The sequence below is a fragment of the Astatotilapia calliptera genome, chromosome 15 (genome assembly GCF_900246225.1).
Source record: "Astatotilapia calliptera chromosome 15, fAstCal1.2, whole genome shotgun sequence".
Taxonomy (NCBI): domain Eukaryota; kingdom Metazoa; phylum Chordata; class Actinopteri; order Cichliformes; family Cichlidae; genus Astatotilapia; species Astatotilapia calliptera.
In genome coordinates this window covers 28,818,079-28,919,845 of record NC_039316.1, presented here as the reverse complement: position 1 = coordinate 28,919,845, position 101,767 = coordinate 28,818,079, and the positions used below count along the sequence as shown (strand labels likewise).

The 101,767-nt window shown below is 41.4% G+C and overlaps 2 protein-coding genes across 4 annotated transcripts; both read left to right on the top strand.

Moving 5' to 3' along the window:
• Nucleotides 1–7,799: 7,799 nt before the first annotated feature.
• fynb (FYN proto-oncogene, Src family tyrosine kinase b) lies at nt 7,800–95,236 on the top strand. 3 transcript variants are annotated; one of them, XM_026193790.1, is made up of 13 exons: nt 7,800–7,968; nt 26,499–26,567; nt 60,672–60,928; nt 68,535–68,631; nt 73,740–73,838; nt 77,677–77,780; nt 78,089–78,238; nt 83,178–83,333; nt 84,498–84,677; nt 88,938–89,014; nt 89,924–90,077; nt 91,463–91,594; nt 93,659–95,236. In XM_026193790.1, the coding sequence occupies exons 3-13, from the start codon at nt 60,682–60,684 to the stop codon at nt 93,865–93,867; spliced, it is 1,605 nt and encodes a 534-aa protein (XP_026049575.1). In that variant the 5' UTR covers nt 7,800–7,968; nt 26,499–26,567; nt 60,672–60,681; the 3' UTR covers nt 93,868–95,236. The 3 variants fall into 3 exon arrangements, with proteins under 3 accessions (XP_026049575.1, XP_026049573.1, XP_026049574.1); XM_026193788.1 differs by lacking the exon at nt 83,178–83,333 and adding an exon at nt 82,679–82,843; XM_026193789.1 differs by lacking the exons at nt 7,800–7,968; nt 26,499–26,567; nt 83,178–83,333 and adding exons at nt 26,575–26,597; nt 82,679–82,843.
• A 4,230-nt stretch (nt 95,237–99,466) lies between these two features.
• Nucleotides 99,467–101,167, top strand: LOC113006348 (probable G-protein coupled receptor 139). The gene is made up of 2 exons (XM_026142266.1): nt 99,467–99,545; nt 100,158–101,167. The coding sequence occupies exons 1-2, from the start codon at nt 99,467–99,469 to the stop codon at nt 101,165–101,167; spliced, it is 1,089 nt and encodes a 362-aa protein (XP_025998051.1).
• The last annotated feature ends 600 nt before the right edge of the window (nt 101,168–101,767 follow it).

Sequence of the window (101,767 nt, the reverse complement as noted above, 5' to 3'; positions counted from 1 at the left end):
GCAGTTTTAATTATTGCTGCGTACATACACAGGCACGTACGTAAGCTTACTTTAACATTGTTTTGTCTTAGTGAAGTGAATGCTACAGTATGTGGTGAATTTTTTGAACAGTGTTCTAACAGTCTTTTATAAGCAGTTTGCACAAAGCCAGTTTCATTTAAAAACAAAAATCCTCATTTGCTAAGGAAGAAGTAGTGCTAGTCTATGGTCAGTGTCTTCATAGAATAATGGTGTGGGAAATGTGGGAATGGGTGATGTTAAACTGCACTCATGTTTACAGTAAGAAGCAGCAGCAGCTGTGTTTGAGGAAACGCTGACACTTACTGGTGAACAGTGAGTGTCACATTGGTTCTGACAGCTTAGTGACAAATACTTGAAACACAATATTCAAACATTGAAATCTTTTGTAAGGCTCTTACATGCATTTATATACAGCTGCATTGTTTTTGTGTATTTTTGTATTGTTTCGACTTTGCAGAAGAGAAGTCTGAATGAAGCTGTTATGTTTTTTACTGTCTTTCTTTGTACAATAAACGTTTGTTTGGGGAATTTATTCTGTGAAAACTCATCAGTCATTAGTAAGAAGTGGAACAAATCATGTAGGAGAACTAGCAGAAAAGGTTAGAAATGAACCCTTGGCTAATGGTTTGACACATAAGACTTTCAGAGTGTTGCTGGAAGCTGCCATCAAAGAATGATTAAGATTGAAAACAACAGCAACAACAACAATTTTTGCCAAAAAATATGCTCACGTAGAAACCTGTCAAACAGATTCAGTGACTACTCTTGAATGAGAAACAATAAACCAGTAATCAATATTTACATAATATACATTTTCATTCATTGCCAAAGACTACTTATCCTTCTTAGGGTTAAGTTTTGAGTGAGCATGGTGGTTTATAAAGGCAGGAACATAAGAAGAGCCGCAGACACTTAATATCCTAGTTAATTACTAGCACTAATGTACTAATGACTCTAGTTAATTGCATTGCACTGCATTTATTTTGAAGGTAAGGGATAATAAGGGCAGCATGGCACGGTGGTTAGCACTGTTGCCGCACAGCAAGAAGGTCCTGAGTTCAATTCCACCATCAGGCCGGGGTCTTTCTGTGTGGAGTTTGCATGTTCTCCCCATGTTTGCGTGGGTTCCCTCTGGGTACTCCGGCTTCCTCCCACCGTCCAAAGACATGCAACTTGTGGGGATAGGTTAATTGGATAATCCAAATTGCCACTATGAGTGAGAGTGAATGGTTGTCTGTCTCTGTGTGTTGGCCCTGCGACAGACTGGCGACCTGTCCAGGGTGTACCCCGCCTCTCGCCCCATGACAGCTGTGATAGGCTCCAGCGCCCCCTGCGACCCTGAAAAGGATAAGCGGAAGCGAATGGATGGATGGATGGATGGATAATAAGGGAGACTAAGACTTTAAAATCTATCAATATTTTCTTCTGCTTCTTTCTTGCTATTACTTGGAGGAACATGGGGTTCATTCATGCAACATGTGTATTTTATACAATTTCAAATATCTGCTGTGAAAACCATCTATGAAGTAGATATAAATAGAGATCTATAAAGAACATCCAGAAAATAAGAGTGTTTTTAGGCCTTTTTTTTATCACTGGGAGAAAGATTTGACTTCTTGTTTAAAGAGGCCTGCTTTTCCATTGGAAATTAGGAAAAATGACTAAAATAAAAATAAAAACTAGATCGAAAATAAAGGTGCAGCTGTGTGGCTGGTAGGATAGGCTAGAGTCATTAAGAGGCCAGATAACATAAGTATATATCATTGTATTAATATTATATTAATTTTTAAAAAGAAATAAGTGAAAATCTAGAAATAAGAAAAATAATCAACTAAACCCAAATCAAAACCTAATAGCTGGGGTTTAGACCATGGCCATAACTAGCTGAGAAGTCAAATAAGTAATTAAGAAGTAAAATAAAACCAGTTGACAGTAGAAGCCTTGTAGCTTACCTACCACCAGAGGGCGCAGTGATGCAGTCAATTAAGCTGGTGTTTCTTTTACATTACATACATCAATATTAAAGGAGAATATTGATTGAAACCAATAAATATTTTTTTAAATAATTACTTAAGGCTTTTTGTGTGTGTGAGAAGCCCAGACCTCCCTCTCCCCAGCCACCTCCTCCAGCTTGTCTGGGGGAACTCCAAGGCGTTCCCATTCTAGCCAAGAGATATAATCTCTCCAGCGTGTCCTGGACCAACCCTCTGATTAGCAGCTTACCTGCTCTACCTTCTAAGATACAGCTACAGGTTCAATTAACCTGTTAACATGAAAGAAAACACATATTGTTATATGTTGCAGTGTACAGCATCATTGTATGAGGTGTGAAGGATTAACTGTATCTATCCTTGTAGGAGCAGAATTAAATGAGTATGTTACATAAAGTGTTCCACAAACGGCCCAGTAAGTGACGTTATAGTTACATTATCCCTGGCCTAAACACATGTGTACAATAATTAGAATACCATAGTCACTACTGCAGATTCTTACATAGTTTACAGAAAAATAAATCTACATTTGTTTTTAGTACAGAAAACACTTTCACAATTAAAAAATATTCTGACCACTCTGATGAAGCAGCCTCATGTGTAACAAATTATTTAAGAGTAAAGCTCAAACTGTGTTATACATCAGCTGTCTTTAGTCTGTGCAGAACTAACTGATAGTTATGAACAAGTTTTGCGTGTGCACAACCCTTAGTATGTTAGCTGTTTATTGTCCGCTCACCTTTTTTTTTACTATGTGTTCATACATCACTCTGCATTTAAACATTAGTTATTATTAATCTCCCTCTCTCACTCGTCCACAACATGTCTTTGTCCTGTCTTTCGCCCCTCACCCTCACCCAGTTAGGCAGATGGCTGCATCTCACTGAGCCCAGTTCAGCAGGTTTCTTTCTGTTAAAAGGGTGATTTTCCTTCAAATTGAAAAAAAAAACAAACTTGCTCATAGGGGGTCATCTGCTTGCTAGAGTTTTCTCTGTATTATTGTGGGGTCTTTACCTTTCAATATAAAGCATCTATTGATTTGGCACTATATGAATAAAATTGAATTGAAATTGAATTGATCTGAAATTATTAAATGTTCTTTCCGTGGGAGAGTTGCAGTCACTACATGTGTTTGGTGAGCTTCATATCCACAGTGAGTGATGTTGCAGAAGTTGTGAAAAAAGTTGTTTCCTACTGTATTTAAAGGCTAGACGACATCTATTCAGTGAGAGAGAAAGCACAAAAGCATCCTCCATGCTATAGCTCGTGAAGCACTCCATTGTCTATACCAGGATCCCGTGCCAGTGCTGAGATAGTGAGGCCTGCAGCTGTGCCAGTGTAGCAGAACTCCTCTTTTCCCCAGTAGTATTCCATAACTACTGCGTTTCTATTAGACACATAAATGCTCTTTTCCATAAGTAAAGCATTCATGTTTCTGGGCCTTTGTGAAAGATGAGGACAGAGCAGATGAGGGTTCCAGGAGTGTTTGGGTCAGGACAACACCCAATTAATAATATCAACAAACAAGCAGGCCAAGCCTAACCAGCTAGCTGTAACTTATTTATGATGCTTGAATCTAGCCACGGTTAATCTGCAATGATGCTGGGAAGGGGTGAACTAGGGGTGATTAGTATGTACTAATGTCTACAATACTACACTTGTGTATATTAGCATGAACTGATGCAGCTGGAGCATTATAATGCTAGGGTATTGACAGATAAAGTTGTTGTAATATGACCCGACCATACTGGATTTTGGTGATTGTACATCATGTATAGTCAATGTAGTGTCACAAACATGTTAGGTGTGGTTTATTATCTGAACTAGTGACATTGTAATGCAGTCATAAACAATTGTGACATGACATACTTTTATGATGTTATCAAGACCCCAAAAGTGAGACCGCTGAACTCAACATGCCATTTACTCTAGTCCCCTTGCTAAGATAGGTGACGAGCAGACAGACAAAGGTTCCTTGATGTATGGGATGTCAGGGCTGCTTACATAGAAGCATGTAAGTAAAGCTCAGTGTGTTACTCCATCCTGCCAAACATGAACAGCTGTAGGATATAAGTTGAAAGGAGCTGGCAGAGGGTAGAGTGGCTGTCATCACTGACACATCAGCCTTAAGACATCAGACATCAACTGGAAAGCAGAGACCTAAATAAGCAAAGGGTATAGAGCAAGACTAGACCACTGTCCTGATTCCACAGTTAGCCTGTGTCACTGCATTCCCATTTTTATCCACCCTGTTTGTAGAAAGGTCTACAGAATGTATTTTTTAGTGCAGTTTTCATCCTGGTGTGGAACACTTAACTATTTCTTCATCGTCTTGAGGACATCTAAAGGTGTGTGACTAGTCTAGATATGCTATGTATCCCTTGGTGCAGTTTGGGAGAAGGGTGCTCTGAGATTGTGCATCATCAGGGTTGTTGTTATAGGCAATTTGGTCTCTATATATTCATATCAAGAGCACCACACACGTTCCTAACCGGCACTAGACTATGCCAGAGCTTGCTCTTTGTCACAGTTCTATTAATAACAGATTACCTATACAAAGCAAGTGGAAGGTTTCTGGTTTGGTGGCCTATTGGTCTCATCTTTGCTTTTTGCAGATGATGGGTCCCTGCTGGCTTTGTTTAGCGCTGACCTCCATCTGAAACTGCGACTGGGGCTGTTTGTACCTAGGTGCAAAGCAGCAAGGACAAGCATTAGCACCTCCATGTGTGAGGCCACGGTGCTCAGCAGGGGAAAAAAATGAAATGGCCTCTTTGAGGAGACTCCTTTCTCTGCTGATAAGCACTAGAGGAGGTTTGGCATAGAATAAGTAGTAAAAATTGGAAGGATTCTACCACCTGACAAAAAATTAGGCGTTTTTAAGAACTGGCTATGTATAACATCACTGACTCATGGCGATCTATGAGTATCTGACCTACCCTTTCAACATTTTCAAAGAAGCATGGATGGCAGTGGGTCCGTTTCATTTGTTGTTCCAGTAAGTCAGCCCAGTGAGCTACAATATCAGCAGACATTATAGCATATAGGTTAAATAAAGATAGGGATATTACCAGAGGTGGGACCAAGTCATTGTTTTGCAAGTCTCAAGTAAGTCTCAAGTCTTTATCCTCAAGTCTCAAGTCAAGTCTCAAGTAATGTCAGGCAAGTCAGAGTCGAGTCTCAAGTCACTGGTGTAAAAGTCCGAGTCAAGTCACAAGTCTGAAACTTTGAATTTCAAGTCCTTTCGAGTCTTTAAAAAAAAAAACGAAAAAATAATGTTGCAGTTATGCTAAATGTAAATATTAGACCATGTAATTTTAAAATCTGTGTTTTTCTCAACACATGACAAAATAGTGAACTTAGAAAATATACACAAATTGTGAAATTGCACCTCTTTAAAATGCAGCTCAATTAAACTTAGCTCCAAGAATAATTTTCACCGACAGTTCTGAGATAAGCTGCATGTTATTCTTGGATGCGGTTGTAGGACCGGCTTTAAAATCGCATGACAAAAATATCATACACATTAAAAAAAACTGCATCACCAACGTAGCCTGGAAAACATTTGCTAGTTAGATGAAGTCAGCTATCTCATCTTAGCATATTTATATGCATATTTATAATCATACGGTTCTTGGAGTGAGTGCACACACTCATGAAGTTTAGTAACTTCAGGTCACTGCAACAAGCCCAGGTACAGTTTACCGACGGATGGGTACAGGACCTTGAAATGCACCGTGTAGAACGAAAGACCATCGTACGTATCATAAGTTTACCAGTCTCACAAATCGTCGTCATAAATACACATTCCTTAACCGTTTATTAATAGGACCTTTGAGCTCAACGGTAATTAATTAGCAGTGGAAATAATTTCTGGTAGCATCACAGAAATGTAGCAGTGACAATAATATTGTATGCTGTAATCATACTGGGCAATTAGTGATACAAAAAACCTGTTTTATCCTGTGAATAAAAGTATATGTTTTTGTCAATGTACCATAATAACAGAAGCGAAACGCAATATTGTGTCAGGACAATTCACTATTTATGCACAATAAACAAAGGAGCATAGCGCCACAATTTCTGTTCAGCGCCAGACTTGCTTGTAACCTATATCACCAATTATGTTAAGAAAAATGACGCATTAACTACAACAGCAGACTGACCTTCGCTTGGAGCAGACTAACCTGTGAGCTGGAGTGTTCTGGGACGTTATAATTGATCTTTGAATGGCTGCAATCCAGGCCATCCGTCGCGTCTTTGTTACTTTGGAAACATGGCTCGAACAATTTCTCTTCAACGACGTAATCCGATAAAAACGATCTCTTTACCCGTCGGCTTCCCGTGGCTGTCATGCGACCGGCTATTGCAGTTAATAATACAACAGCTTCTTGACATTTTTGTGTTTCTTTTTATTGCTGTGTGACTGATTTCAATTGAAAGCCTGCGTGCGCTAGTACCGCTTGCCACGAGTTCCCAGAATCCTTTGCGGTTCTACCCGTGAATGACGTCACATTTTCAATCTCTATATAATATGCATGTTAAATTTTATATTTGGGGTAAAATATCAAGTCTTTTCAAGTAAACCGGTTCAAGTCCAATTCAAGTCCCAAGTCATTGGTGTAAAAGTCCAAGTCAAGTCACAAGTCTTAGAACATTTTTTCAAGTCAAGTCTAAAGTCATAAAATTAATGACTCGAGTCTGACTCGAGTCCAAGTCATGTGACTCGAGTCCACACCTCTGGATATTACACAGAATAAAGAACTAATCTCATTAGCTTTTCATGCTAATTTAGTCAAAATATAAGTAAATACAACTGAATAACTGTTTTTAATGTCGCTATACCCATGGAAGATATTTCTACTGTTACATTTTAGCAAATATTTATATTATTTTGTTTTCAAAAGAAGAAGCAACTAAAGGAATAATAATATTACAAAAAAAAACTGTGATAAAAAGTGCTGCTCCATGTGCAGACAAAAGATGGCGCCTCAACAATATAACAAAACAAACAAACCTCCACAGCATCCCAAACAGCTATGTGTCTCTTCTTTTGTAAAGTCAAACACTTCATGGCAGGTCATTCACCTAGCACTTTATTATATAAAAATCGATTTTTATTTTAAATTTTTAACAACAAAGGCCCCACATTATTTCACTGTCTCTAACTATTCCCAAATGTATTTTAATTTTGCCTTATTGAGCTTTAACATTCTAATAAAAGACTGTAATTCAATAACTTTGGTGTAAACAAAATTTTTCTCGAAGTGTGTCACGATGAAATGTTCGTCGAAGAAATCTATATACGGACAGTTCCCTGTTCCGCCTCCAAAACCTTTCCTCTCCTCTGATTGGAAGGACGTCCTATCAGTCAAACCGCCGGGTTCGGAATGTGCCCTTCGAAGCCTCTTAAAAAATACGGAATTTTAACGATCGATTATTCAAACGCCACAATAAGAACACCAAGGTATTAAACAAGTACGAAACAAACGTGACAAGCTTCACAAATTAGACCAGCGTTTAGTCAGTGTTTTTTTTTCTTTGAAAAATAACCAACGGTCATCTACTACTCCAGAAACAACATTAAATGAATTTGCAAACACATTCATCACCGTAACTTTTTATGTCTTACGTCCTGTGAGTGTAGCACTAAACAGAAGATATTTAGAATGTCACGGAGTTTCTTTCTTTCTTTCCCCCCCCGTTCTACCATACAAATGATCCATGTAGTCTTCTTTCCCCTAGTTGGTCTGTGCCGACAATATCCGACGGCTCGTGAAGGCATCAGCCGTTTCATTGTGGCCCTGCAGAGCCAACGCCATCACACTGAAGCGGCTACGGCGAGCAGGACGGCGACAGCAGGGCCACCATAGCAGTGCAGTCTTTTATTACTGTCATATTATTTTATTATAACGACCATGGAATATAGTGCCGCGGACTATTAGACGTCTCTGAACTGGTAAGTTACACCGTTTTTTCGTTTCGCTCATCATTCTCGCTCTTGCTTCCCAAACCGATTGAATTACTTTGATTTTTTTGCTTTTCCCCAGGTGATATTATTATTGACGTTTTGGAACGTAAACGTGCTTAGCCCGTTCGCTAGCTCCACCGCTCAGTTTGTATAGAAAGGCTAAGGTGAGGCTGTTTGAATGTGATAACCGATTTATATATGGTAGAATAAATATACACACATCCAGTATGTACAAGTGGGATGAAGAAACAGCACCCGAAGCTAATTAAACAAGTAGGTTATCCACAGTCACCGATGGAAACCGAGCCTCTGACATGCAGGGGGCTTCAAAGCATCTTGACGCATTCGTTTTTGATTCACTCCAGCTCGCTTGTTTACCATTCCCCCCTCCCCTTTTCTCCCATCCTCAGCAGCAGCAGCCTCTCCTCTCCATTGATGCTCAGTGAAGTCAGATGAAGGACATAACCTCACATGATTCAGTGGCTCTGTTTTCTGCCATGCTTTTTCTGTGTGTGCTTCAGGGAGAAGCCTGGCTGCTCTGTTTACTTTGAGGAGCGGGCTGCATTCGTGCACGCAGTGCCATGCAGCTGTTCGAGTGTATTCGCTTCTTGTTAATGCCGATCCAAGCAATCTCTGTCTCTTTCAGCGGTTGGTTGGAAAGTCTTTTTTTCCTACTTTCCATCGGTGACTACTTTCACTGTACCTGTGGATTTTTATGCTCTGTGCCGATGATGTTGTTTGCATTTCAGGCTGATTTCTCCCTCCTTCACTTCAGTAATTGGGGTTAAACACTCATCACCTCTATTTCCGTTTAAAACAATGATGAGCATCCCTCCATCTATTGACTTCAGACCATAAAACTGCATACCTCTGACCGGCAGCCATACGTTCCCTGTGTTTTGATAGCAAAATGGGTGCAGTATATATATGTGTCATTAGCAATCCTTAATGAATGACCCTCTATTTGCGAGAGTTGTAATCAATGTGTTTTTGGTGGCACTTAAAGGGAAAGTGCAGAAACTAGAGGGCCTTGTAATGTGTGATTTTATTTCGTTTTTTTAGAAGTACTATTATGGCCTGTTTGCAGAAAGGCAGCTTCCTCTGGTTTTGAGCATGCCAGCAGCTGGTGTGCAGCTCCTCCGCCTGCACTGAGTGCAAGATTTCTGCAGTAGGAGGAAGAAGCTGGGATGTGGTCTGCTGAGTTTAGGTTCTGCAGGTGCACTGTGTAAAGGCACAGTATATGCATCTGAGGACGGATGTATCTCTAGGATGATATCAGATATCTGCTCACAGCTAATAGTCTTGGAAACAGAGCGTTGGAACCAGAGTGCTTTCAGGTTTTTTTCTGCTGATCTAAATCATTACTGTAAATCAGCAGAAATATTTGTTTTACCAATTTTAAATTAAAAATTTGTTTAACATGCCAGTCGTTGTAATAAAGTTCTAGATTGCACATGTCGCCGTCTGACTCGTTGCTGAGTTCAGGGGCGCTTTTTTTAATACTCTGTCTTAACCGAATCAGATGAGACATGAGTCCCTGATGGAAGTCACTCATGTTTAGTGAGGCAGCTTTAAACAGCTTGTTTTGCCAGGAGATCTGATCAGGCAGGTTATCACACAGAGGTGATCAGGTCAGGAAAACAGGAGAAGAGGAGTGTTTGCAGTGAATTTTGCCAATAATAAACTGTGGATAACTGCAGTCATAGACTAGTGCTTTCGCCTCAAGCTTCCAAAGATTGAAGATTAAATCCAAACTAGTGCAGAATTTCACACAGAAGTCGATTCTGTCTGCGGCGGACAGGGATGTGCGCAAAAGGAGACACACCCACATTTTGTTAAATGAAAAAAAGGGTAAAGCCCTGTTGTTGTCTTTGCACTGTATTTGGCTGCTTCTTTGGCAATTCAAGCAATTCATATTGTTTGTCCCATCAGCCTACATTAAATAATCTATAATATCAGTATGTTTTAATACCAGCTGTGTGCAGTGGTACAGTACACAGTGAAACAAGACAGCATTTCTCCAAGACCATGGTGCTACATGTAACATACAGTCAGCACGGGACTATATAAAGCGCAAAGCGTGCAAAAATTGCCAAAAAACATGCAACAATGACAGTGGGTTGTGCAAAAAGACTGAGCAACTCTCCAAACTATGTCTGAAAATGCAGTTTATTAAACAGTTGCTTATGCGTGCACCAAATTCCTGTCCAGCAAACTTCTCAGAGGCTGTTTGGGTAAAAACCTGGCTCAGTGAAGCCACACACACTTAGGGGTGCAACATGGCCCAATAGTAGTTTCTGTATTTATGCTGTGGTGATAATGCTGCATGATTGTGATCAGATGACAGTGTCTTGAAAAGCTGGTGGAGTTTTTATCAGAAGTTTAATGTTTGATGAACGTACTGCAAGTGACTATTTGTCTCTTTAATGGTTGTCACTAACCTACAGTAATGCACAGAATGGTCACAGTCTGACATCTTCCAGTCAACAATTCATAGAAAATTTCATGATAATCTAGAAGTTTTTCAATTTTAGGAAATATTTTGGACACTGATTTTGTGTGCTTACAGAAACTGAGTGAAAATACAGGCTTTGATTTTTGCAGCTCTTCGTTGTAAAGTTTGCACTGAACTACGGCTGAACTGAACAGCCTGAGAGACGCAAGAAGCATTCACTGCTGTAGCAGTCTCTAGCCGAACCCTAATGTGCACATTATACTCTCTCCATCTGCAAGTGTGCTGGGATCCGCGTGACGTAAATTTCATCAACAGACAGTAAATGTGACCGCTCCGAAGTGGAATTCCGTGGGGAACTTAGATTACAATGCAGCCCAGGGTGGGGCTGAGTAAAGAAGTATAACAAGAATGACTACCCGGCCATGGGGTCTCCAGCTGTCCGTATCCACAGCAGAGTATAATGTAGGATTGGCCTTTTTGGCATAAATATGATTGAAATTCATAATGAACTACATTATAGCATTTAAGAATATCTGTTCTGAAGGAAACAACGTACTGTAGGACCCACGTACTGTAGGTACTCCTATATACACAGCTGATCCCAGTTGGTAATTTTAAGCTCTTGATTTAACTTAATTGCTGGAGGGTTAATTAACTGTGAGACAGCTCGAGAGCCTAATTGGACTGCTTCTGTGGTGATCTGAATCAAATACACCTATGAATTTAAGATCTCATTTCACACTTGAAGCATATCCACAGACACACCAGGAGACAAAACACAAATATTTATTGATCAGTTTTGTTCATTTTCTTCAGGGTCTAAAAAGTGAAGCCAAAGTAAAAGTTCTTAAACCCATATTTTTTACAACATGTGGGGGGAGACTCCTTTCTGTTCCATTTGTGTGGAGTTCAATAGACTTAAGTAAACACTTTCTCAAAGATTTAATGGGCTCAGTCACTGTTTTCATATCATACTGTGATGATGATGTTTATTTTATGCGTTATGATAGTTATCAGAGTTATAAAGGGGATTATGCTAGGATTGGTCTTGGAATAAGGACTAGATTAGTATGAGGCTGGTCAGTCAGAACTGGCCTCTGCTCATTATATCTAAGGATAGCAGAATCACTGAATCATGATACCATAGTAATTCTGGTGAATGTATCATGAGAGTATTATATGGTAAGTTGCTCTATTATTGCAGATGAAGCTGATAGTATGAAATTAGCCTGGGATTTGACCCACATAGGACCAGATGCGCTCTCATTGTGCTCAGTGTTCCTGCTTGAGGAGGGTGTTCGGGTGTTGTCATTCCCTCTTATCCTTTTGGTTCCTGTCTGTGCACAGTGAATTTGGCTAGATCCATTTTGAGTAGATTTGGGGAGCTGACAGCATCAAGGCTAATGCTAATCCTCATCTTTGTGCAATCTTATGTAATCTTTAATCTCTTACTGCACAATTATACACTTTTCTGACAGAAAATAGACATTCTGGAAGACTTTTACCCTTAGTAGCTAAATTCTGCAGGATGGACCTACAGATAATATTTATTTAGTAAAAAAGAAAACAAGTTGCTTCTTCAGTGAGTGTCTTTCATCCCACAGATTGACTTAAAGTTCAGCTGGCAGTGCTAATACTTGTTCTGGTGAGTTCAGTCAAGTGACACATGAACCAGTTTTCCACCTGCTGGAGATTCTGGTTATAGGGATCCTCCAGGCCCACTTCCACTGCTGCTGTTCAAGACGGTACAGTTTTGAATTTGGGATGCAACAATCCAATTTATTTATGGATGAAACAAGATTAGGATAAATATTTTTTTAACATGTTGACAGAGGAGAAACTCTCGTGGTAGGACAGCTAAATGCTTCCATAATTAAGGGAATATTTTGCCCTCCATTAACAGATGTAGCAGCACAGCTGAGTGGTGTCTGTGTGTAGAAAAACCAATGCAGGACTTCGTGTCATCACATGGAGGTCAGATTGTTCAGGCTCATACAATCTTAGACAGCCGTTCATCTGTTCTCAACCTCACACCAATTAAATGTGCCTTTTTCCTCTTAGTTTCTTATTTGTTTCTTTGCTCTGGTGGTTGGGTTGTGACGTGCTTGCAGGCTGAAATTATTGTCACGCTTGAGTAAATGTTGATCCGTGTATGAATGCAGGCTCTGACTGAGCCAGTGGGGACATACGGTGACACGTGGGAGCCGAGCTGTAGATCACACGATGGCCTTCGCTCCCTCTAGGATGTCCCCCATGAATTAAAAACAGAGGCTATTCTGCTTTTGTTGTCTCCCCAATCCATCAGCTTCATTAATGAATTAGGCATGTTTATAAGCCAAACGTATTGCCACTGGGTCATCGTCGTAGCCATGTCAAGGGAGGAAACGATGTGTGAAAGTGATACACTGGCATGAAAAAGCTTGTCAAAACTGGGCCCGTGGAGATGTCCATCTTTGGGGTGTTTCTTCAAAGGAATTCAATTAGTGGGAGTTATTTGTCTTGCTTCAAGGACCCGGGGAATACAGGGATCCTATCATGCCGATCGCATCATGACAGTCCACTTCAACCTGCCACACTCTTTGTGTTTGCTCACAGAGTACTTAAAATGCACAAAGTCGGTCGGCGGTGCTTAAATGTGGCTTCATTTCCTCTGAAAAAAAATCTCACACTCGCTCGTTTACATCTGGAGTGCAGGCAAAGCAAGAGAATTTGAGCAAGCATGGCTGCTTCTCATATCCTGCTCAACATTTTCCATTTTTAATCCCCCCCCCCCTTTTTTTTCTTTTAATCTCTCCAATTCCATTTAGCTCTCAAGTCCATTTAGCCTTTATTCATGAGTTCAGCAGTGCACTGGAGCTCCTCGGTCTATATTTAAAAACCTCACCACTGAATAAATCGAGCAGAAATCTTTTAATTCTGCCAGCCATCTCCCCACTCCAGAGTTTTTACAGTGGAGCTGGAGCAGAGGAAAGACAGAGATAGGTTCCTTTACCAGGCTTCAGCCATACGCTAGCCTCTCGGCAGTTACACAGAGATACAATTGACTGAATGAGTTATCCTCAGACTTTGTAACTCTGTAACTATTTTCAAATATTTTGTTGGAAAAAGCCAGTCGATGCTGACTATGTATAAAATTATTATAGATGTCAGCAGTCAAGATTTGTATGTTTGTCATGCCAATTCTATGGTGGCTAATCTCATATCTGACATATAAGTTATGTTTATAAAGAGTTCTTGGTTTCAAGAAATAACAAAAAACAAGGAAGGATATTAGTATCAGCATCAGCGTGTGCAGATCAGTCGTTACATAAAAGTCAGTTTTAGGCCAGTAAAGAAGTGCCGAAGCAGGTTTGTGCACAAAAAGAACTTAGAGAGAACTCAAGTAACCAAGTGAAGCAATAATATTGGGTTTAACGTATTATTAGATATGTTTATATTTTGGGATCTTAACATTTGTATTGGAATTTGTTTGCTTGCTTGCTCATTTTCTCGGAAATTATTTGTCAGAGAGCCAAAGTTGTATTCAAGACATGTCATCATTTCCTCTGACATCAGTGGAGAAACTTAATTATAAGCAGTGCGGGCTGTTTTCTAATATTAGCTAATTAGCCAGCACCAACCCACATATCAACCTGCTTTCCAAGTCACAAAAATACAAAAACATACAATCTATTAATTGTATGTTTTATAAAATATCACACCTAGTAGTTTTTCTGTGTGTCTAGTTTTGCAGTAACCAAGGGACAGTTACATACACGGGAAAACTGCATATATTCAGCATATTTCTTATGTAATAAAATTCCAGATTTGTTCAAACTCTTAACAGGTTGTGCGGTCTGCAGAGTTTTACAGGCCCCACACATATTTTAACAGGCGTGTCAAGAAACAAGCAAAGAATCAGATAAAATAAAGCTCATTACTGCAGACCATATACTACAGAGAAACTCAATCTGTAATAATGTATCATCAGTAGTTATTAGATTTAGTGGAGTAAATGCTTTGCTACCCGTCAGTTGGGATGGTTGCTGTCATCCTGCATAAAAGTTTGAACATTTTTTATTGAATTTATTTGTACAGCACCAAATTACAACAAAAGCCATCTCGAGGTGCTTGATATTGTAAGGTAAAGACCCTACAATAATACAGAGAAAACCCCAACAATCCAACGACCCCCTATGAGAAAGCACTTGGTGAAAGTGGGAAGGAAAAACTCCCTTTTTAACAGGAAGAAACCTCCAGCAGCAGCAGGCTCAGGGAGGGACAGCTATCTGCTGCACCACTTGGTGGTGATGGAAGAGAGCCTGATTAATAACAACTCATGATTAAATTCAGAGTTTTTTGTAAACACACATCACACAAAGCTAGGAGTTGTCTGCATGCAGACAGCTTGTTCTTAAGTCAGCTGTGCTGATTGTGAGAGGATCGCTTTACTTCATGCTTATGCTTGTTGAATACGATGTTTCATATGACTCTTGTTGGCTTTTCACCTACTAAGGAATAGATTTGATTACAGCAACTGCTGCTGTCAGCTCTACAATAAGACAGACAGAGAAGAAAGGGCTGCAGAGCTAGCATAAACTACACACTGTTGTTTGGTGTGTGAGGTTACTTGATTTGAATCTTCTGTTTTTTATTTGTATATGTGCTTCTCAATATGTTTTATAGTCTGCACGTATCTATTTTAGTCATACGTGCTACACAACCGAGCGCTGTCACTTTTGTACAGTATTTTCCACGTCACAGAATCGTTTTTTCTCTCTTTCCTCTTATACTGTTTTTTATTGCTATAATACTGACTGAAAGAAAAAAGCTAGATGTTAGAGCTCTGTTCAGCGCCTGACAGGTGAGCTGTGATTGGTGGAAAAACCATCAGCTGCCCATCAACTTTCCCAGCATATGTTTTTACTGGTTCAGGGGCACAGGGGCATCTTTCTTGCATGAAATGTGTTAGACATTAAGCAAAGCAAAGAGTCTTGATGTAGTCAGCATAATGTATGCAGCCATTTCGTCACAGGGGCTCCCAAAATGATCCAATGTGTCAGGCCGATTATGTGTAGTGAATGCATTCATTGGATTGGGTCAAGGAATGGCTTGCTGTAAATTCACAAGGACGGTGCTTCTCCAGAGAGCGTTAGCATGAGCATCTCCGAGCTCTTTCTCCGCCAGTCACAAGTAGCAATCATGTGGGCGTTGATCTTCGTTGATCAAAGCGACGATTGAGGCGCGTGATACATCTCGCTGTGCTTTATTATTTATTAATGATATGTTTATGGTGGTGGCGTGAGACTGATAACGAATGTTTGTGTTTTGACTAAAACAAAAGTGCTTTCTGTACACACGCTAACGGCACTGAGAGTTTTCATGCATTATTAAGTTGCTGTGAATTTTCCCTGCTACGTCCAATGTCACGTGTGGGACAAAGGCTGGATTCTGTCTCAACAAAGCCTTACTGTGCCACATGTTGAAATCTGCATAGCAGAGAAGCAATTATGTTTTATGGTCTCTATGAATTTCAAATGCAGACTTTATGGTTTTGCTTTGTGCCCACAGACTTTCTGTCAGATTGTGGTGGACAAATGAGTGTTTCTGTGTGGAAGCTTTTGTTTCTGAGCCTTTACCTTTGTCTTAGCAACTGTGACAAACTCCTCCATGGATGGAGGTTTCTATTATAGCCAGTTTCCACCACTATATAGAGCCCCCTGATCCGTGTGCTGTCCGTATTACGCTGTGGTCTACGTTTCACTGTGCAGCGTCATTTCCCTGCATTGCTGATGCAGCTGCAAGATGCTGACAAAGGAGATGATTGCTCACCCTGGCAGCAGCAGTGCACTGGCACACCAGGCCAAGGCCTACACCAGGCCCCCATTAAATGGCTGTGATGTTGCCAAGGGATAGAGCTGCTGGCAGAGCAACAGAGCTTTATCTTCAGGACACCCTGGCACATGTTAAATGAGTTCCACAGCTTTGAATCAGCATATGCTGATAGGATTTTTATCATTTCTCAGATTCCCGTAGGAATAATGCACTATATTGCAATCGAAAGGATCTGAATCGTTTGCAATGAGATTTGCATGGTAATGAGTCACATAGCTTAAGAAATGAGTGATTTGTCTATAGAGGCTGCGGCCAGGGTTGAAAAGTTCAATCTAAAGCTGAATCTTCCCTAAGCTGCCATACACTGATGCTCCTCTAAGACCCCGACTGAAAGAGATGTGAAACTGAGCAGCACTCGAGCTGAAACATGAAATGTTCAATTCACATTCAGTTTTGTCACCCAAACATAGGGTCCCATTTGTGTCCTCCAATCACACATCAGACATCCATGGATGTTTTGTATATCCACTCTCTCTCCTCTGCACATGTCCAAACCATCGCAGCTTTACCTTTCTAATCAACCTGACTTGTTCCTCTCAGTCCATTCTGCTCACTTGCACTGAAAAACTTCACATCTTTGACTCTCTCACCTCCAGCTTATCCTCCTGTCTTTTTATCTGTGCCTCTTTCTCCAAACCATACATCATAGCAGGTCTCACTACCTTCTTTTAAACCTTCTCTTTCACTCCTGCTGTGTGTATGCGCAGCTTCATTCGCATATTTAATAAAACCATTAAAAATCTCCTCTCTAACTATTTAAAATAAATAAATAATAATATGTTGATGCCTTTTTGCACTGCAGTTAGCAAGCAGCAGTCTGTTGGTCCTTGTTGAGCTCAGCATGGCAAGAGAATAAGTTCCGGTCAGAGCGATCCTCCAGGTCACAGGAGATCATTTTGGCTTGTTTTAGATACCATATCAGCTTTATCTATACTGTACTAGAGTAGCTTTTCAGTTGAATATAATCTTACACTGGCTCTTATTTTGCCTTTTCAGGCCATTCTCTTACTTAGTGGAATTAGAACTGCAGCATTCCAAACCTCCCCTGGCATTAACATCAACATGAAGCGTCATGGCACACAGCTGGCCGAGCAGCGCCTCTAGGTATACTGTTTAGGCACCTTAGGACTTTTAGCCATATAGCGTATGTCCTGATAACACAAAATACAACATCCTCCATATCACCCACTCTCTGTCTACCAGTCATTCTGGAGTTTCCCTCACTCTGCTGTCAGTGCGGTCTGTGGGAGTAAGATCAGTTGTTAATTCTCTCTTCTTATGAACACCCTCAGTTTTTTTCTCACTTTAATCACCTGGCAAATCCTTCTCTGATGTAAGGATGCGGAAACCCAGAGGAGGAGGCCTAATGTGCTGTTAGGATAATGGTTCATTTTAATCCACTCTTCAACAGCGTATGCCAGTCAGACTCTCACTGGTGGTGCTGGTCAGTCAATCAAATTAAATCTCTGAGGGAAATATTCGGGATGTTGTAACGTGGTACGTCTTTACCATGAGTTGTATCAGAATGTTGGAGGACAAAACACACACAGCTGAATATAAAATCACTGTTGAACTACCACACTGTCTGCAAGATTGCTCCACATCCATGTAAAGGCTACAGCCTGCAGCTGTAAGCTTTGCCAATGCAGCTATTATTGAAATGGCAAAGTGCCCTACTTACCCTTTAGAGACTAGCCCTAGAATGAACCACAAGTGGGTGGCTGACAGCGAGCTATATGTTCAACTATACAAGTCAGAAAGACAAAGTCGCCCACCACAACAGAAACTTCTTGGGTTCACTTACCAGCAGGGGTCCCTCCAGCTTGGCGAGGGTCCCCAAAGAATTGTGGCTTCCTCTATGTTTCCTCTCCTTCTACACTTGCACTTGTCTCCTGCTATAATTTGCTGGAGGAATCAAGGAAATATGGAAGGAAATGAGTCTCCAAAAGGTTACAAACATGTATGGTATGATCCTCAAGCCTATCACTTGGATACAAATACAGATGTAAAGAGCATCTGCTCTATTTTACAAATGCATATGTCTGAATCTGAAAACCTCACTTCAGCACAAATGTCTTTTCACTCACTGATTGCATGAGTTGTGTGCATAGATCATATCACATGTAAATGAGGTTGTGAGACAAATCCACAAATGTGTGCTATATTCAAGTGCGAGATAGAAAACTTGGACATCTGGGCTGTAACTCTTCACTTCTCGACTGTGACGTATACATTTACCAATTGCAGACTCTGTATAGTAGCATATAAAGGTTACTATATAATTGAAAGAAATTCCTGCTATATGGTGGATGCTCTTCTGCTGAGAAGACAGTCGGACAGTGTGAAACAATACAGAACAATAACCCTGTGGCTCATATCTTAGTTATAAATTCAGAGGAAATGTTGGTAGTTAAGGAGTAGTTGGCATGCTCTTAATAAGACTGAAACATTTATTGCTTGGTAATATTTGACAAATAGTTGAACCAACTATATTAGTTATGAAGCTATTATTAATGTTATTGTGCTGTTATCAGAGAATAAGAAGATGAAGATCAAAGGGTCAGGTTTAGCTACACCTCTTTACAATTCTTACTATCTGTTTAAAAATCTGTCTAAAAAAGAAGTATACTAAATTAAGTCTAGTACAGTTACTACACTGCTTATTCCCTAGGTGCACTGCACAGTGCATAAACATGAGTTCATGGTTGTAATTAGGTTATTATCTTATTTGTATCATTGCTAAACCTAGATGCTAAGGGCTAACAACAGAAAGCAACGACCATGGAAGTGAAAACCAGCGTGTGTCAGAGGTGATGGGGTTGCACTGAGGTCCAGCTGAACTGTGAATCACAGAATATACCATGGAGCAGGAAATGAGCAGAATAAGAACACTTTCAGTATTCGGATGCTTTCTAAACAGGCAGCTGTTGTGTTTGGGTGTGTAGCTGTGTGTGGTTGCTGAGTTCGGGTGACGAGGACTGGAAGAATGTGAAAAGTTTTTAAAGGACAATAGAAGACTTGTGACCATTAATAGATGTGCATATGGAGCCGCTGTTGACTGTGCTCACTTGGATGAAGTACAAAAACAAAAGCAGCACAAACCCTGATTTTTGTTCTCGTGCTCAGTACATGCAGCGCATGTATTTCAGCCCCCTGTCCCTGAGTGGCAGCTCAGCACACTGAATCCGGATCCCGCTGCGTGTCCGGCCACTTTAGCGGCCCACTCATGTGTCCCGCTAGCCAAGTGGCAGCGAAGGAGCAGAATGACTGCTGTTGTGCCCCGGCCAGTCATGTGACAGCTTTCGTGTGGCTGAATGACTAACACCCCCCCCCTCAGCCGGGTGGGCTGCAGCTGAAGGAAGAGAATCAGCTCGCTTTCTCTGGGGCCTGACATGGTGAAGCATGTCGCTCGTGGGAACACTGCAATTTTGTGCTGGTAAAGAAGACTTAAATCACAGGTTTCAATTACACGCTAAGGTCATCGTGAGTATTTTGAGACTCCCTCGCAGTTTTATGTACAGATCACCCAAACTGGAAAAACATTAGTGCAGACAGTTGTGTTTCTAGGACAAGTGCTGTGTTGCCGTGCTGCTGCTGACTGTGAAAACCTGAGACTTCACAGGAAAGAAAGTGTCAAACCATCATCCTGTTGTCCTCATATCTTTGTTTTCTCTCATTTCCTGTCTCTTCAGCTACTTCTTTTTCTGTTTTTGTATCGGCCAAGAAACAGAGTAGCCAAAGCACCCACCTCCACCCACGCCTACACCATTTAGATGTTACACCAGGCTGTCCTCGATAAATATCTACCCTTATACATTTTTGCACTTTATCTAGACAAAGTCAAAAGCTGCGCATTAAGGAATGCATCTTTTTCAGGTCATTTCCCATCATACCTTGCTTCGTGCTTATTGATCTTAAGCAGCTGACTATCACCAGAGAAACCACTCAGACATTCCGTGAAGGCCTAATTCAACCGACGACAGGAAGTGTTCATGTAAGAGACCCCCCAAAAAACCAACAACAGCAGCAGCACCGTTCAGCGTGGGCGTCTGCTGTTGCAGAACAAACAGTTGCATCACATCAGCAAAGCCCGCCTGCACTTGTAGTGTCACCGTTGATCCACTCCAGCAATCAGCAAAGCCACAGAGGCAGATTAAATTAGATTAGCAGGACTGAGCTTTAAAGTCAGATCAGCAGCTAATGGCTTCTAACATATTTTGGCAGCAGCAACAGTGCGTCTTTTGTAAATAAAGGGCAGTTAGGAGGAGCGCCACGCAGTTAACCCCAGCCCTGCTGCCACACAATCACTCCACTGTGTAATTCCGCTGTCAGTCAGAGATCTGGCAACCACTGCGAAGTTTATTCACGCCCGCGTGGAGATTAACTTGTGGGGGAAAAAAAGAAAAGTAGCGTGTCAGAAATGGTCTGTGTGTGCTTTATTTCTCGCACTTTTGCTCCCTGCACTTTTGAGTTAACAAATGAATGCAAGAAGAGCTTGGTGCTAGCATTGTAGATACAAAAGAGAGCCTCTGTTTTCTTTTATAACCAGTGTGTGTGAGCAAAATACATGGGTTTTTCTTTAACTACAGGTGGTAGGAAAGTACGCTGTGTGGAACTATAATAAACTTCAGCAACCTCAAAAGTATCTAATGTATTAAGACAAGTCAAAGGTAGATCTGAGTATTGGATGTGGACCAGTCTGTGTGAGTGGGCATACATGGTCACGCTCCTCTCCTTATCATACCTGGGGACAATATGTAGCTAAGACCAAAGAAAAAAGAAAATGAGCTGCAAACAGACAGAGGAACAGAATAAAGTGAATTTGAATGATTGAAGGTGACAAGAAAGTCTAAAGCTGTTGTATTACATTTTTCCACTTATGGCTTCCATGGATTTCATTCATTGGTTTCATTTAAATTTGACTTAAAAGATAAAAACTCATTTTAAATACTTTTAGGCTGGGTTTTCACAAAACTTACCAAAACCCATATTATAATACTTATTACTGAGTGGCACTGCCGAGAAGGTCTGGGTTTTGAATCCACCATCTGGCCAGGCCCTTTCTGTGTGGAGTTTGTGTGTTCTCCCTGTCTGCATGTGCTCTCTCTGGCTGCTCTGGCTTCTTCCCACAGTCCAAAGACATGCCTGAGCTTAGGTTAACTGAAGATGCAAAGTTGGCTGTAGCTATGAATGTGAATGGTTTTCTGTCTCTGTTTTGGCCTGTCCAAGGTGTACTCTGGCTCTTGCTTTGTGCCGGCTGGGATTGAGGGGAGCAGCAGCCTAAGCAGAGAAGCCCAGACCTCCCTCTCCCCAGCCACCTCCTCCAGCTTGTCCAGAGGAACACCGAGGCATACCTAGGCCAGCCGAGAGATTTAAGCTCTCCAGCGTGTCCCAGGTCTGCCCCGGGGCCTCCTGCCGATGGGACATGCCTGGAACACCTCACCCAGGAGGCTCCCAGGAGGCATCCTTGTCAAATGCCTGAACCACCTCAACTGGCTCCTTTTGATGTGGAGGAGCAGCTGTTCTACTCTGAACCCCTCGCTCATGGCTGAAATCCTCACCCTATCTCTAAGGGAGAGGCTAGCCACCTATTTCCACCGCTTGTATCCGCGATCTCATTCTTTTTGTCACTACCCACAGCTCGTGACCATAGCTAAGGTGTCTCTGTATTTATATATATGTGTGTGTGTGTGTGTGTGTGTATATATATATATATATATATATATATATATATATATATATATATATATATATATATATATATAATATTCTGTAACTCTGTAACTTCTGTCGGTGCTGTGCTTTTTTGGAAATCGAATTTCCCAGAGGAACCCACCCGAGGGATTAATAAAGTTCTATCTAATCTAATCTAATCTAATCTAATCTAATCTAATCTAAGGGTAGGGAAGTAGATCGACCGGTAAATCAAGAGCCAAGAGCTTCCATTTTACACTCAGCTCTCTCTTCAGTACAATACACACACACACACATATATATACAGTGGGGCAAAAAAGTATTTAGTCAGCCACCGATTGTGCAAGTTCCCCCACTTAAAATGATGACAGAGGTCAGTAATTTGCACCAGAGGTACACTTCAACTGTGAGAGACAGAATGTGAAAAAAAAATCCATGAATTCACATGGTAGGATTTGTAAAGAATTTATTTGTAAATTAGGGTGGAAAATAAGTATTTGGTCACCTCAAACAAGGAAAATCTCTGGCTCTCACAGACCTGTAACGTCTTCTGTAAGAAGCTTTTCTGTCCCCCACTCGTTACCTGTATGAATGGCACCTGTTTGAACCCATCATCTAAATAAAAGACACCTGTCCACAGCCTCAAACAGTCAGACTCCAAACTCCGCCATGGGCAAGACCAAAGAGCTTTCGAAGGACACCAGGAAAAGTATTGTAGACCTGCACCAGACTGGGAAGAGTGAATCTACAATAGGCAAGCAGCTTGGTGTGAAAAAATCAACTGTGGGAGCAATCATCAGAAAATGGAAGACATACAAGACCACTGATAATCTCCCTCGATCTGGGGCTCCACGCAAGATCTCATCCCGTGGGGTCAAAATGATCATGAGAACGGTGAGCAAAGATCCCAGAACCACACGGGGGGACCTGGTGAATGACCTGCAGAGAGCTGGGACCAAAGTAACAAAGGTCACCATCAGTAACACACTACAACGGCAGGGAATCAAATCCCGCAGTGCCAGACGTGTTCCGCTGCTGAAGCCAGTGCATGTCCAGGCCCGTCTGAAGTTTGCCAGAGAGCACATGGATGATACAGCAGAGGATTGGGAGAATGTCATGTGGTCAGATGAAACCAAAGTAGAACTTTTTGGTATAAACTCAACTCGTTGTGTTTGGAGGAAGACGAATACTGAGTTGCATCCCAAGAACACCATACCTACTGTGAAGCATGGGGGTGGAAACATCATGCTATGGGGCTGTTTTTCTGCCAAGGGGACAGGACGACTGATCCGTGTTAAGGACAGAATGAATGGGGCCATGTATCGTGAGATTTTGAGCCAAAACCTCCTTCCATCAGTGAGAACTTTGAAGATGAAACGAGGCTGGGTCTTCCAACTAGAGCTGGGCGATAGAACGATAACGATATGTATCGCGATATAACTTTGACTCGATAGAGAAATTAAGCTATCGCGATAGACCTCGCCGTTCTTGTCCTCAAGAAAAAAAAAAAAAAAAAAGGTCAGCCAATCCAAATTCAGTAGCGCAGAGCCGAACCAATCACAGCCGCAGCATCACGTCGCGTGACTTGTTACGTACAGCACAAGTGCCAAGCCGCACGTGTGTTTGTTTGGGAAGCAGCCAGCGGGTAATGGAGCCAGCGCGTAATGGAGGAAATGAGTGTGCCGACTAGAAAAATCAACCGAGCGTGACCGAAGAGAAAACAGATGATGGTTCCAATGCCGGAGAGATTGTCGAACGGAAGAGCCATAGAAGTTCCGTAGTGTGAAGGTATTTCGGCTATTTCAAGTCTGACAAAAAACAGAGTAGCGTGCACTGTAAATTGTGCCGAAAGCAAGTCTGGAAATACAATAAACTGGTGCATGCGTCACACTGTGCGCCACGTTATTGTTTCGGTGAAATGAATTTCTACAATACTGTTACTGTTAATTCTACTCTCTGCAGTGTTTAAATGCTTACATATACACAAAGTTACTGTCCGTCCACACATACGACTCGGTTCTGCTTCTATGCCGCAGCTTTGTTTACTTTTTCCCACCGAGGCTTCTAGACTTCTGATTGGCCAACATTTCGGCACGGTTAGGAATCTAGCGCCACCTGCTGCTTTGGCATGTTCATAGCAGCGTTTTCCTTCATTTCTGCCTTTATGTGTGGACGGGATTATTTTTTAAAACGAAAACGGAAAATCTCCGTTTTCAAAGATACCCGTGTACGTGTGGACGTAGCCTCAGTCTCTGACTGGAAGCGCTACTTCGTCATTCGGCTTTTGTCAGACTAAAGTAACTGTTAAAACTGTTTGAAAAGCTAAGCTATACAACAAGGAGAGATTGAGAATTTCCTTTTAGTTCTCAGTTTATTTGATATTGACAAAAGTTAGTCAGTTTTGTCTGTTCTTCTGTAAAACAAACTAAGATTTATTTTTAGAATTAATATTTTGTTTCTAAGTGGAATTGACAATTTAGTCTGTTTTGTTTGTTCTATTTTGAAACTTAAACGCTTTAGTGGCTGCCTTTTGTGTAGTTTGCAATATTTGCCTTTATTTATCTGAAAAAGTCTCATGTTCCTTAAGTACATCTACCCTGTTGAACTTATTATGGGAAATAAATATTTAAATAAAAACAAGCTGCTGATTATTTCACATTTTACTTGTGAGCAACGGCACATTGAAATCTTACAAATATAGTTATTTGGCTTATATCGTGATAGATATCGTTATCGCCTGAAATGAAAAAAACATATCGTGATATGAAAAAATCTCATATCGCCCAGCTCTACTTCCAACATGACAATGATCCAAAACACACCGCCCGGGCAACAAAGGAGTGGCTCCGTAAGAAGCATTTGAAAGTCCTGGAGTGGCCTAGCCAGTCTCCAGACCTCAACCCCATAGAAAATCTGTGGCGGGAGTTGAAAGTCCGTGTTGCTCGGCGACAGCCCCAAAACATCACTGCTCTCGAGAAGATCTGCATGGAGGAATGGGCCAAAATACCAGCTACTGTGTGTGCAAACCTGGTAAAGACCTATAGTAAACGTTTGACCTCTGTTATTGCCAACAAAGGTTATGTTACAAAGTATTGAGTTGTATTTTTGTTATTGACAACTCAATGAACCAGCATCTGGTCAACACATAACAGAAAATCTAGCAAGTTGAATCTATGAAAAATGCAACCAGTAATGCAATTTGACACTGAAATTGTATTTTTTGCACCAACAAAGTGATTCCCTGATAGCTATTAAGAGGGGAAAATTGTACATATGTTCAGTCTAAAGCCATCTGTAAATGACAAGGAGCAGAATTTCCTACTAGGGAAGCCAGGAGAAGTATTCCGTTATAATACAGACTTTAAATATATCAAATATGGACTTTCAAGCTCTTCTGTACAACCTTTTTTTTCTTTTCTGTACAACCTTTATTTTGCCCTATATTATGCATCCTAAATTTAATAAACATGCAAACACGTGGAATGCACCTATATAAAATAACTGCATAAAATTTACCAAATTGAGAGGTGGCTGCACAGTACTGTATGTGTGTTTTACTTTAGGCACTTTAAGTTGCTTTTGTTGCAAAAGCTGTTCAATAGAAAATAATTTCAGTAGCTTAAGCAGTGGCACTCTTTACATAATAACAGGGCACAGGAGCCTGAAAAATCGTAGCCAATCCCAGGACGGCGATGCCCAAAAAGTCAGATCCTCCTCCTGTCTTGCTGGATTCACATGAAGAGTGAAGGTTTATTAGTCTGTGGACGTAAATAGGCATGTAGAAAACTATAAATGTTATGTTTTCTACATAGCATTTATTTCCTCATTTCCTGTGCTCCCCACCCTGTGCTACCCCATTAAAAAAATCCCTCCTCCTCTGAGGCAGTTTGAAGCACAGAACAAAAGTGGAAATCAAGTTGTAACTTTAAAAAATGCAGTGAGAGCTACAAACACTAGTAAAGTTGCATTAGACTGTATTATTATAAGCAACATTTTCTTATTCCAGCATCATTCATGCTTAGAATGCAGTCAAGCCTCATTCAGTGGCAGATGGCAGTGAGGGATGATGTCCTACATTTAGCAGCATCGTCTCATTTGCACCTGGACGAGTGAATGAATAGATTTCCAGAATGCACCTGCTGGAGAGGCTGTCAGAAATGGGGCCACCACACAGGCCTGTGATTAAAGCCAGCAGTTCCTGCACCCTTCACACTAACCTGTTGTTGACTAGTTGAATGTCACAAATACAGTGCCGCCATGCTGCTGTGTAAGGGGGGATTGCAGTTTCTGTTCTGCTAATTGGATCGAGGTCATTCATTCCAGCTGGACACATCTGCTGCTTTGTTTTGTTTTGTGTCTTTTGTGTGTGTGTATGTGTATAAGACCCATTTTCCGCAGACTATCGTGAATGACGAGGTCTGGCACATACGCAGTTGATATTCATGTTTTATTGAATCGCAACAATGAATAATTGAGCCTCTGTGTGTCTCCGCAGGGCCTCTGTTTTGGCGAAGCACAACGCAATGTGGAGGAAATAAAGATCCTGATACGCTGAAAACCCGAGGTATGAGTCTTCACACTCCACTGGACATTTGTAAGCTGACACAAACACACTTGTGGATGAACTCGGCCGTGTTTACTCTCTTGCTCACACACACACACACACACACTGCCATGTGTAAATAACCTCATAGCAGATGGCCCACAAAACCTGCTCATTCTGGAGGATTTTCCTTCAATGGATGTGGGTCATAAGGATACTAGAGCAAGCGCACACACATGCATTAAAGCACATGCGTACACATGAAGCGGAGATAGTTGCCACAAGCTAACCTGCTGTTCCAAATAGGCGCTCATACCTGTGGTGCGTTAGCTTGGGGCGTGCAGCGTAATAGTGGTGCGCCACTGATGTTGTTACAAGTCTGATCTGCAGGTCAACAGCTGCCACCAGCTAAAAGCTAAAGTGTTGGATTCCTTCTTGACCTCCATTTCTGCTGCTGCCATCTTTAATACGCAGTACAGCACTAAGGTCAACCTGAAAAATTCCTGTGGGAGTAAAGGTAAGGTCAGCCGGTGCCCACTGCAACCTCTCCTCAGCTCTGACACATCAGTCCTGTGTGTGTGTGTGTCTGTTCTCTTAGTCCCATGCTGCATATATCCGGGGGTAAAACTGCAGCGGAAAAAAACATGTTCCCATTATTTCCTAATCCGAGTGTGGCTGCTAGGTTAGACTGGAACATGACGGCACTTATATTAGATTGGTTTTCGACAGCCAGCAGCAGCACTGTGTTCTTTGTTTCCTTCTTGGAGTCCACAGTGCACAAGCACGTGATACGTTTTGTTTTTTTGTTTTTTAAGTGAGCACAATGTTGCATAAAAAATGCACTTTGTTCCTTTGTGTGGGTTTTGTGAAGGAGGGATCTGATAAATGACAATGTGGGAATGGTAGAAAGTGCTGATAAGAGAGCCCCCATCATGTATGACAGAGAGTTAGAAAAGAGCATAACTGACATTAGACTCTGCCTTTGATCATTGTTTAACGTTGTACTGTGGTTGCCTGAGGCTACCAACTACTATAACTGAGCTGAGATGCATGGCGCAATAAAAGTTGTACTCTAGTATCGTTACCGTTGTCGTTATTCGTTCATACACTTGGACCGAACTGGCCGCACTGGACTGATACAGAATTCAAATTGTTTAATTTATTCAATGCTTTTCACTTAACATAAACAGTAAAACTTTGTAAACAGTAAACCTGATATTGCTTCTTGAAATCTAGAAGAAACATTGCAAAGTCCATTGTACTGCGTAGAAACATACGTCTATGTCTACCTTGATGTTCAGGAGTCCAGGATCTGCAGAGACAAAGGACAGGAGTTGACTTTTAAAGCATGTACTTCATTGGGATTCCTACTGTGATCACAAATGTTTAAGTCAAGGGTTGAATGTCACATGTTTATGTCTTGAAGTTGTAGTTCTGGAGGTCCAGAGGTTAAAAAACCCTTTGTATTAGTATTTATAAGAACTTTGTAGTGGATAGCACCACCAGAGAGGAGCATGAAAATAGGATAAAAACATAAAGATGGAAGGACTGGCGTATATCAAAGGATTTCTGTAGCATTCAGATGGATGTGCCTTACATGATTATTCAGGTTGCTGCATTTCCCATTAATGGTTCTTATGAATGCTTTATCCTTTAACTTTTCACTGTCCACTTAAGATAGACTTGGAAATTTTTCATATATGAATATATGAAGCCCCTTGAGGCGACTTTTGTTGTGAATTGGCGCTATATAAATAAAATTGAATTGAATTCAATTGAAATATATGTTTATATATTTAGCTGTTTCAACTTAATTGAGGATCTCCATACAGGAATTTTTTCACTGTTGACCTTAACATGTCCTATTCATATACTCATGCAAATTTGTTTGTAACTGGCTTTGTAGAAATTCAATATGTAAAAACAGTGGATGACCCTGTAGATCATTAAGAAGACAACGGAAAGTCATTTTATCTTAATGGAAACTTACCTGCAGCCTAAATGAAGCTAAATGAACCACAATGGAAGTCGAAAATTAAGGCTAAATTAATGGTATTTCAGTCTGTGAAATTCTAGTATTTCACAGACTGAAATACTAGAATTACTCTTGAACTTCAGCATTTCCCCAGTTAGCCAGTTGCACTGCTTGATCTTCACTTTGCCAGTCACCGTGTCTTAGTTTAATTTAAATGACATCGGTGGTGGATGTTTGACCTTGCAGAAGTTTTATTCATATATGCACAGAGAACTTTTTTTACATATTCTTCTTTTTCTTGTAGCTTTACTTGCTAATATAAAATGTCTCAATATTTCACTGTGTCCCCTACTTACAAGCCAAGTGTTTCACACCCAGTTTTTCACGGGTGGAAAAAGAAGTCGAGGAGGGGAGATGTCATTGTCTTTTTGCAAACTCACAGTTACATTAAGATCTGGTGTCAAATCAGAACTACAGAAATACTTTATTATGTAACTTTATTATATTAAAAGCTGTTTTTAATGTGTAAAGATGAGTAATGAGAACAGTAGGCCGATATGAGTTGATGTTTCTAGCTTTTGTGTAAAAGCTTGTACCAAATAGGTGATGCTAGTTATGGGATGAGTGGAAAATCAGATTGCACTAGTATTTTTTCATCCTCTGTGGAGGTTGAGACAATGTGTCAAAGGCCTATCTGTGCTAAATGCTAAAAATTATATTCCAGGGCAGTTTCTGTGAAGTCACAGGATGTTCTTGACCTACTATTAGTACCGAAAAGATGTCAATGCCTGGACTCGTCCAGAACATTTGACTTTGTGATTTCTTCCTCGTTGGAGTTTCCAATCCAGAGCCAGCCTTTCACAAAGGAGACACATTGTAATAAAAAGGCAAAAACAAAAAACAAAACAAAACAGAAGAGCAGGAGAAGAGTAGCTATAAATGGAGAGCAAGGTTTTAGGGGTAAATTTCATCAATGGTTGAGTGGAAAAACACTTAACAAGGGCATTCTTCCAGGAAACTGGAGTCAGCTGAGCAAGTGTATTCATTATGCAAGGTTCAGTCATATTTACTCTGATAGCTCCTTTATTTTGTGTACCCCAGTTTCCTGTGACGCTTCGGCATGTTTCGATGGAGCGTACAGCCTGGGCTTGTCGGAGAGCGGAGTCACAGTTTGGCATGTCTTTTTTTTTCATTTTCTGTTTAGAACCTCTGCTGTAGATGTGAGGCGGTGGTTGAAATGTGAGAAAGAGCGATGCAGCGAGCGTCAGAAGAAGCTGTGCAGAGCTTCAACTGTAGCACATCAAGAGCATCCTCGTGGTGGGAGCATGGAGCTCGCGAGTGTGTCTGAGCTTCAGTGTTCTTGCTGAGTGGGTGTGATTGTAGGCTGGTGAGAAACAGCAAATGAGTCACCAATTCCAATCGTGTTTTCAAGCTTCTGCTCTGTCTCTCAGAGAGTTTCTGCACTGTACAGAGAAGCGAGCTACAACAGCATGTTATCGTGACGTCGTCCCCGTCCCAGACATTGATATGCATTTCAGCAATCACTTGCAGCCATGGAACAAATGTACACTTGTGCCTTGAGCCTTTAAATCTCAAGAGCTAACTGTTAAACCGCTCCTCCTCCCAGCTTGTTACTGGCCATGCCAGTGTGGGCTGGGCAGCTATTCACTGAAATGTCGGTGTTGCCCTCAGTCTGCGGTTCCATTGTGGTTTCCAGTTTTTCTGATGGTAAGGAGATGCAGTTGGGGGTGGAAGTGGTGGCGCTAATGAACAGCATTAAGCTCCACTCTATTATATTGACACATCTGGTGGCATTTTTCATCCGCTTGCTTTCCGTCCTCAGCCTAATTAAGTGATCTGGGCTGCAAACTAAAGCATACCCACTGTAGAACACACAGGAAGCACTCTACACTAGCTCTCTGAGCTTGTTAACCAGCCTTGAAGTGACTTTGTGAAACCTCAGTATAATACGTCAGTAGCAGATTCAGCCTCAGACTTCTTTTGCCCACTCGATGGCTGTCAATTATCCAACTTTACAGAAAGAACTTTCCTCAGGTGCTGTGTCTGAGGAGATGTCAGTGAATTAGCAGCAGCAGCAGTAGTGTTCGACCACACTAAGGCGTCAGCTAGGTGCGCCGGACCCTTGGATCATCAGTCAGTACCAGTCAGGTAATGAGATCTGTCTTAGCTTCTGCTTTGTAGAAACCGTGCTAGCAGAATTCTGCTCATGTGTTTATCAGTTAATGTAATTATCATCAGGGGAATGTGGCTGCCTTTTCAAACTTGTTATGGACTCTCCAGATATGTAGAACACTTTTTTGGTTTTAGAATAGGACTGTTTGCTGGTTTTCGAATTTTGATCAAACTAAAGTTCAAGTTCAAAGTTTATTCGCCACATGCAGTGGCAGGTTGCCCTGCAGTGGAATGAATGAGCAATCTGAGCAAGACCTTAGGGCTTTAACGGAAATGTACCTCTTATTTCTCACATTACATCAGCAGCTTGTATCAGTATCATTCTTGACTGACCAGATTTAACCACATACTTAGATTCTGTTGGTGGAATATGTATGTAGGACCGTGTGACACAAGTTTAAACAGCTGCAAGCCAATTGAGCAAAGTTCACCAAAAAAACACAATTTACTGCTTGTTACAGCCAAATCACGGATTCCGTCACTAGACCACATTTGAAAACCTGGCTACTATGTTATCCAAATTTCTAGCATTGGGAAATGTACTTTTATGATTAAGGTTAAATACTCTTTCTTTAAAAAGATGTGGGGAATTTTTTTTGTTGTTTTTAAAATGTAAACATACGACTGACGATGAACAAATATAATTGTACTCATTTGATTTAAATGGGAGATGTAATTTTGTTACTTTTTAAAGAAAGCCCAAGGAACCTACATATACAAGACTGTTCAATAAAAGGGTAAGAAGTGAAGATGTGGATGTCAAACTCAGCTAAAAACAGCTCATTACTGCAGCCACATTATCTGATGCCTTTGGACTAAACTCCAGCCTGCAGCCCTGATGTCACAAACTTTAAACCTGTTGTCTCACTGCGTTGTACCTGTTTTTAATACGTGTGTGTGTGTGTGTGTGTGTGTGTATATATCTATATATATATATATAGATATATACATACAGTTTTTAAATTTAATGTTGCTGAAACAACAAAGGGATAAAATAATAAATCTATCTGATGGAGAAATCACTCATCTTTGGAAAAGAGAGTTTATTACAGAGAAATGGCTCTTTCCAAAATAAAAGCTATACTATACTCTTCTTCTGGGCTATATCCTCAGCAGCATATTAAACATATAAGGAGAGTCATGTGCTAACGGCTGTCTAAATGACTCGGGTAAAGTTTGTAGCATGCGTGCTTTTTGTTTTTGTCTGCTTGTCTTTGCACTATGGTGATGTCGGTGTAAATGTGCAGTCATATTCATTTTGTTCCCACTAGTGCTGTCAGCGTTAATCTGAAATGACGTTAACGCCACAACACGGCAAATCTCCGTTAACGAGCTACCGCCGATCGCCCCGTGCGTGGGGCTGGACGGCGTCAACACGTTAACGAGCTAATTGCGCTAACGCACTAGTTCCCACCAATGTAATTGAGCATTGCGCGGCACATCCAACATACTGTTTTACTTTTGTCCATGACGCGCTTACCTTCAGGGTCATACGTCACATGAAAACCAAAATAGTTCCAAACACCAGATCTGAATGAGGGTGGGGGAGGTTCAATTTGCCATGTTGCAAGGAGAGCTTAACTTCTGTCTGCTAGCTTGCCCTGCGCTCAGTGAATCTGCGTTTGACTACTCTGCCTAGGCTGCACTGTCGAGCGCAGATACACTGAGCTCTCAACACAGACAGCATCGTCAGAAGGAAAGTTGATAAAATAAATTAAAAATTTTGTATTGTTCGATACATATGCGTACCGAACCGAAAGCACTGTATCGAACGGTTCAATATCGATACGAGTATTCTTGGACCCCTCCTATATATATATATATATATATATATATATATATATATATATATATATATATATATATATATATATATATATATATATATATATATATATACATGCCTATCATGTAGACCTGTAGACCAACCCTGACCCTGGCTACAAAAGGACCTGAAAGGTTCCCAACTTTACATCATTAAAGCATGTTTACAGCCTGGTACAAAAAGGATTTGGGCCTCTATGGATAGTTTCCACTTCAGAACTGCTGTACATGGATGTATTTTTTTCTTATTTTACAACTCATCCACCTGGAGTTAGGTGTGTGTTCCCTGCGGATTGGCAGTCATCTCGAAACTGTCAACCTTAGGCTTTCAGGTGTCGGCTAATTTCAGGCACTGAGTTGAACTTCTCCAGCCCAGTAAATCAATTCCAGATGTATTAAAAAGATAATGTGACTCTCCCTATATGTGTTGTTGTTTATTAATATACCTGGTTGGACTGGCCAAGTAAAGTCTGTGTGTTTCTTACTTACTGCATTTCTTACTTATGAAAATAATTTGTTCTATTGTTCAAGACTCTTTCCTACGTTTCCCAGAGATCACAGGGTGCTTTTACTACGTGTCGGGGAAGGATGATGTGTTTTATTCTGGTCTGTGGAAAAACTGGTGCATTTTATTGCTACTGCAGCATTGCCCCGTACGGTTACAGAACTATGTAACAGGAATATCAAGAGTTATATATATAGAGAGAGATGTACACCCAAACAGTGAAACAGACCAAAAATACAGGTTTGCTTTCCAGTAACTGCCTGCACAGAATTTTATGCATTCTGGTCCATTCTTCATCTGCCTACCCTGAAATGTTTCTTCTTTTTTGTTCTTTTTTCAAACAAAGCAGGAGGAGGTGGAAAATCAAACAACCATAGAAGAGGTGGAATGATTGACCACCTGTTCTGAGTGGTTTTTATCTCGACCTCCTCAGAAAGTTCTTTTGATGCTTCACCCCCTCATTCACTTGAGTGGAACTCAGTGTCGGTTGGAAACACATTTCAGTGATATTACTTAACCCCTCATCTATCCATAGCCAAGCTTGTGATCGAGGTTAGGCATGTGGGCGGGGGCCTCAAGCAGAAGGCTGAAATTCGTCTCGGATTAAGATGTTTATGAAGTGCGTCTCCTTAAACTGATCAGTCGTGTTTGTTTGACTGGGAAAGTTTAAAGCTTGTGTATGCATGTTGGCAGCAGTGTGTTGCTGCGCCTACTGTGCAGATGGTATAGCAACATAACCTCATCCTGCTTTACTGACTGGCCAATTTGCTAAAGAGCCCACCAAAAGCACATCTGCTGCAGCATGCTAATGACTTGCCCTGGATCTGTTAAATAATTTATGTCTTGCACCTATTTCCCGCATCTCCTTGTGAAATTAGACGGGTATTTTTCGTGATGACGTAGTCAGCACACCCTCTTTTCTTTCTTGTTAATCTCAACTGCATGTAGTGGCGGATAAGCACAGAAATAAGAGAACTGGGAGAGCTCCTTGTCTGTAGGCATGCAGATTAAGTGACTAGGCCACCATATGGCCAGAAGATGAACACTGATTTTTTTTTTTTATGGGCTAGTTTAAAAATAAGCAGGGTGGGGCAATCACACATCCTAAACAACAGCAGCTGTAGCTCTTTGCTGACAAGCTTTAGACTTATTGCCCAGCCCACTGAGAGCTGTGACAGGTATATTGTGGCTGAAACTGTGGGACGCTCTGGATTTAACAGGGCTTCCTTCCCTCACATTTCGAAGGGCTTATTATGGACCCGTCTTCACGGAGGCCAACAATAGAGTCTTTCAGTCGGCCATGGCAGGGCTGGAAACCTTACACTGGCGGGGCTGGAAACATTTCTGGTTTGCAAATTAGCCTAATCTTAACCCACCCAGGCAAGACGAGCATTGATCCAACAAAGGAAACTTCTGTGGCAGAAACCTCTCAGTCTCCATGGGTGTAGAGATCACTTTGCAGAGGTTCAGTTATCGACATGTAGCACATGAAATGGGACATCATTCCTTACAGCTTCCCGAGGTCCTCCTTAGCTTTCTCATTATGGGTTATTTAACAGTTTACTGACTTTGGGTCATTGAGTGGTTAGTGGTTGTCAAACACTAAGAAAGGACCAATTTGATATGATGCTATCCAGTGTGGCCTGTCAGTAATCAGCCACAGTTTCCATCAGTGCGGTGATGTAGATTTAATTATAATGGGGGCGGGGATAAAGATGGCTGTTGGTCTCCAGCCATATGCTGGCCTCGGGCCCCCTGGGACTCAGCCCACAGCTTAATAATAAGCAGCCCTGCAGGAATTAGTGCTACTTTAACCACAGTGTTTTGACTGATGGGAGAGGTCAGCTGCTCAATGATTGAGTGCAGAAAGGTATAATAACATAAAGATAGTGAGAAGTGAAAAAAAAATGCTCAGTACATTGTGGTAAACCCTGACTATGTCTTTTGCACTAAGGGGGAGAGAAAACAACTGAAGGAAAGGGAAGTTGGATGTGAGGCAGAGTTTAACCTCTGAGTTGAAGACAATATCAGTCTTTTGTTCTCAGTTTTCTACTGCATGTGTTTCCAGAATGAATGCATACTGTATATTTAGTGCAGTAAGCTGACTCGCCACTCCAAAGGACTCCCATCTATCAGTTGCTGCTACATCAGCATCTCTTTAGACATTATCAGTGGATTGATCTTAATAGAACTCACCCACTGTGCTGTGTGGTAGCCTCAGTGCAGACATGGAGCAAGCAACAGGGGGCAAATTAGTTGTGGCCTGCTTCTGGCCTCTTTACTTACCGTGGTGACCTAAAGTCTGCCTCAAAAAATGGAAGCTGTGGTTTGGCAGAACTAATGCTTCCACCAGACAGGGTACATTGATTCTGAGGTGAAATGCAGATGGCAGAGAGATGAAACTCATTTTTAAACTGGCACAGTGATCCATAATGTTATAAAGTATCTGTGCTTCATTTACATACCCATTTATAGATGTATTGATTGAGGCTGGCTATGCCCAATGTTGTTCCAACTGAGCTAAGGTTAGGCATCTCCAGAGAGCCAGGTCCACTACACTTCCTGTGTTTGTTTCCATACGGCTTATCAAAGATTGAACAATGATTGAAGATTGAGTGATGTCAGTCGGTCACTCAGCATCACTGCCCTATTGCTTGATGTAGCCTCAAACTGCAAAGAACAGGTCATCATTGCGACACTCCAGTGCACTATAATTCTGCTAGGTGTTAAATATTAGTATGTACGGTGCTTTGATCTCCGGCTTCTCTACGCTACATGTCCAAGAATCCTTGAGTAAGACATTGAACCCTGTATTCATCAACGTATGCATTTGTGTGAGTGTTGGGTTTTCAGTGCTCTTACAGCATTGCCCTCAAACAATTCAAACATGATACGGCAGTGTTGCCTAAAGAAATAAATGCTGACATGCAGTTTTGTGATTAATACATATGCCATCAGTTTCCACTTGTGCAACCAAGCAATGCTGACAACCTGATCAAGAAGCATTTCAAAGAGCCCGGTTTCCATCCCCAACTAGTCAGATGTATTGTAAGGGCATTAAGTGGTACAACATTAGGCTGGTGGTTTTAATCAGCCTTCTTAGCTCAGGAGGTAGTGCAGGTGTTTGCTGGTTTTCTTCCAGCTTCCAAGCTGATAGATTGGTGGTTCGATCCCTAGCTGCTCTGGTCTGTATACCAAATATCCCTGGGTGCACACTAACCTCAAGGTGCTGCCCCCTGTGTCTGGTTTTGCCAGAGGTTTCTTCCTGTTCTTCACACTGTTCCCAAAGTGCTTGATCACAGGGAGGTCATCTGATTGTTGGGGTTTTCTCTCTGTTATTATAGAGTCTTTACCTTTTACTAAGAAGCGCCTTGTGCTTACTGCTGTTGTGTTTTGACACTATATAAACTGAACTGAACTGACTGGCCTGTTATCATAGGCAAAATGTCTTCTGTTTGCAGAGAGGAATAAATTCAATTGAGCATTTAACATATAGGAGAATAAAGTTTTAATAGAAATGTACTTTTAAAGTTACCCTTTAAGAAATTGTAATTGTAATATTGTAAGATAAAGACCCTACAATAATACGATGAAAACAGAGAAAACCCCACCAATCATATGACCCCCTATGAGCAAGCACTTTGACAACAGTGAGAAGGAAAAACCCTTTTTAACAGGAAGAAACCTCTAGCAAAACCAGGCTGAGGAAGGGCCACGACCAGTTGGGGGTGAGTGGATGGAGACAGGACAAAGACATTCTGTGGAAGAGAGCTGGAAATTAATAATAACAAATAATTAAATGCAGAGAGGTATATAAAGACCTAGTGACCCTAATGACCCCAATTTGTCATTAGGGTCTATACACATAGGTGTGTTGTTTTTGTTGAGTGATCAAAGTGGCTTAAAGGCAAATTGTTTAATCAGAAACTGTCAGCATGTGCTGTAGGCACCCTTGCAGTTTGGTGTGTAACCCTGTTTGTGTGTGCATGTTTGAGCGTGTAGCCACGTACATAAAGCGAGCAAAGACAAAGAATGATGAGCCTCAAAGATTATCCCCAGCCGGAACACAATCCTCTTTGGAGGCGCTGTGCATTGCGGGGCGTATCTGAGTCTGGGTGCTGTCTAGACGATGCTGCTGCTCAGCTGTGTGTGGAGGAACGTGCTGTACTAAGCCAGACAGCTGCACACACTGGCGCAAAAAGTCACAGCTGGATCACAGCATCTCATGTCAGAAGTCGCCCAGCCACAGTGACAAACAAACTCACTCGGATAGAAACGCTTGCGTGCAGTTTTCTATACACTCTCTCCCAAAAAATATCCCTTGGTGGGTCGGCTTCTTTCACAGGCTCCTAAAGCATCGCGGTTGCTGTGTCATTTGCAGTCCCAGACTCTTCCGACCCAACTCTGGCGGCAGAGCAAGGACACACAGTACTGAGTGTGCTCTGGAATGCGGTAACCTAGCAACAGGGCCGGAGAGACAGATCAGGTTGGCGATGGGCGACTGTGGCTCGTCTGCTTAAAGGAAAACCCTGCCTCTAAATAGGAAGTCACCCTCAGCTGTCATTCATACGTCTGGAATTTTTTATTGGTTTCTCTTTGCTGTCAAGTCTGATACCACAGATTGAAAAGCAATCCATGCATGTCTGTTCTGTACTTAGATCATAAAGGCTTATGATGCCACCCAAATGGACATAATCGTTTGGGTCTAATGTTTTCGGCTTCTGGCACTTGAGGCTCTCACAAGTGTCGTCTGCGCCAAATGTAGTCCAGGCATCAAGTTCTTTGTGGGCTAGATGTGGCACAAATACCACCACATATCTGCTCGTCCGTGTAAGGTGGACTTGTGGCTGCACTGAGACAGCCACACTCACCCTGAAAGCAGCATCAGTCTAGGCAAAATGCCACAACGAACACTGCAAATATACAACCAAATATATCTTGCGGTAGCTGAAAAAAATCTGACAAAGAGAGCGAAAAATGAGGCCTGAACGCCAGCTTGTTTGCTGTTTATGATGTAAGCCTCAGCCATTAAGTGAGCTAAAGTATCTGATACGTATAAATAATACGAAGAAGTTATATACAGCAATTAAATTAGGCTAAATCATTTGCATTTCAATGAGAATGCGTTTTACTCAGTGCACTCTTACGGTTGTATGTACGTATTTTTTATATGATCTGTTACTTTTTTCAAACTCATGTGTCCTCTGTGTACAACATGATGCATGCATGTTGCTGTTTTGTACTAAAACATATGATGCATATGATATGGAGAAGGAATACCATACAAGCTTTGGACAGAAACGTCAGTCAGCTGCCTGAAACACCTTACGAGCTACAAGAGCCACAGTCAAACCCCTGTTCAGCTAAGGTAAAATGCAGAGATTCAGAGCAGGGCACGTAGGCCTCTGTGGCCTATTTTTAGAATGACGGGTAAGACATTTCCTCAGCAAAACTGCCTTCCTCCAAATGGAAGAACTGAATAGTTATTTTCAGTATATTTTTTCATGCCTAAGCCATTATTACGTAGCTCCCCTACAACCTTATTGTCAGTGACATGAATGGAAACTTACAAGCTTACATGCTTTAAGGTATATTTGGGGCTTTAACCACATCCTGCTAGCAGTCATAATGTGATGATGCTCAGCTAGCTGTCAATGTGTTATAGCGCTCTGCCAGGAGGATTCAGCAGACTGTTGCACCTTCTTCACATTTTTACATTTACAGGAAGGTGCATCACCCACTAGTTACAGTAAACATGGTTGTTTTTGTGAGTTTTGACCTTTTGTTAAATTTTCTTCTATCAAAATATTTCCTCTTGGTATTAAAGTGAATATCAGCTGTTAAAATACAGTGGTTTCTGTTTCTCAAAGTATTATGTAGACACAAAACTATTGACATCTCGTATAGATTTTAAAAAACATGTATTAGCTGGTGACAACAGCATGCTATGGTGTGATATAGTGAACCGCTATAAATGGGCCTTAGTGATTATAACAAGAATCAAACCATTATTGCCTGTCACCATCAGCCAAATTTGAATAGTTGTTGTGTTGTTATGGTCAAAGTATTCATGAGCTAATTTGAGCAGACTGTTTCTTTTAAGGGACTTGTTTGGGATTCTCCAGAGGACTAGAACTGCTTCTGCTGTCTGATTTGTGATATCGTGGTAGCGTAGCAGGATATGGGTTTTGAATGTAAAGGAAGGTTTGAATCTGGCTTATCTCCTAAATGTACACCTCTGATGGTATGCATTACTTGAATAGGCATCTTCTAGGCAGCAGAAAGTCTTGAGTGCAAGCCTCCCAACGGAGAAATGCATTGTTGATCTGCAGCAGAGGGCGCTGTATGGAGCAGCTCTTTAGTTTTAGAGCAGGTTTTAGAACAGACTTTTTACCTATTGCCCCAAATGTGTCACAACACAGCATCTAGCTTATTAAACGAGATCAAATAAAGAGCAAGGAAACTGTTAAACTTACCTTCAGACGTCTGTGTTTTTATACCGCCCAATGGTCAAATGTTGAAGAGTTTGTTTTTAATTGCAGCTCAAGAAAAGTTCTTTGTTTCAGTTTATCTAATTTGTGTTTTTACTGGTGACATCTTTGTACCATAAACCAGGAAACCTTCAGAAGTCTGTAGATCCTTTTGACCTGAATCATTCTTTACTCACGCTGTAATAGGCCCAGGATGCTTGAGGATTTCCATGATGCACTGAGCATATCTGTTTATACACTACTCTGCATTTAATCATTAGTGATTATTAATATCTGGATCGCTCTCACATCTTGTGTCATGTCTTCCTCTCCTCACTGCCTTCACCAGACGGCTCTGCTCTCAGAGCCTGGTTCTGCCGGAGGTTTATTTTTGTCAAAAGGGAGTTCTTCCTTCCCACTGTCACCAAGTGCTTGCTCAAAGGAGGTTGTCTCATTGTGGGGGTTTTCTTTGTATTATTGTAGGGTCTTTACCTTACAATATGAAGCACCTCGAGGCAACTGTTGTTGTGATTTGCACTAAATAAATAAATTTGAATTGAACTAAACTGCATTGAATTAAATTGAATACAGCATTCCTCAGTGTGCTCAGATGTGTTGGTTGCCCATGAAGGACGAGCAGCCAGGTTTTATCACAGTGAATGTGTTCCATATCAGGCAAAAGCCCTTATATTGCTTCCCTGTAGTCTAAGTAAAAGCCCCTACCTCATCATCGTCCATACAGCTGTTTTTCTATTAATAGCATTTGAATAGAGAGCATGACCCTGACACTGCTAGCATTTGTCGTGCTGTCTTGGATGCTGAGCACTTGGGGAAGTTGCAGCATTACGCTCTAACAATGTTTTATTTCCTCCTGTTTCCTGTTGAGAATGCAGTCAGCGCAGCAGCAGCAGCAGCTTCAGGCTGTGCTCGCTAATGCGAGGATGTCTTGACAGCAGGGCTTTCCTGTGCAGGGCACTAGAAGTGTTGATCTGCAGAATTTCTTTCTCTGGTGCAGAGCATTGAGAGAACACTTTGATCACACAGAACACATTCATCTGTACATGACAGACAGTCACGGCCTGTAGACAGTCTTTTTCAAATCCTCTCTTTGGGATGTCATTGTAATAGGGTCAGGTTAGGTGGAGTGTTTGTTTCTACTTCCTATGTGTCCAATTTATCATCATTACTGCAAAAATAACCTCTTAACCTCCAGCAGGTCACCAGAAAGCCACTTACAAGGGAGATTTAGGGTTGTTAGAAGTTTAGCAGTCATGTAGATATGGTGACAGAACATTTATTTAAAATATGAACATTGTATTTTATTTACAGGACACAGACTCAAATGTTAGGATGGTTGCAGAATATCCTACTGTTTTAATTACATTATGTTAGCATAATTATGTTATGTTAGCTATTGCAAACATTGCAGCCTGGTGTACAAAACGTGACCTGACAATGGCAGTGCTAGATGTATCAAACAAAAAGGTAGCATGCAGTTTAGGATGATGTAAGAAGGATGATATTTTGGATGTTTTTACTGTCAACTGAAGTCTTCGGACAGATCTGGAGATTAGGTGATTTGCTAAATTGGAAGCATTTCCTTCCTTATTCCAAAAGACCCCATAATGCCTTTTGAGAATCATTTGTCATCCCTGGGTCCCCCTTAAACACAAAGTACTTCCATACGCTGCCATTCCTATCAATGAGTCAGAGCAGCACTATCGTAGCAGCTGCATGAGTAGCCATCTTCCTCGTGTAGTTCTTACTATGCCATCTGTAGTTTTTTGTGCTTGTGGGCTTCCCTCTTCTTCTTCTTCTTCTTCTTCTTCTTCTTCAGTATGTAAAGCAAGAGTAGAACACTTGTACATGCTGTACACTAGCAATGGTATCTACAGTACCAAAGAAAAAGTGCCTTTGCTTTTTACATTTTCTAAAGTATCAGTTTTCGTGATGTAGGAGTAAAGTTAGGCTGCATTGTGACTTTGATTAGTAGTAAGCTATCAACTTTTTTTTTTTCTTAATTTGTATTTTACAGGACGGGTTACGATTGGACTCACATACTTTGAATGTATTTTCTACTTTCCTTCTCTATATTTTTATTGTTAGACTCTACTTTGCATAATTCACAGTTAAAAAGTGTAGTTATTTCATACTGGGGATTGATATAGCCCCTCTCTTCATCACTGGCCTCAAACTACTTAGACCACTTATGATACACAACCACTGCCAAAAATAAAAAGTTTGCACTCATGGGTTTATTTTAATAATGAACCTCAAGTGTGTGTTCTAAGGATATCGCTGACATGCTGACCAACTACCCCGACCTGCAATTACTGTTACTGAAAAATGATCCTTTAGCCAAGATGGACATTTTAATGCCCCATGAGAGAGTTGGTATTAGCACTCAATGTTGTGTTCCACGTTCCACCTCATGTAAACATGTGATGCGAATGACAATAAAGCTCCTTGAATACTTGAATAGATATATATATATATATTAGGGGTGCAACGATACACAAAATTCACGGTTCGGTTTGGTTCGATACTTTGGTGTCACGGTTCGATATTTTTTCGATACAAAAAAATGTTCATGCCTTTTTAATTTGTCATTTATTAAAATTATAAATATATATTTTAACTCAAAAGTACAGTTTTTAAATTTAACCCTAACCCTTGTGCGTGTTTTTTATTTTGACAGCGAATGCGCACCTGCGGACCACTTATGTGCAGCCCTGGTTATTTAGCTCATCATATTGCAGCCACAGAAATTATTTTGTCCATGAAACCATAAAGCTGCACTTTCTTTTTGCCTTATAGTCTGATTTGTCATAACTTTTCCGTTTTGTGGTAAGCTTTTCTTTGGCTGTCACTTCTTCACCCTGACCTGTCTTATTTGGCTCAGCAGAACTGAAATATATATCCTGCTGCTTTTACACACACACTCACATAAGCTCAGCAATTCTCTGCACGATCAACCTCTCACATGTTTAAGCTTGCTGCGGGAGATTTCACTTGCCATGTTTGCATAGTAAGCTAACAATTAATAAGACGATGTCAGAGGAATTGGTGCGCAAATTATCATCACTCACAGATCAGTGCTGTCGCTCTCTATACACAGTTCACGCGATTGCAAAGTGAAAGCAAAAAACAAGCGCAAATTCAAACGCGACTTCAATATGTCACATATTGACAGTGGCTCACCGATGCCAATGACATAATTACCCAGCTACATTTCCGAAAGAATGCAAAAGCATTGACATATATTTTTCCTTCCTACAATAGGCCGACGGGCAGGGCAGAGATAGATTTTGGTAGCCCGACTGGAAAAATCTCTAGCCCCAGGACCTCGGGCTAGCGATTTTGCGAGCCCTGTATCTGATTGAGGAATCACTCATCTTTGGAAAAGAGAGTTTATTACAGAGAAATGTCTCTTTCCAAAATCAAAGCTATACTATCCGCTTCTTCTGGGCTATATTCTCAGCAGCATATTAGACAGCTGTCTAAATGACTCGGCTAAAGTTAGTAGCATGCTTGTTGTTTTTGTCTTTGCACTAGGATGATGTCGGCGTAAATGTGCAGTCATATTCGTTGTGTTCCCACTAGTGCTTTCATGTTAATCTCGTTGAAATGACCTTAACGCCACAACACGGCAAATCTCCGTTAACGAGCTACCGCCGATCGCCCTGTGCATGGGGCTAGACGGCCAACACGTTAACGAGCTAACTGCGCTAACACACTAGTTCCCACCCATGTAATTGAGCATTGCATGGCACATCCAACATACTGTTTTACTTTAGTCCATGACTCGCTTACCTTCAGGGTCATACGTCACATGAAAACCAAAATAATTCCAAACACCAGATCTGAATGAGGGTGGGGGAGGTCCATGTTGCAAGGAGAGCTTAACTTATGTCTTGCTAGCTTGCCCTGCGCTCTTCCTTCTGACTATGCTGTCTGTGTGGAGCGCTCAGTGGATCTGCGCTCGACAGTGCAGCCTAGGCGGAGTAGTCGAACGCAGATTCACTGAGCGCTCAACACAGACAGCATCGTCAGAAGGAAAGTTGATAAAATAAATTAAAAATTTTGTATTGTTCAATACATATGCGTACCGAACCGAAAGCACTGTATCGAACGGTTCAATATCGATACGAATATCGTTGCACCCCTAATATATATATATATATATATATATATATATATATATATATATATATATATATATATATATATATATATATATATACACACACATATATCCTATTCATTCCAACAACGCCCTGTTTTCGTCTCTTGCCCACCGATGCCTTCTTGTTCCAGTAGCCCACTTGTCGCCAGGGTGCCGTCAGTGGTCCCCGTGGTAATCGGAGCACTAGGTGCGGTGACTCCCAAGCTAGGCGAGTGGCTCCAGCAGATCCCGGGAACAACATCGGAGATCTCTGTCCAGGAGAGCACAGTCCTGGGAACAGCTAAGATACTGCGCAGGACCCTCAAGCTCCCAGGCCTCTGGTAGAGGACCCGAGCTTGAAGGATAAACCGCCCGCAGGGGCGTGCTGGGTGTTATATATATATATATATATATATATATATACATACATATACATGGCTCAGTCCTATCACATGATCACAAAAATATGTCTGAGGTGACAAAATCACAGTGACATTTGTGAAGTGAATGAGGAACTGTGACTTATTAAGGAGTCAGGATTTTTGGATGTTTTTCATTTTCACAGTTGTTTTCTTTACCAGATGAACTCTTATGGGAGGAAAGTAAAGCTGAAACACATATTTACATCTTGCTGCATTTTGTATAAGTTCATATCAATCAATCAATCAATCTTTATTTATAAAGCACTTTTCATACAGAAAAAATGTAGCACAAAGTGCTTTACATAGTTAAAAGCAGCCCACCCCACCCTCCAACTCACTTCCCACACTCTCAATACACATATATCCCCCCAGCCCCACCCACACACACATACACACACGCGCACACTTAAAGAGTAAAAATTGGGCTGGGCTCGCATGAGCCAAGTGAGGAAACATTATAACAGAGAGCCGTCTGCACCGGGAGCCGGTCACAGACCGCAGCCTCCGGGCTGGGCACACAGCCGGAGGGAGGCAAAGGAGCCCCCCAACCAGGCTGAGAGGACCCCAGAGACCCAGCAGCCACGGTCAATAACAGCCCCGGTGCAGAGAGCGCCCTCCGAGGAAACACTGGAGATATGACGCAATACGATGTATACAGGGTAAAATGATAAAATAAATAAGAACAGGATACAATATAAATATAAATATAAATAGAGTAAGAAGATTAAAAAATGAATAAGAATAAAATCAAGAAATATTAGGTAAATCCTAAATTAATAATAGAATAACAGGATAGAATAAATAAGCATAAAAAATAAATAAACGCTAAGTAAAAGCTAAATTAAAAAGGTGGGTCTTGAGCCTGTTCTTAAAAACATGTACGTTCTCTGCGGCCCTGAGCTCCTCCGGCAGGCTGTTCCACAGACGAGGACCATACCACTGAAAAGCTGCCTCTCCGTGAGTATGTGTCCTGACTTTAGGGACAATCAAAAGGCCAGTACCAGAGGACCTCAGGGTCCGCGAGGGTTCGTATGGTAAAAGCAGATCTGAGAGATAAGAAGGCCCAAGACCATTAAGACATTTAAAAACCAATAAAAGAACTTTAAGTTTAAGTTTACTCAAGTTTAAAACAACAACTACACTAAAGCTATTCTGTTATACCTGTATGCAAAAAATAAATAAATTCATAGTTCAGCAATACTGATCAATCTAATAAACTTAAACCTACACCATCCTCCCTATTCTGGTATTTTAAAGAGTACTTAGCATAAATATTAAGCAACCTAACTAATAGGGTTCCAACTCCCAGCAACAACAAAAATAAATAAATAAAAAATAGGGAACCACCCCTCACGCTCCACCTCATGATGCTTAATCGACGTAATCAACCTTAATTTGATGCAGTGTGAAAAAAAAAATGCACAGGAATCAATTATTTTTCAAGAAATATTAAATAGATTCAACATCTTTCTTCAACAAAATTGCAGACTGCACAGATGGTACCTTCCCAAAGGAAAAAGTACTATAGCTTACTAGGGTATATATATTAGACTTAATAGTCACTATATACAGTAATTGACTTCTATTCATTTTACATCAAATTAAAACTTTGGGTGTAAGATTCGGATAATTATTTATTAAAAGCTAGACATTTTAAATGAGAATAAGAAAGAAAAGTATGTCTTTGTGCCCCCTTTTCCCTGTTAATGCCCTATCGGCCCCCCTGGCTAAACTTTGCTAGATCCGCCCCTGCACAGTTACCAGCGTCAGCTACGTAGAAAAAGATCCTCGAGTAGAAAGTAATATTAAATACATTCTAACAACAGCTGATCAAGCTTAAATGTGCTGCTGTTGTTCAGCTGCTGGTTTCCTCTTTCTGGTGCAAAGTGGGCCAAAAACAAACAAGAGAGACGGACTCGCGACAGAAAAGCCGATCAGCTGATCGTTAAGCAGTTTCATGATTGAAGTAGCAGCAGGAGAGGCAGTCGCTTGTTAAGCTTAACGCAGGAATGCTTTACAAACATTCAGAGATGGACTTACACACTTGCTTTACTTCTCTCGGGGATAACTTTGTCGGAGATGAAATGCCAGGTTGCTAGCGAAGCTCCAAATGCAAAACCACCGACAGGTCCCGCATGCCACAGCCGCTCTATCACGTGATGCATACTGCTCCGACGTGCTAACGTTCTGAGGCGAGTTATGGCGTGTTGCAAGTTTTGTGAGGTGCTTTCGTGATATTTAATGGATCGGATTACATTTTTTATTTTTCTCCGATATCCGATCCAGTAATTAAGGTCAGTATCGGACCGATACCGATACGTAATATCGGATCGGTCCATCTCTAATTTACATGTTAGGTTTTCTACCTTGCTCAGTTGAAGCAAAGCACTTGAATAAAACCGAAAGCTAATTGACAGTTTCCTCCAAGCAGCAGAGGAATATTTCAATGAGGAGAGCAGACGTAGCATCTCGTGTTGGTGTTGATTCATTCAGGGCTCAGGGGAAGAGTGGGGGGGCTGCCAGGTCAAGTCCTGGACACAGCTGCATTATTAACAGAAGGTCAGCTGTCAGCACGTCTGCAGGGTTCACATCAAGCAGCTCCCTGTGTTTCTGAGCCTGCGGCTGGGATGTTTGTAACCTTGTATGCCATTTAATGAAGGTTCATGAACTTTTTCTTTCTTGTTCAATAAAGCAGAGGCAGACCACAAGGAGCACATAACACAGAGCATCTGGAACAGATTTTATTACTGAACCATAAAAACACATAAAAGATGCACTGTCGTGAATGAGCACCTACGACTATTGAGATGAATAAATTATAGGGTTGTAATTAAATAAGGGATTTTACACATTCATATTCTCTAAAATACATAAATTACACACCTATATACCTGGTTAATAGGAACAAAAACCCAAGATTTTTCTTGCGATCCACAGATCAGTGGATGAATCACTTTCTGTTAAAGTTGCTGTTCAGGGTTTGTAGGTTCAGCTCCTACCTGAAGACGCAGCATGTCTGGAGCAAAATAATCGTTTTCTAACAAAGTCTAAGAGTTCTGTCTCCACCCTGGAGGATCACAAGGTGTCGACTGTCATCTTCTCCCAGCTCTTCATCACTGTCGGTGCTTCTGACGCTGAGCCGCCCTGACACAATGGTGTCACGGCGTGCTCCACCCAGCCTGGGTTATGCTGACAGGAGTAGGGAGGACAGAGACATGTACCTTTTTCCACAATGTGGAGAGTGCTGGGAGAGATGCAGTTGAGACCTGTGTTGTTGTGATCTACGCTCACCCACCAGGAAGGGATGCAGACAAACATGTTGCGTCTCAGCTCTCTCCCAGCAGAGGCAGGAGGAAGGCTTATTCTTGCTTTGACAGCTCACAGCTCATAATCCCAACCAGAGCGGAGATACTGCACCCTGAAATGAACCACGAAGCAGTGCATTTTATCCTCTATGGCGTTATCCTGTTCAGGCTGAGGAGCTCACAAGATAGTCAGATTTTTAATGAAGGGGGGTTGGGGCATCCTCTGGAAGACCTCCTGCAGAGACAAAGTGCTGCTGAGCACACGATTATGAAGCCCTTTGCTTTCCAGACTCTGCTCCACCCAACCTCTTTAAAATAAACTGAAGCCAAACCGCTGCATGACTACTTACTTAAGGGCAAAATGGAGAGTTTACCTCTTTAAATGGGGAAGCTAGTAGCAGCTGCACATGCCAAGTGAAAATATATTTTCACATATCCTGCCTTGCTTTGTTCCTGGGTCATTAATCAGGGCCTGTAGTCATAACCGAGTCATTGCCAGCTAAAAGTAGCTTTCTCCACGTGTTCCTTTTGAAACCCGACCAGCTGAAGTGTCTTTGGTCACTTGTGTGTATTTTTCCTTTGCTACCCTGGTTCCTTAGAAAACGGAGCCTGCTCTGTGTAAAATGGTTTGGTCAGCCTGGCAGAGGCCACCCTCTAAGCAGCTGGGGGAGGAAAGGACCGCAGATGCTGCAGCAGTGCTGTTGTGTCAGCATTGATTCCTCTGTGATGTGGCAGGTGACCTCAGTGAACCCACAGCTGAATAAGGACTACCAAGCTCCAAGCCACACAGACATGGTGATTTTTAAGTCCATCATATTGATTGTCAAATTAGAATGGGATTAATTCCATTTTTTTTACTCCTATTAAACAAATGTTCTTTAGCAAGGTTAGATTATTATTTTACTGACGATCCAGATCAAATAAAAGCAAATATAAAGACTAGAATGCAAAGTTGACATAATTTTAAAAAAAAAAACAAAAGCCATAAGTAAATTATGGAATAAATACACAATTAAAAAAACAAAAAAACAACTCAATTATTCATAATTTAATGTATATACATACAGGATAATTAATATATAGGTAAGTTAATACAGAAGCAAATTAAATTGAAATAATTAGTGTGAGGTTTTCAGGAATGAAATCATTACCAACTGAAAGAATATCAACTAAAAAATGATTTTTGGTGCAATACATTTAAAAAAACAAATACTGATTGAGTTTTCCTTCACTGATTTATTTTGATTCTGGCAATTTTGGGGTCGCTGCATTTACAAGAGCAAATTCTTGCTATGCAATGGCTAATTTATTTTTCTTAACCGGACCTTTTCAGTAACCCCACACAGTATTGCGGCTGTTAAATAACTGATAAACTCTCTAAGGTTGCCGAGCATTCAGCCGGGCTATTCTTAGATCCTCGTCAGTGAACAGTGTTTCACAGCTTCACACAGTCTTGTGCAGAGTAAAAGCAGAGTGACTGGACACTAAGGCTGCGTAAATATTATGGTTGAACTGTTGATTCAAGTGTAGTGACCTGGCTTCTTAAATCGGGAGGCTGCTCACATGTTTATGCCCGATAGGTTGCATTTGGTAATCTGCAGCTTTAGTGAGAAGCAGGTTTAGGGGTGTACTCTTATAGTTGGTGTACATATCAATAAATCAGACAGGAAGCGATGGAGTGAGGCCTGGGAGTACATCCTTCCATCTGTCTGTGTGTGAGCGACTGACCTTGACCAGCACAGACATCCTCCCTCCACAGGGCGCTGCATGACAGCGGTGGGACGGCACGCTGCGAGGGCAGAGACAAGGCTTTCCCCCAGCAGAGACGGGCGCAGCATGTGACAGCCCGAGCCCATCATTAGCCTGCTCCTTTGTCAAGCCCCTGCACCCACGTATATTTTCCTCTCTTTCTGTCTATTCATTTCAGCACTCACCACCTTCTTTTCCACCCCCCTGTCGACTCACTCCTTCACTTCAGCTCCGTCTCACACTTGCCTCCCCCATCTTCCTCCAGTGGTTGAGCCACCGTTCTTCCTCCTTTGCTTCATGCCCTCCTTCCAGGCCCCGTAATCCTTTTCTTCTGCATTATTACTCCATGCCCACCTCTGATTCTATGTCTCTCTGATTCAGGGCACAGATGATGTGAAGTGGACAGTTATTTTGTGATGTGTCGTCTGTTCTACAACAGTGAGAAACTAAACATTTGGTTGAATGATCAGTGACCAACCTGTGCAAGCTGCAGAAAAAGGTGGTGCAAGCAGCTTCGTGTTGGGACTTCATATTACTTGTGGGCGGTGTCAGATAGCTGTCACGGACACCTCCTACATTTTAGACTTTCTGGGTCTCTGTGTTCCCTCAAAGGTCAGCATTGTCAAGGGAGCTTAAAAATGAATTTGCATGAAATTGCACGCTGTATTAATGCGCATGAACTGATGTTTTTAACAGGGGGCAGAAAAATAGCTCATGCAAACGCACTTTAATTTGACTTTTATTGTTGCTGGCTGTGCAATTTCTATATAAACTGTAGGTCAGATTAGAGAGTTTACACTAACTCTCCTGAGCATCTTTTTGCCTTTATTTAACCACAGCAGGCAGGAAATATTAGGGTGCGATTGCAGTCAGAGTCAGCTTTAAGTATGAGCTTATATTATGTTAAATATGTACACCGTATATAAATGACAATTATTTTATAGCCTGATATTTCTAATTAGGCCGTTGCCATCTTCATGTTTTGATGCTAGAAGTAACGAGTGAGAGATCAATGGGAAAGTGCTGTGCACTCCTCTACAGTTTGACAATAGCAAAGTTGCCACACACTAAATCATACCCTGCTTTATCATGATTATCCAGCTGACTCTAAATCGTATTATAAAATCCATAATGACCTTCAGTAGTATTAAAGAAGAGTATAAAAGTAGCGATTGAGATCCTAATTCATTAGTAAAATGGGAATAGTGAGGTTATAAATTAAATGAGACTGACTTTTATTCAAGAATGACTTCTTTTTTGTAACTAGTTGCCCCTTATTGGCTAATAGAAAGAACACAAGGTTTGGCTCTACTTATTGAATGCTTACATCCCCGTCCTATATAAATTATGTGTGGAATATGAAATAAGAGAAATAAAAGTAATAGTTCAGTCATTCTTGGAGGTAACTCCAGTTCCTTGAGTGTTGTGTCGTGGGCACTTTTACCTTTATCAACTCCTTCATAAGTCATCATTAAAAGAGAGTGACTACTCCTTGTTGTTCTCCCTTAAACTGAGTAAGTACAGGAGCTCGCATTCTTGCTCTGGAGAAGTCACCACTTTCCTTTCTTCTCAATCATTAGTCTAGACAGTTTCACTAGGATCTGACCTAAGCCCTTCAGTATTCAAGGGGAAGGAAAAAGCCTTCCCTCAGGGGTTAATGTAACATTGTGTCCTCCAGCTCCATCTACTTCAACCACTCAGAGCCTTCTCCCTCCTCTCCTGATTTTAATGAACCTCAATCCATCACCTCCCCATCAAATATGAATGCAGTCAGGGAGCGCTGCCTTCAATGGATGCCTCCAAACACAGTGACATACCTTCAGGCCTGCACAGCCATCCAATGAATTATTTACCCAAGTGCACGGTTGGTTGTGCCTCTGGTCAAAGCCCCCAGTGCCCTCCTTTATCCCCCCATCTTTTCTTTAACAGGAATCATATTTCACACCGAGTTAATCTATATTCATTCCTTTAACTCCTTTAATGATGCTCTTCACATCTTTAGGTGCTTTAGGTCTTTGGCTCCAATTAAAGAGCCTAATGAATTTTGACCATCCAATGAATAGCCTTTTGCGTTAACTAATTATAGATCCAACTCCACTACTGGTCATGTTCTGCTCTGTAATTGGATTTTCACCAAGAGTTTATTGATTTCATGTTGAATAAGGATGAAATATAGAAGGGGTGCTTAGTCTGATGTGTAGCATGCAAGGACGTGGAGAACTGTATTGCTTTGTTGTAAAGATTCATTTTAAAGGCAAATAATTTGCGTTGAATAAACAAATTTTAGAGACATTTTGCAGAAGTGCCTTGTGTTGGTGGTGGGCAGTGATTAGGCACCTCTATAGCAGCTCCTGCTTCACTCTGGGTGAGGAGAAGAGAGACTGCAGGGAATAAACAGCAAAACAGCCCCTATGGCAAGCAGGTGACTTTTTTTTTTTCTGTGGAGGAGGAATAATTAATCAGTGGAGAGGGCAGTGTGAAAAGGAGGGAAGGAAGTGGAAAAGAAAGAGATGAAAGGGGCTTCAGTTCAAAGACAACAGTCAGTGATGAGCCTGGCCCACTGCAGCAGGCTATGGAGGAAGGCCCCAGACAAACAGGGCTGTCTTTGGAGGAACGCAGAGTACATTCAGCATGGAACCAGCAATCCGATTGCATCAGTGATTGGTCTAATTGATTTGAGTTTTAAGAAAAGCAGAATAATTGCATTGTGGCCTAAAAATATTTTTAACATAAACAAAGTTTCATGGCTGCTCGATAACAATAAAATACCTAATGAGGGAATATCGTTCAAAGAAGTGAAGGTACTCTCGGAATAGGATAAAAAAAAGTAATCATAACAAGGAGAACTGAAGATCTTGTTGAAGCTCATTTTTAACTGACACGTTACAAAGACTTTTTTTTTCTTTCATTTGTCACCACGAGCCTTGTTATGTCTGTCTGGAGCATCAAAAACTGTCAGCTACCAAACGTCTGGCATCAAACGTCTGGCCAGAGGCAGCGTGCCTGCATGAAAATAATTGGCAGTTTTTTTGAACAGCTGGTAAATGAGACATTGATCGTTAAACCTGAATGAAATTAACAGCTGTTCAACCACCAACCTTTCACCCATCCACTTTCTATGGCTTATCTCAGGTTTGGTCACAGGTGCAGCAGTCCAAACCACCCTGTCGCTGGCCAGAGCTTATAGCTCTTGTGGGAGGGATACCTAGGCATTCCCAAGTCATCACAGGGACAGTGTGTCCTCTGTCTGCCCGGGGGTTCCTAAATGGTTGATAATCCCAAACACCTCAGCGAGGAGGTTTCTAGGAGGCCTTCTATCCAAATACCCAACCAACCTAGACTTTCCTTTCAACGGAGAGGAACAGCAACTTGTCTCTGAGCATTCAGATAAAACTGAGGTTACTGTACTCGGCCCCGAAAATCTTAGAAATATGGTATCTAACCAGATTCTTACTCTGTATGGCATTACCTTGGCCTCCAGTAACACTGTAAGGAACCTTGGAGTGATTTTTGTCCAGGATATGTCCTTCAATGCACATATTAAACAAATATGTAAGACTGCTTTCTTCCATTTGCGCAACATCTCTAGAATTAGAAATAAAAATCTCTCTCAGAGTGACGCTGAAAAGCTAGTTCATGCATTTATTACTTCTAGGCTGGACGACTGTAATTCATTATATTCAGGAAGCCCTAAAAACTCCCTGAAAAGCCTTCAGCTAATCCAAAATGCTGCAGCAAGAGTACTGACAGGGACCAGGAAGAGAGAGCATAGTTCTCCTGTTTTGGCTTCCCTTCATTGGCTCCCTGTTAAATCCAGAATTGAATTCAAAATCCTGCTCCTCACATACAAGGTCTTAAATAATCAGGCTCCATCTTATCTCAATGACCTTGTAGTACCATATCATAATACATTTCTCTGTATGTATTATTGTAGGGTCTACCTTACAATATAAAGCGCCTTGAGGCGACTGTTGTTGTGATTTGGCGTTATATAAATAAAATTGAAATTGAATCCCTTGAGTGACTGAGCTCCTCACCCTGTTTCCGAGTTCCTTCGAGGAAAACCCATTTCTGACATTTGCACCTGATATACTATCAGATATATTACCAGCTGACTGCAGCAAACATCCAATAGATTAAAAAGTTACTGCATAAAAAAGTACCCAGTGGAAATAGACAACCATTTTCTTCTGCTCAGTAGGAATCCCATAGTTTGCTATTTCAGCTACACGGGGAAAGCAACATATAGCTAAAAAGGCCCAATGTAAGTGCCTTTTTCTTCATGTTGGTGTTGGGCAATATACCATTTTTCCACGAGATACTTATACCTGGTGGCAGATTCAGTTTTGTAAAGTTTTTCATTGCTGTTGCTAGCTGGCTAACACATAAGCTATGGTTATCCATTATTTATAAAAGTTATTTTTCTCATTTTTTTAATGACTACAACAATAAACATGTGTTTATCTTAAAACAGTGATGTGATTTCTATGATTAAAATTGCTTTAATTTAATAAATTAACGTTATTTCACCCACTCGGCCTGCAAAGTTCAAATGTAAAGGATCTTTTAACATATTTAACATAAAGGTAACCTAAACAATTAAGAGGTGCCAGGGCTGCTTCTATCCCAGCAGAGTGAAGTAGAATAGAAGAACAATCCTCTGACTTTACACTGTCTGTATCTTCTGCTACCACTCTGAGTGACAGCAGGGCCTTCATAGTGCTTTCATATTGCATATTAATGTTGAGAGATGCTCTGTGTGTGCATCATTGGGTGCATTTACAAGTCTATTTTTCTCTGTGTCATCGCTCTTTATCTGCCTTTAATCAGAAGCAAAAATGTGTCAAAAGCATCGAGCTCTGTGTGACCAGCTGTAATGCTAAGCCATCCATTCTGGAATATAGACCTGATCTGTCATCATCCTTCCTCCATAGATTAGCGTTTAACAGCAGGAACAGCTTTCCATCCAGCTCAGAGGGATCAATACATCGGTTTCCCTTCTATAAAATCTGATTCTGCCTCTGCCAAGTGTGGGTTATGTAGAGGGTCGGAATACACAGCAGTTGATGTTGGCTTCTGCTGGGAGCGTACGATTAGAGATGCTCTACAGGCTCGCACTGAGCGTAGTGTTGCTGCTGTTGTCGCCTAGCCTTCCCTGCCTTCCCTGCGTCCTGTCACTGATCATTACAGCGTCCCCTGACAAAGTGTGCTGGTGCACTGCTTCTTCATGCATAGCCTTCTATTCACTCTGTCTGCTGGTTTCATAGCTTTAGCATAGGTCAGCTCAAGTTCAGCCAGAGGATGAAAAGGGTATTGTCCACTCCTGATTTTCATCCTTACATAACGAAGATGTCCACACTTCGTGTTTTGTATAATATCTGGCATTATACAGCATAAAATTTCCTTTGGAATTAATAATGTATTTCTGATTCTGATTAATATGAATAATACACAATACAATACAATACAATACAGAAAGAACAAAGAGTAAAACAGAACACTTTGTTTGAAAGGCATATCTTTGCCGAAGATGTTAAACGCAAACCAATATTACAGTAAGACTGGTCTCTGTTCTACACCTCCACTTGCTGTGACAACCTCTGATTGTCTTGACAGGCATTTCGGCCTCTGTCTGCACTTTGGTGCCATCTGAGGGACTGGTCTATAATTATGTTGAAAGAGAATAGTCACAGTGTGTCAGTCAGCATGAGGCACCTGTTCTAAATGGTTAGTCACTGTTCTGGCATCAACAAAGAGTCAAGCCCAGGAGAGGGTAGCACTTGGAAGCTCTCTCCTTATAACGGTGGACCGATGTAGCATCCACATGATTGCGAAAGCATAGATTGAATATTCCATTTTATTTATAAAACAACTGTTTACAACAGTCTTCTTAAGGCACTTTCTATTGTAAGGTAAAGGCCCAGCAATATTAGGGTGAAATTAATGATATGATCCCCTGTGAGGAAGCCCGTGTGACAGTAGAGAGGAAGAAATCCCCTTTAACAGTAAAAAAAAAAGCTTAGGAAGGTGCAACTATCTTTATCACAGGAATTTCTTCCCAAATTGATTTGATGTCATTAGCGAGGTACAGTTTTTGGATTTTAAAACAGTCAAGACTTAATTTAGATGCAGACTTGCAGCCGTAGTTAAAAAGATATAATAAAAGTATTTAACTGTTTGGGGGACTACAGGTATTTTATACATAAGGTCTAAAGAGATGTTGATGCAAATGAAGGAGGTCATACTCTGAAAAACCAACATCAACCCACATAGCAAAATTGGTATGGCCCGGATCTGGCCCACACAATGTGCTTACACATGGCACACATACCACAAAGAATGACGGCCCTGTGCTGGCGCAGAACAGTTTCAGCTCTGGCCCCAGATGTCAGCCTAATGTGTGTCAAGCAATGTAATAACAACATGTGCCGGAACATAATAGTACAAAAGTAACATGACAAAACTCTGTTTAGACACTGAATTAACTGATTCTTAGATAGGTCTTTCCTACTCTCCCGGATTACTCAAAGTGCTCTATACAACATGCCAAATTCACACACTTTCTCTAAACTGGGCCCTTCCTAACTACATTCATACTCTTGACATGCAGACTGGAGGAGCCAGGAATCGAACCACTAACCTTCCAATCAGTAGATGACCTGCTCTACCTCCTGAGTTACAGCCACCCGGTGGTACACATGAGTAAACCCTCACTACGTTTTGGAAAAAGTGTACACTCACAAACCTGTCAAACCTGCATTTGAAATGTTGGCCCATAGCAGTATAGTATTGCAACGTGGTATTTGGGTCTTTTAACTGAAATAGGAAAATCGGAACATAAACAGTGTCATCATTGCCAGACCTGTCCCACATCTGGTTGACATACACCCTGCCATGACACCAGTCAGTCAGAAGGCTTAATGCCGGATCTGGGCCAGACCTGTTTTCTATGAGCCTGGGCCACATAAACCAAACTACAATCGGGCCAGCTGTGGCATGCCATCACATAAACAGTGCCATCTATGCCAGGCCTGGCCCCTATTTGGATGACATAACACACGTACCATGCCAGAAGTCAGCCAGCAGTGCTGGCTTGACACTACATCCGGGCCAGACCTGTCTGCTATGTGGGAACGCAACACCAACAACAACCGTCAGACCAATAGTAGAAATTTTTGACTGGGAATATCAACCATCTAATACATTCTCAAAAGTACTGGCAAGAGCGCCAAAAGGCCTGAAAGACCACAATAGACAGTTTTCTTCTTTGGTTTTGAAGGAGAAGTTAAGGAGATGTTAAAGGAGGTGTGTCATTGTTAAGGGCTACTGACAAAGAAATGGGATATACTTCAATGACCAACTCATTGACCTGATCTCATCCCAAAAGAGCATGATTTTTGCTTACTGAAGGCAGAACTGAAGGAAGAGAGACCAGCAAACAAGCTGCAACTGAACACGGACACAGTACGTATGGCGTTATTTTTGTGCCACTATTCTGAGCGCACGTAAAAAAAATTTGCAGGTGCAAGTGTTGCATTTTGAGGAGAAATTTATTTTGAGCGAAGAAAAGCTGAATTTGAGTGAACAAAATTCATTGCTGCGTGCAAAAAATGTATTTCAGTGTTTGCTATTATCCACACACACAATAGCAGCCCCTCTCGCTCAGTTTTTGCACTTGCGCTCGCTCGCAATGTGTCGCTCGCGCTCTCAACATTTCAGCCCGTGCGCGCTCAACTCGTTCTGTACACCGTTATATTTGTGCCACAAAACCAGCCAATCACAGACTTGGATGCAAAAAAAATCTGATTGGCTGTTTTCGTCTCCAACCAGCTCGAAATGACGAAATGCAATATCCCAGAATCCATTTCGTCCAAAACTCAAACGAGGCAGTGGCGGAGGAACACAGAGTGGCAGAGTTTGAAATATTACTCTTTGTGGGTCACAAAATAAACTTTTAAGATATTTTCATGCGAGAATGGTGCTGTGTAAACTTCTAATATCTGCTCGATTTATCAAGACATCACATATTTGCATAAGTGCTCTAAAGTTTTTGGAGATGCCTGTTACCCACCAGCTGACCGAATACCTGGACTGGCCATTGGGCATTTACCCGGCATTTGCCCGGTGGGCCAATGGTGATTTTTCATTTTTATGTTAGTTTGTTTGTTTTTGTAATGGTATAAACAATGAAAGGTGGTGGATTAGCCAGCTGGTAATAATCAACTCTGGGCTGGACCAATTACAATACATCCGTATTGAGGGGAAAAGACTTCAGCGAGAATAAAAAAGACACAAAGCTGGAGTTATTCTGTGTCTTAGCTGCCTCTTCTCTCCTCATTCTCCCTCCCTCTCCTGTTGCTACTTCAATCATGAAACTGATCAATGATCAGCTGATCGTCTCTCTTGTTTGTTTATCTCCCACTTTGCGCCAGAAACAGGAAACCAGCGGATGTTGCGCTAAACAACAACAGCAGCACGTTCAAAATTGATCAGCTGTTGTTAGAATTTATTTAAAATTAATTTCTAGTATCAGCTGATGTTTGCTGGAGCCACAGCTGTAAAGCTGGAAACATGAAGGTGATACAAATCATACATATATACCAACAAAACAGTGTACATCACTGTCACAACAGCGTTTGTTTTCGTTCAAAGGCTTTATGGTTTTTCCAATAATACCTGGTGGTGTAGTCGGTGATTTTTTTGTCAGTTCAGCCTTATATATTATGTTTAACCCGAGTTCCCACCCGGTCAGCTGGTGGGTAACAGGCATCTCCGAAAACGTTGGAGCACTTATGCAAATATGTGATGTCTTGATAAATCGAGCAGATATTTGAAGTTCACACAGCTACATTCTAACATGAAAATATCTTAAAAGTTTATTTTGTGTCCCAGAAAGAGTAATATTTCAAACTCCGCCACTCTGTGTTCCTCCGCCACTGCCTCGTTTGAGCTTTGGACGAAATGGATTCTGGGATATTGCATTTCGTCCTTTCGAGCTGATTGGAGACAAAAACAGCCAATCAGATTTTTTTGCATCCAAGTCTGTGATTGGCTGGTTTTGTGGCACAAATATAACGGTGTACAGAAAGAGTTGAGCGTGCACGGGCAGAAATGTTGAGAGCGTGAGCGACACATTGCGAGCGCAAGTGCAAAAACTGAGCGAGAGGGGCTGCTATTGTGCGTGTGTATATGGATAATAGCAAACACGGATATACATTTTTTGCATGCAGCAATAAATTTTGTTCACTCAAATTCAGCTTTTCTTCGCTCAAAATAAATTTCTCCTCAAAATGCAACACTTGCACCTGCAAACCTTTTTTACGTGCGCTCAGAATAGTGGCACAAAAATAACGCCATAAGTACGTGCCTGGTAGAGCATCTTAAGCAGAGGTTGTCCAACTGCAGGCTTCAAGGGCCCGTCTCCTGCAAGTTTTAGATGTGTTCTTGATCCAACACAGCTGATTTAAATAGCTAAATTACCTCCTTAACATGTCTTGAAGTTTTCTAGAGGCCTGGTAATGAACTAATCATTTGATTCAGGTGTGTTGACCCAGGGTGGTATCTAAAACCTGCAGGACACCAGTCCTTAAGGCCTCGAGTTGGGCATCCCTGATCTTAAGGAAAGAAAGTGAATTTTGTAATGTCCATTGTTCTAGAACTCAGACAGTCACTTCACTGTCACTTTCAAGTCTCACGGATCAGTTTGGTCAGTTTTAACTTTTCATATCCATGAACAGTGATAGGTATAAACCTAACAGTAATCTGTCAGAATCCAACCCTCAGTGAGATACAAGACAGGCAGTATCAAAGCACCCTGGTATCTGAACAGCAGAAACAACAAAAGCATGAAAATAAGACTGACAGTGTAAACTTGTCCTGGGGTAGAATACCAGTGGAAAGGTCATTATCAGTTCAAAGTGAAAATGGTTCTTCCCCTAGGCAACATGAATGTGCTCAACAAGTTTTTTGACACTCTGTCTAAGCAGATGAGGAAAATTCACATCAAATCGGGTGTGAAGGTGATGCTGGGAGACACGTTGAAACTGCAAGAGATTATTCTCCTAGAAAAGTTAAATATCCTCAGCAGTTTTTCTTAGTCGTTGGCTATAATGGTTCATGATGTGGTTCTGTCTATCTGTGTCACAGTATCCTGTTTATCAGGGACATTATCGATTGATAGAAGACTCATATTCCTTCCTATGATCTGTGATCCACTTGCTGCTGTAGATCAGGGGTGGGGAACTCTAGAGCTCAAGGGCCCGGTGTCCTGCAGGTTTTAGATATCACCCTGGGTCAAATGATTAGTTCATTACCAGGCCTCTGGAGAACTTCAAGCCATGTTGAGGAGGCAATTTAGTCATTTGAATCAGCTGTGTTGGATCAAGGACACATCGAAAACCTGCAGGACACCGGCTCTCGAGGCCTGGAGTTCCCCACCCCTGCTGTAGATCATGGATCATGGGAAGAAGGAGGGGAATCCTACACTCCTTATTTAATATTCTCTTTTCACAAGTGAATAAATTAAATTCTTTTCTGCAGTCACTGGAGGCAAAAGACAGAAGGAAACTAGGGTTTAAAAAGAAACAGGAAGTGAATATATATTTTCATGTAACAGGCCAGAGCTTAAGGCCTGATCAGGATTTTGTTTTCCAAGGAGAGACAAGATTTTATTGCTCATTCTTTCTTATGTTCCATTCCAATAGTCTTATATTTATAGATTTTTTCCTTTAAGGAAACAATTAGATGTTTTTTATTTATTTATTTAGGAATATACTAAATTGGGTAAGAAGAGTGAGCTGCTTTCAATACTGACCAATCTTACTTGTAAGCTAGAGGCAGGGATGCATGAACTGAGATTTATAGGTACAGAAATCTTCGAGCACATGAAAGACAGGTGAAGATTGTTACTGACTTTGATTAGGAGGCTCTGTGATAAAACTAGCGTCCAATCGCCGACTCTCCATCCTCCTACAGCTATCCATTAAGATTGACGAGGTGACATTGACAGCATGGCTCTGTGCCTCCGCACCGTCAATGTGATAGGAGCTGTTTTTCTTCCTGGCCATAAAAGAGAAACACTGTTTGTGTGACTCATCCAGAGACCAAGCTGTATGTCAGGCTATGTAAAAAAAGGTCCCCGTGTCTCAGACCAGAGTGCTAATCAGTGGAAGGATCTCAGCTGTAGAGAAAATGGTGTGAACTAAAACCTTTTAACAGAGCGATGGCTTCAGTTCTGTTTGTTGTGGAGTGTGGCTAAGCTCTGTTCTCCAGCTCATCCTATCGATCCACCCATCAGGTTGAAAGTATATAATTTTTATTTATTGCCTGAATTAAGGCTCTTGTAGCGTGTTTATTTCCCTTGCTCATTATTACATTTCATTCCTTATTACTTATATAATCAGTTGGATGGGTTTCTTTTGGTTAGCTGCAGTCATTTTGTTTTTAATGACCTGTCACTCCAGTCAACAGTTATTATCCAAACTCAAAAAATGCCTCTTGTTTCTGTGTCGTGAACAGATTATAGATAATGGGCTGTGTGCAATGCAAGGATAAGGAGGCAACCAAACTCACAGATGACCGAGACAACAGCATCTCCCAGGGAGCGGGCTACCGCTATGGGGCCGACCCCACGCCACAGCACTACCCCAACTTCGGGGTCACCGCCATCCCCAACTACAACAACTTCCATGCTCCTGTAGGACAGGGGATGACCGTCTTCGGGGGAGTCAGCACTTCCTCACACACGGGAACGCTGAGGACCCGGGGTGGAACAGGTAAAGGAATCACAATTTTTATTTCTGAATGTGAAAGTAATGAAAAGTGATTCAATATATATATATTAATTGCACAGTAATATACAGTATGCTTAGCATTTGCTGTAAGACCTGTCATGACTAGGGTTTTTTTTCCCTGAGCTATAAACCCTGAGCACGTGCATGTTAGCTTCAGAAACGTAGATCCATTTGTTGAAGATCCCAATGTAGGGAGACTAAGCAGTGCTGTCAAAATTCCCTTCTTTATACCTAATTTATATTGCCATCCTCATCTTGATGGGTTTTCCACTTTGGCTACGTTCACACTGCAGGTCTTAATGCTCAATTCCGATTTTTTGATCAAATCCGATTTTTTTGTCTCCTCGTTCACACTACAAATAAAATGCGACAGCAAACGCGCTCTAGTGTGAACGCTCAAAGCGGCCCGCATGCGCAAAAGAAGATGTCACACACAACGCGCTCTGTTTAGACCAAGAACAAACAGTATTGTTTGACTGATGGCCGTTAATATAAAGACTTCGGACTTTACGTTTCCCAATTTTTGCTTTAAGTTATTTTGTTATTTACATAATAATGTAAATAACCTAATAATGATCCTTATTGCTGTTTTAGAGAGGAGCGGTGCTTCAAAGGATAGCTGCAGATTTCTGTCAGAATCTGCAGATTATACAGTACAAATAAAATGTTTACGTTGTCTTCCCAACAGTTTCACTGACATCTACACTGGATGGCTAGGAAGCGTTCGCGATGTCTTCTCGGGCGCTTCTCTGGCGCTGATAATTGGCTTCAGTCTTGTGTCGGTGACGTAAAAGGCGGATTTAATGCGACTTGACCGTTCAAACAGCAGTCGCTTTCTAAAACATCGGATATGTATCGGATTCAGTACCACATACGAAAGTGACCCAGATCGGATTTGAAAATATCGGATTTGCGCCGTTCACACTGTCATAGCATGATCGGATATGGGTCGCATAGGGTCAAAAAAATCGGATTTGATGCGCTTTCGCCTGCAGTGTGAACGTAGCCTTTGTCACAGTACTAATGAATGTACCTGCACAGGCAGGCCAGCAGGGTACCTCGCATGTCTAAACAACTTTGACATGAAAGAGCGTTGGTACTTAAGGTTGATTTATCAATATCCAGAGCTTTACCAATTCAATTTAGTTCAATTCAATGTGATTATATTTACAAAGGGCTAAATCATAGCAACAGTCATTTCAAGGAGCTTTATATTGTAAGGTAAAGACTTTACAGTAATACAGAGAAAATTAGACGGCCCTCTTTGTCCAAGCACTGGCAACAGTGGGAAGGAAAAACTCCTTTTTAACAGGAAGAAACCTCCTGTAGAACCAGGCTCAGGAAGGGACATCAATCAGCCGTAACCTGCTGGTGGTTGGGGTCGGGAGGCTGGGAAAAAAATAACAATAAGTGATGATTAAATGCAAGTGGTGTACAAGTGAGTGGCAAGTGCTGTGGCAAGTACACAGATGTATACATCTCCTGTTGCGCCTTGACTGTTTTTATCTGTGCTGTACCTACACCTTACCTTACCTACATTGTACCAGTGCCGTCCTTACACTACACCTGTGCTTTACCTATGCACAAAAGGTTTAGGTTCAGTTTTAAATTATAAATGAAGCCTTAGTTATTTCCTTTCATCTCCGTACAGTCATAAACCCTCCATTAATTACCAAATCTTTTATTAAAACATTTTTTCATGTGCTCTAAAACTTTGCCCTAAATTTGTGATTAAACACAGTGCTGGTATGCCAATTTACCCTGCAAAGGAAACTGACTGAAGTTTCTAGTATGTCTGTCGACAGGTATTAGTGTTGTTGTTGGATGCTGTAGTGTTCCAGCTAAGATCGTGGCAGAACATGACGGTGTTGTCGTAGGCTTCTGAGGACTCAAACACAGAGACAATAACCTTTTCATCTATCACAAGTTTATCACGGGTTACATCGTGGACAGCTGTGATCTTATTAGTTGCAAATTGGAAGGTCAACGCCAAACAAAGTCAGAGTTGAAGCTAATTGAACTTTTACAACAGTGAAGTATAAAATCCAACGGTGCTTCAGACTTTAGGATCCCAACAAATATGACTGCAATGTCTCTCTTCAGTTTTAAAAAGCATTTAGTTATATTTTATAAGTTATATTTTCTAAATTCTAAAAGCACATTAACAGGGAAGACAAAAAGTCGTCCCTTTCACTGTGGGTTGAAAACGCCTCCCTTGGCCACCATTATCTCCATGAATTGTGTCTTTTGAACTTCTTTGTATCATTAACATTAACAAGTGGGACAAAGAATACCACTTTCCCACTGCAATTCTGCCATGAGGATGCCAGACAATTCAAGTTCATTTGAAGCGTATCAAGACTTTGATGACTCTGCTCACAACAGCCAGTTTTGATCCCTGGACTTGGATGATAACAGAATGGGAAAACAAAGAGCAGAGCTTGCCTGTCACCACTGCTGTGATATAGGGCAAAAAAACCTTTATATTCAGCTTCTTTTGCAGATCTGCTCAGTGGCAAACAGATTAGACTGTGTTTGTAGTTGTTAGTTACCATTTGGGAATAGTGTGACATATAAAAAGAGCAACTCTCCCTTAGAAAATCACTGCAGAAGAGAAGCAGAAAACTGATCATATCCTTGTTCCATCTTTGCTTTCGCATCTGAGCAGTCCTGTCATGTGAAGTGTGAGGACAATGCTGCTGAGAGACAAATGGTATTTTGCAAACAAGCAACATAGAGGGAGTAAATAACAAATTTCTTGGAGAAAATACTCTTTATTGCTTGACAGAAGACGGGAAGGATTTCCATCACAGCCTGAAGTGTGAGTGTTAGTTCTTTTTGTTTCAGTCCCACACAATTAAGGTGCTGACTGGGCCTAGTAATAGTGTTGTGCTCACAGCCACCCACAGGCATACGCCTCCATATGCAAAAGCAAACTAAGAGGGGTTTCTCTTGCTGTTAAAGACTTCCCATAACATCCCAAAAACCTCGACAGTCCGACCCCAGCCCGGCCATGTCAGGAATGTCCGACTGGCATTAGCACCGGCCTTTGTGTGCCGGTTTCATTGTTTAGGTAGGGAATATTCCTACTCAGGATATCCTTTGTGTTTGATTGAGTCCAGGCTGCTATGCAGAGGAACTCTGCATTTCCACTCAACTTAGCAGAACACTCCCTGAAAGTGTGGATTATTTTTCTGCTCTGTATAATCCAAATCCACACGGTGGTAGAGAAGCAGAGAGGGGTTTAGCTCTTTAATTTTCTCCTGGTGGGAGAAATTTGGATGTAAGCCGGCCTTCCCTTTAAAGCCTTGTTATAACGCAGCTGCCTAGCTCATTCTCCTCAGCCCCAGTCAGCCCCTTCAGTGGAGCTGGTATCTGAAATCTTATTGATCAGTTGATCTTTTGCTGATGTCATTCTCCCCAAATGGAAACTTTCGGCTAGTACCATGGTCTTATGTAACTAATTGAGTGGCATCGCAACAGACAACTCTGATCGATAAACTAGTTTATAGTTGGCGCTCACCTCTGCTGACCTAATCGAACATTCAAACACCACAAACAGCTGTTCTGGCTTGAAGGTTTTGTTGATGTTGTTTGGTTGGAGAACTCGAGTGTTTCAATCAAACACTCTTTTTAAAGGTCTCCTCTCACATCTGTGTTGGTTTTTCACATAAGTAACAGCAGGTCCTCTTTATCTGCAGTTCCATCACCCAGAGCGCCACAACAAGCCTCTTCATATCACTGCTGCCTCCTGACAAAGAATCCGTTTGATGAGACTCTGATGAGAAATTACTTGAATTATCAAGCCGGTGTAAGTGGACTCTAAAGAATTGCCTGTTCAGCTTTCATATGTCAAACACTCCACAGCATCAAACAGCTGCTGTCGTCTCAGACCTGAGACCTGTTACGAGGCGAGACAAATGGAGCGAAACTAAAATTGGATTTCCGAGCTGTTAAAAGATAATATTTGATTTGGGGTCTTATTTTCATAACTGGAGCCATCATTTGTTATTGATAATATCATTACAGTTACAGTTGATGAAATGGTGGAAGAAAGATGAGCATCCAGATAATCAGAGAAGTTTTTGTCTGTCGTTAAGATAAATTCCAGTTCAAAGACCAACTTTCTTGTTCAACTTTCAGGAGCTTTGCGTGCATGCGTATGGTAACGTATGGCTGTTTACATGTTCTTGTCTGTACTTTAACCTCCCATAAGAGGTATCTCCGTCATCGCAGTAGTTTTTTAATTGGCGAAAGACAATCATTCAAATAGCATTGAAAAATGGTCTGTTTGATATTATCTGTTTGTCAGTCTATCAGTATCAGTAATAGCCATTAAATTTAAAAAAAGAAGAAATAAGAAACACCCTTCAACTATGTTATGTGTGTTGACGTTGTATAGCTTGTCCACCAGAGGGCTTCCTTGTTGGTGGCATATGTGTTTGGAACAATAAAGAACTACACTTACCTTTATGTTTTATGTGTTTCAAGAAAAAAGAACATCCGCCAATATGTTGAAATTAATAAAATATCACGCTCTGTAAGTGACATTATATATATCCACTAAAAAGTCAGCAGAAAACAATTTTCTTTCTATAACTTACCAGAACTAGATTTTTGCTTTTTCTCTGCATATCTACGTGAAGTATGTTCACCTAATATTGAAAGAGGAAAACTTTCCATCAATGTATTTCACAAAGTAGTTACCAACTTGCCATATTATGCCACTCGCATGTGTGTTCAACTGTGCTCCAGATGGTGCAATCGAGCTACAGCTACTTTTCTGCACAAATTATGGGGTTGTTTGTAAATTACCTCAAGTATCATTTTCTGCTTTATGTAATGTTAACCAAAAAATGGGTAAACTCAGCAAATATCAAAGCATTATATACCCACATTAATAGATGCAGAATGGGCTAATAGCAGCTAATGATATCAGCAGGTTAGGAGGAGGTAACTGTTTAATCTGTTTTATTTGTGGTAAAATGTTATAGAATACAAACACAGCTAGATTACAGATTCTGCCATGTAAAGCCTGTTATAAAAATGATGTTTCAACCTTTCAGATGTTACTGTTAACAACTTTAGATTTCGAAGTTGTATCTGTTATAAGTAACATTACAAATACAGTGTAAAGACAGAGTAAGGGTTTCACACTGTATTAATAAGTACTCATATTGTATAAGCAGGTTGTTTTGCTCTCACTTATCCAAGTCGTTGCATTCATTTGACTCAGTCCCAGTCAGTAGAATCGTTATTTGGACATTGAAAGCATTACATAACTGCTTTCGTTTCACACATTGCGAGGTTTTCCAGTTGAACTTTCCACAACACCTGCCTTGTTGTCAGGATTATTGCAGTTTGGTGTGACAAACAGAGAAGCAGAAAGGCATTCGAGATTTGTTCATAAAAGTCACTTTGTAATGGCTTTTGAAAGGGAAAACAACAACTTCTGCTCTATTTCAGCCAGCTTGATGTTTTCAGTCTTGTCTGTGTGGAGTCGTTGAGATAATGCTGGCATGGCTGAAAAGGTTTTGCAGGCCACTGGTCTTTATCTCGAGTTTTAGCCAGTCTGATGGGAGTCAGGCTGGATTGAAGTAAGTCCATATTCAAGCTTCTGTCACTGGACAATTCAATGTCAGACCTTTGGCTGCCCTGCTGCTACATTCACATTACTGTCAGCTTTATCTAATTGAAGTGGTGGATTTGCTTTAGGCAAGCAGGAGCTCTGGCTTGTAAGGTCAATTTTGAACTTTTGCCAACACTTTGAAACTATCTTGTAGCAGTTTTAGCAGTTCTGTGTGGGTTTTAGCTTCAATTAAAGGTAAGCAAAGATCACTCCATGTCACAATGTTGCCAGAATTTGACTGAGCCAGTGTCTAGACAAAATGCCTTTTTGATTGTTTCTTCTATTGCTTTTTTATTACTGTACCAGTTTGAATTTCTTTCTTCCTTAGTCTCTTTTTATTGTTGACCTCCTGTTATCCAATAACATATTCTATAAAAGGTGTGTAAGGGTCAGAAAACAGTGCTGAGATAGATATTTAAAGGATACTGTTCTTTCTTACATCTGTGATAAGAGGTAAATTAACAAAACTGGTGGAGGAGAATATTGATTCTGCAAAAGTTAGTCTACAAATATAAAGCATATAGTGTCACAGAGTAAACGTGATCTGTATGATTAAGACTCGCTGGTTCTTTTAGACTAAAAGCCTTCCCGAATCCTTAAAAAGATGAAGACAATAATCTAAAAATAAGGACTTAACTGGTAAATCAGGTCTTCAAATATTCAGAATGCTAAGACCTGAGAAGCAGGAATCAACATACAGCTTTTTCTTCTAACATTACAATTTAAAATTAATCTCAAAATATTGCTCAAGGGTTTCGATCCTGGCACAGAAGGAATCAAATCAGTGAAAAGCAGCAATTCCAGGTCAAGCAGCTCTAACATATTAGCCTAAATTGATAGCCTACATACAAGATTTCCACGGTGACAAGGACATGGGCAAGCCTGCAATGAACTACATGAACCAAATATTATTGCTTTGTCAAATTGCTTAACCATAGTGGCATTAACAAAGGTATTAGAAGGTCATAAATATAACTTGTGGTAAACTGCAGGAAGCTGGTGGATTTAGTTTGTGTCTGACGTGTCGGTTTGATGGTTTGAAACCATTATAAAACAAGGTTTCTATCTGATATTTCAATGTTTATGTTTTATCTTTCAGATGATCCAGTATTCACATCCACCACACACCATGATTGTACAGAAACTGAACTTGTATCTTTTTAGCTCGTTTTTGTCTGTTTCTGATTTAGTCATTGGACTTCAACCCAGTGCAATCGATCAATGTCTCTCTGGAAAGATGGACGGTGCTGTTGTCCATCGCTCTTTCCAATTTAGCCATGGTTGGCAGCATCGTATCTCCTCCTTGATCTTCTTTCAAGAATCTTCAGCATTTTGTGGTTATCGGTGAAATTAATGCTGCGAAGGGAGTTAAGGGCTAAACATTCTAACAGTCTATCCTCAAAGAGCACTTGATTATATACACAGAAAGTGACGGCAGTACTTGTGTGTAGAAGGAGTCTCATCAACACTGAACATGTTAAAGAGGATTTGGATCGTGACTATGTTAGAAAAAGCTTTGAACGGACATTACGGAGCTACAGCAGAACCTATCCTAGTGTATGTACAGTCAGTCTCTACTACCTCAGGCTAAACAGTTCCAACTGCCAACCAAAAAATAGTTTTAATATATTTTAAGAACCTCCTTAGTACCATACAATAGTATACAATCAATCAAATAGTTCCATTTTTTCTGCTTTTGTCTTCACCCATTCGGCTGAAGTTCTTGTACAAGATCTTTAATTTTTACCTTCTAGGAGTTGCATCTAAAAAGTCATGTTGTTCTGATTTTAAAAGTTTAAAAAGATCTGCTACCATACAATGTACTTCACACAGTTGTTCCTTTATCCTCATTGTGAAGGAGCTGTTGTTGCAGCTCATTTCAGTTCAGAGTGTAATTTTAAACTGGATTTTCTTGCTAATCCTCCTAGCGCTGACACTATGGTTTGGTCCCTCCTGCAGGAGTCACCCTCTTTGTGGCACTTTATGACTACGAGGCACGGACAGAAGATGACCTCAGCTTCAAGAAGGGAGAGAGGTTCCAGATTATCAACAGCACGTAAGTTGCAGCTGCTTATCAGTCTGTCCACACTCAGGAGAAATGCAAGTCTACGAGAAGATGGCGCTAGCTACTTGGAGAGGTGCAGACAAGTTTTCAGATGAGTCGAAAGTGGCAGCTTGTACACGAAAAAGAAATGTTTTGGTTTCATAATGTAGAGCAGGAAAGAGCCCAAAATAAGCCTGCTTTACTGCTTCAGTTTGTGAAACATAAAAGCTGTGTTCTGCTCTGGCAACCTCAGCGTTGAAAACTCAATTATTCAAACCATGAAATAAGACCTAAGACCACAGTAGCTGGTTGAGAAAGCCAGAATTGGCAGCAGCTTTTCATAGGGTATGGCATTAAAGGGTGCAGAGCCTTTCACATGAGGTAAAAGTGGTGGCTTGAACAAGCAATATGACAGTCATGATTTTACAGAGGGTGGAGCAGGATCTCCAACCAGCAGTGATGAGTGTAGTGTAACTTCAAGACTTCCTTCTGAACAGGAAGTGCCTAGGTTACACCCACAGTCATGTTGGCTTGCCTTTCTGCTAGTCAGCAGAACTGCAGCAAAGTGTGTGTGTGTGTGTGTGTGTGTGTGTGTGTGTGTGTGTGTGTGTGTGTGTGTGTGTGTGTGTGTGTGTGTGTGTGTGTGTGTGTGTGTGTGTGTGTGAAACTGAACAAGAAAAGAGCCACAATCATCTGCCAGCTCTTTAACTATCCTTGATGGTTTTCATTGTCTTTGTGTCTGCATCCGGCTGCATCTCAGCCTGCCTCTGTTTGTTTGGGTTCCTGCGGCAGTGCGCTGACATTTGAGGAGAGCATGAACACTGCTGGGACTGCGCTGTGACCCTGTTCTCCTTCACATTTCATTGTAATAAGGTTGCTCAGTACATGTGCAGAATAGCACTGCAGAGGGGACCCATATAGTTTCAGAATTAAACAGTAGGCTGTGAGTGTTGCTGTTAGTTTTGTGATTTCTAAGCACATGAACACAGTGGAGTGACAGTATTATGTTGCTGGTATATTGCTGCTGGATTTCAAAATTGAATATTTATTTTTCAGAGAAAAGTTGGGTTTATTACTTGTAAGAAGAATGCAACCATGAAAACAAAGTTTCTATCAATCTAGTATATAACACTGTATAGTGTATAACACTGATATTGACTTCAGTTTTCCTTATAAGGCTAATAAGATCAAACTTATATGCAAAGATGAGAAATCACAGAAGCTTGTTTACTTGCTAACAGTAGGTGCAGATGGTAACTGATCTCAGAGCAGTGAAAGCAGAGCCAGCAGCAGCTTGTCTACCTCGCTAGTCTCTTGTCTCTTATCAGTTTCTTGTCAAATACGAGAGGTTTATCCACAATGCTCACACATAGACACCAGAAAAAGCTGCTGACTTTACATTGTGACAAGCTTAAATCAGGACAGATACACCAGCAGAAATGAGACACACTTCAGATTTCACTGGACTCATAGTCATTCAGAGTTAAGGCTGCTTCCAGCGACAACAATATGGCAGTAATTTTTAAGAGACGGAGAGAGATGAGACAGGCTATGATGAAGAGCGCTGTTTGAGATGCAAAGGGAAAGAAATCTTTTGCTTTGAAATTGATGTTTATTTTTTGATTTCACTGGGCAAGTAGTGCTACCTTGCTTTCCCTGACTGAGATCAATGTATATAAATGGTAATTGTCACCCACTGGTTTTGGAGTGACCATATTGAGTTAAGAGGGTGGACCGCTAAGTTTTCAGCTTTTGGCTTTTACAATCTTGATTTCCATTGTCCTTGATAAATATAAATAAATCAACACGCTAATATGGGTTGTCAAATTAATCGGGCAGCAGCTTGAAGTAGTTTGTTAGAAATAATGTGGAAATTGCACAAATTTATCTTTTTGGTTTCAGAGAAAATTCTAAGTAAATTCTAACGGTGGAGCAATCTATATAAACCTTAGAGACTAAATTTAGGTCAAAAATGGGAAAGAAGTTCACAAATTCCCCGTGATTCCTTGTAGAAGTGAGTCAGTGCTGCTAATTTTAGTAACATGGATGTTTGTATTGGTGGTCTTACTGATACTATATTATAAACAAGCACAAGCCTCTATTGTTAAAAGGTAATGCAGTTCCCATGTGAGTTTTCTTCTGATTCATTTTCATTTTCAGCCTCTTGTCCATACATGAGTGCCTTATGGCACAACAAGGTTAGCCTTCCTTCTCGCCACACCCACATTCCACAACACACCTCGGCCTTTCCAGGGCTCCAGCCAGAGCAGGAAAAAAGTGTCATTAAAGCCCCAACCTCCCTCCTCTTCCTCCTTTCTGTATGTCTTTCTCCCCAGCATGAAACATAGATTGCTATATCTTTACTCCCTTACTTCTCTCCTTTCCACCTCTCTCCATCCACCCACGCCTCAAGTATGGTCAGGGCTCCTTTCAGCTGCCCACACTGACCCCTGGTGGAGAAAGGCAGTAAAATTGCCTAAAGCCTTCGTCTGCTCTAGCCTGTCAGAGCTGGCAGTGACTAACAGATGCCCCCGCCTGCCTGGGCAACAAACTAGTTCTGGGAGAGTCTCAGCTGACAGAAGGCAATGTGTCTCCTTTGTGTTACATGATGGCATCCTAAAGGAAACATCTCTGAATGTTTAGAAGCCACTCCCTTCAGCTCAGGTTTTTTGTAAGCCACCATTGAGCGTGTTATTGTGTAGCTTCATCAGACATAATAAAGAAAAAGAATCCTACACTACACGATTACACTATTAGTAAATTCAACTTGAATTGTTCTGATCCGACCACAGGCTATGAATAAACGTGCTGTGGTGTGAATGGCCGTCTGTACCACTCGTCTCAGTCGACACAGTGCTGTATTTAATTATACTCTCATCAGCAGTCACCACAGGGAAAGAGGATTTGAATCCATTTGGAGACAGGAGGGAGGTTCCTTGTTTACTCTCGTTGTTGTTTTCAGTCTTTTTGTGGTGGTGCAGAGTTGGTTTAAAGGGTTTGTTTCAGGAGACAAAAGAGGCAGCGGGACAGACTGGGGCTCACCCCACCCCGTCTGTTTATGCCTCCCCGGTTCCATGCAAACACACATATCGACATTACACAGAAAAACACATCCTCTTACTGCTGCATACTTTTTACCCTCAGAAGGTTTATTGTTGAGACTTCATGTGTGCCTCTCTCCCTCCCTTCCCAAGGGATCCCCTCTGAACAAAGGGAAGCGTGTCTGTTTCTGCCTGGGATGTCGTCCCCAGGCAATCCTCATCATGGCTTTATTCAGAATAAATGAAGGCTCAGCAACGCCTCTGCGCTCCTCCCCTTTCCTCCACTCCCCTCTCTCTGTCTCTTTCTCTGTCTTATAACCGTCTCTCTCATGCATAGATAAACTCACACACATCTAAAGCCATTCCTTCCCAGTGTGTAAGGGACATGATAGTAATAATTGCAGAGTGGTACAGCATGTCAGTGAGGCACGGTTTTAGCACAGAGATGGAGAGACGAAGGGTACATTGTTAGATACTACAGCAGCGGTCTCCAACCTTTTTTGCGCCATGGACCGGTTTATGCCCGACAATATTTTCACGGACCGGCCTTTAAGGTGTCGCGGATAAAACTAGTACTGGTACGGAAAAAAGAAGATTTATTCATAACACACGTGAAAAGACCCAGGAAAACCGAGTTAATGATAAAAACGATAACAAAATAACGCTGAAAACCGATAAAAACCCTGAAAACCATACATTTCACACCTGAGCCTCAACTCTCGCGGCCCGGTACCAAACGACTCATGGACCGGTACCGGTCCGAGGCCGGGGGGTTGGGGACCGCTGTACTACAGTACATTTTTACTTTTGTTGGCAAATCCAATCTGAAACTCTAAACTACTGGTGTGATTCCACCTCTCAGTGTTTTGTGATCTCCATACTTTGTCTTTATATTTTTAATATGGGTCAAAATTATTGATTTAGCTACTTATGAAACTATAGTGCAGGACGTTATTAATGTCAAATTCCTTTTTGACATTATAGTCTTCATATCAAGACGTCTGTTTTAGAACTTTAATTATTATTTGATTACAATTGATTGCTTATTATTAATTAAGAACTTGGAGGCCAGCAGTAGTTTTTCAACAAACATTTCAGAGGACTGGGGGATATAGTGCTTGTCCTTGGAGATTATTTCTAGTAGAACATTATAGAACACTTCATTTTTTGAGCCAAGCCAAGCTCAAGTTTTCAGATTTTTTAGGTCTAAATAAACAGAACTGACCAATCAGATGACTGCATTTGGCAACGAGTGTACTTGTAGCTCAAAATGCAGCCTGGTTGAATTATTATAATATATTATAATTATTAGTATAGTACTATTTCACCTCAGCCTCTGTGAATTTTTTTCCAGATGTGGTGCTTTAACTCGAACTCCTGGTTTAAACCATGAAAGTCTCCTTGCTGCTGCCTTCTCATGAGGATTGGATGAACCCAGAATCTCAGTTTCTTCCTCGTCTCGTTAGGAAACATCAGGACCAGCTTCAGCTTTTTATAACGTGTTTTCTGATTTTTTTATTTTTTATTATTAACCTTTATTTAACCAGGAAAAGTCCCATTGAGATTAAAAACCTCTTTTGCAAGGGAGTCCTGGCCAAGAGGCGACAACACGTTGAAATTACAAAGTTACATACATATTATAAATAACAATTACATTTTAAAAACATTTTTCTCTGGCTCTCTCAATCTGGACTTAAAAGCATTTAATGAAATAAGATCTGCTATCTTCCAGTCTTTTTGCATCATGTTCCATGTGAAAGGGGCAGCATAAGTAAAAGCCCTCTTTCCCAGTTCATGATGATGAGGAAATAATAATATACACCTTCAAAAAAATACATCTTTATTATATCGTCATTATGTTCTTACTTCAGCGGCTAAAATATGCTCTCCTGAACTCATTGAGCTGTTCTTTGATAACGTGCATTTCTTTTAGCTGTTTCTTAATTTTAAACTTATATAGGGATTATAGAGTTCTATATATGTTGCACAAGTGAGTGGACCAGAGCATGTCAGCTCATATAAAATGAAGTTGTATAAATGTTCTCCTTTCCTCACCCTATTCCTCTTTTTGTCTTTCAGTGAAGGGGACTGGTGGGATGCTCGCTCCCTCACTACCGGTGGCAGCGGCTACATTCCCAGTAATTATGTGGCTCCAGTGGACTCTATCCAGGCTGAAGAGTAAGTAGCATATGTGTGTGAGCGTGCACTTGTTCATACCCGCTGACTTTCATAGAGAATGTGCTCTGAAGTACTTTGAGATTAGTGGATGTGAAGCTTCAGACTGACAGCCGCACGTTAACCTTCTGAGAAAGGAAGTTCAGGAGAGAGGAACAGTTTATACTTTATACTCAAGGCAAGCTTTTCTACTGGCCTTATAAAATGGCATTTATGTGACACTATAAAGAGTATTATGTTTGATTCAGACATCAAACGGCTGGATTATTGTAATCTTCCACACAGATGTTTTTCTGAATCAAGATTCAGTCAATTCACTGTGAAGAATTATATTATTCTTGTGCATTTAGCTTTGTAGAGAAGCATTTTCATACAGTGGTAAGCTAATGAGCTCACATAGGACAAGAGAATGAAGCACCAGTGGCAGACCTGCCAGTTCTGGTGTTCTCTGGCGAATGCCATTCAAACTATATGGTGTTGGTCTGTCAGCACAGGGCCTGATAAAGGGCACTAATGTCAACCTTATAGCATCTGATTCTGACATGTTGTTGGGAAACATGCACAAGTAGATCACTGGAGGTCATTTTGGAGGGCTCTGGTAATGATGCCCTGCTCACACAAAGAAGTACATACTGGTCCAGCTTCAGGGTTAATGCATGTATATATCCCTGCCCAGCTCTTCTCATGTCTCTTGCTACTCCTGAACACTTGTGAGACTGTATTAGGAGATGCAGAAAACCCTATGTGCCTTTCTAAAAGAGCCAGACTACTTCTTCAACTTGAATGGACTACAGGTACTGTTTCATGCTACCAGTAGTGACAAGGATCCTATTGAAAACAAAAAACGAAAGAAAATTGAGTCAGGGGGACAAGGAGAGAACGACGATCTCTTGTTGGAGGTTGTCTTTGTCACGTCTGCCGGGGCAGTTGGCATGGAAGGAATGAGGCTGAGGACCCAAGTGGAGGCAAACTGAGACGAAGGTGGATGATAACAAAAGCCTTTATTGATGGTTGAACAAAAGTACAAACAGGTGGCACAGAGAAAACTAACCAAAACTAAGCATTAAGATAACGCAAACCTGAAACTAGAAAACTTGGAAACACGAGGACAGAGGTAATCCAAAGGAACCACAGAGGATGATAACATGCAGGAGGAAACGCAGACGATCAAACTGAACAAAGGAAAGCACACACTATATACACACCAGGTAACGAGGCAGGAATGCATAACAGGAGGAACACACGGCTGGGATTAATCTGACATAACGAGACACAGGAAGTAAATCAGACTACACTGACAAAGGACCAGGACCATCAAAGTAAAACAGGAAACACACAGGCTGAACTCAAGACATGTAAGCTTAACACAATGAACCTGAAATGTGGGACAGGAAGGCACAGACTAGACACAACACGGAACACAGGGAAGGCACATAACAAAACCTGAAATCAGCAAATACTAAAAAACTAGGGAGCTAGAAATACTGAGACAAAAACTAGGAGACTAGCAGGGACAAATCATGAACTCAGAAACTATATAATAATTCAAAAATACAAAACCACTGAGTCACCGACCCAGGACCGTGACAGTCTTGTTGTTGATTTTATACTTTACCTGTTGTTATTTTCATTTACACCAAAGCATTTAGAATCCACTCACAATAGTTTATGCATCCTTGCTGGACAGATTGATATCCCTAAAGTTTAACTGACTAACTTATACTGTGATGATCAGGTGTTCCCTTAAGATTTTTGAGCAGTGTATTTTTTTCTATAAAAAATGTAGTTAAATGTAGCTAACAAAGCAGTAATTGATGCTCTTGTTGATGGAGCTTAGGGTTGTAGTACATCCATCAGTTGAAAGGGCACTCAGAAATCTGTGAGGGGAGCAGAGACAGCTGCTGGGTAGTGTTGAGCACGAATTGTTTTCCAAATTATTGCTCTCACGTTGCCATTAGGGGTGGGGGGAAAAATCGATACTGTGTAGTATCGTGATATTTTGTTTGCTAATAATGTAGCGATACAGGGACAGCAGAAATCGATATTTTGTTACAAAAAAAGTTTTTGTGGACTGGAACTCTGACTTCAGAGCATGTTGATCCTTTTTCTGAGCAAGAATCCTGACATTCCTTCACTGTCCAAATGTGTTTAACTTGTTTTTTGGCAGCAATAAACATGACAGTTTACTTATTTTAATTTAAGACATGTTTTATTTTAATTAAGTTTAAAACTTTTTTATTTAATGTAAAATTATATTTTGTTTTAATTTACTTTCAAATTCTTCAGTTGCTGAATGGGCTGCATAGTTTTCATAAATTGCATAGTTCAGAATAGCTATAATTGTACCAGATGGTTGCATTCAGTTAAGTTGGACTAGACTGTAATACAAACCGTTCAGTTTGTCAACAATAAAACTGACTGAAATGAGAGAAAGACTGAGTGCGAGACTTTGATATTAGATAAAATGAATATTGATAAAGTTTACCTTTATGTACAGAATCTGAATATCGCAAAATATTTTTAAAAATTGCAATAATATCGTATCGTGCGTTAAGTATTGTGATAAGATCGTATCGTGGGATGTATGGTGATTCCCACCTCTAGTTGCCATGTTGTGATACTCGAAACAAATATGTAATGTAGGAATGTAGATTGTCAGTGTTACTCTCCATCCATAATATCAGTGTTGACCGTCTCATCATCACTTGATTTCATCATGTGTTACATAATGTTAAAAGGTTAGCTGGCAGCCGGGCTCTCAGTGATGACATCGCAAACCCCGTGTTCCAGTGCTATCATACACATTTTGGCCTCATTCATTTGTCCAACAGTGTTGGACAAATGTTGGACAAATGAATGGCCTCTTGAGAATTACGCTTATCTTAACAGTCTTTTAGCATCATCAGACTAAAAAGCTCCATGATACTGTCCGGGATTTTCTGATTCCTTGGCAAAGACCAAGGAACTGATCGTGGACTTCAGGAAGACCAGGAAACACTTGACCCCTGTTTCAATTCAGGGGGTCAGTGTTGACATTGTGGAGGACTATAAATACCTTGGAGTACACATTGACAATAAACTGGACTGGGCTAAAAACACCACAGCACTTTACAGGAAGGGCCAGAGTCGTCTCTATTTTTTGAGGCGACTGAGGTCCTTCAACATCTGCCAGAAAATGCTGAGGATTTTCTATGAGTCTGTTGTGGCCAGTGCGATCCTCTATGCTGTTGCATGCTGGGGGAGCAGGCTGAGGGTTGCAGATGCCAACAGACTTAATAAACTGATCCGTAAGGCCAGCAATGTTGTGGGGATGGAGCTGGACTCCCTCAAGGTGGTGTCGGAGAGGCGGATGCTGTCCAAGATAAAGACAATGTTGGATAACACCTCCCACCCACTCCATGACATGCTGGTCAGTCACAGGAGCACGTTCAGTGAGAGACTGAGATTACCGAAAAGCACCACTGAACGACACAGGAAATCTTTCCTGCCTGTGGCCATCTCCCTGTACAACGCATCCACTTAACACACTGGTTACTGCTACAACTACACGTTTCTTTTCCAACTATTTATTTATGAGTGACTTATGTATGTATGTATGTATATATATGTATATATTGTACTATTCTTAGTTAGTGTATTGTCTGTCTTGTCTTAATGTTGGTTTAAAATGGAGCACTGTAACAAAAAATAATTTCCCCCAGGGATCAATAAAGTATTCTGATTCTGATTCTGATTTTGGCAATACCCCTGGAAATAGTAGTACTATGATGTGACCTTATGCATGACTTGAACACAGTGACTGCAGTGTGTCTGTGTTTGACTTCTTTTCCTATATTTGCAGCTGGTACTTTGGTAAACTGGGCCGTAAGGATGCAGAGAGGCAGCTACTGTCTACTGGCAACCCTCGAGGCACCTATCTCATCCGAGAAAGTGAAACCACAAAGGGTAAAAAAACCCACAAAACAGACACACTGACACACATCGACCTGTAAGTGTGTGTGTTTATGCCATGACAGATTTACTACTTAGGAGTAATAAGTGTTCACAGCTGCCTGATGGTGTAATCACAAGTAGAACGCATGGAGTATTTTCTAAGCTCTCATATTTCTCATAAGACTTTTGTAGTAAAAGTGTAGTGTGATAGCCTCTGCTTTTTGAATAGCAGCAGAACTGGATGGGTAGAAGTGAGTACTGAAGTGTTGAATGGGAACTTGGTGTTCAGTGATTCGAACCTCCTGGTCTGTCTTCCTCAGGTGCCTTTTCCTTATCCATACGGGACTGGGATGATCTCAAGGGCGACCACGTCAAGCATTATAAGATCCGCAAGCTAGACAGCGGCGGCTACTACATCACTACCAGGGCTCAGTTTGAAACACTGCAGCAGCTGGTTCAGCACTATTCAGGTAAAATACAAAGATTCTATAATTTGTCATGTTGTGTAAACTTGTAACTATTTTTGTTTGTTGTGTATTTAAGGTCGACTTAAAAAAAGGTAGCTTTGCAGTTTGTTCTTGTAAATGTGCGACTGTTCAGTTTGAATGATTTTAGATTGTAATTGCTTCTTCCACATGAGCCACAACAGTGTTCAGTGCCGTTTTGGTTGAATGTCATTAAAGCTGATGGAGAGGTGGAGAATGGCTAAAGGAAGAGTCTGTGCAGGTGTAGAGCTCTTTGTTTCAGAAAACGCTGAATATGAGCCATTGTCATTATTTATTCAAGTAAATTTGAAGAATTTCAAAATATTCTCATTCTGGTCTGTTTGGATTTTCTCCTCTTTGTTAGGACAAAATATACTATGAGATAATACAATATGGTTTTATATGTTTGTAGAGGTATAGGGCTACGTTTGTGTGTTAATCCTTATATATTTATATATTTAAAGTATATATACTTATATATTTAGTATTTAAAAGTAGAATGGGAGGCAGAGCGTTTAGTTTTCCGGCCCCTCTTCTGTGGAACCAGCTTAATTCAGGAGATAGACACTATCTGTCTCCCGCTTCAAAGTTTCCTTTTTGCTAAAGCATATAGTTAGGGCTGGATCAGGTGACCCTGAATCCTCCCTTAATTATGCTGCAGTAGTTGTAGGCTGCTGGATGATTCCCATGATCTTCAGTCACCTTTCTGACTCACTATGTGTTAAATAATGTTCATAATATTCTAATATTATCTAATATATCTAATAATCTAAACTCTATGCTTACAGTACAATGCTTCCACTAAAGCTATTAGTTTTCCCTTTTTTCATATAGATATATATATGTTGTTAAAAGCTTATGTTTAAGATGGACAACCAGTCAGTCAGTCTAAATGGAGAGGGAACAGAGCTAAAACAGCCTCACTAATGCCGAGTGTAAGATAATAAGAATCAATTTGAACCTAGAAAAAAACAAATAAAATAGGTTGATCTTAACAAAAATCGTCCAGTTTTAAATGTGTTTATCCTTTTTATATGCTCCACTTCTCCACCAGGTCTTAGGAAATTCAGCTTGGTACTTTCTGCTTCAGTCCAGGTAGACAGGAATGATCACATAAATTTAAGTTCAGATAATAATCTGGTAATATTTAATGCTGTACTGGGAAATGCTGAATGTATGATGCAGATGTCAAGAAAGTGCATCGCTGGCCTGAAAACAAGCAGATCAAACGGGAGAAATGCCTTTTCTTTTTTTAAAAGCCTTCCAGACAGACGTTGCCGTAGACAGATTTGTCGGTGGATGCAGAGCACTGACACTGCGACCCCATTTTCAAAAGCCCAAATAGGAAAGTGTTTTGTGTGGTGTCCATTTCCGTGAATTGATCAAACATGCATTAAGCAAACACTGTTACGCTGTTATTGCATTTTCACATACAGGAATAGAAGATGACTCGTACTGTGAGACACAAAGACATGGCCTGTGTTGGAATACCTGCTAGTTTGTGTCTCACGTGCAACTGGATTCACATTAATTTTTAATGCAGCAAACAAGAGGCCACAGAGAGAGCACTCTGACACCCTGAAGAGCCACTGTGAGCCCATCCTGCTGTTCATATTGAGCTTATTGGAAACGGACACCCCACTGGTGCACTGACACATATATGTTTTACTTATTACTTGTTAACACGGATTCTGTTTTTCAGCATTTTCTCACTGTCTCGCTTCTACTTGTGCTTCTTTGAAAGCGTGCTCATTTGTTGTGTTTGATCTCTCTCATTCTGCGTCCCTTTGACTAAGAACGGTGCTTTTCCAGTCACGCTCCAGTTGTCATTGACATATTGATCTCTTGAAGTCCTAAAATCAGTGCCATGGATTTTCTGTATGCGTTAGCGTCATGGCACATTAACTGTCCGTCCTGCACTTTATCGCCACTCTAAATGGCATATGGAGCACACCTTTGCAAATAACCTTGACTCTTTGCAGGGCTTATGCTTTTATTGCTTTCTGCTTTGCGCTATTTTCTATTTTACATGTTGCTGAAGAGCCGAGGAGCATATCGGGCATCGTAGAGCGTTGTTCTGTTCTTCGCATCACCTGCAGGGGTCAGAAAGCAATAACTCTTGGCTGCTAATCTGGCCAAATTCACTAACAGGCTGAGAATCAAACCTAGCTTTACTCTGTTCAAACGACATTTCTGCTAGTCACGAGAGAGAAAATTAAAAGCTGCACGTGATGAAATAAAATAGTCAGTTTCAAGGAGTACTGAGTTTTGTTTGTTGTTTTGTTTTTAATTTTTATCGTTTTGCATTTTTTAGTTGTAGAAATCCGATTCCTTAAGTGTGTTTTTACAAATAAATGGCTGCAGTTCATGATGATGCTTTTGCTTTTTGCATTCCACTGATGTCAAGATCACTCTCTGGTCTTTACCTTATAAGGTCAAATGCCTTCTTGTGAATTGGTACCATTTAAATAACATTTTATTAAAATGCATTGATAGAATCAGTGGCTTCAGGGGAACAAATTACAGTAGGAGTGTTGTTACCTGCTCTCACTCATTCACACTCTGGTTGCGTAATAATGTCTTTAAAGGCAACTGACCCAAGAGAAGACCAGGAAACAATCCTCTGAAATGATTTATTGCGATTATAAAACGGTTAACAAGCTAGCCCTGTCTACTTTTATATTCTGTTTATTTATTTTTTTTCGTGATAAATTGATGTGATAAGGCACTGAATGGATTTGTGTATGATCCTACCATCATTCTACCAAAACCAGGTGTTGGGAATTGCTCAGGTTTGTAATTGATTAGAGAGCAGAACATAAACTTTAATAACTGTCAGCAATAACACATTTATGAGCAGGCAAAATGGAGTTCAGCAGCATCACAAAGACTAACTTGGTCTTCAAAATAAAATGAGCTTTCCACACTTTAAGCCGCCACCTCTTTCTGTGAAACACCCTCTGCTTCTGTGTTTTCTCCGTGGAGACGGTGCACATATTGACAGCTTTTATGACAGCCAGTGGAGAATACACAGAGCCGTATTGATGTTTGAGCGGAGCAGCTGTGGCAGCAGGCAGGTGGCCCAGATGGGCTTTGATGGCCGTGTTCCAGGTTTAACACTCCTGTGGGTGAGACGCGGGCCTTTATCTCATCTTTACTGCCCTGTGCAAACACCCTGGGGTCTTACCAGTGACCGTGAGGATAAAAACCAAGGGTCACTTTATCATTGCTGTCAAGGCAATATCTAAATATCAGCGTGAGGATGCCTGCGGAAACTCTGACCTAATCCACTGGCTTAATCAGTCGGGGGCAAACATGAGACTTCCTTCAGAGTATAAGAAAGAATGATTTGAACGAGCACATAGATGTCGTGGTGTTATCAGCTAAAGTGACAGCAAACAGGCCTAATCTAAATGGAAAGGGCACTCATCGTCCTAAACAAGTATGGTCGATAATGCTTTTCACAGTACACAAAGTACCTATGATTTAACGTTACATAACTATAAATATATACATTTTACCGTGCAGCTATCTCTTTACGTAAATGGCCATTGTTATCGTAAACCGTGTGCACGTCGCCATGCCCTTAGCCACAGGAAGCCTTTAGAGTCTTTAGTTCTGCTTGTTGCTATTGAGTGTTGAAGACTTTTACTGTTATACTGTGATACTCTACCAACCCAGGCCAGAAATAACCATTAAAGTCATTTAAATTTCAGCTGTAACTGCAGAGCTAGGTACTGTTTTATTTTAGCTTTCCAGCAACAGATGATGCTTGTGAACTTATAGCACACTCAGAGGTAGACTGCCAACAATTTGAAATGACAACCGACCCCCAGTTTGGCTGTTTGGCTACATGTCAGAGCTGGCGTTTGTATCTCTGGCTGCTGTTTTAACCCCTTCACCACCCAACACCCAACAGTCTATACATCATTACTCGCTTGTTTTACAGATTGTTGGGAGTTCAGAGGGTAGACTTCCAACTCTAACTATGCTCTGAAATCATATTATAGAAAATGAGAACATTTTAATAGATTTCTATTCGTTTTGGCTATTAGGAAGAATATACTTAACAAGTTATTACATAAAAAGCCAGTTGTGAAAAGTTCATCCGCCAGTGCTACATCACAACGCTCTAATTTTATAAGTATGAGACGCGTGTGACTTGTAAGCAAACTGATTAATCTGATGATCAAGATGGATGAAAGAGGCCACATCCTGAATCTTTTCACCTGTAATCAGCTCATGTGCCCACCAGAAAGTGAAAACAGAGGCGCTGGTTCTCAGCTTTGATGTTTACTATGCTTCCAGTTGTTGTGCCACTCTGAAGCTTGTCTTTGTCTCCTGCAGGGTGCTGCGCTAACCCTCTGTACATCTCCCTCTCTCTGTCTCTGCTCTTTTTTGCGCGTTGCCGTGTGCTGTGTGCAGATCGAGCCGCGGGGCTCTGCTGTCGCTTGGTGGTTCCCTGCCACAAAGGCATGCCCCGCCTCGCTGACCTGTCCGTCAAAACCAAAGACGTGTGGGAGATCCCACGGGAGTCGCTGCAGCTGATCAAGCGTCTCGGGAATGGGCAGTTTGGGGAGGTTTGGATGGGTACGGATCGAGTCGCCTCCTAGTAAGGGGGCCACTCGGAAGGAGCCACACAGAGCTGACGGAGACACCAGACACAGTCCAAAACACAGGCCAATAATCTGATGGGTTCGATCAAATGAGAACATGGGGCAAAAATGTTGGTAATTCTTAGATTGAGGGTGTTGCCAGTCAAATTGTCCTTGTTTTCCAAACTTTTCTGCCAAAATAATCTGGAAAAATCATCCAGTGTGTCAGGAAACTCTCACAGCCTAAAGGTGGCCTCCTTCCATGTGTACCTCACTGCATGTTCCTTTCCCCTAACCCTGTTTGCCTTACCTCCCCCCCTCCCCTGTAGAGAGTGCGGATGGTTTGTGCTTTAATTTAACGGGCGTGTGTGTGAACTACATCCCTGACACTGTGGGCTTGAGTCATGATGCCTGGGAGATCAGCAGAGACGCACTTGAGTTGGAAGTAAAGCTGGGAACAGGATGTTTTGCCGATGTGTTTTATGGTAAGAAAATTCAAAACCAAACTTTGAAATTTTCACTCTGGCCCATCCCACAAGTACACGTGGAGTCTCCTTTATGCTCATCTATGTATTCATAATTGTGCCAAGAAGCTATTTTGCCATTTCACATGCAAGCTGGAGCTTTCTTATCCCTCTCCAGCACTCCCACAGGATTTTTGTTTTAGTTTCTTAAGACATAAACTATAAAGTCTCTTTGAAAATCAGCTGATACCTATAAGAATAGTTTTCCACCCCACAGTGTATGTTTGCATTCTTATAATATTCCAGTTGAACACTGAGGTGGCCCTGAAAGGTGAAATGCATTGCAGCTTAAGAAAACACCAGCAAACAGAAAATACTCAGCAAAAGTACACACAAACACACACAACAATACTTTTTGTGTGCTTTTGCAGTATTTCTCTATTTGCTGATGGTTTCTCAGTTGCAGTATGTTTGACCTCTCTGGGCCACTGTAGCAGCAGGTTACCAGTCCTGACTTCCAAAATTGAAAGCACAGTCACGATGCTACAGAAGCCCACTCTGATATATGAGCTTAATCTTAAATTAAGCCCCTTAAAATAAACAAGTAGGTCAAATTTGTCTTTCCTAAGATTCTTGTATGTTTACTGTAAAAAATAATATAAAAAAGGTACTGCTTCAATAAAATAATTGAAGTCATCCATACCTTTACCTACATTCACACAGTATTTTGATAGAGTGCATATTGGAGGCATAGCCGTGCTGTGTTACAGTCACTGACATGTAACCAGTGAGGAGCTTACAGGCTTGCCTTTGTTGATCATCCTACAAAGGATTATCCGCTCCCATGTTGGCGTATTGTGACTCTTAAAGCCCTGCTGAATCTCTCTCCAAGCCTTTAAAAACCATTTCAAATCAATGTCCGCTCCAAATCCCGTACACATTTAATTATCCTTCAGCCCAACCACTGTGCATGAAAGATTATTCCCTCAGTCTCTCGATCGCTTCCTGTCTTGCATGTTTATCTCGTTGTCATTTCAAAGCAAGACTTTCCCCATGTTTTTAAACTACAGTTGCCTCACACCTGCCAATCATGTCTTCGGGTTAGAGCACAGGGTTGTCAAGCTTGACTTTGAAATGACACGAATGCATTTTCCCACTGTACTGATGCCAGCTTCTGTGTACCAGGAACGTGGAATGGCACCACTAAGGTGGCAGTGAAGACTCTGAAGCCTGGCACGATGTCCCCAGAGTCCTTCCTGGAGGAGGCTCAGATCATGAAGAAACTCCGTCATGATAAGCTGGTGCAGCTTTACGCTGTCGTGTCTGAGGAGCCCATTTACATCGTCACAGAGTACATGGGCAAAGGTAGATGGAACACACCCACAATCCACAGCTGCTTACTTGCGTTTTTCATTGCACCCCAAAAGTGCTAGTTATTCACTTGTTAAAAAATAATTATTTTTATAAAATAAGAGTTGATGCAACAGTTTCCTGTTTCAAAATATGCAGTTTCTCTCGCTTTTACAAGCATCTTATACTATGTAGAGTGATTTTATTGAAGAAGAATAGAAGAATTTTGTCATCACCATTCAATTACGAAAAAGATGAATTTTTACAGAATTTCTGTTGAAAGAGAAAACTAATAATGGAGACACAAGCTTAAAGCTCTGTGTGACAAAAATGGGTTGTAAAGCAGTTGACCTTGCATTGCTTTTGGTTGCATGTCAGCGAGTTTGCCTCTCTCACCCTTGTGCAGAAACAAAGTGTGAGAGAGGAAAGGACTAACACCAAACAAGAGAAATAGCTCTTGGTATGGTTTTGTGCGTAAGCTGCAGACTCAGAAAACGTAACACAGCCAAGTTTTGCAAAGCAAAGTTAATTTCCATTAGTAGAAGAGTTTAAAGTTCTATGTTATGTTGTATGTTGGTTGTGTGACCAGCTCAGTCCAAGCCCCTGTATGTGTCTTCACTGACCACTATCTCAGTAAAAAGTAACCCCGGCGGAAGGGGCTACATGAATAGGATGAGGGACCTATGGATTCTTCGATACCCAACATCCACAATGACGGCGAAACAACTAGTAGCTCAGTGTTCCAATATTCGAAAGAAGGGACTGCTCTCACAGCTAGAGATTGACGAGGTACAACACAAATGCTACGGCAAGGAGGAGTCAGGACGCCAGGTCAGGGGGGCGATATCATCACCCCCACCCGAGATTGGGTACATAGCCCCAAGTGCGATAGGAGAAGGATCGTTGAGTGCGAGAGGAACTGACCTGAAAAATAGGATCATGGCCAAGCTTGAAACCTGGATCCCCCGTAGTCGGTTACCAAGATTACGTGAAGTACCCTCAGAAGGTCTGCTAGATGATGTTAATGCAGCACTACGGGCAATACCTACAACCACTAACAAGCTGATCTACAATACGGCAGCAGTGATCAGTGAGATGCTTGGCTACAAGTTGAACAGCGACAAGGGGCAGTACCCTCCATGGAGAAGGAGGCTAGAGGGCAAGATCAAAGTAGCACGGAGGGAGGTTAGCCAACTAACGGAGTTGCAGAAAGGTGCGACAAATAAGGTGCCTAAGAAATACAGCAAGCTGTCCATACCTGACGCCTTGGAAACTGCCAAGCAAAGACTCACAGCCTTGGCCAGCCGCTTGAGGAGGTACACCAGAGAGATAGAAGGCAGGAGAATAAACCAGCTGTTCTCCACAGAACCAGCAAAGGTGTACTCTCAGTGGCAAGGGAACAATAAGAGAACAGCACCACCAAGGCTGGAGACGGAGCAATACTGGAAGAGCATATGGGAGAAGGATGCAACCCATAACGGCAATGCTCAGTGGCTAGTGGATCTGAGGGCAGACCACAGCGACCTCCCTGAACAGGGTCCAGTAACCATCACAGTGGCAGATATCCAAGAAAGGGTCTCCAGTATGAAGAGTTGGACAGCACCAGGGCCCGACATGGTTCACGCCTACTGGCTGAAGAAGCTGACTGCACTCCACGAGCGTCTGGCAGCACAAATGAACCAGCTGCTAGTTAACGAGAGACACCCGGAATGGCTAACTGAAGGCCGGACGGTCCTGATCCCCAAGGACCCCAAGAAGGGACCGGTCCCCTCCAACTACCGACCAATAACCTGCCTCAGTACTACATGGAAGCTCCTGTCAGGCATCATATCGGCTAAGATGAACAGGCACATGGGTCAATACATGAGCGGGACACAGAAAGGAATTGGCAAGAATACCAGAGGCGCAAAACACCAGCTACTGGTAGACAGAACAATCAGCCGAGACTGCAAGACCAGACTGACCAACCTGTGCACTGCCTGGATTGATTACAAGAAGGCCTATGACTCAATGCCCCACAGCTGGATACTGGAATGCCTAGAATTGTACAAGATCAATGTCCCCACTGCTGTTCTGCATAGGCCTGAACACCCTCAGTGAGATCATTAACAAGACTGGCTACGGATACCGACTACGGAACGGAGCAGTTGTCAGCCACCTCCTGTACATGGATGACATCAAGCTGTATGCCAAGAGTGAACGAGACATCGATTCACTGATCCACACTACCAGGCTATACAGCAATGACATTGGAATGTCGTTCGGACTGGAGAAGTGTAGTCGGATGGTAACAAAGAGAGGGAAGGTAGTCAGAACTGAGGGAATGAACTACCAGAAGGCAACATTGCAGACATAGAGGACAGTTACAAGTACCTGGGGATCCCGCAGGCGAATGGGAACCATGAAGAGGCCGCTAGAAAAGCTGCAACCACCAAGTACCTGCAGAGGGTCAGGCAAGTCCTGAGGAGTCAGCTGAATGGTAAGAACAAGATCCGGGCCATCAACACGTACGCCCTGCCCGTGATCAGGTACCCTGCTGGGGTAATAGGCTGGCCAAAGGAGGAGATAGAAGCCACTGACATAAAGACAAGAAAGCTCCTTACCATGCATGGAGGGTTTCACCCCAAGTCCAGCACCCTGAGGCTGTACGCTAAGCGGAAGGAAGGGGGCCGGGGACTGGTGAGTGTCAGCACCACAGTCCAGGATGAGACAACGAACATCCAAGAATACATTGGGAAGATGGCCCCAACTGACCGAGTGCTCAGTGAATACCTCAGGCAGCAGAAACCCAAGAAAGAGGAGGGAGACGAGGAACCATCATGGAAGGACAGGCCCCTGCACGGTATGTACCACCGGCAGATAGAGGAGGTGGCTGATATCCAGAAATCCTACCAGTGGCTGGACAAAGCTGGACTGAAAGACAGCACAGAGGCACTAATCATGGCAGCACAAGAACAAGCTCTGAGCACAAGATCCATAGAGGCTGGGGTCTATCACACCAGGCAAGACCCCAGGTGCAGGCTGTGTAAAGATGCCCCAGAGACAATCCAGGACATAACAGCAGGGTGCAAGATGCTAGCAGGCAAGGCATACATGGAACGCCATAACCAAGTGGCCGGCATAGTGTACAGGAACATCTGTGCCGAGTATAACCTGGAAGTCCCGAGGTCAAAATGGGAGATGCCCCCAAGGGTGGTGGAGAATGACCGAGCTAAGATCCTGTGGGACTTCCAGATACAGACGGACAAAATGGTGGTGGCTAACCAACCGGACATAGTGGTGGTAGACAAACAGAAGAAGACGGCCGTAGTGATCGATGTAGCGGTTCCGAATGACAGCAATATCAGGAAGAAGGAACACGAGAAGCTGGAGAAATACCAAGGGCTCAGAGAAGAGCTCGAGAGGATGTGGAGGGTGAAGGTAACGGTGGTCCCCGTGGTAATCGGAGCACTAGGTGCGGTGACTCCCAAGCTAGGCAAGTGGCTCCAGCAGATCCCGGGAACAACATCGGAGATCTCTGTCCAGAAGAGCGCAGTCCTGGGAACAGCTAAGATACTGCGCAGGACCCTCAAGCTCCCAGGCCTCTGGTAGAGGACCCGAGCTTGAAGGATAAACCGCCCGCAGGGGCGTGCTGGGTGTTTTTTGTTTTTTTTTAAAGCCATAAAAAGCATATATTGTGGCCTAAAAGTGAAACTTGTGGCCAGTTAAAAAAATGTCTGTCAAAGCACTTTGTTTCATTCCAGTCTGAAGAGTGAGCGCTCTGGAATGGCAAACCCTGCCTTTCAAAGAGAGTGGAGATGATTAAGGCCTGCAAAACAGTCCTTCAAAACACTGGGGTTCAGAGATGCCACAAGAAAGCGTTGTGGACGCGCATTAATCACCAGAGAATGCAAGAATGGAAACTTTGATGTACGTTGCTGTGTCTGCTGCGTGCAGAGCCTGCCATATCTAGGTCAGCCAATTAAGCTGGAGAGGAGTGCCTTTAAAAGAGCCGATCCACTGTGGAATTGTATGAGTGTAGAAGTTTATGTGGGGATCTTTTTAGGTCCACCAATCCAATATTTATTTTTGTAGCTGGCGAGCTTTTTGTGGCTTATTTCTAAGAGATATTCACCTGATTTTTCTTCAAGGTTATTTTACTTCAGATTTACAAACACTTCCTGTGTTCCTGTATTGCACAGGGCACGGAAACCAAAACTGATTTAATAAAGTTGTGTTTTATTTATTTTATTGTGCACATGTGTGCAACATAACATGTTTTTATGCCTACTCCAGGAAGCTTACTGGACTTTTTAAAGGATGGAGAAGGACGAGGGTTAAAACTGCCTAACCTGGTGGACATGGCTGCACAGGTATGCCACAGACTTCAGGTTATGGTCCTGAAAATGGTCCTGCTATGGCAGCAAAATCTGTTTGTGCAACCATAAATTCCAAAACATCCCAAAACCGTTAGGACACTGAATAAAATGTAAATATGCAATTCAATTCAGTTTGATTTATATAAATGTACACCCTACAATATGTGGTACTATGAAGTCTTTTAAGCTAAGATAGGGCCTGATTATTCAATATAATCACATATATTCTAATATGTGATTAGAATATGGTCTGACATTGGTTAGATTAGAATATATGTGATATATTTGAATAAATTTAAAATAGATTCTGGATTTAAAAGGGATCCAATGAAGAGAAGCCAGTACAGGAGAAATACGCTCTCTCTAGTATTCTCTGTTAGGATTCTTGCTCCAGCATTTTAGAACAACTAAAGGCTAAAGTCCGCCTCTAGTGGCCACTCCAGAAACTGCACTTCTGCATTGGCTTACTTTTTCAACCCCAGAACTTGTGCCAGTAATTCTACAGCTTTGTTCTTTATAAAATATGATTCTACACTGGTTTCAGTGTACCCTTCTTGTTGTCCTCTTTTCAAAACTGCAACTTTATGATTGCTCTAATCATGTGATTAGAGGACTTCATTAAGAGATAACTTGAGGGCTTCTATTGTCAATTTCTTTTTATTTGACCCAAATCTTTAGCAAATAGAGAGTCATTGAGAGAGAAGTTGAATCAAACCAATCCAAACTGCAACGACATATCTTACTGAGGGCTGTCCTATCAAAAAACAAGCTTTACCTACCATTAGATATAGATATAGATAAATAGATATAGATGCTATTAAATGTATTCTCGTGAAGTGAGAGCAACTCACAGTTGAGACAGAAATTTCTTTAGCTATTGTTGCCTTCTGTGCTGTTCTCAAGGTGGCAGCAGGTATGGCCTACATTGAGAGGATGAACTACATCCACAGAGACCTACGCTCTGCTAACATCCTGGTTGGCGACAACCTGGTGTGCAAGATCGCCGACTTTGGCCTGGCAAGGCTCATCGAAGACAACGAATACACGGCTCGACAAGGTAGGGCTTCTAACTCCTTTCCAACTCGCTCAGAAACGATGTTAAATGCACATACTTAATGCTCCCACTCACACAAGCTCACATGCTGCCTGACTGCATTAGATCATGGAGGAAATTCGCTCTGGGAGTTGCAAGCTTTGCATTACACCCACAAGAAAATGACTAGCCAGCACAGCCAGTCAGCTCCAAATATTTTTCTCAATAACACAGACATTGAGGGAAGACACTCCCTGCCCCAGAGACACAGAGAGATTTTAAACTGGACATCATGTTACTTCACTATTGACCCTTGAAGCCTTTGAGATATTCAGATATCAGGTTGTGCTAGCTGTTCCCTGATTTGGAGAAAACATATTTGTACATTCTGCATTCTGGAAGTATAAATAAATATCCACAGACCTTTTTCTGATCTAATTGCCATTTCATCCATCAATCCATTTTCATCCGCTTACCCAATTCGGGGTCATGGACAAAGTGGAGCCTATTCCAGCTACCGTAGGTGAGAGATGGGGTACAGCCTGGACAGATCACCAGTCTGTCTCAGAGACACCAAAACGTTGCTGTGCCCTCATAAAATAATTCTTGGGTTTAATCCTTTTAATTCAACAAAGGAACATTTTCTTCCACATTTGAACTTTAAATGTGCAGAAAGACAGTTTCATGCAGAATTATGGGTCATGTTAGATTAACGTTTATAACAAATGTACGTGTCAGCACTCAGAATACTGTAAATATCGTCATTTCCCAGCTGGTTAGTTGAAGCTCATAGCAGCTGTTCATGCCATTTCTATGTGCTCAGCAGATACTGTCATTATGTTGTAATTTCTTTCCTCCCTTTGACAAATGAAGTCATTTTGTTGCACACATGTTCTTTGCTCTCTGCTAGATGCTTCACTTCACTTTTAAAAGTCAGACCTCTGATGTTTAATCTCTGGTCTCTAATTTCCTTCCTGACTTTTCCCAGGAAGTACTTTTAAAGTTTAATCAGTTACAATCAATGACAGCGTGTGAAGGGGAACCTAAGAGAAAACGTGAATGTTCCTTTTTATCCTGTAAATTTTTTTACAGGCTGTATTGCTGGTATCAAATTTGTACATGTTAGCATTGTTCACTTAAAAGAGAAAGGCCACCACATATACAATAATATGCATTTACACACATACACTCACACACACACACACACACACACACACACACACATGTATATATATGTATATGTGTATATGTGTGTACTTTAAAGATAAATTCATCAAGCTAGTTTAAAATGATAAGGGACTGTGAAGGCCCAGTATAACAGAAAAAAGGATCATGTTAAACTGAATAAACCTGAAGTGTAGACATGCTCTCCTCGTTAATACTAATGTGGTCTCACTGCTCTCCTTCAGGTGCAAAGTTTCCCATCAAGTGGACCGCCCCAGAGGCCGCGTTGTACGGGAAGTTTACCATCAAGTCAGACGTGTGGTCGTTCGGCATCCTGCTGACGGAGCTGGTCACCAAGGGTCGGGTGCCTTACCCAGGTAAGGAAGGGGAAGGATCAAACGGTGCAGTAGAAGCTAAGCTCTGCTCGCTCAGCTGCTTTCACCTTGAGCCGGTCAGTCTACACTGATTAAGGGGCTCAATAAAGGGGAACTGCGAAACACTGAGCAGTTACCAAAGTACACACAGCTATCACAACAGGCAGCTCCTGCTGCTGTTTATGGGATTAAAATGTTCCTTTACGCTTGGGTAACCTTCGTTTCCCTGCCAGAATATGAGCTAACCCTTAATTACTTCTGCTGCCCTGTGGGACAAGATACATTTTACACAGAAACAAAAAGAAAGAGAGTGGGAGAGGCTGGGGCGTACTCCGTATACAGCTCCATGCAGGGAGGGGGAACATGTTTGACCAGATGGTGCTGGTGGGCTGGTTCTGCTGTAGAGAGCAGGTGAGGATGGTTAGCTTGCAAGTGAGCTGAGGGAAAAGCAGCACCTTAACAGCTTTATAAGGTAGTGGACAAAATAGCAGAAAAATGGACTCAAGAAAGAGAACTATCCTACCCAGGAGACACTTGAGATGAAGATTATTGCCAGATTCAGTTAAAAACTGGAAGGTTTCTCAGATCATCTGGAAAGAGACCCCGTAGAATTCAACTGTTTTTAAAAAGGGAAAAGACATCATTTGAATTTATATTGAATTTTATCTGATCTCAGGGTCAAAATTATACAACATCAGTAAAATTTGGTTAAATGTCTCGTGGCAAGTTTCACTTCAACACTTTTGGGAGCCAACAACAAGCTTCTAGCATACTTCAGACTGGATATTTGACTGTTCATTGAAGTAGGTTGGCATGAAGCATAGTCCACAAATTTTAATAGGCATGAGGTTGGTGTGTTGGGAAGGCCTCTGTGTTAGAACACAGTTTCAACTGTCTGGCTGTCTGGTTGGAGAATTTGGAGGTAGTCCATTATTCCGTTCACTTTGTGCAATGTACCACGAGCCTCTAGCAGCACAACATCCCAAGAGCATGACGCTACCACCACCATGCTTGACACTGTTACAGAGTTCAGCTTTGCCTCATCTTTACTACTACAATAATATCTCTCGTCATTGTGGCCAACTAGTTCAATTCTTTGTCCCATTTGACCATAAAGCTTTTCTCCAGAAGGCATTTGGCTTCAAATTTTAGTCAAGCACTGAGGACAATGACTGTGTGTTTGAGCAGATTCCAGTTTTTGGCAGGTTTCGAGCCACAGTGGATCGTGAGTTGTTCCTAAACAACCTAACCAATGTTAGACCATCAGAATAACTTTTACTTGAGTACAGTTGTTTCAACTGATGATCTGAATCAGCACTTGTCTAGAAATGGCTCCAGAAGACCTTCCCAACTTGTATAAATCTACAATTCTTCGTCGATGTTCACTGAGTTCCTTGTCCTTTCCCATTGTTCTGTATTGGTCAATATAAGGCTGCAACAATGCATTGAGTAACTCAAATAACTTGATTACAAAATGAGGGATTACAAAGAGCGAAGAGATGGGATTAAAGAGATTAAAAAGATGGTGAGCTCAGGTGGAGTCAAAAAAGGGGTTTTCTAGCATCCAGAACAACCAGCTGTAATCAACATTCAAATCTTTACTGAGAAAAAGCCGACAGGAATCCTTCATCAAAGCACCTGATTAACAACCTCCAACGTGAAGAAAAGCAAACTTTGTAGCTGCTTCCATCCACTGCTGTGTGTCTGTTTGATCACCTACTGAAAAGAAAATAAGCAAAAAGAGAAGAACACAGTAGGGAGACCACAGCAGCAACCAACATAAGCATAAGTGCCAGTAAATAGTGAATATTGAATGTTACTGAGGAGCACTTAAGACCGACAACGCACGACATGTTCAGACTAGGCCATGTTTTTCAAAACTTTAGTAACATTATTTTGTAGATTTTGCTTTCTTCAGTTAGAGGTTTTAATTAAACAGATCTTCATTAAACAACCCTTTGCAGATTCAGCACGTTAAGAACTGATTTTTTGAATTTGATCACTGCGTGATCCCAGGCAGAGCTCCCGAGCGCTCTTTCTCACCTGCTTCCTGCATTTAATTTTCAGGTATGAACAACCGAGAGGTGCTGGAGCAGGTGGAGCGGGGCTACAGGATGCCGTGCCCACAGGACTGCCCCATTTCGCTGCACGAGCTGATGCTACAGTGCTGGAAGAAGGACGCAGAGGAGCGGCCCACCTTTGAGTACTTGCAAGCCTTCTTGGAAGACTACTTCACAGCCACCGAACCTCAGTACCAGCCTGGGGACAACCTCTAACCCACCGCTACCACCCCCCACACCCTGTTCTTGCTTTCTCTCTCTGTCTCTCTCTCTCTCTCGGGGTCAGCTCGAGGCCTGGACACGATTAGCTACAGCAGTGCTATATAAAAAACAAAAACAAAAAAACTATGGATCCTTTTCAGCCTGGCCTTTTTATGTTAGGGATGTGTACAGCTTCCTCAGCTCAACTTGAGTTCCAATACAAACCCCCTGACGACACCGCCCTCAGTCTCCGACACGCCCCCCTAGTGTCTGAACTCTGTAAATGCCATAGTTAACAAGGCTGATGGAACTGGGGTTAACTGGGGGTTGTGCTAATGCAGTTCCTTGTATTCAATGTAAATAAGAAAAGCTTGTTTTAGTTTGTCTGCTTCCGTTTCAGATTTTATTTTCTTCTGCACAAAAGTAATAATAATGATAAAAGGAAGTCAAGTACCTGAGGAGGCACAGTTAATCTGTATGTGTATTATACTGTAGCTTCTCTATTATTTTCTAGAGATTGAATTGGAAGGCTCTATATTTTTTTCTCATTTCCTATAAAAGAGAATTCATCGCTTTATTCTCTACTTTTCAGTTACACGTGTTATTGCATAAAGTTTCTCCTGGTGAGCATGACACAGTCCACTTTTTTTTTCTTTTTTTTTTGCCTTCCCGTCACAAAAGCTTCTAGTTAGGCTGCTGCTGCTGCAGGTTCTTTTACAAACGATCTGCCACATTTTTGTAAATCACAGCAACGTACAAGGATTTTGACATATCCCTCATTGCTATTTGGGTGAAAATGTTTCTGTCTTTATACCACTGGTGTGTTATTTTGTAGCTGGGAGACAAGAAAGATTTTCATTTAAGAGTATAAATGTCTTTGATTGAGAATCTTCATTTGGAAACAGATCGTGGGGTTTTTCCTCCTGCACGTCCTCCACCCGAGCCTGCAGGATCAACAGGCTGCACCTGAACCAGGACCATCTTACCTCCTGAGCTGCTTCTTCTTTTATGTTTAAGTGACACGATTATATTGAGTCTTTGATTTTATTTAACCCTTTTAGGTGATCCTTCGAGAGACATTTGGAGTATATGATCAGGGGAGCTCTGGACCAGTTCATGTGACAGGAGTCTGAATGTGAAACGCATTGAAAATAAATGGAAACCAGCTCTGGTCTGGTCTGGTCTTAATGCAGATGGTATCAAAGCCTTTGGTAAATCCTCATTTTTCAGTTGTACAGCTAAATGGGTTTTAAGTGTCGCTAACTTCTCTCCTTTGTATCTTTCATTTCCATTTTTTATTAACATGACTCGTTTTGTTAATTCAGTGATTTGGCATTTGGAACTCAGAAAAGACCAATAAACATTTTACACTCTTTCCAAGACACTTATTATGACCAATGCCAGTGTTTTACATGTGTGTGTGCACCTGCCTGAGAAACCAAGAGAAACTGCATGCTCACAGAGCAAGAGAGCCAGTGGCAGCCAGGCCCTACTTTCCCTGTGCCCTCACACAACTTGAAGTGGTCAAAAGGTGGAGCTGAAAAGAGAGAAAAAGAAACTAAAAATAGATGCAGCAAAATGTGACAAATTAACTGCCATGTTAGTACCAGCACAACTGGTAACAAGCCCTCACAGTCACAGGAGGCTGCTGTTGCTAGCAGCAGAGCAGGAGGAGGAATCTTATTCTGGATCTTGTTGTGACATATACTCTAAAAACTAAAGATTTTACAGTATTCCCTGAAAACCTTCATTTGTCTGATAATTTCTTAAAAACATGGATTACACAGCAGTAGCAAATACATTACATTACTGTAGATGTCTTTCTGAAATTGCTGTAGCTAAGTCAAGGATATAATCCGCCTGCTGTTATCCTCTTGAATGAAATGTGCCAACACCGTGGGAGTTTAGTTTAGGTAGCTGCTCTGCTCTATGCCTGATTATCATGTTAATAGTGTGACATTCTCACTGCGTACGATTCTGCCTGGTATGCAGTGAATAACTTCAGTAATCCAACCAGGCTGTCTGTCAGATTCCATTCCTACAAGACTGCTCAAAGAAGTCCTACCATTAAATAATGTGTCAATCTTAAATATGATAAGTCTGTGGGCTATGTACCATTAATATGTACCCCTACAGGCCTTTAAGCTGGCAGTAATTAAACCATTACTCAAAAAGATTTGATCCAGCTGTCTTAGCCAATTGTAGGCCAGTCTCCAACCTTCCTTTTATCTCAATAGTTCTTTAAAGAATTGTTGTAAAGCAGCAACAGAGGAATGGTTTATTTAAAGAGTTTCAGTCAGGTTTAGGACCTCATCACTCAGAAGGTTAAAAATTATCTTCTTATGACCTGTGACAAATAGACCTATCTCTTTGCTTGTCCTGCTAGACTTCGGTGTAGCGTTCGATACTGTTGACCGTATTTTATTACAGAGATTAGAGCAGGCCGCAGGTATTAAAGGTCCTGTGCCGCACTGATTTGAATCATATCTCTCTCCAATAGACTCCAGTTTGTTCATGTAAATGGGGAGTTTTATTCACACACTAAGGTTAATATTGGAGTTCCACAGGGTTCCATGTAGGACCAGTTCTGTTTGCATTATACATGCTTCCCCTAGGTCACAGGTGTCAAACTCCAGTCGTTGAGGGATGGGGTCCTTAAACTTTTGAATGTGTCCCTGCTGCAACACACCTGAATAAACACCTGATGTGGTAATTCAGCCATTTAATTGATGTTACAGCAGCTCATGAGTGAATAAACATGGTGCAATAAAAGTACTTTTAGAAGTAGATTTTTTTCAAAAACTTACATATATAAGTAGGATTAAAGCAGGGGTCGGCAACCCTAGGCACGCATGCCCGAAGGGTTAACTGATGGCACGACCATAGTTGGACAGGCCATCGGGCATACCAGGCATTTGCTCGGTGGGCCGATGATTTTTTTTTTTTTTTGGAACGGTATAAACAATGAAAGGTGGTGGATTGGCCAGACGCTGGCCGGTGTGTAAAAATAACTCAGTTGTTTGGTGGTGGCTATGGCGGAGCTTCCACAGATTCAGTAACATTAACAAGTGGTGGAGGCCAGCAGGTGGCTGGGGGAGAGGGGAGGCAGGAGGAGGAGAGACCCAAGGCAGCCGACGGTCCGAGTGTCAGGTGAACTGAACTTCAGGTAAGAAGTTATGACCTGCAGTCTATCTGGGTCAGATATAAACCAGGTGTATATCTGAGTGAATCATAATGCAATCATATGGCACACTTACTTCTGAGGAAATTTTAAATGGCACTCATCATCAGAAAGGTTGCCTACCCCTGGATTAAAGTCACTGAAAGTGCAGGTCTCTGGCTCACCAACTGGTAACACTACCATTAATGGCCATTAATGATTATTGCGCCTATGTTTGACAAATCAATGTCTTCTATGTGAAAGGTATCACTTCTTTTCCATGACAACAAATTTTCCAAACTCAGCTAAAGCATTCTGTTTGTACACTGCTGTTTGATTTATTGATCAGTAGGATTTGAAGGCAGAAAAGAGGACAGCTAGTATGAGTACAGTAAAGAGATTTGCTAACTTTTTGGAAAAAAATCAATAAATAAATCAGCCATACAGCTTGTGAAACATCTGTTTAAATCTTGTTGAATTTAATTGGCTAAATTCACAAAAAAGCAGTTTTAGAGTAGCACCACATCTCACCTGATCACAGCCTTATAAAACAAGTTATGTTACTTATTTCTAATTACTTTAATCACACTGTACAGCTTGTCATGGCTAACAGATGGATTCAAGCGCAGACAGCATTCTGGCAAGCAATAAAGGTGACAAATTATTGACACAAGAGTGAAACCACAGTGATTTATATATACAGTGAGTGGGGCAGGGGTCCAGGGCTCCAGGGGATAGAGGGGAGGAAATCCATGCTCGCTCTTCACTCAGTCCAAACGCCGCCACTCCTTTTCAAACGCACACTCACTTCTCCTCAGCCACTCTCGCTCCAATTTCCACTTATGCCGACACGCTCAGGGATCACAGGTAATGGTGGGTTGAATATATGATTGTTTGTGAGTGGAATTAAAGTTGAGCAGCACCACCATCCAAAATAATTTGCTAATTTTACTTTGGGAGAGTTTAGAGCTTAAAAAGTCAATGCTGCCAGTGAGGAATGGGAGCAGCTTTGATGTTCCATCAATGTGCAACCTACCATTTTAGACGGACACCAGCTGCAGAATCAGTACTACATTCAAAAGGAGGGAGGCACATCTTTTTAAAAAGAAAAATCTGCCTTGAAATTTTGCAATTTAGTTGAGCTCAGCACTGCAATGGTAATATGCAAAGCACACAATAATGTCCTAAAGTGTATTCTCAAGTTTTTCAAAATTAGAGAGACAACATACTCAGAGGAAGTCAAAGGAAAAGTTATGTTCCAAAAAGCAAGGATTAGGACAAAAAAGGAGATGTAAATGTGCCTGTGTCATCCAGGTCATCGTAGTCTAAGGAGCTTGGAAACGTTTCACCTCTCATCTGAGAATCTTCTTCAGTTCTAAGACTATAATGGTGGAGAGTCCCAGATTTAAGATGTAAATGTGTTAGAGGATAAACTTGTAGAGTAATTGTGATGAGCAATTCACTGTAAATTTACAAAATATTATCAGAAATCTCAGAGTTTCATTTCAAATTCATATGACTTTCTATTTCAGTGGAGCTGTCCAATGAAAAGGTTTCACAAACCTGCATAGTGAGGAAGAAATAAATTCTGTCTATTTTTTTTGCTTGAAGTTTTTTCCTTCAAAACACACGAGTGGGAGGGGGGTCATTTCAGTAACTTAATTTGGTTTGTAAAGGCGTGTGTTATAAGTGCTGCCAGAAATGAGCTTCCACTGTGTAGGAAAATTCCTTTCAACCGTATGTCAGGTGGTGTGACTCCCCCCTCCCAAAGCCTTATTGGAGCAGCAGGTGGAGCTCCCTCAGCATCTCTCCTTCATATTATCAATACCATTGTCTTTGTGGACTCATAACCAGCTGGGATGCATCTCTGTGGAAAAACTCCCCTTTATGTGGCAACTTTATAGCTAAAAGGAGCACAGCAATCACATCCTGCAGAAACTAGGTAAGTCTAATTTAGTTCACTTTAATAGTAAAGACTGCTATATTCATACAGAGTTTTGAAGCTTCTAAAAGGTAAAAAAGGATGAAAGAATAAAGCTATATGTATGGTTCTGTATGTCATCAAGATTACAGTGGATCCCTAACTTCTCTCAAGTAACACAGGGCCGCAGACAAGCAATTTCCAAGTGACAGAGATTTGAAGAAAACATAACTTTCTTCAGAAACCATTAATGCTTTGTTTTAGTTACACCCAGATGAAACCCACCTAACACAGTAGGCCAGCTTTCATGTAGAGTTATTTTGAGTTTACAACAAAGTAGCCTACAAAATGTAAATCTATTTTTAGCAGCTTAAACTCAACAGTTGTCATCATGTACAATATGTTATCCTAACAGTTACACCTAAAACTTTCCAAGTAGGTCTTAAAAAGCTGCACAATGTGACGCCCTGAACATTATTTGTCTTACTGTACATCCAGTGGTTTTATTGCAGGTATTAGCATGTGAGCAAACAATGGAGGGAGCCACTTTATCCATCTTTGTTACTATCCAGAAGATCTACTACCCTTTACTTTGTGTCATCGGCATTCCAGGTTTGTATTGCGTTTGGCTTTCCACGATCTATCAAGAATAATGGACATCAAAATATAACAATGCACAAGACAAGTAGAAATAGAAATATGACATTGCGTATTTAGCTGCGGACGAGGATTAGGGCCACTGGAAAAAAGAAAAAGTGGGCACATCTTTTTTTTCTTCTTCTCCAGAATTCTGAGAAAAGTTAGAATTCTGACTTTAATCTCAGAATTCTGGGAAAAAAGTCAGAATTCTGAGAAAAAAGTCATCTGAATTATTTTTTTCTCAGTCTTCAAGCCTTTGTCGCGTCGTTGTGATGTAATCGGCCTACAAATGCGGCCTCAGGAGGATGTAGCCTCTGAATTTGGACACAGCTACTCTGTAACCAACAACATTAGCTAACTGATGTATGCTAGCTACCAAATCCTTGATGAAATCCATGAGATGAAGTTTCCTAAATAGTTCCTGAATAGTTAAAAATGTGTGAAAACTGGACATCAGATTAATTTTGCTACTTACTGTATCTTGTGGATGTGTACAATATCATATGCATCCTTAGTTTTAGCTTTTATCTTTGACCAAATGATCAATAAACGAGTGTGGGCCTGTGTTCCTACTCTTTGTTCTAGGAAACCTCTTCACATTCTACATGATCTGTTTCCGTAATTGTGGGATGTCCAGCACAGCCATCATCTACCTCAGCTGTCTAGCTATTGCTGACATTTTCTACTTGGTGTGGGTAATTCTTATTGACCTAACTCTCGCCTTCTGGACCCTGCAGCCCTTCTGGCACTCTTACCCCTGGTGTAGCATTCTGGGATTTTTGCAGTATGGGTCACTCTACAGCTCCTCTTGGATTGTGGTGGTGTTCACCATCGAGCGTTACTTGGTCCTCCGCAGCACGGCTGTCAAACAGCATTTGTCACAAACTAGGGTCACTAAGCTTACCTGCATAGCTATTGTGCTGGTATCCCACCTGGTCTCTGTGCCTCTGGCTTGGATCAATATTGTCACACCTGTGAACCTCACAGTGGATGGAGAGAACATCACATTGCCCAGATGTCTATACCGCAATGAGACCTACACTACTGTTATAGTGTGGATAACTACATTCCTCTCAGGAGGAATTCCGATCGTGTTGGTTATCATTTTCAATTACCTCATTGGGTACCATTTGTGCAATGCCAGTAAGCTCTTCACTAAAGAGGAGTATCGTGTCATGCAGGGTAAAAGCACGAGGGGCATGTTGAGGAGGACCATTCTCCTGCTGGGAACCGTCTCTGTGGCTTTTGTTGTGCTTAGCCTTCCTTGTTTTGTCACGTATTGCATCTTGAGGACCAACTACAATAATGAGAATTTTAATAGAAATGACTACAGCATTCCAATCAACGTTGCCGGAGACATTGCCAACATGCTGCAGAACCTGAACTCCACCACAAACTTCCTACTCTACTGTATGGTCAGTCGCCGCTTCCGGCAAGAGCTGGTCCAGGTACTGACTTGTAATGAGAAGGCACTTGAACTGGGCTCTGTCCTCACAAATACTACCATGAAAGTTTTTTCAGTGGTGGATCATAAGGCTTCATATTCCAGCAACCCTGTGTCTGTGGTGCTAACCAGTTTAAAACCTACAGAATAGAACGAACCGTGAATCAAGCCGTGAATCAAGGTACACTTACCTACTTTTATAGGCTGTATCCCCGGAAACTCATCAACTTCGATATTAACCTAAAGCCAGAATGATGTGTTTGGTTGGTTTACACAGGTAGAACAGTATCAGCATATACGCAGATGGTGTATATGAAAAACTTGTTTAACATAATATATTGCAAAAACAGATACTTGGGACGAATTCTGAAAAGGTGTCAAAATGTCAAATGAAGTGAGAGGACTTGAAAGAAAGATTGAAATACCTATGTTGGTGTCATGGCTCTCAATACATACAACAATATTAGATTGCAGCAAAAGCCCAAATTGGACAGATGGATGACCTGCTCTGAAACACCTCAACAATTTCTTGATTGCTATGAAGTTATACATATGTCCCAAAAAGCTGAATCCAACAGATAAACAGATATTTTGTGAATTAATGCCACAGATAAGCCTCTATTTCTTAAAAAAAATTATGACTGAGATTTAAAAATTTATTTTGTATTCAATATGACCCAAAATGAGTGACTGAGCCCATAAACTTAACCTCTCAAAACGTTTTCCTTCTAAGTCAGAAAGCCATTTTTCC

Coding starts and splice junctions, on each gene's coding strand:
- LOC113006348 (XM_026142266.1), top strand. CDS start 99,467: ATGGAGGGAGCCACTTTATCCATCTTTGTTACTATCCAGAAGATCTAC. Junction 99,546..100,157: donor TTGTGTCATCGGCATTCCAG/GTTTGTATTGCG, acceptor TCTTTGTTCTAG/GAAACCTCTTCACATTCTAC.
- fynb (XM_026193788.1), top strand. CDS start 60,682: ATGGGCTGTGTGCAATGCAAGGATAAGGAGGCAACCAAACTCACAGAT. Junction 84,678..88,937: donor CACAGAGTACATGGGCAAAG/GTAGATGGAACA, acceptor TGCCTACTCCAG/GAAGCTTACTGGACTTTTTA. Junction 90,078..91,462: donor CGAATACACGGCTCGACAAG/GTAGGGCTTCTA, acceptor GCTCTCCTTCAG/GTGCAAAGTTTCCCATCAAG.